The sequence below is a fragment of the Castor canadensis genome, chromosome 18 (assembly GCF_047511655.1).
Source record: "Castor canadensis chromosome 18, mCasCan1.hap1v2, whole genome shotgun sequence".
NCBI lineage: Eukaryota > Metazoa > Chordata > Mammalia > Rodentia > Castoridae > Castor > Castor canadensis.
The window spans coordinates 31,533,188-31,655,083 of NC_133403.1; the positions used below are offsets into that span (position 1 = coordinate 31,533,188).

At 44.2% G+C, this 121,896-nt stretch overlaps 4 protein-coding genes, 1 long non-coding RNA gene and 1 pseudogene across 10 annotated transcripts; 5 read left to right on the forward strand and 1 right to left on the reverse strand.

The window, feature by feature from the left end:
• LOC109696171 (NOP protein chaperone 1-like) overlaps positions 1-19 on the forward strand; it is a 1,091-nt pseudogene extending 1,072 nt beyond the window's left edge.
• A 23,161-nt stretch (positions 20-23,180) lies between these two features.
• LOC109696158 (2'-5'-oligoadenylate synthase-like protein 2) lies at positions 23,181-38,583 on the forward strand. Of its 2 annotated transcripts, XM_074061290.1 has the most exons (6): positions 23,181-23,550; positions 30,718-31,006; positions 31,925-32,100; positions 34,585-34,826; positions 35,299-35,440; positions 37,096-38,583. In XM_074061290.1, the coding sequence occupies exons 1-6, from the start codon at positions 23,353-23,355 to the stop codon at positions 37,609-37,611; spliced, it is 1,563 nt and encodes a 520-aa protein (XP_073917391.1). In that variant the 5' UTR covers positions 23,181-23,352; the 3' UTR covers positions 37,612-38,583. The 2 variants fall into 2 exon arrangements, with proteins under 2 accessions (XP_073917391.1, XP_073917392.1); XM_074061291.1 differs by lacking the exons at positions 23,181-23,550; positions 30,718-31,006 and adding an exon at positions 31,057-31,264.
• Positions 38,584-55,844: 17,261 nt separating this feature from the next.
• Positions 55,845-72,603, forward strand: Oasl (2'-5'-oligoadenylate synthetase like). 3 transcript variants are annotated; one of them, XM_020179053.2, is made up of 6 exons: positions 55,845-56,072; positions 59,124-59,406; positions 60,768-60,943; positions 67,512-67,753; positions 70,108-70,255; positions 71,601-72,603. In XM_020179053.2, the coding sequence occupies exons 1-6, from the start codon at positions 55,875-55,877 to the stop codon at positions 72,099-72,101; spliced, it is 1,548 nt and encodes a 515-aa protein (XP_020034642.2). In that variant the 5' UTR covers positions 55,845-55,874; the 3' UTR covers positions 72,102-72,603. The 3 variants fall into 3 exon arrangements, with proteins under 3 accessions (XP_020034642.2, XP_073917393.1, XP_020034643.1); XM_074061292.1 differs by lacking the exon at positions 59,124-59,406; XM_020179054.2 differs by lacking the exons at positions 67,512-67,753; positions 71,601-72,603 and having other exon boundaries at positions 70,108-70,249.
• Positions 72,604-75,619: 3,016 nt separating this feature from the next.
• On the forward strand, positions 75,620-85,663 carry C18H12orf43 (chromosome 18 C12orf43 homolog). Of its 2 annotated transcripts, none has more exons than XM_020179049.2 (6): positions 75,620-75,796; positions 79,325-79,367; positions 79,546-79,644; positions 83,550-83,623; positions 84,153-84,243; positions 84,712-85,663. In XM_020179049.2, exons 1-6 carry the CDS (start codon positions 75,652-75,654, stop codon positions 85,064-85,066), a joined length of 807 nt encoding a protein of 268 aa, XP_020034638.1. In that variant the 5' UTR covers positions 75,620-75,651; the 3' UTR covers positions 85,067-85,663. The 2 variants fall into 2 exon arrangements, with proteins under 2 accessions (XP_020034638.1, XP_020034639.1); XM_020179050.2 differs by having other exon boundaries at positions 84,715-85,663.
• A 73-nt stretch (positions 85,664-85,736) lies between these two features.
• Hnf1a (HNF1 homeobox A) lies at positions 85,737-110,430 on the reverse strand. 2 transcript variants are annotated; one of them, XM_020179047.2, is made up of 10 exons: positions 109,823-110,427; positions 98,419-98,618; positions 94,928-95,114; positions 94,240-94,481; positions 92,245-92,396; positions 91,915-92,116; positions 90,589-90,780; positions 89,341-89,462; positions 89,112-89,256; positions 85,737-87,800 (listed from the first exon to the last, which is right to left on the reverse strand). In XM_020179047.2, exons 1-10 carry the CDS (start codon positions 110,146-110,148, stop codon positions 87,673-87,675), a joined length of 1,896 nt encoding a protein of 631 aa, XP_020034636.2. In that variant the 5' UTR covers positions 110,149-110,427; the 3' UTR covers positions 85,737-87,672. The 2 variants fall into 2 exon arrangements, with proteins under 2 accessions (XP_020034636.2, XP_073917091.1); XM_074060990.1 differs by having other exon boundaries at positions 89,112-89,462; positions 109,823-110,430.
• On the forward strand, positions 109,904-119,732 carry LOC141418858 (uncharacterized). The gene is made up of 2 exons (XR_012443520.1): positions 109,904-110,040; positions 117,553-119,732. It is a non-coding gene; the product is annotated as an uncharacterized lncRNA (long non-coding RNA).
• The last annotated feature ends 2,164 nt before the right edge of the window (positions 119,733-121,896 follow it).

The window sequence follows — 121,896 nt, forward strand, 5'->3', positions numbered from 1 at the left end:
AAAAAAAAAGAAACAATGAAATAAATGATCTGGAAAAAAAAAACAATTAGGATAGTTCAAAATATAGAGTTAAAATGCAAAATCTTGGCCTAACATTATGAAGGAAGGGTTAATAGAGAATGGGTAAAAGTATGAAATAACACTAGAACTTAATAAATCAAGGTTGTATGTTAAAATCTTTACATGAAGGCTGGGTGTGGTGACTCTTGTCTATAATCCCACCTACTTGGGAGGTGGAGATAAGGAAAGCTGAAGTTCAAGGGCGATCCAGGAAAAACGTTAGCAAGAACACATCTCAACAAGTAAGCCATGTGTGGTACTGCATGCCTGTATTCACAGCTACTCCAGAGGCTGTAGGTAAGAGAATTTCAGTCTGAGGTTGGCTTGGGGCAAAAACATTAGACCCTACCTGAAAAAATAACTATCATAAAAAAGGCTGGAGGTATAGCTCGAGTGGTGACTGCCTATTTAGCAAACGTGATGTTCTGAGTTCAAATCCCAGGGCCACCTACATAGATAGAGAGAGATAATAGATAGATAATTTTTAAGCATAACATCAACACTTTCCTGTCAATTACCCTAGACAATGGGCTGCAAAGCAGCTTTTTTATTTTTTGTTTATTTTATTATTTCTGTTAATGGATGAACATTTAAAATAAGCCAAATGAAAATTAGTCACAGAAGGCCTCTTACTGTATGATTCTATTTATGTGAAATTCCAGAATGATCCAGAAATCCCTAGAGAATGAAAGTTTCCTAAGCTAAAAAGAACAGAGGCTTTTTTTTACAGTCATAAAAATCCTCTAAGATTTACTGTAGAAATAGTTGCACAACTCTGTAAGTGTGCTAAAAAAATTGAATTGTACTCTTTAAATGAATGACTTTACCTCAATAAGATTATTTTTTAAATTATTTATGCAGTTTTTGTATTCTTACAATGCCTCCAGAAAGAACTAATAAACATTATTTGCAATTGCCAGGTGTCTTCCTTTCTTGGGATGTCTTTGTCTTTGGTATCTGGACAATTTAGGTCTCGTAGAATAGATTAGGAAGCAGTTTCTCCTATTAAAAAATTTTGGAAGAGTTTGAGAAGTATTGGTGGTAATTCTTCTTTAAATGTTTGACTTAATTCACTAGTAAAATCATCTAGGCCTTTTCATTCCTGCAAGGTGTTTTATTATTGATTTAATTGCCTTCATTTTTGTAAATCTGTTTTGCGTTTCTTCTTGGATCAATCAATTTCATTAGTTTGTGTGTCTGTATAAAGTTTCCCACTTCTGTATGATGTAATTTCTTGGCATCCAGTTGTTCATAGAATCCTCCTATCCCTTCCATGAGGTCAGTAGTGATGTACACACTTTCACTTTTACTCACTGACTTTTCATTCCTTTTTTTTCCTTAGTCTATCTAAAGGTTTGCCAATTTTAATCTTTTCAAGAATAAAATGATTGCATCATTACTTCCCTGTACTGGTTTCTGTTTTCTATTTTATTTATCCCCATTTATCCTTGTTGTTTTTTATTAAAATTTCCTTTTTTTTGTAGTACTGGGATTTGAACTCAGGGCCTACACCTTGAGCCACTCCACCAGTCCTATTTTTCTGAAGGGTTTTTTTCAAGATGGGGTCTTGCAAACTATTGGCCAAGGCTGGCTTTGAAACATGATCCTCCTGATCTCTGCCTCCTGAGTAGCTAGGATTACAAGTGTGAGCCATCAGTGCCCAGCTAAAATTTCCTTTTATAGATAATTTTTTGGTTTTTTTTAACTCATAACTTTAGAATTCTTTATTAGGAAGAATTTCAAACTTGTACAGAAAGACTAGTATTGTGTAATAAACAACGCCTGGCAAAACTCATTTCATCCCCTCCCCCACAACCATCATGACCTATTTCTGGACTTTTTTTTGGCAGTACTGGGGTTTGAACTCAGGGCGTCAAACTTGCTAGGCAGGCCTCTAACCACTTGAGCCACACCTGCACAACCATCAAGACATATGTCAAAGCAAATCCTAGGTCACTGACAATTTTTAAGAATGGAGAAAAGGCTACTGATTGAACCAGAATAGATTTTTTTGAGGCAAAGAATAAATGATACATCTATCAGATGTATGATTATGTACATAGATATGTATACTATCTGATTCTCAAAGTCTTTTTCTTTTTTTTGGCAGTACTGGGGTTTGAACTCAGGGCCTCACACTTATTAGGTAGGTGCTCTACCACTTGTTCTGCTCCACCATCTCCTGCTTCTCAAAGCAGTTAGATAAAAACTACAAGCTTCTCAATTTATATCTCCACCTCTGGCTCCACCTTCTGATTGCATGGTGGCACATACCTGTAATCCCAGCACTTGGGAAGCAGAGGTAGGAGGCCTGCCTGAGCTACATAGCAAGACCCTGTCTCAAAAAAAAAAAAAAAACCAGAAAGTTAAAAAATAATATGCATGACAGATGCTGTGGCTCATGTCTGCAATCCTAGCTATTTGGGTGGCAGAAATTGGGAGGATCAATGTTGGAGGCCAGCCTAGGCAAAAAATTAGCAAGACCCCATCTCAACAAATAAAAAAAAAGATGAGCATAGTGATGGGCACCTGTCATCCCAGCTTATAAAGGAAGCATAAATAGGCTAGGAGGATGGCAGTCCAGGTCAGGCAAAAAATCAACATCTCATCTCAAAAATATTGAAAGCGTAAAGGGCAGGTGGAGTGGCTCAAGTGGTAAAGCACCTGCCTGGCAAATTCAAGGCCCTGAGTTCAAACATCAGTGCTGCTAAAAAACACATGCTCATGCCTGGAAAATTACATGCAAATAATAAAACTTCTTATTTTTATTCTACACATTTTCCCAGGACAATCACATCCTTTTCAGGGGCGTTAGTTACCATCTGCTGATGGTGTTGATCACAGCAGAGAGACAGATCCAAAGTTTTCCAAGACCTGAAGTTTACACAACTGGGGAGGGCATCTTAAGAAAATTAATATAGAATCAATTGGGTCCATTTTGGGTCCTTGAAAAGAGCCTTTGGAAGAGAAGAGACATGAAAAAACTCATCAACTTCACAGTAGAATTTTGTGTACTTGTCACAAGTTGCTTTTTGGTGGGACTGGGGTTTGAATTAGGGGCTTCCTATTTACAGAGCAGGCACTCTACCCCTTGAGCCACACATCCACTCCATTTTGCTCTGGTTACTTGGGAGATAGGGTCCTGACAACTGTTTGCCCAGGCTGGTCTCAAACCATGATCCTCCCAATCTTGTCCTCCCCGGTAGATAGAATTATAGATGTGAGCCACTGGCACCCAGCTCACAAATTGCTTCTTTATATAATGTGTACCCAATAAAACTGATTTATAATTATCTTATGCATTTGTCTTTTAAACCCTAGAGGAAATAAAATATGGAGTTGTAAGGAAAAAATGCAACAATATATCCTTTTATATTTTTCCACATATTTACTTTCACCAAGAGTCTTTATTTCTTCACACAGCTTTGAGTTACAGCCTAGCCTCCCTTTACCTCAAACCAAAGCACTTCCTTTAGCATTTTTAAAGGGCAAATTTAATGGTAATATTATCACATCTTTTTTAAAATCTGAGAATGTCTTTAATTTCTAACTTTTTTTTAAGAGAGAGTCTCAGCCCAGACTGGCCTCTAACTCTCCATCCTCCTGCCTCAACCTCCCATGTGCTGGGATTACAGGTGTGTACCACGATGCCTAGCTCTCACTTGTTTTCAAAGGACAGTTTTGCTGGCTATACAACTCTTGGTTAACAGTTTTGGGTTGTTTTTTTCTTTCTGAACTTGAAATATGATGTCCCACTGTCTTCTGGCCTCCACAGTTTCAGGTGAGAGAAAGGGATTTTTTCAGCACTTATTAATTGTACAGATTGATGGCATTTGTGATGATATTTTCATACATGTATATCTTACAGTGATAATGTCCTTCCACCCTTTTTCTGCTTTCCCAGATCCCTCCCACTGACACCCGGGTCTGTTCCTTCAGAGTCCCTCTTCTACAAGAAATTGGCTCTTTTTAGAATATCTTATATGTGAGGAATCCTTTTGATCTTTTGCAAGTTTCCCTCTTTGCTGTTGTCTCAGTGTGAATCTCTTGGGTTTATCCTTCATGCAGATTGTCTTAAATTTGTAAATTCATGTCTTTCATAAGATTTGGGCATTTTAACCATTAAGATATCTTTTCTAGGGGATCCAAAATGGCAACTAGGATAGAGATTCAGAAACCTCCTAAGCTCCGTAACCCCAGAAATCTCCTTGAGACATCAGAGCTACATTTGGGTAATTCTGATTGTTCCTAGCCAAAATAATAATCACCCCCACATTAGGTGCAGATAAAATTCAAAGACTGACCCTTATATCAGCCTTTAATTTCACCTAACAACCTCAATAATCCCACATGGCACAGCCAGCAAGATGTGTCTGGCCTCTGGCCCTGGGAAAAAAGCCCCCTGGCCATTTCTCTTTTTTCTTTCTCCCAACAAACAGAAGACAGAGCATCAATCAGAATCAAACTCTGCAACATAATGGACCCCTGACCTGTGGAAAGCCTTCCTACGTCATGCTGCCCTGAAAAAAAAGCAGAGCCATTTCTCCCCACCAGCTGGCTCCAAAGCTGCCTGCGTGAAACTGCAGAACAAACATGTGAGCATCATGCACCACACACAACTTCCCTACACATCCCCCAGGAAAATAATCCAGCACAGCCCCCTGGGCAGACTGAAATACCCCCCCCCAAAACTGAAAAACATAAACAGTAAACTGTAACCTAACACCAACAGCAGAGGTGGGGGTGGAATGCTGAACCTGCCCCAGAGGGTGGGGCAAGAAGCCAAACTCTCAGTGCTGAACTCTCAGTGAACAAACACAGGTAAAGCAACAAAGGAAGAAGTCTGAATGGCCAAAAATACGATGAAAAAATGCTCAGCATCCCTGGCCATAAAGGAAATGCAAATCAAAACCACACTAAGATTCCAAACCTTAAAATAGCTATCATCAAGGCCACCAACAACAAATGTTGGTGAGGATGCAAGGAAAAAGGAACCCTCATACACTGATAGTGGGAATGCAAGCTAGTACAACCACTCTGGAAAACAATATGGAGGTTTCTTAAAGAACTAAACATAGATCTGCCATATGATCTAGTAATCCCACTCCTAAGGAAATTCCCGAAGGAATGCAACTCATGTTACTCCAGAGGCACCTTCACACCCATGTTTATTGCAGCACTATTCACAATAGCCAAGTTATGGAAACAGCCAAGATGCCCCACTATGGACAAATAGATTAAGAAAATGTGGTACTTATACATAATGGAATTTTACTCAGCCATGAAGAAGAACGAAATCTTATTCTCAAGTGAATGGATGGAACTGAAGAACATCATTCTGAGCGAGATTAGCCAGGCTCAGAAGACCAAAAATCACATGTTCTCCCTCATACAAGGATTATAGACCCAAAACGAATGCAGTGATATAATTGGACATGGGTCACACACTAAGGGGAGAATGCACACAGGAGGAATAGGGAAAGGTAGGAAACCTAAAACTTGAATGTGGTTGATGTGCTCACTGTAGAGAAGTGAATATAGTCATCTTAAACTGGCAGAGGCCACTATGGGAAGGAAACCAGGAAGTAGTGAAGAGGTCTGGCAGAGATGAGCCAGTGTAGGTTGCAATACACATGTGCATGGAAGCAATGCTAGGAATCTCTCTGTATAGCTATCCTTATCTCAAGCTAGCAAAAACGCTATGTTTTTCTTCTTATCTCCTATGTTTTCTCTTCAACGAAATCGGAGAACAAGAGGGTGGAACAGGTTCTGTCTGGAAACGGGGGTGGGGGGAGAAGGGGAGTGGGGAGGTGGCCCAAACAATGTATACACATGTAAGTAAATGTAAAAATGACAAAAGAAAGAAAAATAAAGTACCAGGGTTCAGAGTAGTTAGACCCAAAAGCCATAAATTAATCCAGGGTTAAAAGTCAAGTCTTCTGAGCTAAAAACCCACTTTTATTCCTAATGCTAAGTAATTACAATCCAAACAGAATTAATCTACTTATGAATCCATGCTTAGACAGATCCATCTATAATATCTAGAAATGTGGTCTAATAAGCAGCTATGATATTTTAACCATAAATGCCTGAATATGTGCTCTTGGACAGACCAGAAAAAAATCATGCAGAACCATTGAGAGGAGCTAAAGTGACATCTGATACCCCAGGGAACTCCTGACATCCACAAAAGAGAGGTAGGGAGTGTTGGTGTTGAACTTCCAAAACTGCCCTGTTTCACTATCAAGACTACAAACCTCAGCACACATCTGAGACAATGTGGGTGGACATCCTCCAAAATTCAAACTTCATTGCACTCAATGAACCCCAAAGAGGCACAGAATGGGACAAAACAGGACACACTGGGACCACAGTGATTCTTCTTGAACAAAGGTCTTAAGAGTAGTAAAATTTAAAAGGAATCCTCACAAACAACATGATTTTAAGAAATTAGTCTGTAAAAAAGGCTTCAAAGTCAATACTCAAAAGAATTGTCTGTAGTACATACGGACATCCTGGTTAGCAATGCTAGTCAGTTCAGACACACTCTTAGAGAAAAGTCACCATTACCACAGAGACTTTCAATGCAAAGTACTCCAGACCCAGACCTAGATACAACTAGCTGCAGAGATCAACACATTGGTCTTCAGTTTCTACCTAGAGCGTCTCTTGGCCCCTTCATACCCTGCACAAGGACACTCTGGGTGCTAGCATGATCTAGACTTTTCAAATAGTTTTCCTGCTTCTCTTTTCTCTGTATAAATATTGATGTGATAAGTTGAGTGCATAGGTATAGTATAGTCAGGTCTGCTGTATCACTGGCTTTAAAAAAAACAATTTCTTACATTATATTTTAGGGAATATTCTGAGCATATGTGAAATCTGCATTTCGTTATGCATGACTTTGTCTTAGAAACTATGGGTGATTGCTGAAAACACACCCAGATGAACTGAGCCGTGTAGGAGAACAGCAAACACACAACTACATGCCTTAGGGGCACAATGGTTCATGGGTAGCCACAAGTGGTGCTCGACTTGTCCCTGTCCTCAGAAAACTCACCTTCTGCTTCACAACAGTAGGCAAGCTGCCACCCTTTTGACAAGGGCCATCCTGGGGCACTCTTTATTTGACTTAAATTTCTCTACTTTCTCTCCATCTGCTTTGTATTTTTCTTCCTTATTCTTTGGGTTTTTTTTTTATTCTTAGTCATAAAATTTATCTCTTTTTCTCTCTCTTTTGCACATGGAGTGGTGGGCATGTGAATGATGATTGGTGTGATGAGCACACAGGTACCACCCCAACTGTAGTTTTATGTACTTACTGGGATTTAAACGCAGGACTTTGCGCTTATTAGGTAAACAGTCTGTCACTTGAGCCACACCTGTGGCCCTTTTTGGTTTTCCATGTTATTTTTTAGAAAGGGTATTGTGTTTTTGCCAGTGGATAGCCTGTACCATGAGCTTCCTACCTACAGACTTCAGGGTAGCTGGGATCACAGATAGGCCCCAGGTGTCTTATTTGTTGAGGGCCAACTTTTTGCTCAGGCTGGCCTTGAACCATGATCTGCCATCGGAGCAGCTAAGATTACATGCACGAGACGCTGCACCTGGCCCTTCACTGATGACATTGTTGAGTATTAGATTCCAACTCAACTTTCTTGTTGCTCAATGTTTTAGGATTCTTCAGAGTGCTGTTATTTTTAGGAACGCACACGTTGCAATATGGCAGAAAGAACTGTATATTTGAAATTTATCAGTGGTGTCTTATTTTTTCCTTTACAGACTATTTTTTAAGAGAAGTTTTAGATTCACAGCAAAATTGAAAATACAGAGATTTCTCATGTTCCCAAGGTCCCCATATATGCACACCACTAGTACCTTTTTAGATATTAAAAGGCTCAAGTCTCTTCTTTGGTGTTTGTAATTAGGCTAGAAAACATTGGCTCATGTCGACTGAAACTATAACCCCTTGTGTGAAATTCACTAAACTTGGCAAGTTAGACCATACCAACCACGTGTGAAAGAAAACTATCCAGTTCAGTTTAGTCCCTTTATCTTTTTGTTTGAAAGTACTGAAAAAGTCTACATCAGTTTTTATATTAAAGCTTTTACCCCCAAAAAAAGATAACTTTTCTATTCCTGTATCACTTTCTTCTCCTTGCAGGACTCCCATAATTTCCAGTTCATTTTGCATGATCCTGCCCACATATTCCTTAGGTTTTGTTCATTTCTCTTCACTACCTTTCTGCTCCTCAGACTCTGATTTTAACTGTTCTGCAAGTTTACCAATCCCTTCTTTGCCAGCACAAATAATCTGTCAGACCCATCTAGTGTATTGCTTGCTTCCCTTACACCTATAAGTTTTCTACAGTTGTATCTCTGTATTGCTTATCCCACATTGTCCATACATTTTGTGTATTTTTCTTCCATTCTTGGACATATTTGAAAGATGTTCTACAGTCATTATCTAATAATTCAAAAGATCAGACTTCTTTAAAGATGGTTTCTGTGAGTTTATTTTATTCCTTTGAATGGGCAACATGTTCTTGCTTTGTATTCTTTGTGGCAGCTGTTGTTCTGAAAACTGGACATCTGAATAGTACAATGTGATTTTCTGGGAATCATATTTCACCCTTCTCCACAGGAATATATAAATAAAATGTGAGCTATCTGAACAGTGAAAGCGTTGTCAGCCAGAAAAGGAATGAGGAATGCGATGGTTTGGATATAGTTTGGCTGTGTCCCCCAAAACTCCATATGCTGAAAATTCGGTCCCCTTTGTGGTGATAGTGAGGTGGTGGGATCTTTAATAGATGTTCCATATATGTTTTATGAAACGATAATTAATTATTCTTCTTTTTCACCTGTTGATTTCAAATACAAATTTTTATGCAAGCTCTTCACAGACTTCTCCAGTATCAGTATTGCTCTTTTCTCCAAAGTGACTTTCAGTCTGCCAAGCCAGCTTTTCAGGACCCAGAGTCACCTTCTCCATCAAGTGAAATGAAGTACAGGACTTTATGGATCCATAACACATCCCTGCAACATATTTCATGCAGCATTAGGACACTTTATTTTTCCTGTAGAAATATATTTGTGACTTCCAAAGCATCAATGTGAGAGTTCCCGTCTGAAATTGTTAAAACACTTGATACAACACCATTCATACATCCAAGCACAAGGTCATAGTTCTATTTAATATTATTTATATATTTGCACCATTACTTTCATAGGGCCACCTGTTTTGACCTACAAAACATTAATTGATGGGGTTTTTTTGTTTTATTTGTTATTTTTTGTTTTTTCAATGCTGGAGATCAAACCCATAGCCTTGCACATACTAGGCAAGTGCCCTATATTAAGCTGCATCCCACACCTGAGTCTTTGAGACAGTTTTACTATGTGCCTCAGGCTGGCTCTGAACTCACTTCGCAGCCCAGACTGGCCTCAAACTCGCTATCTTCCTGCCTCTGCCTCCCAAGTACTGGGATTATAGGCATAAACCACCATACTCAACTAACTTAGATCTTATAAGGCAACATCACTTCCCTTAAACTGTCTTTTGCTCTTCAACGTGAAGTTCTTCGAGAACACCACCCATTGAAGGGTTGTTCCCCGTTTCCTGTGGAAACACAGAGGAGAGAGCTCAACTGGAAACAGGTGCACCCAAATGTCAATGGTGAGGGTCCTTTGGTGATGAGATTATGAATGGTTTTTCTTTTCTCTGTTTTGTACTTCTGCACTTTCTAAATATTGTAAAAATTGTCATTTTTCATCTAATACAAAAAATTAACAAAAAGCGTGTATGTCTTTGCTCTTAGGAAATAAACAGCTAACTCAATCCCAGGCCCCCGAATACTTCAGTCTCAGCCCAAGACACTCACCTCCTCACCCCAGGCAGTCAGCAACTCCTGATCTCAGGGACAGACAGAATTAAGCTCCTGTGTGGGATCCAGGTATCCTCCCCATGAAGCACAGAATGGGGAAGGCCACTCCCAAACACTGTGAGAATTCCCACACTTGTAGGCCTTTGGGGATGTCCACAGTGGGTTGCATAGCTAGCCCCAATCCATTTTTTCCTGACAGAATTGTCCCAAAGAGCCAAGAGCAGTGATGCACACCTGTTATTCCAGCACTCAGGAGGCTGAGGCAGGAGGATCATGGGTTCAAGGCCACCCTGGGCTACATAGTGAGTTCCAGGCTAGCCTGGACTATGTAGCAAGATTCTGCCTCAAAAAAAATAAATAAACAGAACAGAAAAAAATAATAAAAATTACACCAAAGTCTCAGGGAGTGGTGTTCAATTCATATAAAGTAATATATACGACAGCTATAACGATGAGTAGAGAGTAAAATAAGCTTTTGTATTTTATTTAACTGGTAAAATACTAATGGTAACTAGATTGTGAAATGATCGTGATACATAGCATTATTACAGAACAATTATAAAAACAATGACAGACTCAATAAAGAGAAAGTGAATGAAGGCTCAGAAACACAAAGACTGCATGCTTTCTCTCATATGTGGAAGATAGATCCAAAGATAAACATGTACACAAAAAACAAGCATGATCATGTGGAAACTGAGATGTAGAACATGTTTGAAATAGTGGGACTACTCTATGGAACTCGGGGAAAGAGAGAAAGGAAAAGAGAATGGCAGAGCATCAGTAATAGCATAAAACATCACATCTGAGAAGGTAGAGGATGTGGGGATGTGCACTGAAAGCTGCTGAAAAATGGAGGGTGGGAAGTAAAGGGGTCAGGGAGAGTAATAGAAGGGGTTGAATGAATCAAAATAAAGTAGACTCACAGGATACATTGAGAAGCCCCTTTGAACATCAACTCAAATATTAATAACAAAAACAGTACTATAAAATAGGTACAGGAGAGGGGTACAAATGGGAAGGGGGAGGGGGAATGAAGGAGACTAAGGTGAAGTGTATGGTGGATGGACTTCATATACCTATATGAAATAGAACTAAGAAACTTCTCACAATTGCTTTAAGTGGGGGGGGAGGGTACAGATGATGGGGGCGCCGTAACTAATGTACAACATAAGACTAATCAGCATTGTCATGATGAATCCCCTCCTGTATAATGAATATATCATAATAAAAAACATCTTCAAGTGTATAATAAGGCTAAAACATTTGCATACAGGTGTTTGTAATTTTTCTTGGTTAAATACCTGGGAAAAGGATTATGGGTCTTAGTCCACACCTCAGCTGTCACCCTAGCTGACTCCAGTTGGCACTGACACTGCTGTTCTTGGCGGCTTCCCACTCCAGCGTTCCCAGGGCAAGGGCAGGAGGACACCGAACCTCAGATCCCAAATCTGTCACCTCATGCGGGAGCTGCTCAACCCTGGAACCCCGCTTCGCAGCACCTTTGCCTCTGTTGAGCAGAGAACATGACAGTGCCAGGACAGCGTTGGGGCCTAGCCATGGGCCGGAGGATCGCTGCAATTCCAATAAACATGCCACCCACCAACAGAACAGCCCTAACCCTCAGCAGGACATCAGACGCCTCGGAAGGGTCGCGGGGCCTGATCCGAACGCAGCCTGGGCGCGCGCCAGTTCCTCGCACCTTTGCCTTGTGCGCGCGCACTCCAAGCCCTTCCTCGTGAATCTTTCACGCACACCCTCTTCTGTGCGTTCGATGTCCGTGTGCCCATTCTTTGCTCACGCGTTCCAAAGATGTGGCCCAGCAACAGGCCAAATACTGGCCTCAGGCCAAGTTCACAACTAAAGCAGAAGCTGAGAACTCAGCAACCCTCACCAAGCCTCTGACCTTCACCAGCAAGGATGGCCCAGTTCTCCTTCTTTGGCTTCCAAAGCTTCCCAGAGGAAGACCCAATGTGAGAAGCTGGCAGGCACTCTCCTCAAGGAACTGCACACCCCCACCCGACAAGGTCTAAGACAGAAAAGAATAAGATTCCTCCTCCACCAATTGCTCTATGGGCAGTACCCGGGGCCACTTTGCCCAAGAACTAGTGAGTAAGGGCCAGACTCCAGGGTTCAGCTGCCTGAAACCAGCTTCCCACACCACTGAGTTCCCTTAGCTGGCCAGGATGCACAGTCTGTGGCCCTGGATTGCTCACAATCATCCTGCATGTACCCGGTAAATTTACATCAGCAGTTTGTCAAAGGGTCTCCAAGATGCTATTCCACGATCCTGCAGACCTTGTGTTCCTTTCTGGGGGGTCCTTATCTCAAACTGCAGGCCTGGCCATCAGAGAAAGCCGGTGCTGTCTGCTGGCAATTCCAAGATGTCCTATAGCTCAGCTAGTGCACTGAGCAAACCAGCTTATTTGCACCAAGAATAAGAAGTCACCCCTTGGCAGGCTGCAAAACACAGGTGTGTCTAAGACCCTTGCACAGGGAAGATTGTCTTTAAAGCCCTGAGAGAAAGAGGGAAAATGATGGTTGAGTAGAAGAAGACACCCCAGTCATGGAGCAGCAACACCATCATGGAAGGGCCCCAATGGAACTGGGAGTACACAGTGTGCACAATGTGCATTTAGCCTCCTTCTGGTCCATGGAGGCCTCTCTCCCTTCCTGCCCAGGCCTGGCCCTCTACAGAGAAACCTCTCTGTGAAGAATTCCAAAGACATATCTAACTAGAATTCCAGAGCCAATGTGTGATCTCCCTTCTTCAAGGAAACACCACCATGAGCCCTCACAGCTCCACCCAAGGCTAAGTGACCCCCTGCTGCAGGGAAGGTGTCCAGCCTTCTCCCACTCTACACTGCCCCCAGCTTTCAAGGAGAGTAAATGATACGATGACCCAGGCCTTCCTCTTAGGCTTCCAAGGTCTCCCAAAGGAAGAAGACCCCATGTGAAAAGGTCGCAGTCACTACAAAGGGGCAGACAGTCATCTCAAGGAATCACACACCCCCACCTAACAGGTCTAGGACAGAAAAGTACAAGATTCTTCTGCTGCCACATAAATGAGGGGAACTTCTATGCTGCCACCACCTCTGGATCTGGGATTTCCAGGCAACACAGAAGGTCTAGACCTGGAGAAGGAGGCGACACTGCAGCACATCAACAGCGCATGGGGGGTAAGTTCCAGGCCACCTGGGACTATAGTACTGTGTACTTTCCTGCTGTGTCCCCTGCCTATCATGTGCCTCTGTGCTGCCCCTCCAGTGCCCAGTAAGAGAGGCAAAGGAATATTGTGAAGTATGCAGCTCCCCCTCCTGCCTTTGACGACTCTCTCCAGTTTGGAAACCTGGCAGCTCCAGCTCTGGTCCTGGCCCCAACTTGTACTCAACATTGGATCAACCCTAGACGACAAAACACATGTAACCCTTAGGGAATCCTTACCCACAAATTTTACCCTGGGCACCCATCCCAGCACCCAGCCAGCCTTTGCTCTCACTCCAGCTGTATCTCTCTCACACATATCCACTGCCTCTGGCTCTGCAGCAGACTCCCACATGTCCAGTGCTGTGACCCAAATAAGCTCAACAGTCTGCAGCCCTACTCAACATCACCACAAACCTAGCTTCTTCAAAGTGGGTGGTAGTTTGAGTGTTACCAATGGGCTTTGGATTGCTGAGTATCTCTTCAGAAAGATTGCACAAAACATCACACATCACTCTGGGGAAAGCTGGAGCCTAAGTACCTGCAGCCCCTCCTCCTGCTCCAGAGCACCCCAGTGGTGACTATGGGACCTGAACTGCAACCAAGTTTGCCTCTAGGTGCCCATCATGCCCACCTGGGCACAGTGAGGAGGATTCCAGCCTTTCCAGCCCCTTGTCACATGACCAGGGTTCTGTTGGACACAGAACAGCATGTACCCACCTGCCACCAGATCACCCTCCTCCATGTAGAGGATCCACTCCTCTGGGGCCCAAGAGGTCAATGCCGGCCTGAGGGAAGAGAATCCTTTCCTCCCTGGCTGACCCTCATGTGAGCCCCAATTAGATATGAACCCCAAATCTTGCCCTGAGTTCTGTGGTCTGGGAACTCTGGAAGCTCAGAGACATGGCATCCTATTTCTGTCCTCTTCCCTGCAGCTTTGATTCAAAGGTGGCTCTTTTAAGCCTGTTTTGTCCAATTCTTAGGAATCAGTTCTCATGATATAGAAGGAGACATCTTTCCCCTCAGTCCCCATAGTTGACTCCCTTCTGCCTATTTCCCTCTCAGAGCCCTTGTGTATCTTCTATGTTACTTATCATAAAATCTTGTTCTTTTTTATTTTGTTCTCATGTGTCTGTGCCCTGTGCCCTGGCTCACTCCAGTGTGAGAAAGCCCTGGTTCACATGAGTAGTGACAAGGGATGCCAGACCTAACTGCTTAATGTTTCTGAATGAAAAGAAATAAAGCTTAGCCAGCCACTGGTGGCTCACACCTATAATCACAGCAACTTGAGAGGCTAAGATCTACAGGATCATGGTTCTAGGCCAGCCCAGGCCCCCCCCCAAAAAAAGTTCACCAGACTCCATCCAGGCCGGTCCGGGCAAAAAGTGAGACCCTATCTCCAAAATAACCGAGCAAACAAGACTAGAAGTGTGGTTCAAGCAGCAGGCAAGTGTGAAGCCCTTGGTTCAAACTTCAGTATGGTAGTACAGTGCTTGCACCACCATAGAGAGAGAGGGAAGGGGGGGAGAGAGAGGGAGAGAGGGAGAGAGAGAGAAAGAGAGAGAGAGAAGAAGAAGAAGAAGGAGGAGGAGGAAGAGGAGGAGGAGGAGAAGGAGGAGGAGAAGGAGAAGGAGAAATATGGATGTAAATGCAAAAATGATACCCTTTGAAACTATTCCAGGAATGGGGGGGTGATAAAGGAGAGCATGGAGAGGGTGAATTCAAGTATGATCTATTTGATACATTGTAAGAACCTTTGTAAATGCCACAATGTACCCCCACCCAGCAAAACAATAAAGGAGAAGGAGAGGAAGACAAGGAAGAAGTAAGAGGAGGAGAGGAGAGAAGAAAGCAAGCTCACAGGATCTATGGAATAATATGAAGAGGACAAGTGTATAAGACATTGGCATTGAAAAAGGAATAGAGATGACAAAGAAATAGAAAGATTGCTCAGAAAGGATGGCAGAGACTGGGAGAATCATGGTTCAAGGCCAGCCCAGGCAAAAAAAATTAGCAAAATCTCCATCTTAGCAAACAAACTCAGTATAGCAATTTACCCTATAATCCCAACTACAGGACAGGCTTGAGGTCCCAGGCCATCCAGAGCAAAAGGCAAGACCTTATCTGAGAAAAAAATAACTAAACCAAAAAGGACTGGGGGAGGAGAGGAAAGAGCTAGTTGGTTGACTCAAGTGATAGAGTACTTGCTTAGCAAGTGCAGAGCCCTAAGTCCAAATCCCATAACACACACACAAAAAAAAAAAACTTACTCAAAGAAATAGGGAAAACTTTCCAAACCTGGAAAAAGAATCCCAAGACATTAATAAACACTGAGGTATAGGAGCAAGTATCCCTGGGAAAGACATCCTAAATCACCATCCACAGGATGGCAGCATTGCAAAACCAGAAGAGACCCTTGGGATGGTCCAGCGTGACAGCCAACAACTCCAGGGATAAAAGACATTCAAAAGATGCCTTAATGTACAAGTAAAAGTTCACCAGGACATTCTCAGTTCTCCACCTCCTATGCCCTCTGTGTATTAAAAAACCACCAGAGGATCAACGTGCAATCTGGTGCCATTCATTTGTTTCCCAGACAACATTAGCCAAGGCCTCTCTGTATGCCAAGCTCTGTGCTAGACTCTGGGACCATATGGCTCTCACCCAAAGGGGGCCTTATTCATTCTGTTTTCTCCAAGTCTCATCCAATGTCCAGCAAATGGGAAGAGCTCAATAAACAGAAAGTGCCTTTGGCCTTGGGAGAGTGTTTAAGCCTCTGGAATTTGGAATCAGAGAACCTGCGTTCAACTCACAACTCATCCACTTCTGGGCTGCATGACTATGGGCAGGTCACATCATCTGAGAGGCAATTTCCTGCTATGTAGGGCAGTGGGAAGCTACATCACAGAGGCATGTGGGGATTACAGAAGCTAATCCATGAAAGGAGTCTGGTGCACAGTGTGCTTGACAGGATTGTCTTAATGTCAGACAGCCCTGGTAAACCTCTGACCTCCAGTCCACCTTCTGCAAACAAGGATTGACCAGACCACCTGTCTCTTCCATGCTAGGATCCCAGGAACTAGAAATGGTGATTGTTTTAGGAGGGTGTAGACCACCACCTAGTGGAAGAGAAAAGACAATTTCCAAAATGTCACAGGACATACTATTATATGTATGAAGTCACATGTTTTAAATAGGAATATATACAATTCCATAATATAAGAATAATATAAAATACAAGCCAGTTTTTCTAATGAACTAATAACAAATATTTCTCAGTAAGAAAATAAAAATGTGCTGGGGTCATCCTGATTATATAAGCTTTAGAAAACTGAATGTGCACTTGGAATATTTATTTGTTTAGATACAATTATATAGTTATAAATTTTATGTGAGTGACACAATATTAACATTCTTGACAAATCTCAATAGTGCTTTCTGTGACATTAGGGCATTTTTTACATGCATCCTGGGAGTGTTTGTTCATGACTTACATAAGACCAATGTGGGATTTTTTTTATTTTGGTGGTGGTACTGGGAATTGAACTCAGGACCTTGGACTTGCTTGGCAAGCACTCCACACTCACAGTACTTTTGCTTTTAGTTTGTTTTTCAGGTCAGGTCATCTTATGCTCTTGCCCAGGCAAGCCTCAGACCTTGATCCTCCTATCTCCACCTCCTGAGTAGATGAGATTTTAGACTTGAACCATCATACTGGGATTCCTGTTTTCAATGATTGTTGAAACACTGTGTACAGGGGTTAATATGATCAAAGAGCATTAGAGGAGGAAGAGGAAGATGGTGGGTATGAGGGATCCATTGTTTTGACTCTTTGAATGAGAAAAGAGATAACAAAAGAGACACCATATTCAGAAGAGAGAAAGGAAAAGAAAGAGGTGGCAGGTCACCAGAAAAACAAGAAAAATCATATGCATCAGAGAAAAGCAGTATAAAGTCCCAAGCCTGACCCAATGCCCCCTCAGGTGGAGGAGAGGAAATTTTCAACCTCAAGGTAAGGCAAATGGTCCTAGGGTTAAGCTTGCAATGCCAGCTTCTGAAAAACCTTACCACCTTCAAGCCTTACGCCCACACAGTGACTTATTGAGACAGAGACCAACTCAGTGCAGACACAGCAAACTAGTGGGGATTTAGATTCTTCAGACACTGCTTTAGAGGAGCACAGGGTGACAGCTGGGTGCTGTGATGACTGAATGGCCTGAGAGGTAATATTGGGAACAGAGGAATATTTCACAAAGAAGAGAAGAAAAAAACAGTCACAAACATGAGAAACCAGGAAAGAATAAAATGCAAGAGGGGAACAGATAAACCCATAAGAGTTAGGAAAGTGTCAAGCATGGTTAACAGTAAACCAGCAAAACCCAAAGAGGAAAAGTGACAAAAAGTAATGAACAATCAACGTGAGACTCAACCTGTAAAATAACAGTAGAAACACTAGCAGCTCACGCTTGTAATCCTTGCTACTCAGAAGGCAGAGATCAGGATGATCGCAGTTTGAAGCCAGCACCAGCAAATATTTTCCAAGACCCTATCTCAAAAATACCCATCATAAAAAAGGGCTGGCTGAGTGGCTCAAGTGGTAGAGGGCAAGCCTACCAAGCATAAGGCACTGAGTTCAAACCCCAGTATCACCAACAAAACATAAATAAATAACAAAGATATCCCAGAATTAAACAATGCCAGACATAGAGTATTCCATTCTACAGCAGTAGAGTACACATTTTTCTCAGCAGCCTATCCTATGGAACTTTCACCAAAATAGATGACATCTTCGACCATAAAACAGATCTCAACAAATACAAAAACAAAATAATCTCCTGTATCCTAAGAGACCATAATGAAATAAAATTAGAAACCAATAGGAAGGAAAACCACAAAAAACACTCAAATTCATGGAGATTGAACAACACACTTTTGAATAATCAATAGATCATTGAATAAATTACGAGAGAAATTAAGAAATTCATGGATTCAAATGAAAATGAAGATACAGCTTATCAGAAACTGTGGGACATGGCAAAGGCAGTCTTAAGAGAGGAGTTTATAAGGCATGTGCACCCTCTGCAGAAAATTAGATAGCAAATGAATAACCTGATCACGCACCTGAAACTTTTAGAAAAACAGAACAAGTCAATTGTACAAGCAGTAGATGGAAAGAAATTTGTTAAATCAGAGCAGAAATTAATGAAATGGAGACCAAAAGAACAGTACAATGAATTAATGAAAGAAAGTTGTTTCATGGAAAAGATAAATAAGATCAACAAACCTTCAGCCAAACAACCAAAAGAAGAAGGGAGAAAACCCAAATTATAAAATCAGAGATAGAAAGGGGATATTACAATAGAGACCAATGAAATTCAGATCATATGGGAATATTTTGAAAACCTATACTTCTGCAAATTGGAAAATCGAAAAGAAATAGATAAGTTTCTCAACATATAGGACCCACCAAAATTGAACCAAGAAGACATAACCTAAACTGATCTATAACAAGTAACACGCTTGAAACAGTCATTAAAAAAAAAACTCTGAACGTAGAAAAGTCCAGGCTAAATCCTACCAGATATTTAAAGAAGAGCTAACACTAATATTCCTCAAACTTTTCCCAAAAATATAAAGGGAAGAAATACCACCAAATTCATTCTATGACCCCAGCACTACCCTAACACTGAAACCAGGTAAAAACACTTTTAATTTAAATTTTTTTTCTTTTATTCATATGTGTATACAATGTTTGGGTCATTTCTCCCCCTTCGCCCCACCCCCTCCCTTACCTCCCCTACCCTCTTTCTCTTCCCCGCACCCCCTCGCTACCAGGCAGAAACTATTTTGCCCTTATCTCTAATTTTGTTGAAGAGAGAATATAAGCAATAATAAGGACCGAGGGGTTTTTCTAGTTGAGATAAGGATAGCTATACAGGGAGTTAACTCGAATTGCTTTCCTGTACATGTGTGTTACCTTCTAAATTAATTCTTCTCAAACTAACCTTTTCTCTAGTTCCTGGTCCCCTTCTCCTATTGGCCTCTGTCACTTTAAAGTATCTGCATTAGTTTCTCTGCATTGAGGGCAACAAATGCTATCTAGTTTTTTGGGTGTCTTACTTATCCTCATACCTCCCTTGTGTGCTCTCGCTTTATCATGTGATCAAAGTCCAATCCCCTTGTTGTACTTACCCTTGATCTAATGTCCGCATATGAGGGAGTACATATGATTTTTGGTCTTCTGAGCTTAGCTAACCTCGCTCAGAGTGATGTTCTTCAGTTCCATCCATTTACTTACAAATAATAAGATTTCATTCTTCTTCATGGCCGCATAAAATTCCACTGTGTATAAATACCACATTTTCTTAATCCATTTGTCAGTAGAGGGGCATGTTGACTGTTTCCATAACTTGGCTATTGTGAATAGTGCTGCAATAAACACGGGTGTGCAGGTGCCTCTGGAGTAACCTGTGTCACATTCTTTTGGGTGTATCCCTAAGAGTGGTATTGCTGGATCAAATGGTAGATCTACGTTTAGATTTTTAAGAAGCCTCCAAATTTTTTTCCAGAGTGGTTATACTAGTTTGCATTCCCACCAGCAGTGTAAAAAAAAGGTTATAGGCTAATTTCCCTGATGCACAGAGATGCAAAATTGTCAATAAAATGCTTGCTAACTGAATCCAATAACATATTTAAAAGATCATACACCATGATCAAGTAGGTTTCATTTCAGGAATGCAAGGAAAGTCCAACATATACAAATCAATAAACATAATACAACACATAAATCAAGGGCAAAAATCATATCATCATTTCAATAGATGCAGAGAAAGCCTTTGACAAAATTCAACATCTCTTCATGATAAAAGTTCTGAAGAAATTAAGAATAGGAGGAAAATTATAAAGGCTTTATATGACAAACCTATAGCCAACATTACACTAAAAAGGGAAAAATTGAAACCATTTCCTCTAAAATCAGGAACAATAGTGTCTACTGTCCCCATTCTTATTCAATATAGTTTTAGAAATCCTAGCCAAAGCAATCCACTTTGTACGGGGGGAGAGACTGGGATCTACTTTCAGTCTTGTACATGTGGACATCCAGTTTTCCCAGCACCAATTGTTGAAGGCACTGTCTTTTCACCAATGTATGTTTTGGGCTCCTTTGTCAAAAATCAAACAGCTGTAGTTGCATGGATTTGTGTCTTAATGTAAGATCTGAAGCTATAAGAATAGGAAAGTCACTGGAATATATATGTACATAGGCAAAACCTGAGCAGAAATTCAATAACTCAGCAATTAAGACAAAGGATGGACAAACAGGACTGCATCAAACTACAAAGCTTCTGCACAGCAAAGGAAACAGTCACAAGACTGAAGAGACAGCCTACAGAGGGCAGAAAATCTTTGCCAGCTATACATCTAACACGGATTAATAACCAAAATATAGATCAAAAAAACTAACCTCCCAAAGAATCAGAAACCCAGTGAATAAATGGGCAAATGTGAACTGAACAGACATTTCTCAAAGGAAGCACAAATAGTAAAAAATATATAAAGAAATGCTCTACATCTCTGGCATAAATGAAACGCAAATCAAAATGATATTGAAATTTCACCGCACTCTAGTCAGAATGGCTATTATCAAGAACAGAAACAAAAACAAGTGTTGGCCAGGACGTAGGGGAAAAGGAACCCTCACACACTATTGAAGGGAATGTAAATTAGTGCAACCACTATGGAAACAGTATGGAATTTCCTCAAAAAACTAAAAATAGGACTGAAGTTGTGACTCAAGCAGTGGAGCACATGCTTTGCAAGCTGAAGTCCTGAGTTCAAACTTCAATCCCACAAAAAACTAAAAAGACTTACCAAAGGACCAGCGATACCATTCCTGGGCATATATTAGAAGGAATGTAAGTCAGGATACAATAGAGACACTTATGCTCATGTTTATTGCAACATTGTTCACAACAGCCAAGCTTTAGAACAGACCAGATGCCCTACGACTGATGACTAGATTAAGAAAGTATGGTATAGATACACAATGGAATATTATTCAGCCATAAAGAAGAACGAAATTATGTTGTTTGCAGGTAAATGGATGGAACTTCATGTTAAGCAAAGTAAGCCAGATTCAGAAGGACAAAGGTTGTATGTTTTCCCTTATATGTGGAAAGATATAAGACCTAAAAGATAAATGTATACATAAGTATATATATGATCTTACATACATACATATATATATGTGTGTGTGTGTGTAGAGAGAGAGAACATAATTATAATAGTGGGACTGTCTGAGGGATTGGGAGAGGCAGAAAATGAAGAGAATGATGGAAAATAAATAATATTGATATGCAATGCATCTATATTTTCATCTATATATGAAGATGACATAACGGAACACACTGAAAGCTGCTGAATAAGTTGGGGTAGGTGGGACAGGGAAAGTAATAGAGGGGCTTACCTGATGAAAGTACAGTATGAGCATGTGTGAACTAACATGGCGAAACCCTTCAAACAATTAAAATACACTTAACAAATGGAAGGACAGGAAGGTAAAAACAGGTCCTTTCAGGGGTAGACACTAGTGGAAGGGGAGAGTAAACAGAGGGTGAAGGGTGGCAAATATGGTTGGTGTGCTTTGTATACGTGTATAAAAATAGAACAATGAAAGCTGCTGAGAGTTAGTAGAGTGGCTCAAGTGGTAGAGCACATGCCTAGCGCGTGTGAAGCCCTGAGTTCAAACCCCAGTACCACCACAAAAAAATATACCCACAAAAAAAAAAAAAGAAATGTGTTGAAATTGTTTTGAGAAGGGGAGAAAGGGGGAGAGGAAGAATGATGGAGGGGCTGACTCTAATTAAAGTACATTGTAAGCACATATGTAAATGCCACAATGAAACCTCCCCATACAATTAATACATGCTAATAAAATGTTTTTTAAAAAGAGTACTGTTTACATGTATGAAAATGTCATCATGAAACCCATTAAAATGTTTTTGTAAAAATAATTTGTTACAATACCACCAATATATATATGCAAATAGGTGGTCATATACCCGGGAATGACTAGAGCTGGATTCACTTTCTCTATTCCTTATTTTCCTGATTTCACAGGATCCCTCCTTAGACTTCTAAAACGCTCCCTGAGATCTTTTAAAGCCAATGTGTCTCACCCTAGCTGTCCTTTGCTCTTCAAAAGGAAGCTTTTGAGAAAACAGCCTCCAGTATGAAAAGAATTCTAAAATGTCCTAAATTAAATGACAGACCAAGAATGGAGGCAAGAAAGAGAAACCAAGTTCATAGTAACTGACAGCTTCAAGCTAAATAAACAAAGAAAAATGAGTTTTTAAAAAAATAGCTCCACATGTCTTTCCTACGTGTATGTTGAAGATTTGTCATCAAAAACAATCACATTGGACTTTTGGAACTAATCAGGCAAGGAGCAGCAAAAACTTGTCTTCATGGACAAAGCTCCCATCCCAGGACATTCACCATTTTCCCCGTGTCTTGCCACCCTTGTCCGCAGCCAGGGTAGGCTCGGTGTAAATGATTTATGCTTGTTCTGTCCAAAATTCCTTTATTAACCCCCCCACAGCTGGCTCCTAGGTCCAGCGGACATTTTTCCAACTGTTATCTGGCCATGCTGCTGGTGGTAGCTTAGGGAATTTATCCCAGGACAGCTCCTTTTATTTTGGCTAACATTAAAAACAGCTCAATAAATCCTTTATTTCAGAGATAGCCTAGCCTCAAAAGTTTGAGGGAAATGCCCAAGCTGAGAGCCTGTGGTGCGATGTGGCCCCATCTCCTGGCCACTATTCTTTCTAGCCTTGGAGAGAAAGACGTTCTATCTCCACAGAGTTTCAGTTTCAGTTCTTTGAAAAGCTCAGTTTCAAATGGGAAAAAAAAAAAAGAAAGAAAGGAAAGCTCAGTTTCGGTTTCCAATCCGGCGAGATAATTGGCTGCTGGAGCTGAACAGAGCCCAGGAGGGAGGAGGGAGGAGGGAGGAGGGAGGAGGGAGGAGGGAGGAGGGCTGTGCCGCCAGGAGAAGTCACCCAGTCCTGTGGTCCCCTCGAGCAGAGGAGGATAAATCCCACTCTGTCGCCTTTGCCAGCATTCAGCTGCCGGAGGGGACCCTTTACAGGGCTGGACAGAAACACGGAGGATTTATTACAAAAAGCAGCCTGGTTCTGCAGAGATGGAGCCTTTCCAAGACCTGTATGAGACCCCTGGGGACAGGCTGGACGCCTTCCTAGAACACAGCCTTCAGCCCCAGGGGGACTGGAAGGAAGAAGGACAGGATGTCTGGCGCAGAATGGAACGGTTCTTTCGAGAACAGTGCTTCCGTGATGAGCTGGTTCTGGACCAAGAAATCAGTGTATTGAAAGTGGTAAAGGTGAGCATTCCAAACACTGGGGCTCAAATTCCAGCTCTGCCCCATGAGACTGTGGGACCTGGGGTGGGGGGAGTGGGGGGAGTGGGGGGGAGCCGTGTCACTTCACCTGTCTGTGCCTAGTCTCCTCTTCTGGGTTCCCCCACTCTGGGCTTCTTATGCACAATAAATGGAATAAGACATGGAAATGTTTTCAGGTAGTAAATTACTCTACAATGCTGGAGGAGGTGGTGGTGGTGGTGATGGTGGTGATTCAGCTGTCAGGTGGAATATGAATATCAAATCTCTATAAAATGTGTCCTTAAGAAACCCCACCTTACCTCCAAAGTCATAAAAGAAATCTCTCTTTCCTCTAAAATAGTACTGAATGATGATGTCAGAAACTACCCATCCGTAAGGTAAGATCCAGGGTACTTGATAAGTTCAGTGGAATTTTAGGGACCATGTAATTCAGCATCTAATTATAAGCATATGGTTTCTTCTGGAAAAGTACTAACTTCTAATACAACTTTCAACATATCACCCTCAATAAAAATTGTTTAAACTAATACCAGAAATTCGGTCCCCCGGACTCGATGCCAATTCACAAATAATGAGCAGGGTCTTGTAGAAAAGGAAGTAAAGGTTAATTAATTTTGCCAAGTGAAATGAGAACTGTAATAAGCTTCTGTCTCAAAAGCTGCAGTCCTACTCCCAGACTGGGAGGATGGGTTTTTAAGGGAGAGCCTGGGAGTTTGGATGTATGTGCTGAGAAGTAGGACTTTGGGCCAGATAGTGGCCTTGGGTCAGTTTATTTCATCCCTGCAGCTGTGTGTCTTGCCATCCTACACATTCCTCCCCTCCTGTGGTCAGTGAGATAAGAAGAGGAGCTTGATGACTTTGTCTGGAGCTAAAAAGATGTTTTTTGAGTTTCCTCACATAGGAGAATGAGGGTGGAGAAAAGACAAAGAGAAACAAAAAGAAAAAAATGTTGGTAAAACTTTTGTTGAAAAAATGTGCATAAGTGAAAACAGGCTGGCTAGTTAAAGTGAGTTAGCTATTGGGGTAAAGCCACAGTTGTGAGCATAGTTTGGTGACTGCTCCCATTACAGGACCATAAATCTAGATTTTGTTCATTTTGCTAAAATGCAAGACATCTCACATTAACCTAAGTCAGTCAGGTTTTATCCTAGGAATGGTAATAGCCACAGAGAGGGAGACAAAGAGGAAGGACATGCAACTTTGGAGAATCTCTAAATAAAGAGTTGAAACCAAAGATTAAGGAGAGTTATCTGCAAAGTATGAGCTTCAAAGCAGAAAATTTAGAAATTCAATCTTCTGTAGTTGTTAAAAAGATACAACTTTGCACTTCTGGGTACTGACTCCTCCACACTTCTGATCTTGTTGAGGGCTCCTCTGCTCCAGAGCTATGTCAGCATCTTTGATTCCAAGATCTGAACCAAAAAAAAAAAAAAGAAAAAAGAAAAATTCCCACCAGAACCAGAAATGAGGTGCATGTTCCCTTAAGGACAGGTCTGAAGGTATTCAAGTATTTTAACATATGTTCTAAATTACGGTCTTCTATGGGCAGGTACAGTGGTGCACAGCTGTAATCCCAGAACTCAGGAGGCTGAGGCAGAAAATTGGGAGCTCAAGACTGGCCTGGGCTACACAACGAGATCTGTCTCATAAAACCAAAAATAAAATTAAAATAAAAGAGAGAAAAATGTCTGTAAAAAAAATAAATATATATAGAAACAAATAAATTAATTAAGCTCTTTTACAGACAGATTCAAATATGCTGTCTCAATGGAAGATATCCATTTATGTTACTCCAGATACCCACATCTTTAACTTCCACCTTTATAGGAATATGCCTCAAGCAAAGATTATTTACTTGTGTAAGAAAAAAACTACTTATTTTACCTTTCCTCTTGCTCTCTCAACAATTGCTATTTCCAGAAGTTAAAACACTCCTAAAATAACTACTGCCATTTTGAGCATTTTAGCATAAAAACAAAAAGAAGCTAAACACCTTACTTGAATAAGCATTGATGAACAACCAATGACAATGCAGACATAGTTTTTCTTTTTGGTGGTACTAGGATTTGAATTCAGGGCCTCACATTTGCTAGGAGGTGCTCTACCACTCTACTTGCTCTTTTTGTACTGGGTATTTTTGAGATAAGTTTTCACTTTTTGCCTGGGCTGGCCTTGAACTGCAATCCTCCTGACCTCTGTCTGCCAAGTACCTAGGATTATAGATGTGAGCCACCAGCACCAAGCTCAGACATATCTTTATTACATTTTGTTTCTGGGTTAAGAGAAGGGGGTCACAATGCATATTGCCTGTAATTCAACATTTGTTTCCTTTGTGCTTTCGTTAACCTTGTTAAGTGTTAAATTTTCTTAGTCACATCTACTTTTCCTGGTTTTCTCCACTGATACTGGAGTGAGAGTGTATATTTTTCTGGTCAAATGTTCTGATTCTGTCTGATTTCCTACCACAAGTGAACTTGGGGGTCATCTGGGACTGGTAGTAACTTTTCCCAGGACACTCCTCGTAGTACCCATATTTTCTTTTTCTTTTTCTATTATTCCATTTCCTTTGATCAAGAAACCAAATGTCTGCATTAAGGTTACACAGGAATGTAAATGGCTTCATTACCTTTTAATTATCCAAGTGGTACATTTAGCCACAAAAAATATAGGAAAATACAAAAACTCACAAAATGAATGACCTTACTTCTCACATTTTAATGCACTATGACCACATTTTAAATGTTTACGAATAGCTAGAAAAGTATTTTCTTTTATATGTACAGTCCAAAGAAAAACTTTAGACAAGTTTAACAGAATTTACCCAAGTAAAGAAATATTCATGAACCAGGAATCACTGTGGACCAGAAGTTGAAAAAGTTTTGTCCAGCAGTGTAAGTGATAAGCTAAAAAGACTGCAAAAGTAGGCCAGACACAGAAGCAAAGTAAAGAAATCACCTGATTGGCTACAGCTAAGCACCTGCCTTATATGGGCATAGTGAGATAATGTATTTGCCTTATTTGAGCATGGTCTGGTCACTTGACTGCTTGTGATTGGCTGAAATCTGGGTATACATTTTATATATATATATATATATATATATATATAATTTTTTCCTGAGAGATTATAAACTTCAGGTACAGCTAAAAATAAACACCTTACAGACTGTCTCTCTTACAAATTACAACTAAAATTCTGGACAAGACATCAAAAAGTCAGTGCTTGAGGACTCTGAAAAGTAAACAATGGCAGAAAGATTGAGGACTGAAGTCAAAACTTGAGTAACCCGAAATGAGGGTGATTATACTGGAATAAACCATTAAAACATATGGTCTGGGTAGATATCAAAAATGTCGTGCTAAATGAAAGAGAAAAAGCCAGTTTCCAAAGGTCACATACCTTTTGGTATGATTCCATTACAGTTGGCCTGCTATATCTGATAAGGATTAGTTCCAGAAACACATCAGTCTCCTGCCCCACCATAGATACCAAAATCCAAAGATGCTCAATTCTTGTCAATAAAGTGATATAGTATTTGCATATAATCTATGAATCTCCTTTTGTTTAAGTCATCTCTAGACAACTTGTGGAACCTAAAACAATGAAAATGCTATATAAATACTTGCTTCAAGGGATTGCTTAGGGAATAATGACAACAAAAAAGTCTGAACGAATTTTTTTAATATTTTTGATTAGAGGTTGGTCAAATCTGCATATGGAACTTGAAGATGCAAAGGGTTGACTGTATTCAGAAAAATAAATTTAAAACTAATAGTACAATAATAAAAATACTAACAAAATGATACCATATAGTAAATATTTGCACAGCATTCACCTTGTGTTAGGGATTATAAGTAAACTAGAGATTTTTTTATTCCTTTATTGTTATGAAGGGTAAGGGTACATTGTGGCATTTACATAGGTTCTTACAATGTATCAGATATATCATACATGAATTCCTGTTGGAATACTTTCAACAGGTGTCATTTTTGCATTTACATACATGTGTACACATTTTATTGCATTGTATTCACCCTCTTTATCCCTTTTCCCAACCCCTTCCCCCTCCCACTGGTACCAGCCCTTCTACCCCCCTACCCCCCCACCCCCCCACCCCACCCCCCACCCCCCACCCCCCCCCCGTGCAAGACTTGTTTTCCTTCTTGTTCTCCAATTTCGTAACAGAAAAGATAAAACAAAAAACATGACATTTTAGCTTGAGCTAAAGGTAGCTACACAGGGAGTTTCCTTGTGATATTTCCATGTATTATCACCCAACTGGTTTATCTCCTCTAATTTTCTTCATTCTATGTTAGTCCCCTTCTTATGGCAGTTTCAGTCAGTCATTCTTATATAGTGAGTATATCAACCCTGTTCGGGTTCTTAGTTTCCCTACCTTTCTCATGCACAACTTCCCCTTAGTGTGGCCAGTGTTGCATCATATTGCTGCATTTGTATTAGGTCTATGTTCCACACATGACAGAGAACATGTGGCTTTTGGCCTTCTGAGCCTGGCTAACTTCACATAAGATGATGTTCTCCAGTTCCATCCATTTACCTGTGAATGACAAAATTTCATTCTTTGTGGCTGAGTAAGACTCCATTGTGTATAAATACCACATTTTCTTAATCCATTCATTAGTAGTGGGGCATCTTGGCTGTTTCCATAGCTTAACTATTGTGAGTAGTGCTGCAATAAACATGGGTGTGCAACAACAGGTGTTGGCGAGGATGCAGGGAAAAAGGAACCCTCTTACACTGTTGGTGGAAATGTAAACTAGTACAACCACTCTGGAAAAAATTTGGAGGCTACTTAAAAAGCTAAACATTGATCTACCATTTGATCCAGCAATACCACTCTTGGGAATATACCCAAAAGACTGTGACACAGGTTACTCAAGAGGCACCTGCACACCCATGTTTATTGCGGCACTATTCACAATAGCCAAGTTATGGAAACAGCCAAGATGCCCCACTACTGACGAATGGATCAAGAAAATGTGGTATCTATACACAATGGAATTTTATACAGCCATGAAGAAGAACAAAATGTTATCATTCGCTGGTAAATGGATGGAATTGGAGAACATCATTCTGAGTGAGGTTAGCCTGGCCCAAAAGACCAAAAATCGTATGTTCTCCTTCATATGCAGACATTAGATCAAGGGCAAACACAACAAGGGGAGTGAACTTTGATCACAAGATAAAAGCGAGAGCACACAAGGGAGATACGAGGATAGGTAAGACACCTAAAAAATTAGCTAGCATTTGTTGCCCCCAATGCAGAGAAACTAAAGCAGATACCTTAAAAGCAACTGAGGCCAATAGGAGAAGGGGACCAGGAACTAGAGAAAAGGTGAGATCAAAAAGAATTAACTTAGAAGGTAACACACACGCGCAGGAAATTAATATGAGTCAACTCCCTGTATAGCTATCCTTATCTCAACCAGCAAAAATACTTGTTCCTTCCTATTATTGCTTATACTCTCTCTTCAACAAAAGTAGAGAAAAGGGCAAAATAGTTTCTGCCCGGTATGGAGGGGGTGGGGGGGAGAGGGAAGGGGCGGAGTGGGTGGTAAGGGAGGGGGTGGGGGCAGGGGGGAGAAATAACCCAAGCCTTGTATGCACATATGAATAATAAAAAAATAAAAAATAAAAAAATAAAAATAAACATGGGTGTGCAGGTGAATTTGTTGTAAACCGACTCACAATCCTTCCTTATATCCCTGAGGATCATAGGGCAGATCTATTTTTAGTTTTTTAAGAAGACTCCATGCTGTTTGCCACAGCGGTAGTACTAGCTTACATTCCCACCAGCAGTGTACCAGGGTTGCTTTTTCCCCCCGCAGCCTCGCCAACATTTCAGGTCTTTGATCCATTTTGAGTTGATACTAGTACAGGGTAATATACATGGATCTAGTTTCAGTTTTCTGCAGGCAGAACCACTTTTCCCAGCAGTTTTTGTTGAAGAGGCTGTCTTTTCTCCATCGTATATTTTTGGTGCCTTTGTCAAAAATAAGGTGGGCATAGCTGTGTGGATTCATATCCCAGTCCTCTTTTCTGTTCCACTGGTCTTCATATCTGTTTTTGTACCAATACCATGCTGTTTTTACTGCTATTGCTTTGTAATATAGTTTGAAGTCGGGTATTGTGATGCCTCCAGCTTTGCTCTTTTTGCTCAGTATTGCCTTGGCTATTCAAGGTCTTTTGTGTTTCCAAATGAACTTTAGGGGTAGATTTTTCAATCTCTGTGATGAATGTCATTGGGATTTTAATGGGAATTGCATTAAGCATGTAGATTGCTTTTGGTAGTATAGCCATTTTTACTATGTTGATTCTGCCAATCCATCTTCTGTGGTCTTCTTCAATTTCTTTCTTCAATGGTTTGTAGTTTTCTTTGTAGAGGTCATTCACATCTTTTGTTAAGTTTGTTCCTAGGTATTTGATTTTTTTTTCCTGAGGCTATTGTAAATGGAGTTGTTTTTCCTATATCCTTTCCCAGTCTATTCATTGTTGATTTGTAAGTTGATTTTGTATCCTGCTACTTTGCTGAAGCTGTTTATGGTATAACTAGAGATTATTTAATGGGAGAAGGGATTAAGATCCTGGGGAGGAATGGAGTTTTACATTTCACTTCGATTCTTTGAGTTGTTTACCAAGTATTTAATTTTCCTAAACCAATGAAAAGATGTAGTATAGATGGACTATCCCTTACCCAAAACACTTGGAAACAGAAGGGAAATTTTATTTTTTTCTTAGATTTTAGAATATTTTCATATAATAAGATATGTTGGAGATGAAGTCTAAACATGAAGTTCATTTATGTTTCACATGTACCGTATATATATAGTCTGAAGATAGTTTTATACAATGCTTTTATTAGCTCATCTGTGTTTTTGACTGCAACCATCACATAAGGTCAGGTGTGGAATTTTCTACTTGTAGTGTCATTTTAACACTCACCAAGTTTTGGGCTTTGAATTTTGGATTTGGGGTGCTTAACCTGTAATACCCATGGCAAAAGTCATGGAGTCCAAGGGCTCCTTTGTGGGGGCTATATAAAGAGCCTATCATGAGTGCTTCTGCTTCACACTTAACCTCAACCTATCAAATCTCAGAAGAAGTAAAGCTAGTATTGTCATCCTCCACAGGGAGGGTCCTCAGGAAAGGGGACAACACTGAACCACTGCTCTGACCAAGATATGGTTTTGTTCCTGAGCTGCTTCTCCAGTTTCGAAGATCAGGCACAGCACCGAGAAGCCATCATAAACTTCATTGAGGAGAAACTGGATCATTGCAGAAGAAGCCTGGCCTACAACATCACTGTGGTCCAACACAGAGAGGGGAAAAGGGTCCCTCGCTCCCTGACCTTACAGGTCCAGCCCAAGAAGAACAGTGATACCATTCGGGTGGACGTGCTCCTGGCTTTCGATGCTCTGGGTAAATAAAGATTCTGATGGGTCAGGTCCAGAGAAACAAGTTGAGGGCTGTTCACCAACCTGACCTTGGGAGAGGTTTCGGAAAGTGGAAATCGATGGACTTTTCTCTTTTAGGGGGAGGTGAAGACTGAAGTCCTTCCATAAATGCATGGGTTCCCTGTGTCCCAATGTTGCATGGGGAAAGAGGGTTTCTCCTAAATAATGAATTCCCACCCAATGCAAGGTGGAAACTCCTCTCCAGCCCTCCAGAAAATACCAGGTAAAGCAAGTACTTTAAAGTCTTTGGAGTTCAACAGGACTAGATTGAAATCATCTTTAAAACAGGACTCCGAATAGCTTCACATTTTGGCTCCAAAACTTAATAGTTTCATGACCTTGGGCAAACTATTTAACACCTCCAAGGCTGAGTACACCAACTTGTTACGTGGGATAATATGTAATTTAAGTGGATTGTAAGAAACTGACAATATTTGACCATGTTGGACTCCCAAAATGGTAATTTCCTCTGGTTCCACTTAAATTCATCTACTGCATGGAGCCGTTCCAAATATTCTATGAGCTTAGCCCTGTGCCTGACACATGGTAAGTCTTCAGTCAATGTGAACTATTTAAAATCTATGTGACTTTTGGGTGTGCTATCAAACCCGTTAGGCCTTCACTTATTTAATTTAAAGGGAGAAAAATGAGCCTAGAATGGTGGTGCATACCTGTAACTCCACCACTCAAGAAGTGAAGGCAAGAGGATTGTGAGTCTGAGGCCAACCAGGGCTACATAGAGAGACCCATACAAATCTTAAATAAATAAATAAATAGAGAAAAGGAATCCCACAGATAGCATTGCATGAAACTGGTATACTCAGTAAACTTCAGATCTTTCCATCTTCTTCATTTTCCTGACAAAGTACTTTCCTCTTCTCAGAATCCTGTTGCCTGGACTCTAAGCCAGCAGCAGAAATCTATGAAAACTTAATAACCACTGGAGGCCACCCTGGGGAGTTCTCATCGAGCTTCACAGAGTTACAGAGACACTTTGTGAAAAGCCGTCCTGTTAAACTAAAGAACCTCCTGCGGCTGGTGAAATTCTGGTACCTGAAGGTGAGGGCTGGGTGCTGGGCTGGGAGGTGCAGGAGCAAGGCGGAGGGAAAGGCAGGAGCAGGCCAGCAATTTTTAAAGAGAAAGAAATGGAAACAACCTCACTGTCTAAGGATAAGAGGCAAGTAAGACAGTGTAGGTGAGATCGTTTCATTGGAAACTATTTGTGACCTACAGAGCCCTGGACCATGTTAGAGGTAGCCATTATTGTTGGTAATGGTAATTTGTCATATTTATACTCTTTTACGTTCTGAAGCATCACTTCCTGTTACAGAGTCCTGGCTCAAATGACACATTCCTCAAGAGCAATTAAATGGTTCCTGACGAGCACAATCATGATTTTCAAAAGACCTCTGGCATTTTAAATAATAACAACAATATAAGCAATAACAATAATAATAATAAAGCTACCATCTGTTGAATGTTATGTTCCAAAAATCTATGCTACAGATGGAGGAAGTGAACTCAACTATGATATATTGTAAGAACTTTTGTAAATGTCATAATGTACCCCCAGTACAACAATAATTTTTAAAAAAAGAAATTAAACATAAAAAAATATTTTAAATCTGTGCCACAGATACTACATGTTTTTCCCTTTCAGTCTTTCTAGTGGCTCAATGATGTATGTTTTATTCCTTATACTCATTTTGCAGATGAGAAAACAAATTCAAAAGCATGTAATTCTAGAACTTGTGTTCTTAAGCAATCACATGAAATATTTTTCCAAAACAATAATGATTTTCCTGATTATCTGAGTATGGCAATAGACCCATTAGAAAAAAATCCAAACGATGCAAAAAAAGCATTAGAAAGTAAAATTCACATGAAATCGACAAAATAAATCAAAGACATCACTAGTGAATTCTCTTTCATGTCTCATTTTTTGTTTATATTCATGTATTTTCACTCAGAACTTAGCTAAGGAATGTCATTGTGTTGTTTTTTCAGTTCACCCTTTAAACAAATATATTTGCTACTGAGCTCTGGACTTGAATTTTGTGAAGTTATCTATTCATGTAATTTGTACAATTTCCACTGACTTGTTTGTCTTTTTTCAATCTATGATATCTTTATTTACATTCCAAATATTTACCATTATTTCTTATATGGGTTGTAATATTTTTGCCAATATGTCATTCATCTATGACATTAATTATACTTTGTCTTTGACAGCAGTGATTTCTAACTCTTACATAGATAAACATGTCTGAATTTCTTTGATAGACTTTGGGTTTCCTATCTGAGCTTCTTCAGATACATAGATGGATAGAAAGATAGATGGATAACAGATATGTATATATGTGTGTATATGTATGTATATATAAAAATTGAGCATATATGAGTAATTCACTTAATTTTTCTTCTAATACACTTAATACACACTTTGACTCCATTTGTAATTTCTTTTGAGATATGGTATGACATTAGGGTCATCTGTTCTTTTTTGGCAGTACTGGAGTTTAAACTCAGTACTCAGTGCCTTGCTAGGCAGGCACTCTACTGCTTGAGCCATGCCTCCAGCCCTTTTGCTCTAGTTGTTTTTGAGATAGGGTATTGCTCTTTTCCCAGACCAGCCTGGACCACGACCTTCCTCTTGTACACTTGCCACACAGGCACATGCCACCATGCCCAACTTTTTCTGATGAGGTGGGAGTCCCATGAACTTTTGCCAGGGTTGGCCTGGAACCATGATCCTTCTAATCTCAGCCTCCCAAGTGTCTGAGATTACAGATGTGAACGACTGGTGCCCAGCTTGAGATCATCTTTATTTACCTTATTTTCTTCTAAATAGCTAAGAAGTTTGTGCATCATTTGTTGAATTATGCATCCTTTTCCTGCTGAACTATCATCACCTTTGTTAAATATTAAATTATCGTATATACTAGAACTAATTCTGAACTAGCTGTTCCAATATACTTGACTATTGTTTATATCTATGCCAAAAGCATACTGTTTTTGTTACAACTGCTTGGATATTAACGTATCTAAGACAAATATCAAGGAAATTTTCTTTTTCATAATTTTCTTGGCTTTTAGTAGTTATTTATGCTTCTATATGAGTCTTAAGGTAATTTTATCCTATTAAAAACATCACTAGAATTCTAATTAAAATTGCAATGAATCATAAAGTTAATTTAGGAGGAAATGAACATTTCATAATACTCCTTCCCTTTCATCTTCCAATTTTGTTCCATGCCATCCGTGTGTCTTAGTTGTCCCACTTATTTCTTCTATGTGCTATATTATATTGTCTCCTCCATTACAACTGAATAGCATGTACTGATAAAGTCCAAAACTCCATAAGAGACCCCAGCTTCCTCTTTTTTTTTTTTTTTTTTGAGATCTTGATGGCCCCAGGACATAATTCCATCTAGTCTCTATTATTTTGTGGATTGTGCTGTATGATGCAATAGAGTGATCTGAAAATTCTCAATCAATCATCTTATATATCCTCTCCCTACTCCTTGCCCCTACTTTCTCTAGTATGTGAAATGTAAATATGGAAGAGCAGCATTGCCCCCAAAATATGCACTGGAGCTACTGACCATCTATGCCTGGGAAATGGGTACGGACAAAAGTGATAACTTCAACATGGATGAAGGTCTTGTAGCTGTGATGAAACTTCTCAGAGATTATGAAGACATCTGCATATACTGGACCAAGTACTATGATTTCCAAAATAAGATTGTCAGAGACTTTATCAAACAACAGTTGAAGAGTTCCAGGTGAGTATGTCAGTTGTGTTGCCTTCAGCTTCAAGGAATAGAAACCCTACTGAAGCAGCTTAAAACTTAAAAGGAACTTACTGGTTTTTACAACTGAAAAGTTCAAAAGGAGAAGAAACTTCACACAAGTCATGATCCAAATGTCCTCTGTGTCATCCGGGTCCTTTTCTGTGAAATGCTTCACTCCATCTTTCCCAGGGTATCACCATTATAGTCTGATTTATTCCTTCATAGCTATGGCGGTTCTGAGATTCTCATGTGGACACATACTTTTAGTACAAGAAACAACATTCCTAGACAAATCTCAGATTCACTCTGACTGGGCTAATTTAGTTTATGTCACCAATCTGGACCCAAGAGCTTCAGATTGCCAGAGTCCTTCCTACACAAAGGCATGCACAATCCCACACACCTGAGTGCCAGAGGCCACAGTCCTAAGTTAACAGAAATCTGCCTCTCTTCTCTCTTCCAGGCCTATAATCCTAGACCCAGCTGACCCCACCAACAATCTGGGAAAGAGAAAAGGATGGAACCTAATGGCCAAAGAGGCTGTTCACTGCCTACGGCAAGTCTGTTGCTTGACTGAAGACCCTAGCCAGAGCTGGCGTGTACAGGTATGACTTTCCATCCCATAATCAGGACTCAGTTCTGATCTCATATGAATCTCCCCCAATTCTTATAGAGCACCCATAGGTCCCTAAGATAGGCAATGCCTCTTACACAGACATCCCAGCGAACCAGGTGAGCAACTCTCTTCTGCTATAAATGGCTGGGCCTCAGTTGTTTCACCTATAAAAATGTCAAGCCATCTTCCTTACTGTGTAGCCAATTCAGAGATATAATCAAAGAATGAATTACATATACCTGTCCTGTGGGGTATGGATTACTTTTTTGTGGGTTAACAAAAGGTGCATCTTCTTGCTTTTAAACAAAAGATTTAATCATGTATCCAAAAATATAAGTGAGACCCACAGAGGTCCACTGCAGATACCAACCCAGCTACACAGCCTCCATATGCATGGCTTTTTCCACATGAACACAGCTGTCCTGAGTCTGAACATTAAATAGGAACCCAGTGTTCAGAGACCAGCACTGTGCCTAGGAGCTACCTGAAAGAGCTAATTTCCCCAATCTGCTACTCCTAGAGAAATCTTGTCAGCTCTCCCACTTTTCATATCCTGAATGGAAATTCTGAGTCTGGCATCAAAGGCAACCTCATGACAAGTGAAGCAAGACAGATAAATAGGGCATCACTAGGCTTTATCATCTTTCCAGCCAATGTACCATTGGCAGAGAGAGTTCAGAGCCCAGGCGGTTCCTGGGAGGTCAGCAAAAAAACAAAGCAAGCTGTTAAAATGGATATAAAATTAAAATAAGTTTCCCTCCCATCTCAACCCCCAATCTCCCAGAAATACTATCTCCTAGATAGCCACGTATCAACTACTTGCGTCTCCTTCCATGGATATGCCATATGTACCCAAGTATGTGCCTGAGTCTGCATGAATTTTTACTTTACTAAAACTATTATTTAATGGGTTATTCTATTACTAAATTAAATTATCATACAGATGATTCCCTATCCATACATATGGGCCTTATAGGTACAACTACATAACATAAAGTCTGCATCACTACACTTTTGAGCACAAAATGGGATGATGTTAATTATGCCAGGTCAAGGGACCTGTACCAGGACTGTGCTAAACAGGAACCTAAAACCATCCTAGATCTAATCAGTCTTTTCAGCAGCTCTGTCATAATTCAGTGAATGAAAGTACTTTAATTTATATAAGCAAGTATGCCATGTTAGATTCTTAGAATGCTTTCAGACTTTTTCCATTACAGTGACATAAATCCCAGAGCCTGACATACATTAAATCATTTAACATTTAAGCTCAACCCCAGTCTACCAGATATTCAGTACTATGTGTGTCTGTGGAGGTACTAATGTCATTCCCATGTGTCAGGTAAAGATTCTGAATAGTTCCACATAGGAGGAACATTATTTGGGGACTAGTCCATTTGGATGAGTCAAAAGACAAAGTTTGACTCAGTGGTTCTATAAATATAGGATGACCAATAGCTTCCTTTGCTTGGGACAATCTTATATGTGCTGTCCCATATAATTTTTAATAGCTCTACTTTTTACTTTTGAAAGTGTCTCAATAGATGACATTTATATAATTTACAGCCAGAAGGGAAAGACTTTAGAGGTAATAGAGAGACATGACAATTCAAGTACATTTATCTGTTCCTCTATCCCTTCCAGAGAGCAAGGGACGTGCAGGTGACTGTGAAACAGACAGGGAAAAAGTCCTTGTCACTCTTGGTGAACCCCTATAGCCCCATCTGGAAGATGAAGGCAGAGATCAAGAGAACAAGTGACCTCCAAGAGGGGCATCCACATCTCCTCTTCCAGGAACCAGAAGAGGAGAGGCAACTGCGTCTCTCCTTCCAAGAACCAGGAGGGGAGAGGCAACTGCTCAGTAGCCAGAAGACCCTGGCATATTATGGGATATTCTCTAAGGTGAACATCCGAGCGCTGGAAACCCTCCCTCCTGAGATCCAGGTCTTTGTGAAAGATTCTAGTGGCCAGAGCAAGCCTTATGCCATCCATCCCGATGACACCATCCTTGACTTGAAAAATATAATTGAAGGTGCTGGAGGACCTTATGTGGAAGACCAGAAATTGATGTTCCAGGGCCGCCAACTGAAAAATCATTGCATCCTTTCAGACCTGCAGATTGAGGATTGTGACACCATCGTGCTCATTAGGAGAAGCTGAAAGTTCCCAGGAGTACCCATGGCAGGCTCATGATGTAGATTTTCATGTCTTCTCCCCTATCCTATCCCACTCTTTTCAACTCAGACCCTGTGCTCTTTCTGAAGCCTACATACTAACCTACCCCTCTCTTGCTTAAAATACTCCATTGCCTCCCCATTACCTACAGAATGAAGTTCAAGTTTCCTTGCTTGGCATTCAGGGTCCTTGACAATTGAGGTGAGACCCTGCTTACTTCTCTATCTCCCCTCATTGCTCAAAACACACCACATGTTCCCAAATACTTGTAATTCTAGAATACTGAATGAATGTTGGGTCATAACTCCATCACTTTGAGTCAACTAATTCCCCGTATTTTCATCTTTCAACAGTCAAACTTCTAAGTCACTTGATCTCTAAGTATTGACTTCAGACCAACAGAATCAGCATAACTCAGGATCTTCTTAGAAGGGAAAATTCTCAACAACTCTCCTAGATTTAAACTTAATCAGAGTCTCAGTGGTGAGACTCAGCAGTCAGTGTTTTAACAATCCTCCAAGTTCTGATGCATGCTCCAATGTCTCCCCATGATCCCCAGAATGAAGTTCTGATGCATGATCAAGCTCAAGAACCACTGCTATATACCAAGTCTTCCTTTGCCCTCACCTTTTCCCTTCACCCAAATCAGACTTCTGTGAGACACCTAAAAAATTAGCTAGCATTTGTTGCCCTTAACGCAGAGAAACTAAAGCAGATACCTTAAAAGCAACTGAGGCCAATAGGAAAAGGGGACCAGGAACTAGAGAAAAGGTTAGATCAAAAAGAATTAACCTAGAAGGTAACACACACGCACAGGAAATCAATGTGAGTCAATGCCCTGTATAGCTATCCTTATCTCAACCAGCAAAAACCCTTGTTCCTTCCTGTTATTGCTTATACTATCTCTTCAACAAAATTAGAAATAAGGGAAAAATAGTTTCTGCTGGGTATTGAGGGGGTGGGGGGAGAGGGAGGGGGTGGAGTGGGTGGTAAGGGAGGGGGTGGGGGCAGGGGGCAGAAATGACCCAAGCCTTGTATGCACATATGAATAATAAAAGAAAAAAAAAGCTGAAAAAAAAAAAAGAAGTACTTGGGACCTTCATTGTGTTCCTTTGTTGGATCATCTATCCCCCTGATCTAATGAGACTTAAAAAACTATGACTTATTCCTTGTTCCCCATGATCTAGAATGGTACCTGCTCATTGCAAATGCTTGCTGAATGAAGCAAGAATGACTTTGAATCCTTCACTACTGTCTATGTGCAGATCTCAGTATGATACTATTTTGGAGCCCACTTTGTTTCAGGTGCCCCTCAGTCCATGACTTTATGAAAATGCCCCACAATCACCTAGATGAGCCCCATGTTGGAGCAGTAGACCTGGTCTCAGTGCTTGAACCTGGTGATGTCTTCCCCCTCTGTCTAAACCTAATTGGACCAAAAGTGATCAGGATAGACTCCATCCATTGGATATCCTTAGCCAACCAGATTTTAAATCACGGAGAATGGGGCCAGGTGCAGTGAGCTCCTGGTAGAGTTAAATGAGGGTAGACAACTGAATAGAAGTACACTCAAAACTGGAAAGGGTTGAACAGCCAAAGCAAAAGACCCACTTGAGTTCTCTCCATAAAGAGAGAACTATTAACCCAGGGAATGTAGCCACACACAAGAGACAGAGTCAAAAACCCTCACGCATTTCTAGGGAGAGAAGCTGCAAGATGTTGTCAGTCCTGCCCTTTTTCCTATCAAATCCCCCCTGTGTCTTCTCATTGTCCTCAATTGAGCAAGCAGCCACTCATTGAGTAAAGCAGAATGGGTGTCTTTTCCACCCCAAGACATTTGACTGAGCTCTGCTTCAGCAGCCAATGAAATTCTTTTTTCTATTCCTCATTCAATAATCTTATGCATTCATACACATTTATACCAAGTCTCCATAGATACAATGTCATTCAATTCTTATCCTCTTGGCTATCCTGGAAGTTGGACAGACAAATTGAAATTAAAATCCTTCCCCATTTTACAGATGAGAAAATCAAGGCTTAGAGAATAGGAAATAATGTTCAGAGAGAAACTTCTGTGGAAGAGAAGCCATGACAACCTCAACCTGGAGCTGTCATACATCTAAAAGGAAAGCCTTTCTCTCCCACTTTCTCTGGGCTTCTCTCATAGACACATGCCTTGAACTCTAGCCTTATCATCCTGACAGCCTTCTCTAATCCCTTCAGAAATCTTGTTCACCCTAAATGAACTCTCCCTCTGGCTACGGCTGATTAGACCAAGGATGATCACCTGATGCAGAATAAACTCAACCCATTGGCTAGGCTCAGCCAATCAGATTATGAGTTCTAGAGACTGGAAACAATTATTTCTTGAGCCTTTGGTATGTGCTAGAAATAGCACAGAGAATTTGGCATTGATTTTACTCTTACAAACACTTAGACTGGGTCCTGTGGAATGGCTCAAGTGGTAGAGTATCTGCCTAGGTTGATGGCCAGTATCCCCATTTTACAATGGCGGAAACAGCACAAGGGCTTAAGGGTTTTGATTGAGGCCTCATAACCTTAACTCTCAAAGCTGAGATTCAAGCTTCTTATGTTCAGAGACTCTGCTCTTAACCCCATGTAATTCTACGTCTCTTAATGGACCTCCACTCTCCCTTCCCAACTCCTACACTTCACACTTCAATTGCCACCTCTATATGAACAATCTGCTGTGCCCCAAATATATCAGACTCTTCCTCTCTTCTAAGTCCTTGTGTATGTTATTCCTTCAGCCCTGGATTAGCCACTTCTTAACAGTAGGTCCTTAGAAAAGTTACTCTCATTGACCATAACTTCCTCCTGCATAGAATGGAACAGTCCATCTAACAAAACCATTGTGAGAATCAGAGAAAGGCAAGAATGAAGGTGTCTCTCAGCTTCTCAGTTTCCATGCAATTCACAGCAACTTGAAATCCATGATGAAAAGCATCTCAAGAGATCCCACAAATAGGAGAACCTCACAAGACGGGAGTTTAATAAGGATTTATTTTATTAAAACAGAATAAAGTAGGGAGAAATTGGAAAGAGAAAGAAAAATATCTTCTGCTTTACATGTGGGAGATGGAAGTGAAGAAGACCCAAAATAATGGTTCTTGTCTGGGATATTTATCTGGGGGATTTTATATTGGATACCCATCTAGAATCCAGTCCTATAACCTAAAAAACCCTAACTGTTTTGCTAAGTTTACAAGAATAGACAATGCGTTTGGGGTAGGTATATTATCCAAAGCATGGCTAAGATGGGTTTTGCTGTTATTCAAAAACATGGAGTCAGGTGATGTAAACCTAACAAAACCAAGGGTCAATAGGTGTAACTTTAAGGCCTCCATTTACCAGAAATGCCTTTTAATTTTCTGTCTACCTATTTAAACAGTTTCCATCTTCTTAACATCTAAAAAGAGAAGGCAGATTTGCCCTTTATCGTGTATCTCTCTATTCAGGGAGATTGTAACTTCACATCTAACAAGAGGGATGAGAGGAAAGTTTGCTGCTCTGATTTTTCAGCTCACTTTTAGTTCCTGATTCTGTTTAAATTCCTTCCCTTTTAATATTTTTTCATTATTTTTAGTTCCCTTGTCTCCTCATCTGTCTATCCTGCCACAAGATGATGAATGTGAAAATACTTTACAAACTGTAAAGTCCTGACAACATGAGCTAATGTCAAAAAACCTGGGAGCTGAGACAAGAAAGGAACTTCCAGATGCCATGTTTTGCTCTAAAACCTAGCATGAGAAATAGGCCTTATAAAAAGATAAAGAGAGCAGAAATTTGATGTTAGGTAGCAGTTAGCCATAAGTGATGGATGAGGCAGGATAGATAGATGAGGAGACAGGGAAATTTTATTATTTTAATAAATATTGGGAGGGCCAGACTCAGATATTAAAAATAAAAAATAAAAAGCCAGAGCAACTAGAACTCCCTTTCAAGAACAAGACCATCTGCATTCCAATGCTATCTACGTCCTCCTTTCTTTGACATGTTAACAAACTCCAAGGCTCCATAGATGGGTGGAGGTCCAAAAAGAATAAAAAACTCATCTAGCAAATGGAAGGGCTAAAGCACACCTTTTGTGCCTGTGATTTGAGTAGGTCTAGACAACACCTCCATGTTTTAGCACCCACCTTCGCCACCCAGATCCATTATCTTTGACCAGGTATAGTCCCCCAGCTCTCTAAAAGTATAAGACTAAGACACAGGGACCACCATTTTGGGTCTCCATTCCCATTTCTTGCATGGGGAGCAGGAAATGTCTCTCCTTCTTTTCTCAATTCTCCTCACTTTTATCCTATTATACTAAATTCCTTTCCTAATAATGTAGTTTTACTACATTTTCAAGTCTTGCTTGAATTCATCTCTTGCTGGACACAAGAACCAAGATATTTTCCAGGACTAAACTTTCTGATAACAATCAGGGTTACAAAAGAAGCAAACTGAGGAAGGTAGACCTGCAAGAGGATTGGGTACTCAGAACCAAGGAGAGAGGAAATAATTTGACATGGCCAAGACTGACAGAAAGGGTTTCAGGGAGAGGAGGAAAGGGTACAGACACACTTTAGAAGAGTGTTGTGTTCATCCAGAGGCGATGATGAATTTGGGTTGGAGATGAATGGGGTGAAAAGAAGTAGTTGGATTCAAGACCCTAAAGGCTTGCTGAGGGATAGACACTGGGATGTGGGGGAAGGAGGGACCTCAAAACTGTGTCCAAGTTAACTTAGGGGGACAGATCTGCAGAGAACTTAAGGAGCCTGCTAGGACACTAGAAATTATCTAAGCCTTGTTACCAGAGTTTTGGTTGGGGTCCCCAGTCCTTGCATGCCTGTGATTTCAAGCAAGATGTGAAATGTAGTGAAAGTAATATCAAAGTTTATTACAAATAGTAAAGATACATTTTTAAAGAAGAGAGCAGGTTGTCTCAGAAAAGAAATCAACAGTATACTTCTTTGTGTACCAGCTTTATTTGGGGTATAAGGGGAAGTTTGTAGAGAGCCCTTTATAAACTTATCAAAATTTATTGGGGGTTTTATCAATTATCTCTATCACAGTCCTTCTGTGCCATGATTTTACTTTCATGGTGTCGCGAGTGCCTATTGTTTCAATTGAGTACAGAGAGATACTACTCAGGAGACTCTTATTTCAGAGAACAGAGTTTTTATTCAAACAAATTCACATGGCACTTTCCTATGGATCCTAGTGCCTGTCTCTGCTACCCTAGCCAGCCAGGAGTTACTCAGACCTTCCCCCAAGTCTTACTCACCATGTGAGGTCTTCTCAGCCAATGAAGGAGACATATCTGTGCCCCAGGGGATCCTCACAACCGCCTTCAGTGCAGGTCCAGTTTCACGGTTCACCAGCGACACCCAGTGGTCGTCAGGAGAAGGGGCACACTCCCAAGCGGCAGCTGCCTCCACGTCAGAGTCTCAGGTGGACTCTGACAGCATGGTCTCTGATGGGCAAGGAGGTGAGCAAGGCTTTGGGTTCTGGCCTGAGTTTATACACCCTGTGGTGACCTCACCACTTCTGTTATCCGCACTGTCACCTTAGGGTTGGCTTATTAGCATATCAGCCACCACCTTAGGGTTGGCTTATTAGCATATCAGCCTGTCACACTCTGGCTGGCTTCTAAGTCCTAACACATACTAGCTAATACTTCTTATTTCAACAATTTTCATACTTTAACACAATTCAATCCATCAATACAACAACAATCTTATGTGTTCACCACACATGGTCTTACCCTACCTACCTGTTTCCATTATGGAACGATCTCTTACTTAAAGACAAAACCTTATTTTACCATATAAAAACGTTTTTATCCAGAGAATGTTCTCTTATAACTTTCTTACATCTCCTCATGCCCTCCAACAATTGTATCTCAGCATAAACCTAAACACAATCCTTTCTCGAAATGCTTTTATCTGAACAATCCTTTGCTTTTAGGACAAAAACCTTATTTACACACAAAAATCCTTTTATATACAAAAAATGCTGTCTTTCTTTATAACTTTTTTTTAATATCTCCTCATCTCCTATTTACTGGGCTCTTTTTACCTTTGTCACCTGTCCTCACATAGCTATAGATATTATGCAAACTTTGCTGCTGTTTGAATTTTTGAAGGCCCTTTAAACATTTTATTCCCCTTTGCTCTTATGTGAGTCTAAGAATTACAGAATGTTACATTCCACTAAGCTGGCTAAGATAACAAACTTCTAAGTGAAGTTTGAATAACAAAACTATCTTAGTACAAACAAAAAGAGGGCCAAGGGGAGAGAAAATACATGTTAACCCTATGGTTACAGTTTAAATACAAAATGCAAATTGGTGGGTGATTATTTGATCTTTCCAGACACAGGAGAGAGAAAGAATGAACCACACACGTGCAAACTTTCCAGGACAATAGTCAGAAATGAGAGAGTAAAACTGAAAGGATACCTGATCTCCCATATTAATAGGACTCTGGTAGGCTTACCAAAATCAGAGAAAAATAATGCCACCCACTCCTAAGTAGGGGTCTCTTCAAAATTCCTGGCTTTGTTACCATCTAGGAGTATGGGTTCTTTTTCCCTGCCCGGTAAAGAATTAAGAGGCAGGAAAAGTGAGAGAAGTTAGCAAAGTTTATTGGGGAAACTGAAAGTGAAAGGATTTTATTGGGGAAACAGAAAACTGAAAGTTAAAGTGGGGAACACCTTCAAGGAGGAGGGGACCTATGTAGTCCACTGATGTCATTCAGGATTTCCCCTTTTAAGATCCCCTCCCCTCCCCCACCTGCTGTGGGATATACTCCCCATTTCAGTTTGCCCAGTCGTCTGTCACCCTCTATCCATTGTCTTTCCCCGTCCCTGATCAGATTCCCTGTCTGTGAGCACTGCACAGAGGTGAAAGTGTCCTTCCAGTCCCAGGGTACGCTGAGAAGAAGCCCCTGCCTCACCAGCACCATAGAGAGTCCCCAGCCACCTGGAATCTGCCATCTTCCCTGGCTGCTTAGATTCCACTATCTATCCCTCAGCTTGGCTCACCAAAATACGTCACCAGGTTCAGCTCACTGGGTCCGGGGGACCAGAAAGTTCTTAGTATCATCAGAAAAAGAATTCACGGACAGACACAGAAGGGACTTAAGCAGAAGCAGTTTATTAATGCAAAGCAGAGCAGAAGTGTACCCTTCAGAGACAAAAGTGGATGGCTCAAGAAGGAACACTGATTTGGATGTCCCAAGACTCAAGCTTTACTGGGGTCTCAGGACATGGGAGTGGTTTGTCCCGGAAAATTGTGTGGTGTGTCATTAACTCCTCCCACATTTCAGTTGGGGAAATTTTTGGTCTTGGATGGTCAGATAAGGGCCGTTATTTTTTTTTACAGCCTCCAGGAGCTGTGGTTCAGCAAGACCCTGCTATATGTCACAAGCCATTCCATGAAAGTCAGCAGTCTAGGATGTGATTTTTTTGTCAATGTCAAAGCCATGGATCTCAGCCATCAAGTTTCTTAATTCTCTGCCTAACTCTTACATCATCTTGATCTGGATGATGGTTACAGGGGCATATGTAAATGCTAAAACTTTTATCTAGCCATATATTTTGATGTCTTAGGTTGGGTTTTTGGAGAAGCAGATTCTGTGATGAAGATGTACTTAGAGGAAGTCATCATAGAATGATCTCAGAAGCAACATCTGGAATGGAACTGCTATGGTTTGGGTTTGAATGTCCCCCAGGGACTCATGTATTGAAGACTTGGTTCCCAATGCAACAGTGTTCAGAGGTGGTGCTTTTAGAAGGTTACTGGATTATGAGCGCTCTGACCTCATCAATGGATTTATCTTCATGGATTCATAATTTGAATCCATATAAGGAGGTGGTTGAAACTTTAGGATATGGGGCCAAGATGAAGAAAGTAGGTCACCGGGGTTGTGCCCTAGAAGGAGACAAGGAGACATCCTGCCCCTGGCCCCCTTCAACTCTCTCATCTCTCTCATCTCTCTCTCTCTCTCTCTCTCTATCTCTATCTATCTATCTATCTATCTATCTCTCTGTCTCTCTCTCTCTCGTTCCTGACCACCATGAGGTGATAGTGGTAGGGAAAAGCTACCTCTGAAAGTGTGAGCCAAAATAAGTCTTCCTGCCTTAAGTTGTTTTTCTCATGTATTTCACAGCAATGAAAAGCTGTCAACACAGGAGCGAAGGAAATAGGACAGATGGAAAGGAAAGCTTCACTGTGATGCTGTCACAATGAAGATCACAGCAGACCCCAGAGGGAGCTCTGCAGCTGAGATAGTCCTTCAGAGGTGTCCTCCATTAAGACCAGGGAACAAGACTTCTATGCTCCCCACCATGAATCAGAAATTGAATGCAAGCAGACCCATGGTAGAGGGTAGAGGGTATAATCTTTTTTTTTCTTTTTTTTTTTTTCTTTTTTTTTTTCTTTTTTTTTTGCAATACTAGGGTTTAAACTCAGGGCCTACACCTTGAGCCACTCCACCAGCCCTTTTTTGTGATGGATTATTTTTCTAGAAAGGGTCTCAAGGAACTATTTACCCAGGTTGGCCTCAAACCACAATACTCCTGAGTAGCTAGGATTCCAGGCGTGCCACCAACATCCAGAAGGAAGGTGTAATCTTGAGGACAACACTCAGACAGGGAATTAACAGGGAGTTCTCAGAAGCAACACTCCCAGTAGCTGTGGAAATGAGTGACACCAACCTAAAGAGGTGGCTCACCCATCATCCACTACACTGCAAGTGTGTATATTGACTGCTTGTTAATTTTATGCTCCCAGGTTTCTAGGAGGGTGAACCCTGCACTTTTTGTTATCTATGCTTATCTCACTGGATAAGATTTGCCTCTCCTCTTGTAATAGTATTTCATGTTCATTATGTACCAACTATGCCAGACACTAGACTGAGCACTTTTCATCCATTTCTTCATTGGAGCATCATAGTAGCCTTAGGATGAGGGAACCACTATCATTTCCATTTTGCAGGTGGAGAAACTGAGACACAGTTTAAAGACTGGCAGTTCTTACAACTAATAAGCTCAGATTTGAATCCAAGCACACTGGCTTTCTGTGTTACAAACTCAGCAAGAATAAGGGAATTTTTTTGTTTACTGCTGTCTCGCAGTGCCCAGCATTTGGGATAGTAGATAACTCAGTAAATATGCATCAAATGTACAGATGAAGGTAATAGGGAGCAAATGAGGTTGTGGATGAGGGCTGGATCATGATGCATGTAAAATGCTTCACCCAGTGCCTGGCACACAGTAAGCACTCAATACCAGCTGTTATTAGTTCCTTCCCTTGTTCCCTCCAACTTCTCCTTTCATATCCCAGGGTGGGAGTAGCAGGAATTCTAAAACACTGTTTCCTCTCTGATCTGGACAATTTCCTCACTCTTAATCTTATGTTGGAGCCAAAAATGACAAATACAGAGTACATATGGCAGCAAATTCTATTTGCTCCCAATATGCTTTTCCTCTTTCTTCCATAGTAAAAGAATTTTTAGCTTAAGCACAATGCTAAAAGCTAAAGACTACATCTCCCAGCCTCCCTTATAGCTGGGTGTAGTCATGTGATTAAGTTCTGGTCAATGAATTTCATCTGTGTTTTAGGCATAAACTTGCATAGTCTTCCCTGACAACCTCCATTTATCTATTGGGTCCAGAATTCCTGGAGCAATTTCCTTCCTGTTTTATTCCAGGAAAGCAGATGGAGAAAATGTTGTGATATTAGATACTGAAAAAAAACTTGTTTGTGAAAGTTTCTGAACTTCAGATAAGCTTAAAAATGGATGTAGCTTTCTTCCATCATGTCCTACATATCTCTAGGACAAAGTGCATAAAATTCACAAACCCAGGAGCTGAGCTGCTTTGTTTGAATACAAGAAGATGAATTAGATGAACAGAAGGAGATGATGGGGAAAGGGGCTCACTAGCTCACCTACCTGTAACCAGAGGGTGATCACAAATCTGTGGATTTCTGGGAGGACTTGCAGAAAACAGACTATGATTCAGCATGAGCCCAGTATCACTGGGGAAAACCAGGAGGAACCCAGTGACTTTTATCCAGTTCCAAGAAAAGAGTCAGAGGAAGGACCTTGAACTACTGACCTCCCACTTCTTCTACACCCTGACCTTACTTCCTTTTCTGTCCAGGCAAAGCTGAATACCCTATGCTTTCAACTTTCTGTCCATCTGTTCCAGTCCATTCACTCTTAGATCATAAAGACTGTGGTTTGAAATTCAAATTAGTTTAGGCAAAAAATAAGTAGGATTTAATGGCCCATAAAAGTCTAAAACTAGTTAACATTAGACATAACTGGATGGTATGAGTCGGTTTTCCCCAGAGAAACAGGATAAACAGGATACATATGTAGATACAGAAGACTTATTATGGGAATTGGCTTACGTGATTATGGAAGCTGGGAATTCTCACAATGTGCCACCTGCAACCTAGAGACCCAAGGATGTTAGTAGTGTAATTTATTCTGAATCACACCAAGGGAGCTAATGGTGTTAGTCCCAGTGTCCAAAGACTGAAGTTCTGATTCTGAAGGCAGGAGAAAATTGATGCTCTAACTGCAGAAGAAAAAGAAAATTCATGCTCCCTCCACCTCTTTGTTCTTTCTAGGCCCTCCACAGATTGTTTGATGCCCACACATTGATGAGGGAAGATCTTCCTTACTTATCCAAACACTAATCTCTTCTGGTAACACGTTTATAAACATACTCAGAAATAATGTTTTATCAGCTATTTGGGCATCCCTTAGCCCAGTCAAGTTAACACCTAAAATTAACTGTCCATCAAGCCAAATGATGCTGAAGTTGTGTCAGTTAGTTTACACTGCAGATTGAGCCATCTCCAAAATACCCACTTATTTGTTCATGATTCTGTGAATTTGCCAAGAAGTTTTTTTTAGTCTGATCTGGCTTACCTGAAGCCGGAAGGCTACAATAGTCCCAATCGCATGTCTAGCAATTGGCTCAATATCATCCAGAAAAATGGGCATCCTTTACTTTGTGCTTCTCATGACCCAACAATATGACCTGCACTATTCACATGGTTACTGGGTTCTAAAAGTAGCAAGAGAAAGAGAAAGTCCCAATATGCGTGCACTTTTTAAGCCTCTGCTTGCATCATATTTTCCATTGTGTCATTAGTCAAAGAAAGTCACATGGCCAAGCTCTAATTCAACAGAACATTGACTCCATCTCTTGGTGGAAGGAACTGCAAAGTCAACATTGCAGAAGCATGTGCACAGTAGGTGGGAAGAATTTGAGAGGACTTTTATTAGTCCATTTTTTGTTGCCAACAACCCAACATCACAGACCAGTTAAGTTATAAAGAAAAGATGTTCTCTTCAGCTCATGGTTCTGGAAGTGTAAAGTCAAGGGGATATATCTGGTGATGACCTTCCTATGGCAAGAGACAGAGAGTGCATGTCTGTGTGTCTCTTCTGGTTTCGCTCCCTCTTTTTATGAAGCCACCATGATTCAATCATGGGAGCTCACCCTGATGAGTTTATCTAATCCGAATCACCTCCTAACACCATAGCCGGTTTAACTGTCCATCCTCTTAATAGTTTACAATGGATATTAAACTCTTATGTGAGTTTCTGAGGGGATAAACCATGGGCAAACTATAGCAGCATTGTTTCCTCTGTTATCATCTTTTTTTTTTTCCAATAATTCTCTCAACAATGACAGAGAAAATGGCCCTGTTTTCTACCAAGGCATTCTCTGCTCTCTTAAAGAAGTCTGTGGATCTCTTGGGGATATACCCAAAAGACTGTGACACAGGTTACTCCAGAGGCACCTGCACACCCATGTTTATTGCAGCACTATTCACAATAGCCAAGTTATGGAAACAGCCAAGATGCCCCACTACTGACGAACGGATTAAGAAAATGTGGTATCTATACACAATGGAATTTTATGCAGCCATGAAGAAGAACAAAATGTTATCATTCGCTGGTAAATGGATGGAATTGGAGACCATCATTCTGAGTGAGGTTAGCCTGGCCCAAAAGACCAAAAATCGTATGTTCTCCCTCATATGTGGACATTAGATCAAGGGCAAACACAACAAGGGGATTGGACTTTGAGCACATGATAAAAGTGAGAGCACACAAGGGAGGGGTGAGGATAGGTAAGACACCTAAAAAACTAGCTAGCATTTGTTGCCCTTAACGCAGAGAAACCAAAGCAGATACCTTAAAAGCAACTGAGATCAATAGGAAAAGGGGACCAGGAACTAGAGAAAAGGTTAGATCGAAAAGAATTAACCTAGAAGGTAACACCCACGCACAGGAAATCAGTGTGAGTCAATGCCCTGTATAGCTATCCTTATCTCAACCAGCAAAACCCCTTGTTCCTTCCTATTATTGCTTATACTCTCTCTTCAACAAAATTAGAGATAAGGGCAAAATAGTTTCTGCTGGGTATTGAGGGGGTGGGGGGGAGAGGGAGGGGGCGGAGTGGGTGGCAAGGGAGGGGGTGGGGGCAGGGGGGAGAAATGACCCAAGCCTTGTATGCACATATGAATACTAAAAGAAAAAAAAAGGAAAAAAAAAAAGAAGTCTGTGGATGACTACTTAGCACGAGAAACCTGGAAGATCAAGAAGTTACCACACAATGAGGCACCCCTCACCCCACAGGAAGACGGGAAGCAGTGTCCCTTCTTCTTCCTCTCAGGTGGGCAATTTTAACACACATTCTATGCAGCTTCTCAAGAGGTCCCCAGTGGGACTGATACTCAGTTGTCCATATCAGTTACCAATTGAATAATGTTCCTTGGATTGGCTTTTTCTCCTTCCCAGTCCACCACGTTAGCCATTTCTGGGACAAACCACTCTCGTGCAAGCCTTTATTTCATGCTCTGGATTTCAGGGAATCCAAACCAAGACAATATTCATCTTTATGGATTCTCCTCCTCCCTAAAACCCAGCCCACCTCCTTCCTAGCCACAGGTTCTTCTCCTTTCCCACAGAAGCATACTCAACTGGGTAGCATTTTATTTGTCTACAGGCATCACTGTGGATTTGAACTTGAGGCCTTGTGCTTACTAGCCAGGTGCTCTACCACTTAAACCATGTCCCCAGTTCTTTCTCTAGTTTGTTTTTTCAGGTAGGATCTCTTGCTTTTGCCTAGGCTGGCCAATACTGCAAACTCCAACTCCCAAGTAGTTGAGATTATAGGCATGGCCACCATGACTGGCTCTGGATAACAGTTTGACAAACCATAAAGCCAAAACATTATTGGCTGCATGTTCCCTTTTAAATTTTCACATGCAGCCAGGTGCTGGTGGTTCACACATGTAATCCTAGCTACTCAGGAGGCAGAGATCAGGAGGATCATGATTGAAGCCAGCCCCAGGCAAATAGTTCAAGAGACCTTATCTTGAACAAAACCTATCCAAAAAAGGGCTGGTGGAGTGGCTTAAGTGGTAAGAACATCTTCCTAGCAAGAGTAAGGCCCTGAGTTCAAACTCCTGTGCCATCAAAAAAAATCTTCAAATGCCATTCAATGTGTTAGTGATTAAATGATTGAAAGATAGTTTGACTCTCAGAAATTTCATGGTGAATTAAAATGAATGTGTAAGATCTGAATGGTTCATGTTTCAACAAATCTTATATTGTTGAAGTTAATTGTCTGCCACCACAAATATAAACACTGGAGTCTTTCTTTTTTGTTGACTTATATTTGTGAAATTGCCACTACTCTTTTTTTTTTTTTTTTGGCAGTACTGGGTTTGAACTCAGGGCTTCACTTGCTAGGCAGGCACTTTACCACTTGAGCCACTCTGCCATCCTTTTATTTGTACTGGGTATTTTCAAGATAGGGTCTCAAGAACTATTTGCCCAGGCTGGCTTTGAACCATGATCCTACTGATCTCTGCTTCCTGAATAGCTAGGTTTACAGGCGGGAGCCACCAGCACCTGGCTGCCACTACTCTTTAAGCTGTCATACTGTGGTATTGCTTAAGGACCAGGTGTATCAAACATTGGAAGTATGAAGACACACAGAATTTATGTAATAAAAATGAGATGCTTTTCATTTGGGGTTAGTCAGTTTGAAACTTGAACTTGAACTATGTCATGAGTGACAAACTTGTTGAAAGGTTTATTATCTACACTCCTGGTCTCCATTACCCTCACCCTACTTCCTCTTCAACCTGTCCTAATATGGCACCTCCCCTCACCTCGCCCATAAAACTGTGCCCACTTTGGTCACCAATGGCTTCTCGGGTCCTTCTCAGGTGTATATTTCTTAACTTAACAGAAGCATTATGCAAGGTGGAAGACTTTAATAAAGTCCTGAATTTGTCCAAATCCCTTTGGCCACCCTGTTAGCACAGCACAAGTTTTTCTCCTTCTGCCTGTCGCTTAAATTTTAGCATGATTCATCCCCAAGTTACTCATAATCATTTGTGTGTCTTTTCCATGGGCTCCAAGTCATCAGCCAAAGAAATACTCCTAAATCTCCCTCATGCCTACTCCTCCTTCCTTCTTTGCTAATGGTGGCCTCTACCAATTACTTCAGGACCAAGCCAGAGAGCTAGTAGGCATCCCTGCCTTCTCCCTGTCCCTTGCCTCCTACCTATAGTCACAGGAGTCCACACATCCTCCTAAAGAGACCTGAAATCCAACCCCCTTCTCCCCACGTTCTCCACTTCCAAGCCTAGTCCAGATCCTCATGCCTCTCACCTAACCCATCGTACTCTGATTTACCACTGCCCTCACAGTGAAGTCAGAGAAAATTCACCTGCATTTGACCCATGGATCACTTCCTCTTCAAATTATAGCATCGCTCAGCTTCAAATCACTGCCCCAGATTCTTCCACCTCACTGTCTACTCCTCATTCTTCTTTACTGGACTCTAGCAACTCCCTAATTTTTGGACGATACTCAGTGTTTTGGGGCTCAATTCTTGGTCTCTTTCTCTTCTTGCTCTGCATTCATTTCTCCATCTAGTCTCATGGCTTCAAATATCTCTATGCTGGAGACAGATTTTGGGAGGAGGGGGGTGTTTGGTTTTGGTTTTTTATGTTTTATTTTTAAGACAGAGTCTCGCTAAGTATGCCATACTGACCTCAAATTCACAATCCTCGTGTCTCTGCCTCCTCATTACTGGGATGGCAGGTGTATGCTGCTACCATGCCAGGTGATATCCAAATTTATATCACAAGTTCAAACCTCTCCTCTGAAATCTAGACATAGCTCTAGACATAGCTCTAACTCCCTGCTCCACATTCCACCTGAATCTTAGACACCTCACTTCAGTTCCAAAACACAGTCCTTCACTTCAGGCCCACACTGAAGGCCTTCCTCTGGCCTTTTCCCTTCTTTAAGGGCAATTCTGTCCTTCCATTGCTGAAGCCCAGACCTTCACAATATGTGTTGCCTTTGATCTTGGTCTCAAACTATACTCTCTAATTATTACCAAGAACTGTCAGCCTTATAGTCAAAACACACCCAGTGAAATGATATGTTTGGGATTTCCTTCCAAATAATTCAAAGGGAAGATATGGATTATGGATGGGGGTATAATTTAAAGAAGATTATCTATAGGTTGAAAATTGTCAAAGCTGATTAATGGTATATGGACATCATTATATTATTTCAGCTTTGTGCTAAATCATCCTACTCGTCCTACCTTCAAGTCTACTTTCTGCTCCAAGTCACCATCTCTCTCGTCTACTGTTGCAATAGCTTTGTGCGTGTGTGTAGTATTGGAACTTGAACTCAAGGCCTACATCTTGAGCCACTCCACCAGCCCTTTTTTTGTGTTGGTTTTTTTCAAGATAGGGTCTCGCAAACTATTTGCCTGGGCTGGTTTCAAACCATAATCCTCCTGATCTCTGCCTCCTGAGTAGCTAGGATTACAGGTGTGAGCTATAGCGCCCGGCTTGCAGTAGCTTCTTGACTGAACTCCTGATTCCCCTCTCACCTTCACTCCCACCTCTGCTTTTAATCTAATTTTTCCCCAACAGCCTGTGTGACTGCTCCTATTAAAGTGAAAGTCGAGGCGGGAGTGAACCGTTGGAAGTACTTCATACGCATGTATGAAAATATAATCATGAAACCCATTCTAATTGTTCCTAAGGGGGAGGGTGATCATGAAGAGTAATAGAAGAGTGAATTTGATCAAAGTATATTATTTGCATGTATGGAAATACTGGAATAAAGCCAAAGTCTTATTATCAATCTTGGGCTGGAGGTATGACTCAAACAATAGAGCACCTGCCTTGCAAGCATAAAGCCCTGAGTTCAAACTCCAGTAGTGCCAAAAAAAAATAAACACATGACATCAGTCTTCAAGATTCTATACCATTTGCCTTGCCACCCTTTACTTCAATCTCATCCCTTTCCAACTTCCCATCTGCTCATTCCATTCCGGGCACACTGATGTCCCTCAAACTGCCATAGGACCTTTGCACTTGCCACTCATTCTGCCATGAAGAATCCTCTTCTCTCTGTTACACATTGGATCATGCTGCACCTCTTCCTGTCTTTGTTCAAATGTCTCCTTCAGGCTGGAGGCATGGCTCAAGTGGTAGAGTGTCTTCAAGCAAGCATGAGGCCCTGAGTTCAAGCCTCAGTACCATCAAAAAAAGTATGTATGTGTGCATCTCCTTCTATAAGGTAGTTAGCCTTCCCTAACACACACACACAACCTACTTATTAACTCCATCTACTTTATTTTCCTCCATTTTATTTATTGTAAGTTTACCACTTGTCCTGGTTTATTGTCTGTCTCCATCACCAGAACATAAGCTCTCTGCAGGCAGGGGTTTTGTCTATTCACTGCTATATCCCAGCACTTGTCTAGCACATAGTAGGTTCTCAATAAGTATTTGTTGGATGAAAAACTCGTTCATGGATGAAAAACTCGTTCATAGATGAGCGAATGAGAGAAAGTGGCACTCCAAGACACAACTCCTGCCCTCCTATCTGGGGGCGTCTCTCACCTCTCCCCTCTCCACCCTCCCTGCCAAGTCAGATTCACCGGAGTCCCGGTGCTGGGACCGTTCCTGCTTCTCAGTCTCTACCTGTGCCATGTCCTCTTCTTCCTGGTCAATTCTTAGTCTTTGTGACGCATTAGTGATGGTGATAATGATGGAACATGGATGTGAAAGGAAAGTCCAGGGGGACAAATGGGAGGGGAAAGGGGAAAGAAAAGGATACTGAGGGGTGAGGAGGATCAAAGTACACTTACGTATATATATTCGCAGGCAGCAAAATGAAAACCCACCAAACACTGTTTGGAAAGGGAAAAGGAGAAGGGGAAAGGGTCAGAGTGAACATGCTCAAAGTACATTGTTCTCATGTATGGAATTACACAATGAGACCCCCTCATATTATTAATGTACACTAATTTAAAAATACAACAAAACTATTTTTTAAAAGACTCATCTCAAATAGGTGTCTGCTCACACCTCCAGTCACCCAAGAGAAATTCTTCTGCTTAACTTCCCTCCAGGTATCCATGACTTTTGTGTGACTAAGCACAAATCACACTGAGTTCCCAGCATCAGTTGTCTGTCCCATTCCTGTCCTTTGGGGCAGAAAGTTCATCTTATTTTGTCTGATATCCAGCAGTCACTCAATAAATATTCAGTGAATGAATGAGAAGTCTGCTTTCTCTGCTCAGTGTTGTCGTGTTTTATCAGCACAGAGAATTTATGGGATGGGTGTTATTATGAATATGGAAGGGGGGGTCAGAATCTGGCAAAGCCTGTTTTGTGGACTCCTGAAGTCTCTCTCCTTACTCCAGCCGTGAGCAAGTACTTTCGGTTTCTGAGCCTCAACTTCCCCATAACAAGTGGGAAAAGATGGACAGAATGATCTGCGTGCAATGTCCCGGGTAAGGTCAAACTCCGGCCAATTTCAGTTTCCAAACGTCACTAAAAGGAAACTCTAAAAGTTGAGAATCGAAACCTATGGCACAAAGGTTGGCTGGATGCCAGCCCTGTTAAGGTGGCCCCAGACCTGCCAACCTCAGCCCTGTGTCCCTGAGCACACCTGTCACAGCAAAGGATCACCAAGAAGGGGAGCCCAGTTAGCCAATTCACCCCCCCGAATTCCTCTGTTCTGGTCCTTTATCCCACTGGGGGCTGGAGCTCAACTGGAAAAGAGCCTCCTTAAAAAGGGGGGAGGTGTGTGCCAGGAACTGCATAAGCCTCTGGCTATATATATCCATCCAGCTGTGGCGCTCTCAGCACAGAGATGGCACTAGCCCAGGATCTGTATGGCGTCCCAGCCTCCAAGCTGGACTCCTTCGTGACTCAGTGGCTGCAGCCCAGCCGGGAATGGAAGGAAGAGGTGCTGGAGGCCGTGCGGGCTGTAGAGCGGTTCCTGAGACAGGAATGCTTCCAGGGAGAGCAGGTCCTGGGCCAGGAGGTGCAGGTGCTGAAGGTGGTCAAGGTGAGACTGGGCCTCTCTGTCCCCATCCAGGCAGGGCAACACCCAGCATGAAAGTCCACGTTCCCTAAGGATGCTGGGGACCCTTGATCTTATTATATATCCCTTGCCCCACTACTAACACCTCAGGACACCGCAACCAACTACACCCCACTGTACCGCTGCCTCCAGCATAACGAACCAGTAAGGAAGCTAATAACAGATCACATTTTGGGGTGCTATAGCCTAATCCCCTAACATTATGTTATCTCTAATTCCATACTCTGTGAGGTAGATGCGATTCTTTTCCCATTTTACAGATGAGCCCAGTGAAGGCTCAGAAGCTTAAGATTCTTATCAACCAAATGCAGTGCAAGATCTTTGATCGAATCCTGTTGTACCATCTGTAAAATACAGTTGGGGGACAATCTGGGGAAATTTTAATATGGCCTGGATATTAGATCACATGAGGGAATTGCTGTTGATTTTGTTAAATATAAGAGTAGTTTTGTGGTAACAAGAGAACATTCTCTTTTGAGGGCACAAATGCTAAAATATTTAAGGATAAACTTCCTCACTTTCTCTAATTCACTTAAAGTAGTTTAGACGAAGCAAAAGTGGCAAGTTTAGACATGTTGAATCTGACTGGTTGGATATGTGAGTGTTCTTTGTATTTTGTTTTAATTTTTTGATAATAAAATGATTTTATACAGGAGACTCAGAGAGGTGACGTGGCTTACCCAAGGTCACATAGCTCAGGTTGGAGCTAGAATTTAAATTATGACTTTATATAGTCAGGGATCCAGGCTCCCTCACCAATATTTCTCCCTAAGCCTGTCTCCAGCTGCCCCTTACCACCCCTGTGCTAACTAGCATCGAAATTCAAGAGGATCAGAGCTCAAAAGACCCTGGAAAATCAGACAGTTTCAGCCAATCTTTCAGTTACTAATTAAGGAAATTGACAAAAAAGGAGGGTAAAAGATGTCCCAAGGTCACAGAGCAAATTGGTAGAAAGCAAGATTATAATTAGGACTCACAACTCCCAGCACAGGGCTCTAGTGCGCTCTCTCTCTCTCTCTCTCTCTCTCTCTCTCTCTCTCTCTCTCTCTCTCTCTCTCTCACCCAGGGATGGCTTTCACAGACTCAAGCCTTTATACCTTCTTTGCACCCATTCCGGGCATCTGGAGCCTGAGGCTATATGATTTAGAAGTACAAAACCACAAATACTTACATCAGACAGACGTGGGTTTCACTCTTGGTTTTTTCCTCTTGCCAGCTGTGTGACCTTGACTATACCATCTAATCTCTCTAACCTGGTCTTCTCATCTGCAATTGTGACATCATTATAATCACCATCATCTCTCCTTCATCAAGCAATGCACACTAAATGCTTAGCGCAGGATGAATGCTGAAAGACAAACGGATCATTGTAATTTTTGCTCAAGATTTCTCTTGAGCCCAGGAGAGCAGCCTGACTTGGGCAGCCCCCCTACACCCCCACCACTCCCTCCCCAACAATCCTGAGAAAGAAGTGGATGGAATTGGAGAAGTCTGGGGAGAGAAGGACACTACAAACAGAATGAGTTTTGATGGCTGGAAATGCTATTTAACCAAGCCTCAAATTCTTCCTACAGACCATAACCATTCCTCCCCTTCAAGCCACTAAAAGATAGACTTACTCAAAAAGCAAAGACCAGTGAGAAAGAATATTTTATTTAGACTCCAACCTCGTCTTTCTTCTCAACCCCTGAAACTCTGGTGAGCTAAGCTGCTCATATGAATGAATGCTTATTGGCTAATGACTTGGGCTTATAATTCAAAGCAAAGCAAGTCATGAAGCCTGTTCTGGATGGTTCTTTCCTTGCTGGGAAAGACCAAAGGAGCAGTCTAAACATGACTGTCACATGGGGTAGGAATGCTGAGTCTGAAGTCAGTGAAAAGAGAATAAAAAAAGGAAAGGGGAAGGGAGATGACCCTCCTTAGAACAGAGCACAACTCATAGATGTAGGTCCCAGGGAAGAACCACCCACTGCGTGTGTTCTGACTCCCTGGCTGAATGGGAAATCACGCAAGGTGATTGACCCCACCCACTGGCTCAGTGTGCTTATCTGTACATTGGGAAGAATTGTGTTACCACTTCCACTGGTGATTAGATCATACGCATGAAAGACTTTCAGTGGCGCCAGATGTAGGGTGTGATCAACCTATGACACCTGGATCATGCTTCTTGCCCTGGGACTCTACCCACCAGGAAAGGTAGCCCACCTGGAGTCTGATCCTTCCCTACCTGGAGTAAGAAATAAGGGAGCAAGAGAGGAGTGGGGTTTTTTATACCAGAGACAGAACAAGTGTAGAATCGGGACATCCAGCTCAGTCTTCTTTCATTACAGATGGGGAGACATGCACAGGCAGTCAAAGGGACTGTCTGAGCCAACTAGATAAAAAGGAAAAAGATGAATATATTGCTGATTTCCTGTGTGCCAGGCACATAGGAAGCCCTTGGCATACAGGATTTTATTCAAACATCCTAGAAATCTAATGAGTCACATGCTGTCATTATTTTCATTTTATACGGAGAGGACTTGTGGCTTCGAATGATAAAAACAGAGGCAAGAGTCAAGGTCAGGGTTGGGCATACAATCAGTGGTCGAGTGTTTACCTAACATGGCAGAGTCTCTGGGATCCATCCTGAACAATGAGAAAAATAAATAAAGGTCATGGTCAAAGTCAAATCATTCTTTTGTAGCCCACACTCCTTAGCTACCAGAAAAACCTACTCCCTGCTTTCTAATGTGATGAAATTATTCAGATGCCCAAAAAACCTTCAATACTTTCGTTTGTCTCAAACACAAAGAAAAAAGCCTGGGTTCAGGAGTCAGGCTGCAAACTGAGTGACTCCAAGCAAGTAACTTAACCTCCAGACATCTCAGTTTCCCCACCTGTAAAGTGGGGATATTAGCACTACCCACCGGACCTTCAGGGTGGTGGTGTGCATTAAATGGAATATTTCGTGTGAGGTGCCATGGCTGCTGGTACTCAGAGGGGCTCAGGGTGACAGGGCTCTGTCTTCTGCAGGTGGGCTCCTTCGGGAACGGCACAGTGCTCAGGAATATCACGGACGTGGAGCTCGTGGTGTTTTTGAGCTGCTTTCATAGCTTCCAGGAAGAAGCCAAGTACCACCAAGCCATTCTGAGACTGATGTGGAAAAATGTATGGCGTTGCCAGGACCTGCTGGCCCTTGGGCTCAGTGACCTGAGGGTGGCAGAAGAAGTACCCAACGCTTTCATCCTCACCATCCAGACCAGGGGGACCTGGGAGCCCATCAATGTCACCATCGTGCCTGCCTACAGGGCTCTGGGTAAGGGGAACAGAAGCCTGTGACTCACACCTGCCCTCCCTAGGAGACTTGCAGCCCCCTCACCTGTCATGGACACGTGGAGTCACCACACTCGTCATTCTGCCCAGGTCCTGTGCTGGGGACTGAGCTGCTACTGTGCACCCAGGACTAACACCCTCTGACTGTCACATTAGGAAACTTGGGAGGCAGAAACTTATCAAAGAAACCCTCAGATAAAGAAATAGCAAATGGTGGTCAGTGCTCAGGGGGACAGAATGCAGCATCTGGAAAGTTCTGGAACTTTCTATGGAGAGAATATTCTGGGAGATCTGAGACCCAATAAGGGAAAGGAGCTAAAATGGTAACCTTGAGTACTTCTTACTAAATAGCAATCACTCTGAGTACAGGGGTCTGTCGCTGTTTGACTTTTCCCAGAAGCAGACCCTGTGATGAGGATTCGAGAACCAGCGGTTTGTCAGGGAGATGATCCAACACTGGGAGGGAAGCAAGGAATTAATACATGAAAAGGAGGAGGCCAACACAAGATGTGTTACTGAGCAAGGGATGACTAGCTCAGTGACTGGCTGCATGAGCCTGCAGAACTCAAAGTAGTTATAATGAGCATATTTCCTATTATCCCATTACACTGGGGTGTTTATCCACCAACTTCCCATCAGTCATTAGCTGAGGCTGCTTCCTGGAACACTGAGTCCCTGGCACTTATGGCTCAGCCTCATGCAGAAAGTCCTAGATATTTAAAATAAACAGTGTCTGCTACAAGTCAAGATGTTAGAGGCCTTGTGTCAGGCAGCTTTCCATCACTGTGACAAAAAAAAGAAAAAAACCTGAGATAATCAATGCTAAAAAAAGGAAAGTTTCCAGCCTCTTAAAGTCCACCACCTCCAACAGCACCACAGGCTGGTGACTAAGCTTTTAGTACCGTGGGCCATTGGAGGACATTTAAGATCCAAATCATGACAGGTTTCTTATGTGTCAGCTCCAAGCAATTGTAGTGGCTGCCTGGAGTTGTTCTTTGGGAAATGTGTTAGCAAAGGGATTCTGGACTCAGCAAGCAAGAAAATGGTGTGTGCCCTGGAGTCAGGTCTCTCCTAGGAATTTGGAGAGATTCCAATGAATCCCCAGAAAGAAATCTAAAACTGGAGGGAGTGTTGGGGACATCCAGGGAGGACAGACTTAGAGTGACCTGAGGCATGGAAAGCCCAAGGCTAACCCTTCAGAGTAAGACTCTCACAAAAGGGACAATAAAGCAAGGCAAAACCTTGGGTTATTAGGATATGAAATCTCCTATTCTAGGGTATAAACAGGTCCCCCCTCCAATGACTACTCAGCCCTCAATCTGTCTTTGCTTCCTCCGTCCCCAGGGCCTTCAGTTACCAACTCTCAGCCACCCCCTGAGGTCTACGAGGATCTGATCAAGGCCCGTGGGTATGCTGGAAATTTCTCTCCCTCCTTCAGCGAGCTACAGAGAAACTTTGTGAAACGTCGGCCAACTAAGCTGAAGAGCCTCCTACGGCTGGTAAAACATTGGTACCAGCAGGTAAGGGGGCTGCCAGGACGGGGCCGGAAGGGGAAATGAAGGAGAAAAGGCCAGGACCAGATTTCAGATTTTATCCCAGGAAACTGCATCAAGGGGAAATGGAACCAGAAGCAGTGGCTCATACCTGTACTCCCAGCGACTTGGGAGGCAGTCATCAGGAGGATCACAGCATAGGCAAAACGTGAGACCCCCATCTCAACAAACAAGATGGGCCTAGTGATGCATGTGTGTAACTCCAGCTATGCTGAATGCATTAAATAGGAGGGTCATGGTCCAAGGCTGGCCAAGAGCATAAAAACAAAACGCAATCTGAAAATAACTATACAAGGAAAAAAGGCTGCAGGTGGAGGGGGGGCAGTGCTCGTGATAAAGTGCCTGTCTAGCAAGCTCAAGGCCATGAGTTCAAACCTCAGTAATACTAAAAAAAAAAAAAAAAAAAAAAAGGGAGAGGGAGAAGGGGGAATGGAAGGTGGGAGAAAGAGGGAGAGAATACTAGAATTTTAGTGTTTGAACATTCAATCTTTTGAAACATTCAATTTAAAAAATGGAAAAGAAGCCAAGTGCCAGTGGCTCATGTCTGTAATCTAGCACTCAGGAGGCAGAGAACAAGAGGAATAAGGTTCGAGGCCAGCCCGGGCAAATAGTTCTGTGAGACCCTATCTCAATAAAAACCTACACAAAAAAGTGCTGGTGGTGTAGCTCAGGGAGTAGGCCCTAAGTTCAAGCTCTGGAACCACAAAAAAAAATTTTTGTAATGGAAAAGGAAAAGGAGAGGGAGAGGCTAGGGAACAGAAACAGGGAAGGAAAGAGAAAAATAGGTAACATGCAGCATTTCAGGAATCCCGTGCTCGTGACGCTCCGGTTACTGTCTAGGATTGCCTAATGTCAAGTCCATTGCATATTTGGACATTAATCACACACAAGTTCAGGACTTCTTTTTATTCTACCCACACCAATCCCCCTCTGAACAATAGGACTCGTGTGTACCATGGTCATGGCTTAGTGAACGAACATATGCATGCTGATACTTTTCAGATTTCACACGTGATATCTGCACACAACCAGGGAGATTTCAAAAAAGTGGTTAACAGTGGCCAGGCAGAGTGGTACACATCTGTAATCCCAGCACTCAGGAGGCTGAGACAGGAGAATTTCAACTTCAAGGCCAGCCTGGGATACATAGCAAGACCCTGTCTCAAAGTAAAAAGTGGTAATAGACATTTCAGAAAGATTAACTCAGTTTTTAAAAGATATTTAAAGAAATAATTTAAAAATCATAAAATGACCAAGGTTAGTACATTTGCAGTTCATGGTGGGAAAACAGCAATTTTCTACCATGCTTATCCTGTCAACTGTTGACATATTTTCAGACATTTGTTTTACCAAAGCCAAGGACAAAATGGAGTTTTCAATAACTTACAGGAAACATTCGAGGATTTGTGTATTCAGAGAACTACAACTAAACAGAATGATTTTTATTGTTCGTTCATTTGTCCCAGGATACAGCGTTTTAATTCCTGCCTATGATATGCACAATGATTTGTGATGCCCACAGAACAATATACCGGCTTTACTTCCCTAGTTCTCCCTTTTGTTCTAGTGTCTGGGCCTAAAGAGCCATTTTTTAATTCATTATTGTTAACTTCAAGTTTTGTTTTATTTGATAGTTCTGCTTACCTGAGTGGTACAACATACATTGATCAATACATAAGAATGCAAAGATCTCGTATTGTATGGAAAATAAGACTAGAGTTCTGTGAGTCTAAAAATATTAATAATTCACTTTTTTTGAAAGCTTTGTAAACTCCTTGAAGTTGTAATTACTTTTCAGTGTTCTTATTGGTCCATCTACTAGATTCATAGACCAAGGAATGTGTAGCTTACCTCCTCTCAGTTTCATCTGTGGAATCTTTCTTTTTTTTTTTTTCTTTTGGTGTGACTGGGGTTTGAACTCAAGGTCTCACACTTGCTGGCACTCTACCACTTAAGCCTTTCCTCCAGGTCTTTTTGCTTCCTGTAATTTTCAGGTAGTGTCTCTAGCTTTTGCCCCTGGCCAGCCTCAGACCACAGTCCTCCTACCTATGCCTCCCAAGTAGATGGGATGACAGGTGTGAGCCAACAAAACCAGCTCGTCTGTGTGATCATAAATGTAAAGATATGCCAAATATCCTTCAGATACCAGATTCCAAAGATGCTCATGTCCTTGTATACAGTGGCATAATAATTGCATTGAACCTATGCACATCCTCCTGTATACTTTAAATCATATCTACATTACTTCTAACACCTAATACAATGTAAATACGGTCAGTAGTTGTTACACTGTGCTGTTTAGAGAATCATGATAAGAAATAATCTGTACATGTTCAGTACAGACACAATTTTTTTGTCCAAAGATTTCAATCCAGGGTTGGTTGAACCCCTGGACTTGGAACATTTCTATGGAAGATTGACAATAAGATCAACAGATAGATAGACAAAGATAGAAATATATATCAATCTCAAAACAGAATGAAACAGTTCTAGAAACGGAATGGAACTTTCGCCCAGAGTTTTTGGCTGCTTTTGAGTTTTGTTTTGCTTTGTTTTGTTTTGTTTTGTTTTGTTGTACTGGGTTTGAACTCAGGGCCTACACCTTGAGCCACTCCACCAGCCCTTTTTGTGATTTTTTTTTTTCAAGATAGGGTCTCACGTACTGTTTGCCCCAGCTGGCTTTGAACTGTGATCCTTCTGATCTCTACCTTCTGAGTAGCTAGGATTACAGGTGTGAGCCACCAGCACCCAGCTTTGGCTGTGGTTTTGACATAGAAAAGGTTTTGGCTTGGTTAGTTGGTTGGTTGGTTGGTTTTGATTTTTTTATTATTATTATTTTAGATGTACAACTCAGTGGTATTTGTTACATCCACACTGTTCTGTAACTATCACCATTGCCCAATTCCAGAACTTTTCCATCATCCCAACAAAACCCTGAACCCATTAAACACTAGCTCCCCACTCCCTTCCTCCAGCCCCTGGTAACCACTCCTCCTCTTTTCTGTCTTTATGAATTTGCCTATTCTAGGTAGCTCATATAAATGGAATTGTACAGTATTTGTACAATTTTATGTCTGGATTATTTTGTTCTTGGTTCTTTTTTTTTTTTAGTAGTTTCTTTTTTGGTGCTGAGGATTGAACCCAGGGCCTCACACATTCTAGACAAGCACTCTATCATAGAGCTGCATCCTGGGCCTGTTCTTGATTCTTAATAGTGAGTTTATCATACCTAACTAAATGAGATTTATGGTATGAATATGAATTTAATTTATCTAGTTCTATCCTGGAAGAAAAAGGACAAATTTTTATTCAACTAACGTGAATGCTACATAGTCATTAAAAGTAGAGCAACTTAATAAAGACTCTTTGTGACTATTTAATCATCATTCTGAGCAGTTTTGTTAGCAAGGCCAATTATAAATTGGCTATTGTTTTATAAAACAATAGTTTTGTTTGGCTGATGGTTCATTAGTTAATAATGTATCATGGGACTTTTTTTATTTCTGAGTTGTCAGAATATCATTTAAAGAATATTTAATCTCAGTTTACACAAGTAGTTTTACACTAAAGATAAAACATAGTTAAGAAGGAAGGGTTTTTTTCTCTTATGTCCTCCAAAAATAGAACATTAACCTTGTAATTAATTCTTAGTTTATTAATCTTTGGTTAAACAATCTACTTCCATGAAACCACCTGCTTTGAAAAAAAAAAGAGTCTGGTAAGATTCTGACTCAGTCTCATTTGGTGGTAAGATCAGTGTTTACCCCAAATTTTCTTCCAATTAATTACACTCCATGAATTTCCTATGGTGGAGCAAGGAGAAGGAGGTCACCCACAGATAGATTATATGGCAATCAGACCATTCTTTTGTAAGTTTTTTTCATTTATATACACAAAAGCAAAAAGAACTAATAGCTTTGGTTTTACAACTTTAATTATGAATCAAAAATAAATGGAGCAGCAAATCCACCAGTCAGCCCCTAATCTTATAGAACTGTTTTCCACACTTATACACACACACACACACACACACACTTCTGTTTCAATCCATAATAGCATACAAAACAATAATAGTGAGGCTTCCCAGAGATATTAGAATTCCCAAACCAAGCAGACTAAAAGAGAAAGAGAGAAAAGATCAAAATAAGCCAGGCACATGGCTCACATCTATAATCCTAGCTACTCAAGAGGTGAGATCAAAAGGATCCACATTTAAGGCCAGCCTGGGAAAACAGTTAGTGAGACCCCATCTCAAACAATAAAATGCTGGGTACAGTGCAGGCTTGTCATTCCTGCAACTCAGGAAACTTAAATTGGAAGAGCTCAGTCCAGGCTGACCTGGACATAAGCAGAAAACCCTATTGCAAAAATAACCAAAGCAAAAAAGGGCTGGCAGCCTAGCTCAGGAGAGAAAGCACCTGCCTAGCAAGCACAAGGCTCTGAATTCAAACCCCAGTAACTACAAAAAAAGGACAAAATACTGTCAAATTCCCCTCAATCTCCATCTCCCAGGGACTAAATTACCATCATCTGCCTCCTAGTCAAAACCATCAGGTGGTTAAAACCTAAAACCATAACCACAGATTATTTTTACTAGCAGAAACCTAAGTGACCCATACACATAAAACAAGAATCAGAATCAGAAATAATAAAATGCCTGCGTGTGGCAGGAGGATTTGAGCCCAGGAGTTCTAGGCTAGCCTAGCAACATAGGGAGACCCTGCCTCAAAAGAGAGAGAGAGAGAAAGAGAGAGAGAGAGAAAGAGAGAGAGAGAGAAAGAGAGAGAGAGAGAGAGAGAGAGAGAGAGAAGGTGGGAGGGAAGGGGAGGGAGGGAGGGAGGGAAGAAGGAAAGAAGGAAGGGGAGGGAAGAAGAGGGAAGGGGGAGAAAAAGAGAGTCAGAAGGAGTAGGGAAGAGAGAAATAAAGTCAGAAAGAATAAAAGCTTTGCCACACAAGATTCACCCTAGCAGTTTAAATGGGGGCGTGTCTGAGTGAGAACACCCATGAGGTATGTTTCTCAGGCAACACAGGTTTGTCAGTTTTGGAAACAAAACAGGAAAATCTCAGGGGAACGTTCAACTGCAAAAATAAAGTCAGACAAAAACTCATTTATTAAGTAAGAACTTGCAGAGAAGTTGCAAGGGAATCAGACTGCAGAAGACTTAACCCAATAAAATGTGTAATAGAGACTGAAAGAAAAAACAATTGTCAAGACAACTAGGTTTATACTTAGTCTGTTCACAGTGGAAAAATAGCAGTTTTCTCTCATGGTTACCATTATCTAGAAAGAGCAATATTATAAAAATCAGACATCTAGAGCTGGCAGAGTGCCCTGAATTCAAACCCAGTATTGCCAAAACAAAAAAAAGTCAGCTATACCCAAAATATGGAGAAAGCATAGCATCCTTTATAGTTTGTACTTAAGTGTCCCCCGGATGCCCAGGTGTTGCAGGCTTGGTGCTATTAGGAGGTGGTGGGACCTTTAAGAGGTGGAGCTTAGTGAGAGGTCTTTGTGTCACTGCATGCCCTTGCAGAGAACAGAAGGACTCCAGCCACTTCCTCTTCCTCTCTTCTGTGACCTGGCCATCAGATGAGTGGTTTTGCCATATGGTGTCATCAGGATGTGCTGCCTTTCCACAACCCAAAAGCAATGGGGCCAACTGACCATGGACTGAACCCTCCAAGACTATGAGCCAAAATAAAACTTTTCTCTTTAAAATTTGATTATCTCAAGTTTTTTTTGTTTTTTGTTTTTTGGTTTTTTTACAGTGACAGAAGGCTGACTAACACAGCATCTTTCACCATCAGCCCTGGGAGAATATAGATCTTTCTGGATTATTTTTCCCATTAAATAATCTATCAAAGATCCCAAAAGAAAATGAAGGGTTTTTCCTTTTTTTTTTTTTTTTTTTTTTTTTTGAGATGGGGTCTTACTGTGTTGCTCAGGCTGGCCTGAAACTCCTAGACTCAAGCAGTGCTCCCACCTTTGCCTCCCAAGGAACTGGGACTACAGACACACACTACTGCATCTGGTATAATAAGCTCATTTTTCCTAAGATTAAGACATCGTAATGATTACAGTATTTAATCTATTGTCTAAATTTTAAGAATGAAAAATCTGCACTAAAAAATTAATTGCATTGCCCTAAGTTTGAATTCAAGCACAATTTAAAGCCTACTGGACTAACCCAATCCTCGCTGCCAGTTTTGGTGGGAATTTTCTTGGGTTTCGTTTTATTTTGAGACACGGTTTCACTCTGTAGCCCATTTTGGTCTTGAACTTGTGATCTTCCTGCCTCCACCTCCCAAAGTTGCAACCCAAGACATTACAGGTATGTGCCACCATGCCTGGGTCCCAGCCCCTTAAATTCTAAAATGGGGAAACAAGGTCTAGAGAGGAAAAGTGACTTGGCCAAAGACACACAGCCAGTACACAGAATAACTGGGACTAGAGTGTAGATTTTCTAACCTCTGACCCAATGCCATCCTTACATATAATCTTGGGGTTTCTCTCTCTTCCCATTTCTTTCAACAGTATGTGAAAGCCAAGTGTCCCAGAGCTAACCTGCCCCCTCTCTATGCCCTTGAACTGCTGACCACCTATGCCTGGGAAGTGGGTACCCAGGAGGATAACAACTTCCACTTGGATGAAGGCCTCACCACTGTGATGGAATTGCTCCAGGAATATGAACTCATTTGTATCTACTGGACCAAGTACTACACACTCCAGAACCCAGTCATCGAGGACTTTGTCAGAAAGCAGTTCAAAAAACAGAGGTACTAGGCCACTGCTTGCCCACCAAGTCTCACAGGAAAAAAGAAAGAATTGGGGAAAACATGATATAGGGTTGTATGATTGACTTTAATAGTACACAGTAAGGCTGCAATGGAGGTTGACATTGAAATCTCAAGTGGACAATATCTCAAATTCGTAGCCTATCAAATTCAAGGGGAGGGAGGCTTTAGAGGCTACAAGACTTTTCCATGTACCTGAAGCCACCCCTCTTCCCTCCCTTAGCTCTTAAAAAACCATTTCAGTGCCTTTTAGAGAGAATGTGAGAAAGTGGGAGGAATCTTGGAGGCTCAAATTTAAATCTCCGCTCTGTCTTTTCTCATTGCCATGAGTCTCGGTTCCCATGTGTAAGTCAGGGGTAAGCCGGTACCTACAGCGCAAAACTGCTGTAAGGTAACAGAAAATATGTGACCCACAGGAAATGATAAGCGTTCACAGCATCTGTGTACAGTAGATGCTACATAAATGCTCATGATTGTAGCATAGGCCATCAGTGCCCTACTCATATGCCCTTGGCCTTGGCTATTCCAGTGAAAACTGGCTCAACTTCCATCTGCCAGCACTACCTCCCTTTGCCTGTAGGTTCCCCTCACCAGCAGACCCACTCCTGGGTGGGATTCAATGATAAGTACCCCAGCTCTCTCTTACCTCACAGGAAAGGGCTCTGGGTTCCATCTTCCACTCCATTTCCCAGAGTTCTCCAGTGAAACTGACCTCCACTTATGCCCAGGAGTAATGACTCTTGATACTCCCCCTTATTGGCTTCTTTCCCTTCCCTGCCTCTTGTTAGTCTTCCTGAGATCTCCTATCTAGAGATCTGTTTCTGGGAAATCCAGCCTAGACAACTCTTCATTAGAAGTTTTCTGTTGGAATTTTTGGTGTTCCATTATGTCCATTGGGTCTTTTTTTGCAAGGAAGAAAAATCAGATCCCTGATAAAGAGATGATTTATTATAAGGATGCCCAGAAAGTTGCAGTTAGAAAATATCTTCAATGGACAAAGTCTCTCTCTCTCCCTCTCTGTCTCTCTCTCTCTCTCTCTCTCTTTCTCCTCTCCCCCCCTCGCCTCTTCTCCTGATTGCCTCTGCTCATCTTTCCAACCTGCCCTGCTCCCCATTTCCTCCCCAGAGGAAATCAGTCTTATCAGTGGACACAGGTCCTGCATGGTAGGTCACCTGCTGAGTCACCTGCCAACTGACAGAATGAGATACTCTGCATCAGGTTCATAAGCCCCATGCAACAACTTGAGCTGTTCCCTGACCATTTCAGGCAGAACTGCTTCAGGGAGCAAGGGATGCTGGGAGTAGCAGGCATAGAGCCCAAACTAACCAGTTTGCTCCAGTAGCCACTCTCCCCTTCTGTCACATTCACAAGTCCAGCTACTAAGTCAAAAACTTCAGGAGTGCAAATGCTAGCTCTTACCCATAGGCCACCATTATCCCAGGGGACCCAAGCAGGCTATTAGACTCCACTGAAGCCAATATTCTTTAAAATATTCATTCAACATTTATCTAAAGGAGAGACACTTTGGAGGCATGCCAACTTCTTCTCTGTTAAGGCTGTGGAATTAGAATGGGTAGGAACCCCAGCAACTGGTTGTGAGAACTTATGAAGGTCTGTACATCAGTTTCCTCACCCGAAAAATGGGTACAACAACAATAGTAATAATAGTTGGCCAGGTCCGGTGGCTCACACCTATAATCCTAACTACTCAGGAGGCAGAGATAAGGATCACAGTTCAAAGCCAGTCCCAGGCAAATAGTTTACAAGACCTTATCTCAAAAATACCCAACACAGAAAAAGGGCTGGTGGAGTTGTTCAAGTGGTAGAGTTTAAACCCTAGTACCCTCACACACACACACAAAAAGAAAGAAATAGTCCCTACCTTATAAAATTGTTGTAAGAATTGAAACAGATTAACCTGCCCTGGGTTGTTGGTGGTGTTGTCAATATTATCCAAAGCCATTTAGCAGCAGCATCTTTCATCATTCATTTATCATCTGTGGCCTCAAATTTGTGCAGGCCACAGTGACCTTGAAAGATGATGCACCTGTCCACATGGGCATCCGTTGTTGCTCCAGGATGCCTCTTGAGGCTTCACCCTCTCCATCCCCAAAATTCTTTGCAAATACCCAACATACTCTTCCCCATGAAGAATTCTTGGAAATCTCATTGTCTCCATCCTCTTGCTTTCCAGTGATGTTTCGGGGCCCTCCTGGACCGACAGCCCTGGGCTCCAGACGTACAGATGGCTTGGATAGAAGGTCGCTCAGAGGCATCTTCCTGGCTTGCAGCCTCCAAGCAGGAAGGAGTCTGGGCACACTCTCCCTGTGTTGCAGGCCCATCATCCTGGACCCGGCAGACCCCACTCACAACGTGGCAGAAGGGTACAGATGGGACATAGTCGCTCAGAGGGCCAGTCAGTGCCTGAAACAGTGCTGTTGCTATGACAACAAGGACATCCCAGTCCCCAGCTGGGCTGTGAAGGTAATGGCTCCTCCTAGGACTGTCGGGGACTTGAATCTCAGAATGAGATGACTGCATACTACCTCATCTGCTTCTGTGCTGATGGAGAGCCACATTTCAGAGGCAATTTGAGGCCCGGCCACACCACCCACCAGCTCTGTGAACTGGGAAAAATTCTTCAGCTTTCTGAGTATCAGCTTCTTATCTTTAAATTCTTCTTTTCCTTTTCTTTCTTTTTCACATAACCTACTGGAAAAACAGTTCCATAATTCTTGATCATTCATTGCATGAGCTAAGCCTGGCCAAGTCAGCTCTTCAGCTGTCAGGCTTATTGTTGGGGGAGAGAGGCGCCAGGGGTTACAAAAGTAGGACATGGCCAGGGGTTACAAAAGTAGGAATTCACCGGAAGCAAGTCCATTAAACAAATGTGCACAAAACTGCTGGAAAGATTATCAAAGAAGACAAAGTACTCAAATAATGAAAAAGACCAAGCAATGCCAAACCTATGGCACAGACAAATATCGTAATCTATTTTATTCATACCGCTCTTTACAATTCCCAAAGTGCTAATCTAGAGACTGTCTTGGTGGATCTTCACAGGCAATTCTATAAAGCAAGAAGGTTGAATGTTTTCATTATCTTTGTTATTATTATTACTATTATTGTTGCCATTTTACAGATGAGGAAACTGAGGCTCAGCGAGGTTAAGTCAATTCATCAAGATCACACTGCTGAGAGGCAATAAAGCCAAGATTCACAGCTAGGTTCTTGTGGAGCTCTGGGAACAAAATAAATGTTATCTGGAGTCACCAGACAAGATTCTTTGCAGGAGCCTAGGGCTCAAGGTGAACCCCAAAAAACAGGGAGTAATATACATGCTCGGCACACAGGACACACCAGGCTAAGACTTGGGGTGAGACCAACGAGCAAAAGATGGGAGGTGAGAATAAGTAAGGTAGCAAGGTATGTGAAGGAATGGGAAGCCAACTGAGTGGGAGCAGAGGCAAAAACAGAGACTCCACAATAAGGTACAGATTACAAATGGGGGGCCCACCAGCCAAGTGCAGACTGACATTCAGTGAATTGCATCACCTCACTCAGCCATGATCACCCACTCTGTAAAATGGGAGAATCAGAAAAGCAACCTCAAGGGGTTGCTGCGTTCTAGAAGAAAATCATGCATTCAGAGTATGGGCGGTGTCCTGGAAAGTGGTTGACACTCCCTAAAACATTTGCTTCTGCTGCTGCTGTTTTTGTTGCGGTTGCAAAAAAAAAAAAGCTGTTTTTGTTTCTGTCGCAATGAGGAATGGAACTTGTGCATGTCAGAGAAATGTGAAATTAACCTCTCTCCCTCCTCCCCTTGCAGACAGCGCCAGATATCCAGGTGATAGTGGAGCAATGGGGCCACTCGGATTTGATCCTTTGGGTGAATCCGTATGAGTCCGTTAAGAAGGTTAAAGAGAAAATCCGACGGAGCCGGGGCTACGCGGGCCTGCAGCGCCTGTCCTTCCAGGAGCCGGGCGGCGAGCGGCAGCTCCTCAGCAGCCACTGCTCTCTGGCCTCCTACGGGATCTTCTGCGACACCCGCATCTGCCTGCTGGACACCGTCTCCCCGGAGTTCCAGGTCTTCGTGAAGAACCCGAATGGAGAGAGCCACGCCTACGCGGTCCACCCCTTCCGCGCCATCCTGAGCCTGAAACAGCAGATTGAAGACCAGCAGGGGCTGCGCAGCCAGCAGCAACAGCTGGAGTTCAAGGGTCACGTCCTGCAGGACTGGTTCGACTTTGCATACTACGGCATCCAGGACAGCTTCACCCTCGTCCTCTCCAAGAAGAGCGGGGAAGAGGCTCCATTTCCGTGCAGCTAATTTCCTCTGGGAAGTTTCTCTGCATTTCTGACATCTCACCAGGAGGTCAGCTTGTCCACCACTCCTTCCTGATCTCTGCTGGAGAAGTCACAGGCCTTCACCATCTATCCTACCCTGCCAGTAAGAGAAAAGGAGCAGTAGGACACTGAATATGCAAATGAACAATGGCCAGACTCCATGTGACAATAGAATTCTGACCTATAACCTTCTTAAGCAACTACCTAGGAAAGCAAACTTCAACCTTTTGCAACAAACAGCGGGAAATCCAGTCAGGACTTGGTCAATAACTGCCAGCCTCTCTAAATTCCCACCCCACCCTGACCAACAAGAAGCCAGATGGGCTCCCCAAACCAATCACAGAGATCCCTGCTTCTGGTTGGCCCGCCTCCTGCTTCCCCATACCAACCCTCCATCAACTTAACCATTCCCCTATTTGCCTTGGTCAAAGGCAAGGATGGTAACTGGTTCCTTTGCAAGTTTGAATAAACAGCCTTTGTTCTCATTTGGATGGTCCTCAGGTGCTAATGCTATCCTGATAGTTATTGCCTAATCATTTGAGCCCTCAATTCTGAGGACTGGCTGGCAGAGTGCCATAAGTGGTAGAGCGCCTGCCTAGCAAGTACCAGGCCACAAGTTCAAACCCCAGTACCGCCAAAAAAAAAAAAAAAAATGAATAAATAATGGCTGGTGGAGTGGCTCAAGTGATAGAGCCACCTGCCTAACAAGCAATAAATCCCTGAGTTCAATTCTGAGAATTGCAGGGAAACTGGGGCAAAAAGAGGCAAAGGCTGGGAGATTGAGCATGAGGTGGGTTAGAAACTCCCCTTAACTCCTGAAACCCATATATACAAACAGTATATAATAGTCTAGAAACCTTAAAAAAAAAAAAGCATCATTATTATCAAAGGATATCGTGATTGAGTACATGCCAATCCACCCATAAAAAGCTACCTTTTGTCCTCCCGCTTTGTCCAGCTTTCTGTTGGACTACACACTTACTACAGCATATCAAATGCACTTTGTAATCAGTTCTCAAAAGTCTCTGAGCGATTTAGCAATAGCACTGTGAATATTTCCCACTCTGTTAGCCTTCGGGAACAGAAGCAGTGTCTCCTTTCCAAGGAAGAAACAGGTTAGGCCAGCATGGAACTTTTATTCTTTGTAATGCCCAGTACAGCCCACCTGGTCAAAGAAATGATTTTTAAAAGAACTTGGAGCATGGTTCAAGTGGTAGAGTGCCTGCCTAGCAAGTGTAAGCCCGAGTTAAAAAAAGGATCAGAGACGTATCTCAGTGGTAGTACACTTGCGTAGCATGTATGAGGCCCTAGGTTTGATCCCCAGCACCACAAAAAAAAAAAAAAAAAAAGGAATTAATAAGCCACTGTCTTAGTCTGTTTGGGTTGCTGTAACAAAATACCACAAACTCAATGACTTTTAAATATAAATAGCAAGTATTTCTTATGGTTCTGAAAGCTGGAAAGTTTAAGATCTTGGTACTGATAGATGTGGTTCCTGGTGAGGGCCTCCTTCTGGTTTTCACTGTGGACCCATACGGTAGATGGGGTGAAGAGTATATATCTTTTATGAGGACAATGATGCTCTTCATTAGGACTCTGCCCCCAGGACCTAATCATCTTCCAAAAGCCCTACCTCCTAACCATCATCTTGGGGTTAGGATTTCACCGTAAGAATTTGGAGAAGGTGCAAATGTTCAGATCATATCAGTCTTCTTTTTTTTAATAGAAATGCCCAAGGCCACAGAGTTTATTGTAATGATATTTGACACACTCACCTTCAAAGATAAAGCATTCCAAAGACAAATGTATTAGTCAGCTTTCCATTGTGTGACAAAACACCTAAGAAAATCAACCTAAAGGAGGAAAGGTTTATTTTTGGTTTTGGAGGTTTCAAGTGGTGGACACTTGGCTCTGTCATTTCTTGGCCTGTGGCAAGGCAGAACATGATGGCAGCATGTGCTGGACCCAAGCTGCTCACCTTATGGTGGCAGGAAAGCAAAGAGAGGAAATGGCAATGGTTTTGGTTTTTGGTATTGTTTTGGCAGTACTGGGGTACTCAGTGCCTCACACTTGCTAGGCAGACGCTCTACCACTTGGCCAACATCCTCTTCAAGGGCATGGCTCTCCCCATCCTACCCCCCCCCACCTCCAGTGACCTCCTTCCAGCTAGTGCCCACCTCCTAAAATTCCCACATCCCAATAGCACCACCAGCTGGGGACAAAGCCTTTAACACATGAGTCCTTGGGGGTACATTCCAGATCCAGCTATAATAACAAGTAAAAGTCATTTTATCCTTCACTGCTGCAAGGATTCTAATTTATCATTCTTGGGTTAGTCCTAGGAATCAGTATTTTTTTTTTTAGTTCCCTAAATGTTTCCATATGCTGGTAGGTGTTAGGTAGACGCTGATGGGAAGGCCAAATTGAAGCCAAACAACAAAGCAAGCAGGCTTTAAGCAGGCTTTATTGAGAGTGCGCTCTCAGGGGAGGTTCACCATCCCCAAAGAGCAGGGCCAGAGAAGTCGCGCTGGAGAAATGGCAGCCCAGTTTTTATATCCTGGGTGAAGTCAAGAGCTTAAGGTATTATGGGACATCGGGATAGGTCGAGGTTTGGTGGGGAGGGGCTCGGGGTAATATGGGTCAGGACCCATTGCCTGCCAGCAGGAGTTGCCATAGTAATCATGAAGGGAAGGAGGGGATGGAGTGGAAAGTGAGCAGAGTCCCTGATCACCATGGGGTGGCTGCCCACCAGCCAAACAGTAGGGTTACAGGCTAAACTGTGCATCTGACTGACTTTAAGACATGCCTCGCACACGTCACATACAAATCACAGGGAGAGCAGGTTACAATGCAGGTTTTCTGATCCCTCAGGTTTGTGGTGGAGTCCAACATTCTGAGTTTCTAAGCGTTACTTGCCGCTGGTTCATGGACTACACACTGAGTAGTGAGGCCCTAGGCTATTAGAAGACCTACAGATTACCTGGTTCCAATCTAATAAGAGATTCTTATTTAGTAAGGTTTTTTTTTTTTTTTTTGTGAAACCCCCAAAGTCCACAGTTTGAGGACAAGCTCCTTAAGGTGTTTCTGGCCCCTTCAGCTTACTTTGGAAATTGCTTGAATAAATCAATAATGCGTGAACTACATCAGATCAAAATCTGAACTAAGCAAGGTGGGTTATATGTCACCATCCCAATTTGATCAAATTCGTTTTTCCTTTTAAAAAAAAAAAATCTGGACTAATCCTGGTTCTGTCACAAGCTCCTTGTGCGATTCCCTTCCCCTCTGTAGTTTTTACTTTCCTTATCAAAAAAAAAAAAAAACAAGAGGGAGAGATTTGAGAAGTTGATTTCTTAGACCCTACTAGCGCTCACGTTTGAGGACTACATCTGCCCTCCAGGACGGTTTACGACCAGCGGCCATCAATGTAAGAACTACAATTCCCATAATGTCCTGCACCTTCGTCACGCTCACGTGGGTCATGTGGGAGGGTCAGCAATGGAAGCGTTCTCCACAATCCTTTGCGGTAGCCCAAGATGGCGGCGCCCAGCGGCGCCATGAGCGATTCGGAAAGTAGTAGCAGCAGCAGCGATGGGGAGGAGTTGGCGCGATGCCGCGAGGCAGCGATGCCGGCCTGGGGCTTGGAGCAGCACCCACGAGGAGCAGAGAAACCAAGAGCCGGTAAGGGGCTGTGTTCGGTGAGGCAGTCCGAAGGACATGGGTTTCACCCCTGGAATGGATGTATGGTGTGGAGGGTGTCGCTGGGACAGGACTTGCTCCCCCTCCCCCACCGCCTCGGAGCGCTCCAGTCTCTGAGTGGGGATCAGATTCAAAGCGAGGGCAGGTACAGCAGAAGGGTGGTTCCATTGGCCCAGTGGAGGCAACTGAGACTCGTAAAATGTCTCTTCATTTTGCTTTCTTCTGTCTATCCTTACTGCCGCACTCTGGGAAGGCCACCACCTTTTTGAGATGACTGCGGCACCCCCACCCCACCCTCCCTCCGGATTCTCTCATCCACCTTTCCTGTCTTCAGCACATTTTCCCGCCCTGAGGTACCTGAGGAGCAGAGTCCAACGCATAGCTATGACCGTGACTCCCTAGCGCCGTGAGAATAAATCCGAAACCCGTCAACATAGGGGTACTTAATCCTGGTTAGAAAATAGTGGGTCCTCGAAACTGGAATGGAAAAAATATTACACCTTTACTTTCATTAACCCCTAGCCGAGGAAGGTGCTGTCCAGCAGGCTTCCAGTGCACTTGCTTCTGCTTTCACACAATGGATTCCCATGTGCCTGTGTTAAGAGACTTGAACTAGTAACATAGCTTCTAGGAACCTCAATTTCCTTATCTGTAAAATGCCTGACTTCTCACACATGAACAAGCTGAGCAGTGGCATGCAAGGTCCCAGCTTTATAACTCATTGTTTTGTGACATCATAAATCCCCTGCTGATCAGATAAGCATCACTGAGATAAGTGCTGTTGTTTACTGGGCATTTCCTGTGTGCCGGGCAATGCTAGACATTTGGACGTTCTTGAATGACACTAACAAGATCACCATCACAATTTGAGATCTCACTGTGTGGCTTTGTTCTACACACTTTGTATTTGTTGGCTGATTTAATCTTTCCAACACCACCACAAAGAGGGTGTGATTAGCCCCATTTTACAGGTGAAAAAGCTGATGCTTGGAAAGGTGTAGTATGTTGGCCAAGGTTATCCAGCTCATAAGGGGCAGAACCAGCTATAAATCAGTCCCTGCTGTTAAGTTGCTGTTACACCACTCCCTGCAACAAGTGTCTCTTGTGGACAGAACTCCCACCCTTTGTTCCATGGCCTTGTAGAAATGTGGATCACTATTTTATTAGTGTAGTCTCTAGATACAGCTTGTGATGAGGAGCTGATCTACCCAGACCTTCAACTCACTTAAATTTTAAGGCAACATATACTTTCATTCATTTGTGCAACATTTATTTCAAACCAAGGCACTGTGCAGGAGCTGGGATACAAAAATAAGAAGTTGACATTGTAATTTTCAAATCCAGGGAGGAGATGAACACACAAACAAAGTGTCAATAACACTAACTCTGGAAGGGTGGTAGTTTTATCCCCATCTTATAAGTAAAAAGAACAAAAGGCTGAAGGTCACACAGCTTGTTGGTGGCAGAGCCAGCACTCAACTGAGCTGGCTTTCTCTGGAGTCTATACTGGTTGTGTTCTAAGACCTCACCATTGCTCTGTGGTCAGGACAGGAGATGTTCTTCCTCCTGTGACAGTGTGCTCCAGAAAAAAACACCAGTTCTTAAAGATATTTGTCTTCCACATAGCCACCTCCAGGAGCATAAGGCACTTGCTTGTCTCTGTTATCCTGCAGAGCACATCAACATAGACCACAGTTTACCAGGATACAGACGCAATGTGAATGCATGATGGCACAAACACAGCAGTGTCCCCTGGAATTGTTTAATACTTCATGCCCTGCATTAGACCCAGAGTTACCAAGTGTCCGTTCTGTTCAGTTGGTCCCTTAAAGATACAAGCGCAAGGGCCATGCACAGTGGCTCACACCTAAAATCCCAAGCATGTTGCTCTGGAAGTAGAGACAGGAGGATCACGGCTCAAGGCCAGCCTGAGCAAAAAGTTAGTGAGATCCTATCTCAAAAAAAAAAAGCCAGGCGTGGGGGTGTGTGCCTATAATCCCAACTACTCAGGAAACAGGTAGGAGAATCACAGCCCATGGCAAAAATGAAACCCTGACCAAAAACCAAACTAAAAACTAAAGGAGGACTGAGGGTGTAGCTCCAATGATAGAGCATGAAGCCCTGAGTTCAATCCCCAGTACCACCAAAAAAAAAAAAAAAAAAACCACAAGCCCATTTTGTACCATTATCCAAGTCAGAAACCTCAGAGCAGCCTCTCGTCTGACTCCCACACCCTGCATGCAGACCATCCTGTGGACACCATCTTCAAACTGCCTGTACCAGAGTTCTCAGTCATATCAGCTCACTCCTTCTATTTGTCATATCCACTCTGGTCTTGCTCCACACAGCATCCAGAGACATTTTATGAAAACCTAAGTCAGTTTCTGTCCCTCCTCTGTACAGAATCCTTCAGTGGGTCCTCTTTCTCAAAGCCAAGGTCCTTGCACTGGCCTTCATGGTGCTTTGGTGATCTGGCCTCCATGAGTTCTGCATCTCTACTGCAACACCATCTCCAGCTGGATCTCAAACCCCAGACAGATTCCTGCCTCGGGGCCTTTGCACATATTCTTCCCTTACAATCCTGCCTCGGGGCCTTTGCACATATTCTTCCCTTTACCTGGAAGGGGCTCTCCTAGGTATCCACTTGACTCACTCCCTCACCTCTTAATTCTCTGTTCTGTTGTTATCTTATCAGCCCACCTTTATTTAAGGGTGTCCCACCCAGCACTCCCCGCCTCTCTCCTCTGCTTTGTTTTGGGGTTTTCCATAAATTTATTATCTAATTTTATATTTTGTTTAATGTGTGCTTGTCATCTGTCTCAACCAACTCCATAAGCTCCATGAAGATAGGGGTACTTGTCTAAGTCATCAGCAGCTAGACACCTGGCTATTAACAGGCATCAGGTATTGGGTTGAATAAAAGACAACCAGAATGGGGATCCTCAGTGTTTTGGCTTGAAAAATGTGATCTCTCTTCTCTCATAGCACTTAGCACACAGCCAGATACATAATAAGTACTCAATAAATTATGCAGTGATGCCAGGCGCCAGTGACTCACACCTGTAATCCTTGCTACTCAGAAGGCAGACATAAGGAAGATCGCAGTTCAAAGCCAGCCTGGGCAAATTGTTCGCTAGACCCTATCATGAAAAAATCCTTCACAAAAAAGGGCTGGTGGAGTGGCCAAGATGTAGGCCCTGAGTTCAAATCCCAGTACCGCAAAAAAAAGTAAATTATGCAGTGAAATTACTTAGACTTGCCTGTTCAGCATGATGGTTAACAGGGGACTCTAGAGCCAGGTGACCTGGGTCATCTTCCCAACTCTGTTAAATTAGTTCTTAGACTCTGGCCAAGTCAGTTTGTCTCCTTCAGTTTCTGTCTTCTGCAAAATGGAAATAATGGCCACCCCCTCTAAAGGGGCTTTGGAGAAGATTCCCTGAGCTATATATGTAAATCACTTAAAATAGTGCCTGGCACACAACAGATGTTTTGTTGTTGCTTCCTCCATAGATGCTACAGGAAACCAGCTGCCACCGTCTCAGCCGAGCCTCAGGTACTGTGAGCTTTGGGTAGAAGCTTCATATATTCATTCAACAAATACAGATCACATGTGTCCCAGATGTTAGATTAGACTCTGGGATATCAGAGGAAATGAGACACATAGTCCCTGCCCTTGTGGGGGTGCAGCTTCTGAGCTTGCAGGAGGTGAGGTGCTTTACTGTGTGTTGTAGGCTGAAGGTAGACGAGCATGACCAAGATGGCAATGAGCTTCAGACCACCCCTGAGTTCCGAGCCCATGTAGCCAAGAAGCTGAGAGCCCTGCTGGACAGGTAAGCAAAAGCACATTCATCCTTCCAGAGCCACCCCCCGCACCCTACAGAAGGAACTCAGGAAGTAGAATCCAATATTAACCACACCCAAGACCTGGACAAGGTCAGATCTGTAGGGAAAGGAATTAGCAGTGTTTCTGTTCCTTCTTTTTCTGCTAGGATTGATGATGAGGAACAAATATGGATCCATCTGAACGTACTCAGAGTTTTTGATGTAGATGATAGCTTCTCTCCCAGAACGGTCCTTATCAGAAGACCCAAATTCTGTCACTGGAGAAGCTTTTGCTTCTAGATTCTGGAATAGAACAGTCATGCAAAATGGATGAATCTGTCTCCCTGGCAACCATGATTTAGACAATCAAAAGACACTAAGACTATTTGACCTTAGCTTAGGTCTTGGGGTAAGGATGACCTTAGAGTCCCGGGTCAAAGTTATGGCCCTGTGTGCTGGATCTGGGAGCAGCAGCGCTGTGTAAGGTAGAAGCTAACCTTTGTCTCACAGGCAAAATGTGATCCACTGTGAACGCAGAAACACCAGATGAGGCTTCCCTTCTGACCTTGGAAAAGTGGGTGCTCACTTGAAGAAGAAGATTGAGGTTGTCTTCTGCTCTCATAATACAAACAGCAGGGGTGCACACTTGTTGGGAGCTCTCAGCATCTAAGTGGGCGTGTGGCATGTCCCTTCAGTGCATCATGTGCAACACATCACAAAGCCCTACCCAGTGACCCTGCCTTCTGCTACCAGGAGAGTAAGAGGAGCCACAAGACGCAAGAGCTCATTCCCAGCACAAGAGGGCAAGGAAGAATGGAACCTGTCGTTCTGGGCTGCTCTCTGTGTGCCAGGCACTGTCAGTTCTCTGCCTTCCATTCCCAGTGCAGGTCAAGAGCACAGTCTGAAAGGACTGGCTTAGGAATGCCAGCCTACACTTTGGGAAGGCTCATTTGTCCTTTTTGATACTTGCTTCAAATGGAAGGACCTTGACCACAAATCCTCATCTCTCTCACAGCCTGCTAGGGCTCTGCCAATCACCTGGATCATTCTTAAAGTCACCACCAAGACTGTTCCTTGTGTTAGTCCATTCGGGCTGCTGTAATGAAATATGATAAACTGAGTAGCTTAGAAAAAACAGATTTGTTTTTCTCATGTTTTGGAGACAGAAGTCCAAGATGGGGGCACCTGCAGACTTACTGTCTGAGGCCCTCTTTCATAGATGCCACCTTCCCACAGTGTCCCTACGTGGTGAGTCTCGAGAGAGAGTTTCTCTCAAGCTTCTTTTACAAAGGCACAAGTCCCATTTATGAAGGCTCCACCCCCATGATCTAATTACCTTCCAAAGGCCTCACCTCCTAATAACATCACCTTGGGGATTAGATTTCAACATACGACTTTTGGGGGACACAAACATTCAGACCTTAGTACTAGCCTAAAGCATGGGGTCCCAACAGCAGAAAAGTTTGAGAAGCACTGCAATCTGTTTATGTTCGTGTGTACTTGGAGGTTGAGAGTCATAATTGTGTATCTACCATTCCGAGAATTTGTGGTAAAGAGATCTATATGACTTTGTTTGGACCAGCATTTTCCAGACTCATTTAACCACAGTGCCTTTACTTCACAGAAGACCAACCAACATACAGTGGAACACATTCCAGAATGAGCTGGTTTAGATCCATTCCTGACTGGCAGAACCCTAGCAGATTATGAAAGGGAAATGAAACCACAGCCCTTCCACTTGAAGTAAATATCAAAGAACAAATGTAGACTGTAGATTAACTGTTCTTCTGAGACAGAATGTTGTTGGACCAGAACCCATCAACCCAAATCCCCTAATCATTCATGCCAGTCCCCACCTCAAGAAAGTGGTACAGGGGTTTAAGAAGGCTAGGTGTGTCACAGCCCATGGGAGCATTCTTTGTGACTGTTGACTTTGGAGTGACCAAGCCTGCTTGGCATTACAGTAAGCCACCACAGATGTTTCCCAAGTGGAAATCCAGCAGAACTCTGGTCACCCATGGCCAAAATATTCCCTGCAATGTTTTCCTGTTTCTGTCTAAGAGACTTAAATGATAATTCATTTGGTCCCTGTGTTGGATCAGGTGTCTAAACCAGGCACTGTAGTCATTTTCAGCCAGGGACTTTTGTCACGGGAGCTGTTCTTTGCGTCATAGGATGTTTGGCAACATCCCTGTCATCTGTGCAAAACTTGTTAGTAGCCCAGTTGTGACAACATAAATGTCTCCAGACGTTACCAAGTGCGCCTTGAAACCCACACCAATCTGTTACATCAGGTCAGAGACTGGTGCCGGGATGGCATCATCTCCTGTCTCGCCCCAGATTCTTTTCCTAAGCAGGGCTTTGGGGTTGCCTGGGCCAATGGTAGGGAAAGCACCGAAAGCACTGCTGGTTTGCTGCAAGGACGTTGATTTTGTTTTGTTGTTGCTTTGCCATTCTGGGGTTTGAACTCAGGGCCTCACACTTGCTAGGCAAGTGCCCCACCCCACTAGCCCTTTTGCTTTTAGCTTATTTTTCAGATAGGCTTAACTTTGCCCAAGCTGCCTTAAACCATGATCCTCCTGTCTCTGCCTCCCAAGTAAACTGAGATTACAGGTGTGAGGGCACTGCTAAAAGGAGTGTTGCTCTGTGCAGCACACAGTGCCTTCTCAGCATTCAGCAGAAATGGGCTTCCTAGAGAGCTATGGTTTATCTTCCTGTTAGAGGCTCTGTGAAGTTTGTTGCTTATCTTGATAACATTCATCATCACAGCCACCATTTACTGAGCACCTGCTGTTGGCCAGGCTCTGTGCTAAGTGCTTAATATCCATTCTCATTTAATCCTTGTGTCAACCCGAAGAGGTAGGGACTGTCGTCATTCCCAGTGTACAGATTAGTAACAGAGACTCAGTGAAGTGAATTCATTTGCTAAAGGGACACAGTAAGTGACAAAGCCAGGATTCAAACCCAGGACTCTGAAGTTTAAATAAGGTCAACGGATTATATCTATTTCAGTTTTCTGGTTATGATACTGTACTATAGTTATTCATGATATTTGGAGTCTCTTTTTTTTTTTTTTTTTTTTTTTTTGTGGTACTGGGGTTTGAACTCAGGGCCTACATCTTGAGCCACTCCACCAGCCCTTTTTTTTTGATGGGGTTTTTCGAGATTGGGTCTCATGAACTATTTGCCCAAGCTGGCTTCAAACCACAATGCTCCTGATATCTGCCTCCTAAGTAGCTAGGATTTACAGGCATGAGCCCCCAGCACCTGGTCTCTTTATGTTATTTCTTATAGCTTCTGTCAATGTACAATATCCCAAATTTTTTAAAAATTAAAATCGGAGGAAGATTTTAAGTTCAAGGCTAACCTAGGCTACATAGCAAGACCTTGTCTCAAAAAAACAATAGGAAAAAAAAAAAATAGTGAGTCTTCCCTGTTCTAGAAGCTGGCCTCAGAACCACTTCTCTAGGGTCATGATTCCCTTGCTTGCTGTCCTAGAAAAATCTTTATCAGAAGACCCAAATTCTGTCACTGGAGAAGCCTTTGCTTCTACATAGTAGAGCTGAATGGATGCCATTTCACTAACAAGAGGACTGCCTGATCACACTTCTGACACTTTTGCCCCACCACCACCATTTTGTGTCTGCCCCATTTGCAGTTGCATTCCTTTTGTTGTACTATATCTGCAAAGTTCTTCAACTCTACCTAGAATAAAGTGGAGTCTACGCATATGAAGCAGTACTGTTTAGTGGGGAGGGGCTGTTGAGCGTGTTATGGCTAGAGCCATTAATTAGCCTTCTTACCAGGCCAGTCTTGTATTTAAGATCATATGCCCCAGTGCCTCCACTTAAAAGAAAACTAATTTGTGTTACCCAGAATCTCATCCTAAGTCAGCCTACTCCTCTCCCTTTAGCTCCATTACCATCTCAGAAGTAGTGAAGGAGCCAAGGAAAGAGGAGGAGCGAGACATGGCCTCGGAGGATGATGGTGAGTGGCTATACTGCTAATAACAGCTGAGTGTCTGGAGTATCTGGAGCCAGCAGTCCAGTTGGGACATCTTTTCTTTCATCTGTCAACCCTTGCCGAGAGACAGGAGTGCACCCCCATTCACAGATGAGAGAACTGAGGCTCTGAGAGTCCAAGTCACTTTCCTGCAGTAACCTGCAGGAGGCCTGTAGCTCCACAGCCTCCCAGTCCAACTCTGTCAGGCCTCCACTGAACTCTACAGCTTCTTGGGAGGCTGCCTTCGGTAGAAGGCTCAATTGCTAACTTCTACAAGCCACTGGGGCTTGCTGCCCTGATGTGGCAGCGAGCGCCCTTGAGCCCTCCCCACACTCCACCTCCATCAGGGGCTAAGTAGACCTCTCCTCGCATAGGCCTCGGTTTGCAGTCACACAACAGTAATGCCTAGGCTTCTGCCGCTGGACCAGAGCTCTTTGAGGGTGGAAGCGGGCAGCCTAGCATCTGGGTTGGAAAAGTGGCTTCGCCCACGCTGACTCTACCCTGTAAATCTTAGGCTTCCGCCTCTTCTTCACATCCATCCCCGGAGGTCCTGAGGAGGAAACGCCTCCCCAACCCCACCAAAAGCGACGGCCCTCCAGCTCCAGGTATGGAGCTCACCCTCTCCTCACATCCCCTCCTTTTTGCTTCTCTTCAGTTTTAGCTGGTCCACACAGATCCCAACTGCGTTCAGACCAAAGAAAGGGTCAGTTCAGGTCACTGGAGAAGTAGTGTACCCAGAGGGAGGGCTGGGAGGGCTTTTGGGAGCGGGGTAGGGCTAGATCTTCACTGCTTTTTGAGCACCCATCTACCTCCTGAGACATCCCTGTGAGGCCTGGGTTCTGTTAAGATCCCCATTTTATAGATGAAGATACTGAGGGTCAGAGAAGTTAAATCACTCAGTGAGGTCACGCAGCTGGTGAGCAGAGAAGCTGGTCTTAGAATGTAGGTCTGCCTCATTCCTGAACCTAAGTGCTCTTAACTGCCTGCTTCATGGCTTAGATGGAGGGAGGGCATCAAGAGGCAGCCTTGAAACCATCCTCACTGCATCTAACATGACCACCCTCCCTTTGCAGCAGCGAGGACAGTGACGAGGAATGGCAGCGGTGCCGGGAGGCAGCTGTGTCAGCTTCTGACATTCTCCAGGAGTCAGCCATCCATGTGCCTGTCAAGGTGGAAAAGGAGGCCAAGAAGAAGAAAAGGAAGTTGAAAAAGAAAGCCAAGACAGTGGCTGACCTTGACTTGGCCATAGCCACTACCCCCACTAGCAAGGCCACAGTCCAGAAGCAGGACAAGGAGTCAGGCAGGATCAATGGGGACCAGGTTTCACTTGGGACCAAAAAGAAGAAAAGGAAAAAAAAGGCCAAGAACGCCAGTGAGGCTTCCCCATGCTCACCAGCAAAGAGTGCAGCAGCCATGCCTACAAACTGACCCCAGACTGTGGGCACCGGGCCCTACCAGTTCAAAGGCAAGGTACCCATGGGGACAAAGCATTTCCAAGCCCCGCCTCCCTCCACGTTCAAGCACCTGGCTGGCAAGTCCACACAAAGAAGTGGCTGTAGGCTGAGCAAGGCCTGCCTCACTGGGTTCCATGAGCCAGGAAGACCTGTGGTTTGAGGACATTCCATGGCCCCAGGAAGGGTCTTCCAGATACTCAAGACTAAAGGCCAAGTGGTAAAGCTATCTCCCAACACTGTCTGAGGTAAGCAAGTACAGGGAGACCTCCCTCCCCTACCTTCTCTGCCTGGTGTGGGAAACAGTCTTTAGGAAAGGAGGGAAAGGGTCCCCAAGATGCTGAGGGCCAGAAAAACTTCTGCACTTCTCCCCCTAGGCCATCTGGACTTGATAAAGCATTGCCTGGGAAAAGAGAGATTTCCCACACACAAACCCCAGTTTTTTGGAATTTTCTTTCTCCACATTTGTGAATGTGCTGTGCACAATAATGTCTCTGAGTCAATTAACTTATCAAAAATAAATTGTCAGAGGGCTGGGATGTAGCTCAGTGGTAGAGCACATCCTTAAAATGCACGAGGCCCTGGGTTCCATCCATAGCACCAGAGAAGGAAAAAAGGGAAGAAAATTGTCGAGTGACCCAAAACTGAGAGTGACTTAGGTGCTACCTTCCTGTCAGTGCTGAATCTCCTTTTTTGTTTTGGTTTGGTGTTTGGTGGTGCTAGGGATTGAACTCAGAGCCTCACATGAGTACTTGAGCCACGCTCCCAGTCCTTTTGTTTTTAGTTTGTTTTTCAGATAGTCCTGTGCTTTTTCCAGATTGGCTTCAGACTGCAGTCCTACCTCCACCTTCTGAGTACAAATGTACACCACACACCAGAGACAAGTTCTCACTGTGTAGCTCAGGCTGGCCTTGAACTTGAAATTCTCCTGCCTCAGCGTCCCTAGTACTGATTACAGGCAGGCATCATCGATGCTGAATCTTCAGACATTTTAAATAACTATCACTTTATGTAGGGTCCTCTTGCCCAGACTCCCCAAGATACGTTCCTTCACTCTAGCTTCAAGCCAGGAAGTGTTACAACATTAGGGCTAGGTTTCATGCAGCAAGGGATAAAAGCTCACGGTTAATGTAAAATTCTGGTGCCATCACCTCACCTCAGTTTCACCAGAGCAAGAGAAACTGGTGGGTGTGGGCAGGTGTCGCTGGAGCCTGTCTCAGCCCCTCAGGCCCCTTGCCCACCTCAGCCTCCCGCTGCCTGCCCAACCCCCATCTGAATCACTCCTGGACAAGCAGAACATTTGCTTACATCTCTCACAGACTTTACTAAAAGTTAAATAAATGTAGAAGCTCGCCCATAAGCTGGGTGCAAGCTGCAGGGGGCGCTGGTTCTCCCCAGGATCCTTCCTCAAGCCTTGGTGGATGGGCCTGCTAAGGTCCAAGTTGTTTGCAGCAGGCCAAAGGAGATGAGATCATGCGTGTCCTGGGTTCACACAGCTGCTTTGTCCCTCCCAGTGGTGATCAGGATCTCGGACTTCTCAAAGTGGCAGGTGGCTGCCAACTGCCTGAGCCCAATCCCTTAGCCAGGAGACTCTGCTCTGACCATCATTCCAGGTCATTCACGAGGCGCCCCTCTGCCAGTCTCACCACTGCTCTCCCACCTCAGCTCTGCCAGCTGCTCAGGCTTTGCAGCCTTTTGAGCTCAGCGACTTACAGATACACATACAAAGGAAGCGTGCAGGTCCTGAGGCTGGAGGAGCTGTTGCCCTGGGACCAGGGCTTGGCATTAGTCACCAGTCACCTTCAGGAGCAAGGACCATTTCTTAGCCCTGCAGTGGCCTTTCTAGAAGAGGCAAGCACCAGAAGGCATGATGGTCAAGGAAATGAGTGACCAGGAAAACGTGATCCTGGGGCCAGGAAGGGGTGGCTCAGGACAAGGGAGACGGGAGAACTTTGCTGCCTTACTGTTAGTCTCCCCCACAGCCTGGGAGTCTAAACACCTGGCCTTGGCACAGAGCAGCCACTCAGGAAATGCCCAGGTGACAGGAGTATGCACAAGTGGATATGTGGCTCACCAGCTAGAAGGAGCTGAGTGGCCTGGTGGGTACATAGGTGACAGAAGGCAACTGTGTTGACCTAGGGCCTCTCAGCTCAGCAAGTCACAGCTACCCAGGCTAGTGTTGTGAGAAGTGTGACTGCTGGAAATCCTTTGAGGCCCCAAGGCTCTGCAGGTCCAGGCTGGGAGTTCCAAAGCCAAAGCCTGCCCCTTCTGTTCTAAATAATAAGTGTTTTATCCTGAGCAGTAGGGATGGGCCTTTTAGAATCCTACCAGGAACAGACTGCTCCTGGCTCTCCGTGGTCCACTCTTGTTCAGCTGACACAGCCCTCCTTCAGGCCAGGACCCCCGTGGAACTGTCCCTTTCTAGTGCTGACAAAGGGACCAAGACAGAGTTTTCCAGGAAAGACAGCAGCAGAAGCATGGCAGGCTTCGAGGTCCTCCAGACCGTGTGGCTGCAGCCCTCATCACCCCCCAGGCAGGCAGTGCAGGCTGTAGGGCCTGGCCCCTGGGAGGTGGTCACCATGGTTACTGGGAGGAAGAGGCCATCTGCGTAGAGATGAAGGTCTCGATGACACCATGGTTGGATGGCAGCAGGTGGCTGTGTCCGTTGGTGGCATCAGAGCTCTGGTACAACACCAGGCTGCTGGAGGACACTGCAGAGGGAAATGAGGCGGCTGGCTACTGGCTACATCTCTGACCTCACCCTACCTGCCCATCACCTCCTGAATCCCAAACGATCACAGGAACCCCAAAGTCAGGCCTCTGCTCTCAGGGCCAGCAGAGGTGGCTGCCTTAGGATGTTTTGGTGAGGACACTATAAACATCTAGAGGCCCTGGTGAGATTGTTTTGTGTGTCAGCTATTCTGGGCTGGGCTGAATCAAACACTAATCTAGGTGTTGCTGGATGGTGTTTTGTAGATGTGGCTAACACAGTGAATTGACTTTAAGAAAGGAATTTACCCTTGATTTTTATGGGCGGGCCTCATCTAATCAGTCGCAAGCCTTAAGAGCAAAAAAAATGAAGTTACCGAGAGATTAAGGAATTCTGCCTCAAGAATGCAGAATTGCCTCCTGCCTGGATATCTGGCCTGCCCTACAGATGGCAGGCTTGCCAGCCCCTGTGATCACCCCTGTTTAGCTAAACCTCCCTGTAAGGGGACACGGATATGTCCCCACTGGTTCTATGTTGGGAGGACCTTAACTGATGGAAGTGGTTAAGAGAATGGGCTTTGGGGTTAGGCCTGGGTTCAAGTCCTGGCTTTGCCACCCCATAATTGTAAGAGAGGAGACAGGTCCCTCACCCTGAGTGTCCACTTTCCCAACTCACAGGGTAAAGCATGGGGCTGAAAGATGGCGTGCCCTGCATAACTGTCACTTGTGCCAGCAGGCGAGACGGGGAAGTCTGAGGCTTGCGGAGGGAAGTGACATGCCTGGAGGCAGACAGTTAACAGTGGCCACCTCATACTTCAAAGCCTAGCACCCTGATTCCAAGATGCCTGCTCTTGGCCATGACATGATAGGTTGCAAACTGGGGACGTCCAGGAGTCTTCAGGGCCTGGACACGAGTGGGTGAAGTGCTCTGGTGGCGTGGGAACATGAGTCCTCCAATTTCCCAAGAGGCCAGGAAGCCAGACTTCTATATGCAAGCCCCTGATTAGTAAAAGCTGGCCATTCAAAGAGTATTCAGCCCTGAACCGCGCCAAATGGCATCTCTACTAGTGAGTCACTTCTGGCCCAGATAACTTCTCATTACTCCGCCATGCTGCTGCTTAATCTTTCTATCCAATGATCTGTTCCTATAAATCTGGCCCCATTCTGCAGCTCAGCCGCTTGGCCACATTTCACAGTACACAAGCCATGTTGGGAGACAGGCAGTGTCTCCCCCATCTGCCCTTCATCCACGGCATTCCTCCCCACACCCTACCAGAGAACATCCACAAAGGAGCAGGACGAGGGCCACTCACCTGTGGGGCTGGCGCTGAGCCGGTGGGCAGGCTGCAGGTGCTGGATGCTAGCAGGGTCCTGACTGGGTATGTGGATAGTGGTGGCTGGAGATGCTGGCGTGTGCAACCCCGATTCACTGGAGGCCTCCGTGTCTGATGTGAAGACCTGGGGGACCAAAGCAGCCTCCTGAGTTCCTGGGCTGTGGAATGGGGGCCTCCGGGTGGGGCTACAGGAGAGCCAGGGCCTTACCTGTTTGGTGGGCGTGAGGCTGGCGAGCGCACTCAGGTTGGTGGTGTCAGTGATAAGCATGGTCTGTGGGAGCAGGCCTGTATGTGTGTACTGGGCCACCTCGGGCTTGTGGCTGTAGAGGGCTGGCCAGGAGGGAGGGAGGAAGAGAGAGGAGGACACGGTCATGGCACCCTGGACAGACCTGATTCCTCTTAGAAGCCTCAAGAGTGCGGGCTCTGGGGAAAGTGGGCATGGGGCCATCTGAAAAGCCCGGCAGGACAGTGATTGAGGCCAGGTAGTGAGGGAGCCTCTCCCACACTCCAGGGAGCTGATAGGCTAATTCCCAGGAGGAACCCTTGAACCAACTGTAGCTCCTTTTGTCACTAAAAACCACAGACAGCACAGGCAAGGCTGTACTAAGCACAGGGGCTATTACACTAAGTGCAGGCTCTGCTGTATTAAGCTCAGGTGCTATTGTACTAAGCTCTAGCAATATACTAAGCATGGGTGCTGCTGTTCTCAGTGCAAGCACTATTGTACTAAGCACAGATGCTGTTCCACTAAGCACAGGCCTCAGGAGGAAAGACAGGTGGCCTCTGGTGGGGTGAGCAGGGCAGAAGGCAGCAATAGCTCCTCTCCAACATGTAACCCAACGTTTCACCCACAGCGCCCACCCCCAGAGGCACACAGAAACTCGCAAAACACACACTGACCATGTGTTTTTGCAGGGACTCATAAAAGCATAACACCCATATACACACAAAAACATACTGTGACCATGTGCACCCCAGAGACATACAGGTCCACAGCCCCTTATCCCAATCCTCAGTTCCAAAAAGGTCTGAAACTAAAAGCTGTCTTAGCCTTGGCTGTCGCTCTGCAAGTGTTTAACCTGCTTCATGAAGTCCCTGCCTTCTGCACGAACAGCAGTGCTGTGGAGACGATGCTGCCAAGTCCTGGGGGATGGGCAGGTAGTACATGGTACAGCCCCCAAGCTATCTTTTGAAAATCTGAAAAATAGTGGACTCTGACGTGCACGTGGCCTTGAGGGTTCTAGAGGAACCCACACGTGAACACAAACAGCCAGGAACACAACCGGTGGACATACGTGTACACCCTGGGAGCCCAGGCATGTGCACACAGCTATGCGTATTCACACATGGAAACAATCTGTGACCCTCAGACACCCGCTGTCACAGAAGCACGAAGACCAAAACCCACATCCAGCCTCCAGCCCACTTCCCCTGGCCCTGAGTGAGGAGCGCTTACCATGAGGGCTCTGCAGCTGGGCCATAGTGGCCATGAAGGGACTCTGGGCCACGTGGCTCTGCACAGGTGGCATGAGAGGCTGCTGATAGGAGGGGTGCAGTGGCTGGGAGAACTGGACCGGCTGCAGCGTGGTCAGGCTACTGCCCATGCTGTTGATAACAGGCACGCTTTGTGCCTGAGTGGAGGCCAGGCCTTGCGCAGGAGAGAAAGGAGGGGCCAGAGTCAGCAGAGCCTCCACCTTCCCACTGCCCCCCAGACCAAGCACCGAGCCCCTGGAAGTACAATCGCCTCCTTCCCAGAGCCCCTGAGTTGGAAGAGGAGTGCCTGCCCTGAACCAGGCACAGTGGTTCATGCCTGTAATCCCAACACTCTCCAGAGGATTGAGCGTTCGAGACCAGCCTAAGCTACGTAAGATTCTATCTCAAAAAAAGGAAGGAAGGAAAGAGGGAGGGAGGAAGGGAGAAGGAAGGAAAGAGGGAAGGATGAAAGGAAGAAAGGAGAGAAAGGAAAGAAACAGAGAAAGAAGAGGATAGGAGGGGAAGAGAGGGGAAAGGAAGGGAGAGGAGAGGAGAAGAAAAGAGAAAAGCCCAGCAGGAAGATCTGCCACTAACTTAAGTGACCCTGGCATGTCACTCCCCTTCTCCGAGCCTTTAGCTGATGGGAAAAGCAGGCAGTGACTAGTTCAAAGGTTGTAAAACTGAATTCCCTGGGGTTCCACAGCAGTGCAAAGGTTCTGGACTTAAGTCTCTGCTGTCCTCTCCCAGCAGCTCCCTATCTGTCTTCAATATTAACCAAGATTATACATTTGCATAATCATTCCTGCAAATAATGACTTTCAAAAAAAAATCAACCACCATTTACCCTGGTCTATTTTCCCAAAGACCTCTCACCTCCTCAAGTCCTGTGTAATTTATGCATTATGCTTAGTGCCTGCCTCACCATCTAGTTCTTTGAGATTTTGGTCCAAACAGTTCCCTCACACATCAGATATAGGAAAAAATAGCACTGAGAAAACAGGTAACGGACACCTGTAATCCAGCTTCTTGGGAAATGAAGATGGGAAGATTGAGGCTGAGGTCAGCTGGGGCAAAAGTGTGAGACCCTATCTGAAAAACTGAAAAAGCAAAAGGACTGGGGTGTGGCTCAAGTGGTAAAGTGCTTGCCTAGCAAGCATGAGACCCTGAGTTCAATCCCCAGTATTTTCCAAAAAAAGAAAATAGACATCATGTAGATGAATGAATGAATCCTCATGGCTCTTTCCAATTCCTAGGTTCTATAGGTCCCCCATGAGCCTCCCAGGTGACCCACCCACTCCCACTGCCATACCAATGACCAGAGTGGAGGCGCCTGTGTTGGTAAATGTGGGGCCCAGGGAGGCAGGCTCCCCAGGTCCAATGGTCATGACCCCAGGCAGTGAGGCCATAATGAGGTTCTGAGGCTGCTGGTTGAGGCCTGGGGATGTCTGCTCCAAACTGTGAAGGGCTGTTAGGGTGCTGACAGGAGGCAGAGGACCCCCAGCTGCTGAGACCTGTAAGGGGAAGCCAAGGTAAGTCAAAGTGGACCCCACACTGTGTCCCTGGGGATCACTCTAGTCGGATCCCCCAGTCACAGAAAATGGGGTTGGAAGGGTTTTCCCCACAGGGAGGGGACACTCACCAGCTTGGCTTCAGTGCTCAGCAGGCTGTTGCTGGGCTCCAGACCTGTGGGGGACACTTGGTGCAAGGGTGCAGACACTGTCACTAAGGGACCACCACTGCTTGAGGGCACCTCTGCTGCTTCGCTGGCTGCAGGCTGTCCATAGCGCACACCTGAAGTAGGGGACAGTGTCTATCCTTAGTACCCACCTCCCTGTCCTCATCTGGCCCTGTAGACCTCATCACTCCTGGCCTGGTTTGCTCAGGCCAGTTACCACTGCCACCCCCCCTCTTCCCTGACACAGCCAGGGAACTTTGCTGAGCAGCCACCTCTGGCCATGCCCTGTGTGGGCTGCAAGCAGCTTCTTGAAAGCAAGGGATGCACTGTATTAGCTTCATGGCCCCCACTGCCTAGTGCAGGCCCTGACATGCAGTAGATACTCAATAAAAGACACTGGAACTGAGCTGAATCAGTTCCAGTGATTCATGGAATTAAACTGAAGTGAACAGAGTCGAATAGAATGAATTGGAATTGGTTGAATCAAACTAGGTCTAGCTGAATTGAACCTGAAATAAATTGAGCTAGATTGAGCCTAATTGAGTTGAGCTGAATTAAATCAATTGGAATTGGAGTAAATCGAATTGAGCTTTACAGTCATCCCTCTGTGATACAGAGGGATGTAATCCACATCCTCAGATTCAACTCACTGCAGGTGGAAAATAATTGAAAAAAAACTGTCTGTACGGAACACATCTTCTCGTTATTCCCTAAATAATACAGTATTATATTGGGTATTATAAGTAATTCAGAGATGATTTAAAGTACATGAGAGAATATATGCAGGTTAAGTGCAAATACCATGCCATTTTATATAAGGAACTTGAGCACTTTTGGATTTTAGTATCTGCAAGGGGGGAACCAATCCCCCCACAGATACCAAGGGAAAACTATACAAAATTAACTGAATTTCATTGAATTATGCAAAGTTAAAAAATGCACTGAGTGGAAATTGGTTGGATTAAACTGTGACAAACTTAGGGGAACTAAATGGTATGATAATGACTTGAACACAATTGAATTGAGTTGAGTTGTACTGAAATGATTGAAACTGATAGCTCTGCAATGAATGCTCTGCACTGAGATAACCTGAGTCAGGTTATGTGGACTAGAATGGATGAAGTAGGGTGATAAGGAGTGTAATGAATGACATGGATTAGAAGGTGTGGAATGAATGGATGAGATGGGAAGGACTAGTGTGAGGTGGGTTGAGTGGAGTGGATGAAGTAAAGAGTAAAGTCAAGTGAATGGAGTAGACTGGAGAGGAATGGAGTAGAAAGGGTGGAAGAAAGTGTGGATAAAGCATAGAGGGATGGTATGGAGTGGAGTCAGTGGAATGAAGTAAAGTAGATGGAGTGCAACAGAGTGGACAGAGTGAATGGAGTGGTGTAGAATGGAGTGGGTGGAATGGAGTTGAGTAAATGGAGTGGAATAGTTGGAGTGGGTGTACAGTGGAAAGGATAGAGTGGAGTCATGGAGTGGTATAGAGTGGAATGAGTGGATTTGAGTGGAGTGGAGAGGAATGGAGGGAATGGAATGAAATAGAATGGAATGGAATGGAGTGGAGTGGAGTGGAATAGAATGGAGTGGAGTGAAGTGGAATGGAGTGGAGTGGAGTGGAGTGGAATGGAGTGGAGTGGAGTGGACTGGACTGGATTGCAGAGGAATGGAGGAAATGGAATGGAATAGAATAGAATGGAGTGGAGTGGAGTGGAATAGAATGGAGTGGAGTGGAAAGGAATGGAGTGGAGTGGAGTGGAATAGAATGGAGTTGCATGGGAGCATGGAGTGGAGCAGATGGAATGGGAAGGTAAGGACTACAGTGGAATGAAACCAAACTGAAGTGCTAAGACATTAGAATAAATACTTCCACTGGGACCTCCTACTTACTTAAACCCTCCTACCTACCTGCTGTCCCCTCTACCTCCTGTCCCCATCGCCCTACGCCGCAGCACTCACCGTGGACCTTACTGGGGGAGAGGGCTGCTGGGGGCAGGCCAGGGGAGCTGTGAGCAGGCAGCGTAGGTCCCGGGCCTGGCCCTGATGGGGGCCCACTGTATGTGTCCATGGCCAGTTTGTGACGAAAGGCTTCTTCCTTGCGCCGGTTAGCAAACCAGTTGTAGACACGCACCTCTGTGACAAGGTTGGAGCCCAGTCCCTGTGCCTGCGATGGTGACACTCCTCTCTGGATGCACTCTGCCCTGCAAGGATGGCCACCTGTGAGCCTCCAGGCCAGGCTCCAAGGAGCCCTCACCTGGAGAAGGGAGATGGGTTCTGAGAAGTAGAGCTCTATCTGAGTGCTCGGCTGGCAGATCTGGGTGCTCTGTGACCTTGGAAAAGTGACTTAGATCTCTGACCTCATCATGTATGAGTAAAATAGCCATGACTGTGGCAGGTATGCAGTGAGATGAGCAGCCATCCAAAGGGTAGCATGGGTGGGTGAGTGGGTTAGGATGTTAGGAAAAGGGTTCAGTTCAGGACAGTGAGCAGGAGCCTGAGTCCCCTCAACTCTCTGGGCCAGGCTAAACTGACAACAGGAGCTCTCAAGGACTGAAGAGCACCCCTTGAGACAGAGAGTCACCCTCCTCTTCCCCAACCTTGCCTCAGCCCTGACCAAACAGGCACTCCCACCCACCAGCCATTCTACCTATTGCATTCCTCCACCAAGGTCTCTCGCTCCTCCTTGCTGGGGTTCTTCTGCCTCTCGTAGGCCTGGAACAGGATCTGTTGGGATGCTGGGCCCCATTTGAAACGGTTCCTCCGCCCCTTCTTCGTTGGCAGCTCATCACCTGTGGGCTCTTCCATCAGCCCACCCTGCCCCGCATGGGTGAACTCTGTAGAACAGAGAGTCATCAGCAGGGCACTGGCCATGCTCACCTTCCCACATCAGGTCACTTGACCGTGACCCTGATTCTCTCATTCCCAGGGTGCTAAGCCAGCAGAGCTTGCAGCTAGAACCTAGAAAACATCTAATCGAGTGATGACAAACACACAGCACACGTAGCAGCATTTTCTTAACCTATATCCAAGGCAGGCATCACTAATCAACCCCTGCACACTTTTCTACTGAGCCATGGTACCGTCTCTTTCAATCCTTCTCAATTCAAGCTCCAGGTAAGTGTTAACGTTGATTCAGATTTGGCACATTTACCATCCCTCTTTACAGGTAAGGAAAGTGACGTTTAGGAAGTTACAGATTATCTCCAGGGTCACACACTAGAACTTGAGCCCTATTACCTGAGTACAGACAGAGATATCGTCAGCTCTCCACTTGGAAGTTGTGCTTGCCAGCAATAAAGAGATTCCCAGCTAGCTTTCATCAGCTGGTTCCACTTTACTGGAAACTAGTCAGTCAGATTATTCCTGAGCAGGCCACTGAAGGAATGGGAAAGATCTAAAAGCCAAGCTTTATCTCCAGCCAAAGTCTCCAATGTTCACCACAGCACTGCACCTAAGGCAGCCATCTTATCTTCTTCCCACACCCACAGTATGACCCAGGCTGGCAGGGGCCAGGACCAAGACCTAGGGTACAAGACACTTTGATGTGACCCCAAAACCTAAAACATTTCAGCTTTTAAAAAATTACCCCCCCAAAAAAAATCTCCTTTATGAGCTGGTAAAGTGGCTCAAGCAGTGAGAGTGCCCGCCTAGCTAGCATGAGGTCCTGAGTTCAAACCCTGAACCATTAGGGCCAGGAAACCCTAAGAAACTCTCACAACCAAGGAATCTAAGCAGACAGGACAACTTTTTTTCTTTTTTCTTTCTTTTTCTTCTTGGCAGTACTGGGGTTTGAACTCATGCTTGCTAAGCAGATACTCTAACCACACCTCCAGTCCAGAACAACTATTTATAATGGGTCCACCCTGACTGGGATCCTGGAGCAGAAAAAGTACATTAGAGAAAAGCAGAGGGAGTCTGAATACAGTATGGTGTTTACTTTATATCAGAGTGTCAATATTGGTATACACTAATTATGACAAGTGTACCACGCTGACGTTAACAGGGAAACCAAGCGGGAGGTCTGTGAGAATTCTCAGTGCTATCATCCTAATATTCTATAAACCTAAATGTGTTTTAAAATTAGGAGTTTAGGGGGTTTTTTTTATTATCAAACATACAAAGCAGTAACCTTGTGCCATTGTGGGTTTGGTGGAGGAGGGATGAGGGAGAAACTCAAAGAACATTTGGCAGTAAAACCACATACAATCATAGCAGCTAATTTTCTTTCCATATACCAATAACTTTCATTTTCAGGACAGTGCTAGAAGACAGATGCTATTTCATCCCCCATTAGACAGATGCGGGAAACAGAGTCACAAGAAGACTAGACAGCTTGCTAACGTTCACTCAGCTTATAGGTGGCAGAGCCAGGACCTTGCACTTACCCACTGTACCACATTGCCTCTCATAATTAGGACATATGGGGACTGGGGATATAGCTCAGTGGTTAAGTGCTTGCCTAGCAATCAGGAGGCACTGAGTTCAAACCCCAGTATCACCCCCCAAAAACAGAAAACATACCACACACCCCTGGCCACCATGACTGGTTCATGGATCTTCTTTCAATAAATAGTGCTGGGTGGTCAGTTACATAGAAAAAAAATAAAACCTCCAGGCACTGGAATCCTCATCTATAGGCTGAGAGGAAGAATAAAGGCTGAGGCAAACTGTAGAAAAAATCCTGGCTTTCTATCTCACACCATAGACAAAAATCAATTCCAGCTGTATTGTGGCTAAAGGTAAAAAGTAAAATAAAATTTAGAATAAAATACAGGAAAATACATTTGTGACCTTGGGTTAAATAAACATTTCTTAAACAGAACACAAAAAGCATGAACCATAAATTTAAAAATTAAGAATTTCTTAGCCAGAGAAATGAACCAAGCCTTGTATGCACATATGAATAATAAAAGAAAAATGAAAAAAAAAATAAAGGAATCCACATAATACAAATAAAAAAAAAGAATTTCTTAGCCAGGCACCAGTGACTCACACCTGTAATACTGGCCACCCAGAAGGTACAAATCAGCAGGATGGCAGTTCAAATCCAGCCCTGGGAAATAGTTCATGAGACCCTGTCTCAAAAATACCAAACACAAAAAAGGGCTGGTGAAGTGGTTCAAATGACAGAGCACCTGCCTAGCAAGCGTGAGTCCCTGAGTTCAAATCCCAGTACCACCAAAAAAAATTAAGAATTTCTCATCAAGTCAGCTCAGTGCTGGTGGCTCATACCTGTAATCCAGCTACTTTCGAGACTGAGATTAGAAGGATCACAGTTTGAGGCCAGCCTGGGAAAATAATTTATAAGACCCCATTTCCAAAATAACCAGAATAAAATGGGCTGGACTTGTGGTTCAAGTGGTAGAGCGCCTGCTTTGCAAACATGAAGCCCTGGGTTCAAACCCCAGTCCCACAAAACAAAACAACAAAAAAATCAGGTCCTTTGAGGCCAGGGCTCTGTGACTCATGTCTGTAATCCCAGCTACACAGAAAGTATAGCTAAGTGGATCTCCAGACAGAGGCCAGCCCCAGAACAAATATCTGGAGATCCTACATGAAAAAAATAACTAAACAAAAAGGTCTGGGGATGTGGCTCAAATGGTAAAAGTACCTGCCTAGCAAGCACTAGGCCCTGGGTTCAAATTCCAGTACCACAAAAAAAGAAAAAAATTTTCAATTTTGATTCACACTTTCAAACCTAGTCTACAGGCTATGCTCTCAGTGTGAACCTTCCTCATACCTCTGCCTCTCTGAGGTAGAATAGGCAACTCCACTCACCACTTTACTCTGTCCTGGGCTGGCACAGAGCAGGTGCTCAGTAAGTACTAGCTATTACTGCTGCTTTAGTATCTTTCAGTGGTAGGGGATTTGAACTCAGGACCTCATGCTTGCCAGGCAGTGGCACTTGAGCCACTCCAACAGCAGTGCCATTTTCATTATCATTGTAATAAAGGTGGTCATAACCATCTTCTCTGCCACTTCCCCAGGATACCCATCTTTGCATGCCCACTCCCCTCCCCCAAACTGCCTTGTGCAGAGCAGGTAAGAAATGTTGGTGGAGTTCCCACCGGCTTCCTCTCTACCTGCCCATCTGCATGACCCGGGTGCGGGGAGGACAGGGCTGGAGTAGTTACTTACGCTGCGCCACCTCTCGCTGCTTGCGGACGTACCAGGTGTACAGCGCTGCTCGCTTCTGCGTCTTCATGGGGGTGCCCTTGTTGAGGTGCTGGGACAAGTGGGACTGATTGAGGCCAGTGGTGTCGACCACCTCCCGCTGAGGGATGTTGTGCTGCTGCAGATAGGACTTCACCATCTTTGCCACGCGCCATGGGTCCTCCCTGGAAGAGGGCCAGGACAGGGTCTGTTTGGGGGTGCTGTTTAATGGCCCTGCCAGCTCTGAAGGTGATGCTTCCATCCTGGTCAGCCTGGGGTGCATGTTGTGGGTGAAAGCAGTTACGGAGTCCTGGACTGAGAAATGGAGAGGTACAGTCACCCATGCTAGGACATGGCCTTCTGCACACACAGACACTTGGACACCCGCTAGAAGCTGCGCAAGCCAGGTAGGGAGGGTTTTCACTTTTGTACCTTCTTTAAAGTTCCTCCCCTCCTCCTGCCTAGGGATGTTAAATGTGTCTTAGCCACTGAGAAATCGTGAACACTTTGAGGGCAGAAACTGTCTGGTTCTCAGCACGCAAAATGCACCTGAGAGAGTATGTCACTGATGAACACACGGATGGATGGATGGATGGATGGATGGATGGATGGATGGATGGATGGATAAGTGAGTGGTGGGTGGGTGGATGGATGGATGACTTAGATGCTTAAGTAGCTGAATGGACACTGGGGTGGGTGAATGAATAGATGAATGATTAGATGGATGGATGGATGGATGGATGGATGGATGGATGGATGGATGGACGGATGGATAGAGAGATAGGTGGGTGGATGGATGGACAGATGGACACACAGAAGGATGGATGGATGCATGGATGGATAGATGGATGGATGGGAGAGACCTACTGACAAAAAAGAAAAACAGAAATGTGGATTCTCCCAATTTACAACAAGGGCCACTAAGGCTCAGAGAGTTTGTGTCACTCCCATCTCTTGCCCACAGTCACAGGGCCAGCCTGGCAGAGTCCATTCCACCTAAGGGGATTTAGTTTTGCTTTGTTTTGCTTTGGTGGTACTAAGGTTTGAACTCAGGGCCTTGCACTTGCTAGGCAGGCTCTCTACCACTTGAGCCATACTGCCCTCCCCCCTTTTTTTAGGGATTCAGTTCTAAGTCAGCCTATCAGGCAAAAATCACACTGGGTCAAAATGCCTGAAAACTTTTAACTAAGCCCTGGCCAGTTTCCCTACACCATTGTGACAGGAGGCAGGTTTTTCAATGGAGTCCCAAGTGAAGGGGTTACAGACTGGTGTTCAGAGGTCTTGGTATAGCAAAACTGTCATGTTTGAGCACCAGAATCCCACTCAGTGGGCTGAGATTCTCCCAGTGGAGTGACTCAAGTGACTTGAGGCCATCTGTGACTCACATCCTCATCCTTCCTGTGGAAGGATCTCCCTATGGGGAATGGAAGGGATCAGATTCCCTGCATCATATAAATACTCCCTCTTCCTCTCTTGCTCTGCCTCAAGAAGTCTCTCTCTCTCTCTCTCTCTCTCTCTCTCTCTCTCTCTCTTCTTCTCTCATTGCAAACATGCATGTATTAGATAAATACAGTTTAATACAACAGTGATGAAGCTGGATATGGTGACACACACCTATAATTCCAGCACTCAGGAGACTGACACAGGAAGATCAAGAGTTCTAGGCCAGCCTGGGCTACAATAGTGAGAACCTGGCTCAAAACAACAACATTCCAAGGATGCAAGGATGGTTCAACACACGTAAATCTATAAATGTAATATAGCACATAAACAGAAGCAAGGACAAAAACCACATGATCCTCTCAATAGATGCAGAAAAAGCCTTTGACAAAATTCAACACCCACTCATGATAAACGCTCTGAAGAAAGTAGAGATAGAAGAATGTACCTCAACATAATAAATTCTATATATGACAAACCTATAGCCAACATCATAATAAATGGAGAACTAAAACCATTCCCACTAAAGTCAGGAACAAGACAAGGATGCCCACCTTCCCCACTCCTATTCAATATTGTTTTGAAATTCCTAGCCAGAGAAATAAGACAAGAGCAAGAAATAAAAGACATTCAAAAAGAGAAGGAAGAAGTCAAACCATCCCTATTTACAGATGACACAATCCTATAACTAAAAGACCCTAAAAACTCTACCAAAAAACTATTAGAAATTATAAACTCTTTTGGCAATGTAGAGGGTTACAAAACTTACATACAGAAATCACATATGGGAGATAGGTAGAAAACCCAAAACATGAACATATTTTATGTCCCTCCCCCCCAGAGAAACTAATACAAAAACCTTAAAGCGACAGAGGTCAACATGAGAAGGGGATCAGGAACCAGTGTAAAGATCAGTTAGAGATGGTTAGAGATGAATCAACCTGGGTTGTAACACATTTGTACATGGAAGCAATGCTAGGAATCTCTCTGTATTGCTATCTTTATCTCAACTAGCAAAAATGCTTTGTCTTTCTTATTATGTTTATGTCTTCTCTTCGACAAAATTAGAGATAAGGGCAGAACAGGTTCTGCCTAGAAGCAAGAGGGAATGGCAGGAGAGGGTGGGGAAGGGGGGGCAGGGGGGAGAAATGACCCAAAGAATATACGTACATGTGAATAAATGAATAAAAAAAAAAAAGAAATCAGTAGCCTTCCTATACACCAACAACAAACAGAGTGAGAAAGAAATCAGGGAAACAATCCTGTTTACAATAGCCTCAAAAACAAAGTACCGTGGAATAAATTTAACAAAGGAAACGAAAGACCTTTTTGATAAAAACTATAAACCACTGAAGAGAGAAATCAAAGAAGATATCAGAAGATGGAAAGATCTCCCATGCTCATGGATTGGTAGAATCAACATTGTGAAAATGACTGTACTACCAAAAGCAATCTACCTGTTCAATGCAATCCCTATCAAAATTGCAATGACATTCTGCACAGAACGAGAAAAGCTAATCATGAAGTACATATGGAAACACAAAAGACCTCGAATAGCTGAAGGAATTCAGAGCAAAAAGTCCAGTGCTACTGACATCACAATACCTGACTTGAAACTATACTACAGAGCCATAACAATAAAAACAGCATGGTACTGGCACAAAAACAGACAGGAAGACCAATGGCTCAGAATAGAAGATCCAGACATAAGCCCACACATCTATAGCCAACTGAATTTCAACAGAGGAGTCCAAAACACATAATGGAGAAAGACAGCCTCTTCAACAAACGCTGCTGGAAAACTGGATATCCACACGCAGAAGACTGAAACTAGATCCCTTTCACCCTGTACCAAGATCAACTCAAAGTCAATCAAAGACCTTAACATAAGGCCTGAAACTTTTAAACAACTCCAGAAAGCAGTAGGAAATACCCTGGAACAGATAGGTATAGGGAATGACTTCCTAAACAGAACTCAAAAGGCTCAGCATGTAAGAGAAAGAATGAACAAATGTCACTGCATCAAACTAAAGAGCTTCTGCCCAGCAAAGGAAACAGTCATCAGACTCAGGTGACAGCCCACAGAGTGGGATGAAATCTTTGCCAGCTACTCATCCAATAAGGGTCTAGTATCCAGAATCTACAGGGAACTCAAAAAACTCAGCCCCCAAAGAATCAACACCCCAATGAAGAAATGGGCACATAAATTAAACAGGGAATTCCCGAAGCAAGAGGTACAAATGGCCAGTAAATACATAATTTTATACTCAATTATAAAAGAGATGCAAACCAAAACAACACTTAGATTTCATCTCACCCCAGTTGGAATGGCCATGATCAAGGGCAATAACAGCGACAAAGCATGGCAAGGATGCATCAAAACAGGAACCCTTATACACTGTTGGTGGGAATGCAAATTAGTACAACCACTGTGGAAAGCAGTATGGAGATTCCTCAAAAAGCTAAAGATAGAACTGCATGGGATCCAGTGATACGCTCCTGGGCATCTACCCAAAGGAACATAAGACAGGATACAGTAGAGACACCTGTACACCCATGTTTATTGCAGAACTATTCACAATAGCCAAGCTATGGAAACAACCCAGGTGCCCTACAACTGGCGAGTGGATCAAGAAATTGTGGTAATTGTAAGAACCTCTGTAACTGCCAAAATGTACTCCCAACACAGCACAACAATAAAAATAAATAAATAAAAGAAATTGTGGTATACATTCACAATGGAGTTCTACTCAGCTATAAATAATAATGACATGTGGTTTGAAGGTAAATGGATGAAATTGGAGGACAACACGTTAAGTGAAGTCACCCAGGCTCAAAAAGACAAAGAGCACATGTTTTCTCTCATATGTCGATGATAGAGTCAAAAGATAAACATATACACAAAACCAAGCATGATCACATACAAATTCATATGTAGAACGTGTTTGTAACAGTGGAACGACTCCATAGGACATGGGGAAAGAAGGAAAGGCAAAGAGAATGATAGAGCGTCAGTAATACTGCAAAACATCACATCTGAGAAGGTAGAGGATGTGGGGATGTGCACTGAAAGCTGCTGAAAAATGGGGGTGGGAGGTAAAGGGGTCAGGGAGAGTGATGGAAGGGGTTGAGGGACGCATAGAGAAACCCCTATGAACATCAACTTAGATATTAATAACGAAAGGCAGGACTGTACAATAGGTACAGTGTGGAGGGGGTGCTAGTGGGAGGGGGAGGATGAACGAAGAGATTAAGGTGAGGGGATGTGGTTGATGAACTTACTATACTCATATGAAACAGAACAAAGAATCCTCTTGCAATTGCTTTAAGTGTGGGGGAGGAGACTGGGGGGACAGACAATGGGGTAACGTAACCAATGTACAATGTAAGCCTGATCAGAATTGTCACTACGAATCCCCTCCCGTATAATGAATATATGGTAATAAAAAGGGTTTTGGGGGGAAGGGAGGGGAGGGGGAGAAGAGGGAGAAATGACCCAAACATTATATGCACATATGAATAAAAGAAAAAATAAACAAAAAATTAATTAATTAATTAATTAATTAAAAAGATTTTTTTTAAAAATCTCCAAACAAGGCAGAAGTGAGATTTGAACGCAGGTCTATGTAATTCCAAAGCCTCTGTCCCCCACCCCTATTCAACTCAGCAACCTGCCTCTAGAATTTGAGCTTTTTTATATCAGCACATGCAACACGTGTAGATGATGGCTGATTACTGCATTGCTTGCCGTGGTAAAAGATGGGAAACAACCAAAGAATCTAGTGAAATGATGCTGATTAAATCACTAGGCGTCCTTTCTGTGCAATCACACAAGCCCACTGCAGGAGCTCTGTGTGCGGCCAAATGGAGTCTGGTGGAGTCTCTGTGCCGCTGTTTGTACAAAATTAGAAGTGAGGAAGCCGGGCATGGTAGGGCAAACTGTAATCCCAGCACTCTCAAGGCTAAAGCAGGAAGGTGGAGAGTTCAGAGCTGGCCTGGGCTACATAAGAAGACCCTGTCTCCAAAAAAAAAAGAAAGTAAAGCGAAAGCGAAAGAGGCTTTCTACACACTTCACCTGTGTATACAGAAATACCACAGGATGCCCCAAAAACTGGAGACACGGGTTGTTCTCAGAGGGGACTGGGGGACCGTGGATGGGGTTTCTTTGTGACACTTCTGTACTTTTTACAGGATGTAATATAGTGCAATGCTAGACATAATACATTACAATGCATAGCCATCCCTTGGTACCCCTGGAGGACAGTTCCAAGAGTCTTGTAGATACAATAATCCACAAATATATTTGAAATAGAACAGTGAAGCCTCTTGCAATTGCTTGAAGTGGGAGGGGGTCAAGGAAGAGAGATGGCGGGGGCATCGCAACCAATGTACAATATAAGCCCACTTGAAATTGTCACAATGAATCCCCCTGTACAATGAATATGCCCTAATAAATTATTTTAAATCCACAAGTAATCAAGTATTTCCATGGAACCTACACAATCCCCTATACATTCTAAATCTTCTCCAGATGACTTCTGATGACCAACACAGTGTAAGTGCTAGACAGTGGTTGTTTTACAGAAACAATTAGCTTTAGAATATTTCTAGCTACAGTGGACTCAGCCCTCAGATTTGGAGCCCACATATTCAAAACATACAGATTGGCTGGGCTCCAGCAGCTCATGCCTGTAATCCCAGCTACTCAGGAGGCAGAGATCAGGAGGATCGAAGTTCAAAGCCAGCCCAGGCAAATAGTCCTTGAGACCCTACCTCAAAAATACCCAACACAAAAAAGGGCTGGTGGAGTGGCTCAAATGGTAAAGTACCTGCCTAGCAAGTGTGAGGCCAAGTTCAAATCCCAGTCCCACAAAAAAAAAAAAAAATGCAGATAGGGAGGGCCGACAGTATACAATATTGAAAACTGAACTGTAAACTAAAATAACTCCCTCGCACTCTGTAGTCCACCCCCACTGCCTTCCCTCCTAGCTCTCTCCTTCCTCCTTCCTTGCCTGGCACCCTTGGCAATGCCCTTCTTAGGCTGACCGTTGTCAGCCTTGACCTTCTGACATCCTCCTTTTTATCAGTGGGCTCTCAGATAGGCAATGGGGAAAAGAAGGTCAACCATATTTGTGAGAATGAAAGTTGCTTGAGTATTTGCATGAGCCAGCACTGTGCTGTGGGCTGTCCAGTTAACCCTCACTTAATTTTAAGAAGGAGGGGTTACTCCAGGTGCCCAGACCACAGGTGAGAAGACTCAGGCTCAGAAGGGTGAGGCTGCTTGTCCAAGGCGACATAGCTGGGGATCAAGAATGATTCACATTGCTGGGACCCTCCTCTCCCCCATCTCCCCCACACCCCGGACCTCTCTGTGGCTTCTCTCTCCCCCTGCTTTCAGGGGCTCCTCGGGGCTCTCTCCTGGGTGTCTGGCAGGACGAGTAGGGAAGGGCAGTGCAAAGTCCAGTCTGTGCTTCTGGCAAACATGTTTATCTATGGCCTCCCTCCTCTCCCAAGGGCAGCCCTCGCCCTTCTGCCTCTCCTCCCTCCCTTCCTGTCTCCAGAGAGAATGGGTCACCTTTCTCTCTGTGGTGTCCCTCTTAGATTCCAACTGAAGACTGACTATGTGCTGAAGTCCCTGTAATTCCATACTTTCCTCTCTCTCTACCTCTACCTTCTCCCACATAAAGTCAAATAAAACAAAAGCCAGCCACCCTGCACAAGCACAATACACAGCAGGCATTTGAACGGGGGAAAATGGCAAGCCAAAGTGTTAAAATAAGCTAGTAGGAACTTTTCAATTTTTAACAACTCCTAGCAGAGTAGGACAACAAATCACAACAACAAAAATGATTTTAAAAGACAGACAGCCAAGAGGGCCTGACTCTCCCTTTTCTGGGAGAAGTCACACGTGCTGCTTTTTTCTCGAAGCTACTGCACCAGCCCCTGTCCCTCTCTCCCTCTCTCCCTTTCCCTCTCTCTCCTGTGACCCGCACTTACCCTGCCACAGGGAAAAACGCACCCTCATGCTGACCCCACACTGCCCGCCTCGCACCGACTGCTAGTGGGAAAATTAAATGAGTTCCCATTACATGTGGGAGTTTGGGGCAGGACGTGACCCACAGCAAAGACTCAGTAAGTGGACACTGTCGTTACCATCATCACCATCGATGCTGTGGTCCCGTGACCCCTGATGCCATGGCAGAGCCCAGGAAAAGTGAGGACCTGCCCACAGCTTCTCTTGCCTCCGCCCCATTCTAGCGTCAACCAGACATCCAAGGCACTGGGCCTTTTGCTCCCTCCAGGCCACTGGAGAGCCAGCCTAAAGGCCACTCTCAGGCGGGGGCCTTAGATCCGAGTTCCAATCCAACTCGACGCCTACTTCCTGAGCAGCCTTGGGGAACAGCTTAACCTCCATGTGCCTCGATTTTCTTACCTGTGAAGCAGGGCTAAAAATATTTGATACCTCAGGGATTGTCGAGAGCTAAAAATGAGTTCAGCGCACTACTAAGTTCCTCATGAGCTCTAAAACACTTCTTGGAAGTGAGTGGTCACACTGAACAGCAAGGATGACTGGGGAGGGAAAAGGGGAAAGTAAATTTACAAAGACAGGTGGGCAACCTCAAGGGTGCCGTGCAGACCCTGGGGCAGGAGGGCACAGGTTCAAGTCCTGGCCTTTCAAATTGGAACAGTTACCTTGGGCAGGTTGCTGTGCTTCTCTGAGCCTCAGTTTGCTCATCTGTAAAATGGGGCAGCAGGATGGGCTACCATTCACTGCACTTCCTACCTGTGCAAAGTCTGCTGGTATCATGCTATTTAACCTGTGGATGAGCATTATTTTTATCTCCATTTTGCAGAAGAAACTGAAGCTCAGAAAACAGAAGGCACTCATGTAACTGGAAAGTGGCAGAGCTAGGATTGGACTAGGGTTGACTGACTGCCGTTGGCCATGTCAGACCCTTCATCCAACCCTGACTACTGACCTCCTAGCAATCAGTGCCCTGGGAAGGACCAAAGAGCTTTACATTTGAAGTCTGAGCTGTTTTGGGAAAGGGAGGTCCTGCGAGGACACCAGGAAGGGGATCTGGATCCCAGGTGCTCTTAGCTAAGGGAATTCTAGTCACTTGTTCACTTGTGCTGTGTGTCAGTTGAGAGGATTGATCTTGAGGACTGAAGTACTACATAAAGGGTCACAAGCTTGCCCTCCAAGACTCCCCTTACTAAGCACTAGTGCCGCATGCCTGTAATCCTAACTACTTGGGAGGCTGAGATCAGGAGGCCAGCCCGGACAAATAGTTCTCAAAACTCCATCTCCAAAATAACCAGAGCAAAATGTAGTGGAGGTGTGGCTCAAGTGGTAGAGCACTTGCTTTGCAAACTAGAAGCCCTGAGTTCAAACCTGAGTCCTACTAGAAAAAAAAAAAAGACTCCCTATTTTCATGGCAGGAGATAGATAACAAACAGATAAATAAGATAAAATAACTAAGTAAGAAAGGACAGATGAAAGTGGTGGAAAAGAGAATGACTGTGGATGGGCCAAGGGCAGAGAAGATCTGAAAAAAGGGTCCCAAACAGGAGGAACAGCATGTGCAAAGGCCCTCAGGTATAATGGTAACAAAATGAGTGAGGGAGACAGAGGTCAGGGAAGTTAGTAGGGCTGAGGGAATGGAACTAGGGAAGGGAATTTGGATTTTATTCATTGCCTACAAGGGGAAACTGAGGCAGAAGAGGACAACACTCGCCCAAGGTCACATGGTGGACTAAGAGTGGAGATCTGAGGGAAGATCTCATTCCTCCTGTGGGATTGAACATGGGGCACCCCAAGGAGGCCTGGGACCCCAGACCCCCTGCCTCTTCCCAGACATCATCTTCTCCAGAGAAACAGCTTCCACTGGGAGTCCTGCCTGTGAATCACCTACTCCTGACTCAACCTCCCCAGCTCTAGGGCCCTCATCAGGGGTCTGCCAGTCCTCTTCTTGGGGCTCCCTCTCCTGTCCTGAGGCTAAAGGCCCCACTTTATCCCTGGGGCGTTTTCAGATCCCTTTTGTTACCTGAACAATAAGTAACCCAGGTAGTTAGTTATAAACTCCACAGGAACAAGGAGCTGGTTGATAATTTATAGCAACATCTCAAATTTAAATGGAAAGTAAATAGCATGCTGTTAGCATTAAAGAAAACCCAACTGGTGGGAGGGAAGCACTCCAGCCTCCTCCCAGCTGGGGCACCTCATTCTCTCCCCTGCCCCTTCTCCCAGCTGGGTCTGGGACCCTCTCCCCTCCTGACTCCTTGGCTCTCCCGGCTTCTCCAGCCCTTTCTCTCCATCTCTTTCTCCCTGCCTCCCCTCTCCAGGTCTCACCTTCCAGCTCTCTCTGCTGGTCCCCAGGGAGCACTTTGACCTCTGCTCCCCCCCGTCAAATGCTGTGGACCAAGCCTCCCCCCGCCCTACCACCCCACCGAAGGGGCTTCTGATCGAGAGGCCCCACCCAGCCAGGTAAGAAGGCCCTTGGCACCCCCGTGGCCTAAAACCTCACCCCAAAGCCCCCAGTCCCACCTGGAGCCCTGAGCAAGCCAGGCCCAGCCCCACCCTGCCCAAGTTGCCCTCTCCCTGGGTCTGGCAATGCCTGGCTCTTTGCCCCTCCCCTGCAGTGAAGCAGCCCTTTGCCCTCCTCTTCCTGCCAAGTCAGGGGGCCTGACTGCTCCCCTGCCCCCTGCCCAGGGCCTCAGGAGCCTCCCTGACTTCCCCCACCTCAAGCTGGGGTCAGGACCTTGGACAGAATAGAGATGGTCTCCTGCCACTGAGCATCTTCAGAGCACTCCTTTAGACTCCTCAGCCACCCCCAGCTGGTCCCTTGTCCCCAGTTATAGCTCCTTCACCACTCTAATCCTCAGTTTCCCCATCTGTAAAGCAAACTTATCCACAGCTTCCTCTTGGGGCTGATCTCAACATTATGGCAAATTAGACGCAAAAGTGAGTGTAAGTGTCGTCAAGCAGGCTGCTGTTAGGATGGAGTTATGGTGCCTTTCAGGACAGGTGGTCCCTATAGCCCCCAGGGTCACCCTTCCCCCATGCCAGAACCCCTATCCTCCGCCCCCACCGGGTGGGAAGTCGCTTGGCCCAGGTCTCTCCAGGCCACTGTCCCTACAAGTTAATGATCACAGGCCTTATCAGAGCCTTTTGCCATTTATAAATTTATAAGACAAAAGAGAAATAATAAAGTGCATGGGTAATTAGTAACCAGGTCAGCTCTGCTGAGGAGAGGGGACGCAGCGAGCCTGGGACCCACCCAGTTCTTCAGGAGATGGGGAACAGACAACAGATGGGGGTACAGTACAGGGAGGCCTCTAATGCAGCCTGCTAGCCAGGTGGGGGACCCGGGGCTGCAGGGAAGGGAAGCAGCTACCACTCCCCAAGGTTCCATCTGCCTCAGGTAAGAAAGACCTGGGTTTTCTCAGCTGGATGCTTGAGACCCTGGGGGGCCAGGGAAGTCTCCAGAACTCCAGCTTTGGCCTGGCCTTCCAGCAATGTTCTCTGTCCCTCCACCTCTAAACCTGCAATCTGAGTACTTAGGGTTTGGGGAGCACAAATGGATTGGTAGCGAAGGGTTTCCACCATCCTGCGCCTCTCTGGGCATTTGAATTGTGAGCTGTCCTGCTTTGTCCTCCATGTCACAGCGTCCCTAGGGCCTGTCCCCAGTTCCTAAGGACTCAGCCTGAAGCCAGGCCCATGGAGATTTGAGACTAAGCAGAGGGGTAGATCAGGGGCCCCAGACTCCGCCATCCAACCAAGGACCCCCCCCCCGAGCTCTCCAGGGCCCTCTGTCCCCCATCTCACAGCTAGACTCAAGGCCACGGCTCACAAGGACTGTGGACTGGGAAGAGGGACTGGCCAGGAACGAGGGTGGGCCCCTGTGGGCTCAGTCCTGGGTGCTGGGGACAGGGAAGGGGTCCTTACTGCAGAAGGGTCTCCACCACCGCTTTCTGGTGGGCCGCCTCCTCGGGGCTGAGGGTCTCCAGCTCTTTGAGGATGGGTGGCGTGAAGTCTTCGCCATCGTCGTCGGTGTCGTCCTCGGAGCCCCGCGTCTCCCCCAGCCCATTGGGCAGCTCGGCCAGCTCCCCTCGGCTTCCACCACAGGACTCCCCCTTTTCCAGGGGACCATCGCCAGCCAGCAGGTAGGGCCCGGGCTCCCCCAAAGCCTGGATCAGCGCCTCTTTGCTCAGGCCCGACTCTAGCAGGGCCGCCAGGAGCTCTGTCTGCAGCTGGCTCAGTTTAGAGACCATGGCTCCGCCGCCACTGGGCCACTGGGCCACGCGGCCCGCGGCCACCAGGCTGGCCGCCTCCGCCTCCCCCACCCACCGCAGGGACTGTCTACTTGCCGGCTGGCTGGCAGTCACGAACCAGGCTCCGTGCACCCACTGCCCCCCCAAACCCCACTAGCCAAACCCTGTGGGCACCCCCAGCCCCCAATCCTGGCCCCGGCGGCCAGTGAATCAGGGCCCCTGCCTGCTCTGTTTACATTGGAGCTGGGGAAATTCTCCAAGGTTCATATTTATCCGTGTGCTTAGCGAAGGGACTGAACTTTGGACTTCAGCCCTGCAAACTGCAGGCCTCATGGCAGCAAGAGGGCCGGGGAGCCATGGCCTTCAATGGGAGTGGGCAGAAGGGAGGGTGGGGGAGGTGGGTGGGGGGCCCGTGGGCAGCTGGGAGCCCGGGAGGCCATCCGGTGAGCAGCACTGGGTCCCACCCCCAAAGGCCTTGTAGGGGATCAGGCAGGGAGAGCACATGAAGCCCGTTTCCTTTGGGAACAGAAGCAGGACTGAGTTCTGGGCCTCTGCTTTCTAGTTCTGCTTTCAAGGGCAGAACTAAGTCAAGTCCATTTGGGACCTTCTCATCTCCCCCGTCCCAGGCCTCCCTGCAGGAAATACTTAAGTGGATGGTGTGCCAGGGACTAGGCTAGATCTGTAACTGTGAGTTTTCACTTCACTGTATCTTAACAACTATTAGCAGACACAGGGTTCATCTCCATTTTGTATAGGAGAAAATCCAGGCCCAGAGAGGTTAAGCAACCTGCCCAATGTCACACAGACAGCAAGGGACAAAACTTGTGAAGTGTAGCTGGGCCTCAGTGGCTTACACTGTAAACCTCGATACTTGAGAGGCTGAGATTGGGAGGATCTTGGTTTGAGGACAGCCTGGGCACATAGTTCACGAGACCCCCATCTCCAATATAAGCAGAGCAAAATAGACTGGAGGTGTGGCTCAGCAGTAGAGTACCTGCTTTGCAAGTGTGAAGCCTCCAGTCTCACACAAAAAAAATAAATAAATAAAAATAAAAACAGCTTGTGGAGTGGGAATTGAAGAGTGAGACACTTGCCCCAGGTACAAATTTTAAGGGGGTGCCAAAGATGTAGTATTAGCCTGGTGGAGTGGCTCAAGCAGTAAGAATGCATCCCTAGCAAAAACCTAGTATTGGAGTGGAAAAAAATAACATTTTCGTGTGCTATATTCTCAAAATTAAAATTAGTGCAAAACTCAAAAAAATGAAAAGCCCATGTCCACACAAAATCTTTTGTGTATAGGTGTCTGCCCTTTTCTCTCTCTTTTTTTTTTTTTTTTTAATTTGGCAGTATTGGGGTTTTGAATTCAGGGTCTACAACTTGAGCCACTCCACCAGCCCTTTTTCATGTTGGGGTTCTTGAAATAGGATCTCTCAAACGATTTGCCTGGGCTGGCTTTGAACCAGGATCCTTCTGATCTTTGCCTCCTGAGTAGCTAGGATGACAGGTGTGAGCCTCCGGCTCCCGGGCTGCCTCTTCTCTTGGGATTTAAGAATTCCTGTCCCTTTGTGGCCGTATGTTTCATCTGCTCACACAAAATCTTGTTCATGGATGTTCACAGCAGCACTGTTCATAAGAGCTAAGAAGTGGGATTCTGAAACATGAATACGTGGCAAATCCATGCATCCGAGGAGTAATGAAGGCTGGCTGAGTGACTCAAGTGGTAGAGTGTCTGCTTAGCAAGTGTGAGGCTGTGAGTTCAAACCCCAGTACCGCCAAAAAACAAACAAAAAAAAAAAGTAGTGAGGTGCTGATCAAGGCATGATGAGCCTTTGAAAACGTGATGCTAAGTGAAAGAAGCCGGCCACAGGAAGTCACATTCCATTTGCATGAAATGCCCAGAACAGGCAAATCCATAAAGAGGAAGATGGGTGCTGCCAGGACTGGGTGGGACACACAAGAATGGGGCACAGCTGCTTAATGTGTACAATTTCTTCAGGGATGAGTAAAATGTGCTAAAATTGATTATGGTGGTGTTACACAGTTCTAGGAATATACTAAAAACCACTGAAGGATGAGTTTGAAGGTATGTGACCCCCATTTTTAAAAATATGTTTTGCCAGGCAAGGTAATGCATGCCTGTAATCCTAGCACCTAGGAAACTGAGGCAGCCTGGTCTGTTTCTCAAAACCCTGTCTCAAAAAAAGAGGGGCTAATGGAGTGACTCAAATGATAGAGCACCTGCCTAGCAAGTGTGAGGCCCTGAGTTCAAACCCCAGTACCACACACACAAAAAAGTAAGGGAACTGGGGATGCAGCTCAGTGGCAGAGCACTTACCTATTATGTGCAAGGTTCAGGGTCCCATTCTTAGCTCAACAAAAAAAATTTTTTTTTGTGAGTATTGGGGTTTGAACTCGGGGCCTTGAGCTTGTTAGCCAGGTGCTCTACCACTTGAGCCAAGCCCCAAGCTCAAGTTTTAAAATAATGTAAAAAAAAAAATATGATGAGCAAACTGTCAAAGTTTTAATAATTACAGCCCCTCATCCCACAGCATCTCATCCTGAGCCGGCCTGATCCTTCCTCAAGTTTGTCCCCTGAATGTCCTTGAGCCCCCCCGGAGCAAAGGGCACACCCACTTCTTGGAGTAGGCAGATGGTGCGGCGGGGGTGTCCCCCAAGTGGGGGGCATTCCAGGGAGTCTGTGTGTTTCAGGGCCCCGTGGAGCCAGGGTCACAACTGGCAGCAAAGGATGGAGAAGGAGCCATTGGTGGGAGCCTCCTGGCCAGGCCAGCCGAGCAGCAGAGAAGGGGACTGGCCCACTGCCATGACCTCTCCGCCCTTGGCCTTCCCATGTTGCCCCAATGGCTTGAAATGTGGCTAATACTGCTTGGTGAACTAATAATATTTTGGATTCTTTTTCTTGCTTTTTGAGACAGGCAGGGTCAAGCTATGTAGCCTAGGCTGCTGTCAAACTCCCATCCTTCTGTATCCACCACATCCAGCTGGATTGATAATATTTTGGATATACTGGGTTAAATTTTTAAAAGTTAAAAATTTTTAAATAATTTCAAATTAGACAGGCATGGTGGTACACATCTATAATCCCAGCCCTCTAATCCCAGGATTTGGGAGGCTGAGGCAAGAGTTTGAGGGCAGCCTGAGCCACATAGTGAGACCCTGTATCAAAAAAAATAAAGTGGCCAGGCATCAGTGGCTCACGCCTGTAATCCTGGCTGCTCAGGAAGCAGAGATCAAGAGGATCACAGTTCAAAGCCAGCCTAGTCAAATCGTTCATGAGACCCTATCTCAAAAAAAATCCATCACAAAAAAGGGCTGGTGGAGTGACTCAAGGTTTAGGCCCTGAGTTGAAACCTCAGTACTTCCCAAAAAATTGAAATAATTTTAAATTGTATTTAATTAAAATTAAATTTCATTATTAACACATCAGTAATATACCAATTATATATTAATACTGTTACAGTATATATTTTTTTTAATTTAAAAAAGCAATTTCACCTATTTCTTTTTACTTCTTTAATGACACTACTGGAGTTTTTTCCAATTAAATTGCAAGTGTGGCTGACACTGTTCCCACAGTGATTGCTTGTGGCCTGTCTTTCCTCTGCTAGAAGGTACGCTCAATAAATTCAACACACACGTGTTAAATAAAGGAATAGCTAAGTTTCATTGCTCCTAACCGAGTACTATTTGTTTTACTGCGTGTGTGTGCACACCTGTGGGTGTGCTGGGTTGGACCTAGTGTGCTATGGTTTGAATGTTGCCCTCAGAGTTCAAATGTTGAAAATTTAATGCCCCACAGTGTTAGGAGGTGGTGCCTAATAAGAAGAGGCAGATAGGTTCTGAGAGTCCGCCTTCTTCAATGAACCAATGTCCTGACCTCAGGAGCGGGTTACTTGTCGAGAAATGGCTTTGTTACAAACACTAACTTGGCTTTCACTTGCCTTTCTGCTTTCCACCATGGGAGGACACAGCAAGAAGGCCCTCCTCTGATCTGGGCCTCTCGTCTTGGACTTCTCAGCATCCAGAACCATGAGTGAAAGAAATCTCTACTTAGTATAAATACCCATTTTTGGCAGGGCATAGCCTGTAAGACCAGTTACTCAGAAGGTGGAAGCCAGAGGATCCCAAGTTCAAGGCCAGCACAGGCAAAGTTAATGAGACCCTATCTCAAAAACAAAATATAGCCAGGTACAGGAGGTTAAACCTATAATTCTAGCTACTTAGGAGGCTGAGATAAGGAGGATTGTGGTTTGAGGCTACTCCAGGTAAATAGTTTGAGAGAACCCATCTCCAAAAATATCCAGAGCAAAATGGACTGGAGATGTGACTCAAGCTCTAGAGTGCCTGCTTCGTAAGTGTGAAAACCTGAGTTCAAACCCCAACCCCACCAAATAAATAAATAAATAAATAAATAAAAAGGGCTTGGCTCAAACGGTAAAGTGTTGTGTAGCATGCTTAAGGCCCTGGATCCAATCCCCAGTACCATTAATTAATTAATTAGTTAATAAGCACCCATTCTCTGTCCTACCCTCAGTCAGGTGCTAGGTTCTCAGAACAACCCCGTGCATTCAGATCTGTTCCCATTCCCATCATTTTAGGGAGGAAGAATGCTCAGAGGGGTTCACTGGCAGCTCAGAGTCCCTCAGCGCTGAGTTCTCCATCCAAAGGCAAGGCGTGAGTGTGCAGACCCCCCCAGGGTGGCACCCCCTTTCCTCCAGCACTCTAGGGTCAGACAGCTTGCTGCTGGGGGAAAGTTTCCAAGTCCAAGCTGACAAACAGGGAAGATGCTTTTCCCGCTTACTCACCCCTGCTTGGAGGCTGCTGCTGCCTGCCATTGCCACCTGGTGACTTGTCACCTACCACAGGAAGCCAGAGGGAACTAGAAGGGCAGGGCCTTGGGTCCTCTGCAGAAGTTTGAGTTGTAACACTGGGTCGTTGGTAGCCAAGTAGCCAAGCAGTGATTGGGGGAGGAGGTGGGTTTGGTTGGGCAGGATCTGGAAGACGGCAGGAAGCCTCCAGGGAGGCCACCAAGTCGAGGGTCCTGGGCCTCTGGAGTGGGGGGTTTCCTCAGTCCAAGGAAACTTGAACTTAAGCCTGCTTTTTGGTGGATATTGAGGTATGACAAACAAAAAGAGCTGGTTTGGCCCCCAGCTTAGGGGAGGAAGCTGAAGGTTGACAAGCAGGTAGCATCCCTTTTATCTTTGTAATTGAAACATAATAACTGTACGTGATCATTGGGTACAGTATGATATTTTAATACATGTACCCCATATGTAATGATCAGAGTACATGCAGACTGGGCACTGGTGACTCACGCCTGTAATCCTGGCTACTCAGGAGGCAGAGATCAGGAGGATCGAGGTTTGAAGCCAGCCCAGGCAAATAGTTCGAGAGACCCCATCTTGAAAAACCCTTCACAAAAAAAGGGCTGGTGGAGTGGCTCAAGGTGTAGGCCCTGAGTTCAAACCCCAGTACCAAAAAAATAAAAATAAAAAACAGAGTATCTCCATTATCACAAACATTTTTCATTTTTTTGGGTTGGCAACAGTCAAAATCCTCTCTGCAAGAACTTTTTTTTTTTTTTTTTTTTTTTTTTTGCAGTACTAGGGTTTGAACCCAGGGCCTTGCACCTGCTAGGTGGCGCTCTACCACTTGAGCCACACCTCCAGCCCTTTTTGCTTTAGTTATTTTTTCTCACATGTTTTTGCCTGGGCTAGCTGCCTCCTACCTACAGCCTTCCACATAGCTGCAATTACAGGTGTATACCACCACACCTGGCTTATTTGTTGAGATGGAATCTTGCTAACTTTTTGTCCTGGCTGGCCTCAAACCTCTGTCTTCTGACTCTCTGCCTCCTGGATAGCTGGGATTACAGACATGATCCATTGCACCCAGCAAGAAATTTTGAAATTAGTTGCAGTCACGCATAGTTACCCAATTATGCTATAATACATTAGAATTTCCAACTGCCCTCTGTATCTGTTTATCATCCTTTCTCCATCCCCTGTCTCACACACACGCACACACACACACTGTTCCCAGTCTCTGGTAACCACTGTTCCACACTCTACTTCCATGAGGCCGTTTTTTAGCTCCCTCATATAAGTGAGAACACGTGGCATTTGTCTGTCTTGCTTATTTCACTTATCACAATGTCCTCCAATCCCAACCCTGTGAGACAATTTGCATTCTTTTTTTTTTTTTTGATGGGAGTGTGATTTGAACTCAGGGCTTCACACTTGCAAGTCCTCTACCACTTGAGCCACACCTCCAGTCCATTTTGCTCTGGTTATTTTGGAGATGGGGTCTCAAGAACTATTTGCCTGGGCTGGCCTCAATCATGACCCTCCAGATGTCAGCCTCCTAAGTAGCTAGGATTGCAGTTGGGAGCCACCAGCTCCCAGCTCAGTTTGCATCCTTAGCAATCACCCAGGAACTGGTTTGAATTTCCCTGTTACCCTGCCCCAGCCCCCAGTCCCCTGATGGGTGCTCTCAGGCAAGGGAGTTAGTCTTTCTTTCTTGACTCATCTAGAAAACAGAAGTATGATTTCATAGGGTTGCTTAAAACAACTCTTTGTAAAGACCATGGTGCAAAGACCTAAAACTTTCTAGGTTGAAGGCATCCTTAATGTCTCAGTTATTCTTTCATAGAAACCTTAACCATCTCCCTCCCCCAAAAGAACAGTTAGCCAGGTGTGGTAGCTCACACCTGTAATCCTAGCACTCAGAAGAGTGAGGCAGGAAGATCAAGAGGTCAGCCTGGTCTACATAGTGAGTTCAAGGCTAGCCTGGGCAACATAGAGAGACCCTATCTCAAGAAAACCAAACGGGAGGGCGAAAGAGAGGGTGATGGGGGATGATTGAAGTTACATTTTATATCTGTATGAAAACAGCATAATGAAACCTACTAAAAACTGTTGAAGAGGATGGGCACCAGTGACTGACACCTGTGATCCTAGCTACTCAGGAGGCAGAGATCAGGAGGGTCGAGGTTTGAAGCCAGCCCGGGCAAATAGCTCGAGAGCCCCTATCTTGAAAAAAACATCACAGAAAACGGCTGGGGAGTAGCTCGAGGTGTAGGCCCTGAGTTCAAGTCCCAGTACTGCAGAAAAAAAGAAAAAAAAAGGACAGGGGAAGGGAAGGATTAAGAAAGAATAATACAGACGGGGGTGGATTTGATCAAAGTACGTTCTATGCATTTGTGTAAATATCATAATGAAGCCTCTTTGTACAATTAATTTATGCTAATAAAACATTTTCAAGGCAAAGGAGTCAGGTCAAAACAACCAGGAAGTATTTATGCCCTAACAACTGGGTAACTGCTTGGAAAAAATAACGCACACACATTGAGAGGAAAAATTCTAGTTCGTTCTTCTGCCCCTGTAGGTAAGGACATCCTAACAGGGCGTGCCTTGGGATGGACATTAACACCCTCATCATCTCCTGCTCCAGATGACAGTCTTGCCCAGCACTTCCTCCTCCTCACACTGACCCTAAACCAGCGTCGGGAAGCTGCGATGTCGCGGGAGGAAATGTGGCTTCACTTCACCGTCCACCTGTGAACGCCCTGAAGCTGCTCGTTTGCAGGGCGCCCGGCAGAGGGCGCTGTCCGCTCAAGTGCACGGAGCTCGTGGACTGCCCTGGGCAGAGCAGGTGTTCAATAAACCATAGCTGGGTGTTTGCAAGGCAGAAGTGCAGGAGAGACGCAGCTTCCCCTTGGCCTCGGGAGCCAGTGCACAAGGGATGCCTACCTGCCGGCCTCAGGCTTTCTTGGCCCTCCTCCTTCAGTGGAGACAATGCCCCGGGGCCCACCTGTATCCAAACTCACTCGGTTCTCCCTCCCACCCCCGCTACCTCTTTTGTCCAACAGTCATGGTCTATGCAATGTTCAGCAATTTTCTCATTTAGTATCTAATTACCTCCATACCTTTTTTGTGACAGTACTGGGACTTGAACTCAGCATCTCACACTTCCTAGGCAAGGATTCTGCCACTTGAGGCACACCCCTGGTCCTTTTGCTTTTAAGCATAGGTTTCATGCAGGGTCTCAAGTTTTTGCCAAACTGTTAGTTTGCTCAAGTTTGAGCCAAACTCAGACAATGATACCTTCTACTCCTACCTTCCAAGTAGCTGGGATTACAGACCATATTCAGCTTGTGTTTTTAGATAAAGTCTCACTAAATGTTTTGCCCCTGTCCCCCCCAGCCCCAGAGGCTGGCCTCAAATCATGATCCTCTTATCTCTGCCTCCTGAGTAGCTGGGATTATAGGCATGAACCCTTGTACTCAGCTAAGAGATAGGTCATTTTATCCTCACTTTACAGATAAGGAAACTGAGGCTCTAAGAGGCTGTGTAACTTAACTACAGCAGAGCTAGAATTTGAACTCACATCTCCCTGATGCTAGAATCTAATCTTTGATTAAGGATTTTTACTACTACTTCTGTTGTGTTCTGAGTAAGCAAATCCAGCCCTCTGCTCACTGGCTTTGTTGCATGACTGCTGATTTTAGAGGTAACGAGACTGAGGCTCTGAGGGGACAGAAGACAGTGGTTGAGAGCACAGACCCTGGAGTCAGACTGCCCTGGGTCTGAGACTTGCTCTGCACATTGCCAGCTGTGTGATGCTGGGCAACTTGCTTGACTGCTCTATGCCTCCATTTCCTCCTCCCTAAAATGGGGATGAAATACAAATCTTCCTCTTATGAGGAGGACTGGTGAGGTAATACAGAGAAAGCACAGTGCCCAATGCACTGCAAGCACTCCCCACTGCAGAAAGGGTCACTACATGATTCTTTTAACTATTCACGCTCCTTGGCCAGGCTGAATTCTCATCTCTGGCAGAAGATCTCCATCTGACAGCCCTGGCCACCCACGCCATTTGATCCTGGAGTCCGAGGCCTGACTTCTCCACGTGCCTCTCTGGCGCATAGGATGTTCCCTCCAGCCCCCATCACTGGCTCCCACACTGTCCACATTAGTTTATTTACTTATTTTGTGTTAGGTTCTCACTATGTAATCAGGATCCTCCTGCCTCACCTTCCCCAGTGCTGGGAGTATTCCCCAGGGCTACTCTGTGCACTTTTGAGAGATGTGTGTTTCCTGGCACACCACCGGTGCTGAGGGGAGGACAGACACACATCTGGATAAGGAAGACCCCACTCTGCACACTGCCCACGGTCCCTCTGTACGCCTGTGTTCTTCCGTGAAACTCCCAAGACAGAGTCTGACATGGAGGGTCTCCTCTGCCTTCTTTAGGGCCAACATTTAAACACATGTATTAACACTCATTAATAATAGATTGTGATAATTCCACGGATGAGTAAAGCACTGCGATCCTCTTAGCCCCCAGTACCCTCTCCTTTCCCCCTCCCGTCCACTGACCCCCCAGATGGTCCCCTTTTACATGTATGCCCTATTATCCTATCATCACTTTAGGTCTAGATTCCTAAGCAAGCAATATTTGGCTTTGTGAGCTTGGTTTAGCTCACTCAATTCCATCCACTTTTCTGCAAATGAAATAATTTTATTCTTCTTTATGGCTCAATAATATATGTATATTCTCCTTTTTTTATGGGTTTTTGTTTATTTATTTATTTATTTTATGGTTGTTGGGTACCTAGGCCGATTCCCAAGCTTGGCTGTCGTGAAGAGGGCTGTGTAAACACGGTCTGCGGGTATCTCTCTCGTCTGTTGATTTGCACTCCTTCAGATATACGCAGGCTGGCTTTGAATAAACCTGTTTCCTTCCTCCAACTTCCATCTTCCCTGTCTCTGGTAGGTAGATCAGTGAGCAGTACAAAGAGCAGTTCATCAGATTTGGGTAATTCTGATGAACTGTGGACTCAAAAAGATCTGGGTTTCAAACTCAGCTTTGCCATTGACCATGGACGTGACCTGAGTCCCTGTGTACCTGTTCCTTATCGTAACTAAAGGGAATAATAATGCAGTCTCGTGAGCATTTAGTGAGGGTTCAGTGTGGTGGAAAGACTTGGTTTAATAAGTGTTGGCTGTGGCAGTGAGGTTGACCATGACGGTGACCCAAGGCCAAGTTCAGGCCCTTCCTAGACAGCCCCACTGATGGGGTCCCTCCAGCCAATCTCAGAATTCCTGAGCCTTCATTGGATCTTCCAAACCTGCTCCATCTGTCCTCAATACTCAGACTTCCATCCTCAGGCAGTGGAGTCCCCAGCCCAGAGTTTTCTTAACTCCTCCCGCCTTTCAACCCCCCCTCACTCCCATCTTACTAGGGACACGGTGCTGCATCTCTGGGGCATGTCCCCCTCCCCTGTTTCCCCAGGCCCTGGTCCCAGACCATCACCTCCCTGAGGGGCCCAGCCCTTTACAAAGGTGCCTTGGCTCTTCTGCCTGCCATTCGATCCCCTTCCACCACCATCCAGCTTGCTCTTCTCACCACCATTTAAACATCTGCCTCCTCCACCAGACTGTGAGCTCCTAGAGGCAGGGACCACTGTACCTTATCCCCATTATCGTGCCTGGCACACAGCAGGTGCTCAATAAATGCTGGTGGAACGGATGGGCACAACCTGGCTGTCAGGACTCCTATCCTAAAGCTCCAAGCCACGCCCCTGCTCCACAGTGTCACGGACTCTTTTTTTCTTCTTGGGAGGCACTGGGATTTGAACTCGGTGCCTCATGCTTGCTAAGCAGACGCTGCATCACTTGAGCCACTCCACCAGCCTTATCTCCCACTTTGAAGTGTATTATTTCTCAAGTGCAGGAACCTCATACCACCTGTATTTTTTTTCCATTTTTGTGCACCATCTGTAGCATTATTTGTCAGTGTCAGTTTTTCGCTTATGAACTCCTTTTTTCAAATTAAGTTTAAGAGAGAAACTTCATACAATTAAACAGTTCAAATCCCAGTTCCACCAGAAATAAATAAATAAAATAAACAAAGTATCCCTTGCCATTAATAGAAAGCATTAAAACATTAAAGGGCTGGTGGAACGGCTCAAATGGGAGAGCCCCTGCCTTGCAAGCACAAAGTCCTGAGTTCAAACCCCAGTACCACCAAAAAAAAAAAAAAGCACATGAAAATGAAGCATTAGCTGGGTGCTGGTGGCCCACACCTGTAATCCTAGTTACTCAGGAGGCAGAAACCAAGAGGATCCTAGTTTGAAGCCAGCCTGGGAAAATAGTTCACAAAACCCTATCTTGAAAAAACTCATCACAAAAAGGACTGGTGGAGTGGCTCAAGGTATACCCTGAGGAAAGAAGGAAGGAAGGGAGGAAGGGAGGGAGGGAGGGAGGGAGGGAGGGAGGGAAGGAGGAAATGAGGCATTCTCTCTTACTCTTGTTTCACGCTAAGGCTTTAAAAGGATCTAAGAAGACCATGTTTTCAGTATGGGACCCAAGGGGTACACAGCACCTAAAACCGCCAAGTGTTGTATCCAGCAGGATAAAATAAATTCTGATTCTCCAGCTGGGGGTAGAACTGAAGGGTCCAGGTCTTGTCCAACACATGCAAGGCCCTGGGTTCAATTCCCAGCACCAGGGTCAAAGAAGAAAAGGATAAAAAAAACCACCCTGCAATGTTTTTGTTAAAAAATGGTGAGTACTTTTCAAGATTTCTGGTCATATCTTTCCTTACACATTCAGCCTAGGCCATAAAGAAATTTCTGGAACAATAGTTCTCATGTCAGTTTCTTCCAGCTTGAGGTAGCATTTCTGTCACTGTAGTTATCTCTTAGAGCTATAGATCAGAAAATTA

Excerpts from the sequence above, each read along its gene's own strand:
- Hnf1a (XM_074060990.1), bottom strand. The coding sequence starts at position 110,148 with ATGGTCTCTAAACTGAGCCAGCTGCAGACAGAGCTCCTGGCGGCCCTG. Across the intron at positions 90,781-91,914 it reads CGCCTCCACTCTGGTCATTG|GCCTGGCCTCCACTCAGGCA; the intron begins GTATGGCAGTGG and ends CTCCTGCGCAAG. Across the intron at positions 87,801-89,111 it reads GCTCAGCGCCAGCCCCACAG|TGTCCTCCAGCAGCCTGGTG; the intron begins GTGAGTGGCCCT and ends TTCCCTCTGCAG.
- LOC109696158 (XM_074061290.1), top strand. The coding sequence starts at position 23,353 with ATGGAGCCTTTCCAAGACCTGTATGAGACCCCTGGGGACAGGCTGGAC. Across the intron at positions 32,101-34,584 it reads TGAAATTCTGGTACCTGAAG|TATGTGAAATGTAAATATGG; the intron begins GTGAGGGCTGGG and ends TACTTTCTCTAG. Across the intron at positions 34,827-35,298 it reads CAACAGTTGAAGAGTTCCAG|GCCTATAATCCTAGACCCAG; the intron begins GTGAGTATGTCA and ends TCTCTCTTCCAG.
- Oasl (XM_020179053.2), top strand. The coding sequence starts at position 55,875 with ATGGCACTAGCCCAGGATCTGTATGGCGTCCCAGCCTCCAAGCTGGAC. Across the intron at positions 56,073-59,123 it reads AGGTGCTGAAGGTGGTCAAG|GTGGGCTCCTTCGGGAACGG; the intron begins GTGAGACTGGGC and ends TGTCTTCTGCAG. Across the intron at positions 67,754-70,107 it reads AAGCAGTTCAAAAAACAGAG|GCCCATCATCCTGGACCCGG; the intron begins GTACTAGGCCAC and ends CCTGTGTTGCAG.
- C18H12orf43 (XM_020179049.2), top strand. The coding sequence starts at position 75,652 with ATGGCGGCGCCCAGCGGCGCCATGAGCGATTCGGAAAGTAGTAGCAGC. Across the intron at positions 79,368-79,545 it reads CCGTCTCAGCCGAGCCTCAG|GCTGAAGGTAGACGAGCATG; the intron begins GTACTGTGAGCT and ends TGTGTGTTGTAG. Across the intron at positions 79,645-83,549 it reads CTGAGAGCCCTGCTGGACAG|CTCCATTACCATCTCAGAAG; the intron begins GTAAGCAAAAGC and ends CTCTCCCTTTAG.